The following is a 141,356-nucleotide window of genomic DNA, read 5'->3' as shown; positions in this document are numbered from 1 at the left end:
CATCACCTCTACCCCCTGTCCCAGAGAGGACAAGTGGACACAGCCTTCAGCTCTAGTTAAGAAGCAAAAGGTACTCCTATAGGAAGGTGAATAGTATCATCTCTAGCCCCAGTCCCAACCAGTCTCCAATCTTGCCATACTGTGATTTATAAGAAATATATACTTGGTTTTCCGAGTAACCAAATATGTATTTTTTATGTGTATCAAGGTTTCTGGCTCACAGCTCCCCAAGCCCTTAGAGTTTCTTATAAGTTTTAAGAGAGATAAAGTGTCTTTTGTTAGGTTAATGAACATGAGTCTTGAACCCCACCCAAGAATGGACCTGGGCAGTGGGGGCTGGTTGCCAGGAGAGCCAACCAGGTGATCGTAGGGTTGGAACTTTCTATACCACACCACCCAAACTTCTGGGAGGGGAGAGCGGCTGGAGGTTGAATCATCCAATGGCCAATGATTTGATCCATGGTGGCTATGTAAAGAAGTCTCCATAAAACCCCAAAAAGGCCAGGGTTCAGAGAGCTTCCAGGCTGGAAAACACACAGAGATCTGGGCTAAATGGTATGCATGGACAGGGCAGGGAAGCCCTGTGCCCTCTTCCCATACTTTGTCTTGTGTATCTCTTCATCTGGCTCTTGATTCATATCCTTTATCCTATTCTTTAATAAACTGGTAAATGTAAATAAGTGTTTCCCTGAGTTCTGTAGCGAATCAAAATAACTAAGGAGGAGGTCATTGGAACCTCTGATCTGTAGTGGGGGGTTCAGAAGCAAAGGTAATTGCCTGGGTCTTTTGACTAGTATCTGAAGTAGGATCTGGAGGGCAGTCTTGTAGGACTAAACACTAACCTGTGGGATTTGACGCTATCTCCCAACAGATAGTGTCAGAATTGAATTGAATTCTCTGGACACCCTGCTGGTCTCATATGTGTGTGTGTTTGCGTAGGGCAGAGTGGAACACCAGGAATTGGGTCCAGGAACCCTAATAGAGTTGGTGTCTGTGAAAATCTGCTCTTAACTTGACTTAATTCAGTATCAAACATTCTCTCTCAATTTTCAGGGACATAGACTCCTCAATGGTGTCCCATCGGAATTAATCAAGTCTTCCTGAACCCTCAATCCAACCAAAGTCGTCACCGATCCCTCCTGACTAAAGTCTCACTGATACCAATTCCCCTCTTCTGCAAAGAACTGATCAAGGTCACCTTTGGTAGGCGTGACCCCACCAAAAGTCAACTAAATGTCATGGCTAATTCTCCCAGCTTCTGCAATTCTCAATGCCATGAAAGAACATGGGACATAAAACTGGTTCTATGCTTTCTCGCAAAGCTCAAGTTCACACATCCTTTGGTTCTTTCTGTAAATATGTATTACATGCCTATTAAAGCCAGACACAACTATCTGTACTATAAAAGCAATGAGTGAACTTACGAGTTCCCTGTGAGTCATACAGATACCCTGGGGTCCTATACAGATACAGTAAGGGCAGGGGCAGCTGGCAGGGGCAGGGGAAGAACTAATAGGAACTGGAACTAGAGCTGGGCAGGTACTGGACAGAGCTGCGACAGGCAGAGCCTCGGGCAACGGCTTGGCCAGGGGAGAGAGATGGGTGAACAGAGAAGCAGAGAGGGAGGAAAGCAGTACTTAGGGAGCACCTAGTCTGTGCCAAGCACACACTGAAGCATCGATCCAGGTATCTCATTAACTCCTCCCCTTATTTTTAGAGAGAGGTGTCATTATCTCCAGGTATATAGGTGAGAAACTCAAGTTCAGAGAGGTTAACTTCAAGTCATGATCCCAGGGTCCTGGGATTAAGCCCTGTGTTAGGCTCTCTGTTCAGCGGTTGAAGTTTAACCTGCTTCTCCCTCTCCCTCTGCCTCCTGCTCCCCCTGCTCGTGCTCACTTGTGTGCGTGCTCTCTCTCTCTCTCTCTCTCTGTCAAATAAGTAAATAAATACTCTTGTAAATAAATAAGTAAAATCTTAAAAAAAAAATAGATATGCTCTTCAAAAATCTTAATGAAAGGTCAAATGTTCACAGGACCCTGAGGTTTGGGGTGGTTATTTGCTAAAGGTCACAGACCAGAAGCTTTGGAGTTTGGATTTGAACCTAGGCAGGCGAACACTAGATCCTGCACTTTTTTCAACCTTTTGAGCACTTACTATGTACCGGGCCCTGTACTAAGTCCTTCGACATGTTTTCATTTGTGGAATCCTGACGACTAACTGTGGTAAACCGTGCCTCCCACAAGACCTGTGCAATATGTTTTTGCAAAGTGGGGCAGCCTACTTCCCCTCCCTCTGAGTCTGGGCTGGCCCTGTGATGGTTTGACCAACAGAACTTGACAGAAGTGACATTTGGTGACTTCTCGGCTGAGGCCTTAGCAGCTCTTCAGCTTTTCACAATCATCTCTTCGGAAGTCTGCTATGATGGGAAGAAGTCTGAACTGTCCTGCCCGCAAAGCCAGAGGAGAGAGGGAGGCCCCGCGGAATGGAAGGCCACCGGAGGAGAACTGAGTAAGGCCTTCCTGCCAGAGGCTGGCATCAGCCATCAGCCATGTGAGGCTAGCTTGGATACTCTGCCCCCAGCGGAGTTTCCTGATGAAAGCAGCTGCAAGAGTGAATAAGGCAGCCAGCTCCATCCATGGAAAAAAATCATGAAAGGAAAAAAAAAAAAAAAAACCCTTTTATTTATTTTTAAAAAGATTTTGTTTATTTATTTGACAGAGAGAGAGAGAGATCACTAGTAGGCAGAGAGGCAGGCAGAGAGAGAGGGGGAAGCAGGCTCCCCACTGAGCAGACAGCCGGATGTGGGGCTCAATCCCAGGACCCTGTGATCATGACAAGAGCCAGAGGCAGAGGCTTAACCCACTGAGCCACCCAGGCACCCTCCCCCCCCAAAAAAAACTCTTAAAGTCATTGTTGTTCTTAGCCACTGAGATCCAAGGTAGCTTACCACATAGCAATAGGTAACTGAAACAAATAGGGTGTGCGTTGCTGGGTCCTTATTTTACCAGTGAGAAAATGGAGGCAGAAAGGAGTTAAATAAATCACCTAGGATTAAAGCACTAATGAGGGACAAAGCCAAGGCTTAAACTGAGGCATTCTGGCTCCAGAGAGCTCATGAATTAACCACTAGGGTGTGGTAAACTGGAAAAGGGCCCCTCAAAGAAATCCTCCCCCTAATCCCCGGAACTTGTGAATTTGTTACCTACCCAGTAAAAGGGACCTTTGCAGCTGTGATTACGTTAATGATCTTGAGATCTGGAGATTATCCTGGATTATCTGAGTAGGCCCAGTGTAATCACAATGGCCCTCATAAGAAGGAGGAAACAGGGTCCAAGTCAGAGAAAACTGTGATGTGGTGCAGAGCCAGGAACCAAGGGATGGGGACAGCTTCTAGAAGCTGGTAAAGGCAAGGAAACAGATTCTTCCCCAGACCCTCCAGAAGGAACCAGCTCTGCCAACACCTTGATGTAAGCACAGTCCGACTGATTCTGGACTTCTGACCTCCAAAACCGTAAGATCATAAATGTTGATGCTTTAAGCCACTCAGTTGCAATGGTTTGTCCCAGTAGCAATATGAAACTGCCACAGAGGGCCTCTCCTGCTTAAAGGGAGCTGAATCCTTCCCATGGGCTCAAGCCAGGCCAGTCCCCCTGTGGTCTCCTGCCATGTTTCATGCTTCTCTGGTTCTTGAAAATCTCTTTTCTCTGGTTCTTGAAAATCTCTTTTCTCTCCACCTATTTAATTCATTTCCACCTACCTCTTGCAGGAAGTCTGCTCCACTCATCCTTGGTCACACTGCCTTGTGCTCTCTCTACAGCGGTCCAAGTTTTGCACCTTCTTACTCAGCACTCACTAATATCAGTGCTAATGCACTGGCAGGCAGCCCAGTGATATTTTTTATGAATGTGACTCATCGAATCTGAGGACAGCAGGCTAGAGAGGCCCTTAGAGAGTCTATCCCTTCATTTTATGGATGATGAAACTGAGTCCCAGGGAAAGAAAGTCAGCTACCCAAGGTCACATAGCCCAGGCTTAAAGACAGGCCTGACTTCCAACTCATAAGCTCACTCAATCTGCAGACGCTTACCAAGCCCTCCTTATAGGCCTAGCACTGAAGTAGGTGCTGGGGAATCACTAATAATCATAGACAGATAAGGTCTCTGCTCTCATAGGGGTTTCTGGTTGGTGAGAGAGAGAAATACTTAGAGAATAATCACACACAATTACTCACCATGATAAGCATTAGCAAAGAATGTTCCACAGAGCAAGCTGTGGGGGTGTAAAGCATAGATGGGAACTATGCTTTCCATAAGCTGGAAAATCAGGGCTTTTCTGAAGACTCAATGATGGACCCAAGACGTAATGATAAGTACAGTTAACTAGGTCTTTCTAAGAATAGGGGGAACTTAACCCCTTTCTAAGAATAGGGGGAACTTAACCCCTTTTAGGGGTTAAGTGTTTTAGGCTGAAGGGATGACATGTGCAAAGGTCCTGGGGTAGGTGGGAGACGAATAAGGGAAAAAAGAAGGCCAGGATGCCTGAAGAGCCAGAGTGCTGGGGAGTAAACAATGAGGTTACAGAAGTCCACAGAGTTCAGACCACAGGCGCCGGGGAGGTTGTGGCAAGGTTTTGATCTTTTTCCCAATGACAATGGGAAGCCATAGGAAGGTTTTAAGCAGGGCAGTGACATGATCATATTTGAGTTTTATGGTGTTTTTCCCCACCAGGGCCTTCTCTTATCTCTATATACATGTTAGAGATCATTATTACAGGGAGTTTTATGCCTGTCTGTATTTCACTCCATGCCTAGCCTTGTACGAAGCAGGTGCTCCATAAATATGTGTTAATTAACCTCTCAGCAGCATGTGACGCTGTTGATCATTCCCTCCTCTTGGAGCTCTCCTTCTCTGGCTTCTGTGCTGCTGTTTTCTTTCCACCCTCTGACCATTCCACCCACACACCACCCCCATTCTGAGCTCCTCTCTTCCCTTCGGCTTCATCCTTTCTTCTTCGTCCACACTCCCCCACCCTCATCATCCTGCTGCCTCCAACAGTATTGATCTCTTCCTTTTGGGCAGCACCTAAGGTCCACAAGGGCTGGGACTTTTTCTGTCTTGTCAATATTGTGTCCCCAGAGCCTGGCACAGAGCCTGGCATACAGCAGGCACCCAATAAATGATTTGATGGGAGTATATGCTGTATGATTTTGTTTATATGAAGCGCAAGAATAGGAAAAATGCATTGATGGGAATCAATGCAAGAATAGAGGTTACCTTGGGGAGACAGTGACTGGGAAGGGGCACAAGGGAACTCGGGGAGAGGGGCAGCTGGGAATCCGAGCTGAATGGCAGCAGCCAGGTGTCTGCAGATGTTGAAGTCCATTGAGCTATAAGCCTAGGATTAATGTTCTTCATGTGTTGTATATCTCAATTAAAAATTAAAAAATTGCAACACCCCTTTCTCCTGAGAGGGAATTGCTTATTTCTAACTGCTCTGTGTGCCCACCTAGATCTCCACCTCATGATCTTTCCCAGACTCTCAAATTAGCTCTCCTGCTAAGTTCCCATTCCTCTGTTGTCACCATTCTGTTCCCAGCAACTTAGTTCCCAGACCTCCGAGCCTTCTTGTCCCCATCCCACCTGGTCCTCTACCCTGCCTCGCCTCGCTTTCCAAGACACAGGAACCCAGGTGGTCCTGTGGTTATGCAGAAATGGAAGATGGCCCCATGACTTTTATCCCCCACACCAGGGGTACTCCTGAGTTTATGTAACTTGGCAAAAGGGAGATTATCAAGGTGGGGGTCGACTAATCACAGAGCTTGTTAAAAACAGTTTTCTCTGGCTGCTGGCAGAAGAACAGGAACTTAGGACCTACAACTGCAAAGGACTGAATTCTGCCACCAAGAATGAGCATGGAAACAGATTCTTCCCTGGAGCCTCCAGATGAGACCCCAGACCAGGTGACTCCTTGATTTCAGCCTCGTGAGACTGTAAGAAAGAAATGCATCCAGGCTGCTGAGACTTCTGACCTATAGAACTAGGAGATTTAAAAATAAATAAATAAATAAATAAATAAAAGGGTGTTGGGGATGTCTGGTTGGTTCAGTTGGTTCAACAGTCTGACGCTGGCTCAGGTCATGATCTCAGGGTCCTGTGATCTGGCCCTGTGGGTCAGGCTCCCCACTCAGTAATGGTCTGCTTCTCCCTCTCCCTCTGCCCCTTCTCTGAGCCACCCCCCTCCCTGCTTGTGTGCCCATGCTTTCTCTCTCAAATAAATAAATAAAATCTTTTAAAAGAAATACAAATTTAAAAATAATTTAAAAATGGGTGTTGTTTTAAGCCACTAAATTTGCAGTATTGTTACAGCAGCAACAGAGAATTAATACCTATCTTAAATCCTGTCTGCTCACAGGAAGGTTGGTTTCTTTTTTTTTTTTTTTTAAGATCTTATTTATTTATTTGACAGAGAGAAATTACAAGTACACTGAGAGGCAGGCAGAGAGAGAGAGAGAAGGAAGCAGGCTCCCTGCTGAGCAGAGAGCCCGATGCGGGACTCGATCCCAGGACCCTGAGATCATGACCTGAGCCGAAGGCAGCGGCTTAACCCACTGAGCCACCCAGGCACCCCAGGAAGGTTGGTTTCTTTCCATGACTTTGATCCTACCATGGCCCAGACCCTCTGATCTCACTTCTGCCCACCTCAAATATTGGTCTTTGGGCCTTTCTCCCCAAACCCATCCAACTGGCTCAATACCACCAGATTAATTTTCCAAAGTCACACACCCTGATTGTATCTTTCTCCCGCTCAGAAAGCTTCCACAACAGTGTACCTTGGTGGTTATACACTGGAACCAGAATGCGGGGTCTAAAGCCCAGCTCTGCCTCTTAAGTAGTGGGTGACCCAGATCAAGTTGCTTAACGTCATCCATAAATTCGAAGGAAGAGAACCAACTTCACAGGCTGGTTGCAAGGGTTAGATGAGACACGCATGCAAAAAATTGGCATGCATGACCCAGCACTGCTAGACACTCCAGGCTATGGATGCTGGTTGTTGGCATATCACTATCAATGACTCCAGGCTGCCGACTGATCAAGCTCTTCAGCCTGGACTTCCATTCACACCCCACCCCACAGGCTGTACATGCATGCGGACAGACAGGCGCGCAAGTACGCGCGTGCGCGCGCACACACACACACTTATTTCTCTAGCCTTTTCATTACTCCTGTTAGTCCCAACTTTTCCCTCCATCTTCATCACTGCCCGCCTCCTTCACACTATCCCCTTCTATTCCCAGGGTCTCACTCATTCACATATCTCCATTCTCTGCACCCATCAGGGACTGCTGAGAACACAAGCCTGGCCGTGTTGCTTGTGGGTTTAATTCCTTCCATGGCTCCCACTGCTGTCAACATAAAGTTCAAAATTCTTCCCCCAACAGGTGGCAGCCTGTCCTGCCAATACCTCCAGCCCCTTCCCTTGCTTTCTGCCCTTCTCCCTCATATTCACCAGCCCCTCTGCCATTGGGCCAACCACCCTACTGTTTCCTCTTCCCCAAACATTCTTTTTTTTTTTAAGATTTTATTTATTGACGTGTCAGAGGAGAGAGAAAGCAAGGGGAGAGCACCAGGCAGACGTGGGACTCTGGGATCACGACTGGAGCTGAAGGCAGACACTTAACTGACTGAGCCATGCAGGACCCCTTCCCCAAACATTCTTCTCTTCCCTCTTTGCCTGGTTAATGCCATTTGTCCTTGTAATCCTCAGTTTGGTGGGGAATTCATCTGGGAAACCTTGCCTGACTAGACAAGACCTCTCTGGGGTGCCTGTGTACTTCAGTCGTTGGGCCTCTGCCTTTGGCTGAGGTCATGACCTCAGGGTCCTGTGATCGAGTCCCGCATCGGTCTCCCAGCTCAGTGGGAAGCCTGCTTCTCCCTCTCCCACTCCCCCTGCCTATGTTCCCTCTCTTGCTGTGTCTCTCTCTGCCAAATAAATAAACAAAATCTTAAAAACAAAACAAAACAACAACAAAAAAACCACCTCTCTCTCAGAGGTTCTCTGTTCCAGGGCTCCTTTGCAGACCTCACAGGAGAACTTACCTCTTCCTGTTCTTATTCAACTGGCCTAAGGTCCATAAGGCCTGGGGCCATTTCTGTTTTTGATCACCATTGTGTCCCAGGTTAGAGCACAGTGCCTGGCCCAGAAACTCTCCTCAGCAATGCAGGTTAAAGGAATGAATGAGTGAACGGAGTACAAGGACTCTGCTTCGGCTAAGCTGGATTGCTTTTCCCACGGATGCTTTCCTGTCTGCACACCCTGCTCACTCACGTTCCTCCCCCTGATATGCTCCCTTGCCAGCTCTGTTCTATAAATCCAGCCCACCCCTGGCAGTCTCTGCCAAGTAATCTTGCTCAATATTTGAGCCTACAGTGGCTTCTACCTCCCTCCCTCCCTCCGCCCCACCAAAAGCGTCTACAGTTGGTATTCTTTCTTTCTTTTTTTAAAAAAATATTTTATTTCTTTATTTGACACAGAGAGAGAGAGAGAGAGAGAGAGAGAGAGAGAGAGATAACAAGTAGGCAGAGAGGCAGACAGGGTGGGTGGTGGGGGAAGCAGGCTCCCTGCTGAGCAGACAGCCTGATGCGATGATGCGAGGCTCCATCTCAGGACCTTGAGATCATGACCTGAGCTGAAGGCAGAGGCTTAACTCACTGAGCCACCCAGGCACCCCTGTATTATTTCTTTCTGATCTTGAAACCAATACACGTACATTGTAGGAATTTTAGATAACACAGCTAGTGCCAAAAAATATAAAAGAAGAAAGAAAAACCGTTCAAAGACCGTGACCCAGTGATAACTGTTGCTTTTGTTGGAGAGTCAGTCCACTCATTGTCCCTTTCCCAGTCATGGAAAAGTTTGTAAATTTGTAACTCACAACAAATCAATGAGGTTCATGTTGATCCCATTTTATTAAAAAAAAAAAAAAAGAGAGAGAGAGAAGAAAAGGAAAAGGGGGGAAAAAAAAGGAAGGTAGAAGGTTGGGATAAGTTTACTAACTTGCTCAAGATCACACAGAACTAGTGAAGAACAGGGCCTAGCTTGGGATACTCACTGACCCTGAGCCCCTTGTTCCTACCCTCTCTTCTGCCCCGTCTCCCCATGCATCTCCTCTTCCTCCTCTGGGACTCCTGCTTTCTCCCTTCAGACCCAGAGCCAAACTCTCTCTGGCACATACCCTTTAAACCAGTAATTCTACTTCACGGTTGGTCACGTTGGCATTCTTTGCAATAGTAGAAAAGTGGTAACAACTGAAATGTACATCCACGTTGGTTTGATTAGTCACAGTACATCCTCACCATGGAGTATTGCCCTGCTGTTCCGAAGAATAAGGAAGATCTTCACGTATCACTCTAGAATAAGCTCTAAAATAATTTGTGCCCTGGTCCCCACTCTGGATGGGGATTGCCCAAATAAGGCTCACGTTTTCTGAGACTGAAGACCTGGTCTCTTCCACCAGACTAGTAGGAATCTGCAGTTACTCCAAAGCTGGGGACTTTTGTTCCAGCCCTGGCTCTGGCATTTGCAGGACATGTAACCCTGGACAAGTCATCTGACTGCTCCGAGGGTAAAGTCATTCCGTCTTCTCCATCAGTCAGAACCAAGAGTCCTCCACCAGCCTCCTAACTTCCAGATCTTCAGTCTGTCCCCTCCTCCTAGAAGATAGTTCTCTTCCCCCTCCCCTATCTTAGTAGCTCCTACCCATCCTTCAAGACTCAGCTTTTACGTCACCCTTGAAGGAAGCCATCTCTCATCTCTTAGTCAAAGTCCTGTTCTTTTGCTGTGGACGTCCCTATCACAAGCCCCATCACACTTAGTCAGCAGGACATGTCCAGGGTCACCTTCCTGGTTAGACTAAAAGCCCCATGAGGACAGGAGCCATACCATGTTTCTCAAACCTAGAACAGTGCCTGGCACACATGCAGGCTCGGTAAATATTTGCTCTGAGAGTAAATGGCCACGTTGCCTTTGTCCAGAGCCTCACCTCAGATACTGTATCCTGACAGACTTTAGCAGCTTCTCCTGGGCCTCTCATGAAGGACCATTGTCGTTGGGGATGTGTCCCCTCTGTTCCTATCCTTTCTTCAAGGTCTCTTAGTCCCCAGGGGCATCAGAGCCTGAAATCTTCCCCACAATCACATCTTCAGTCTCCAAAGCAAGTTTCTGGAGGTGTCAGCCCAGTGTAAGTCTCTCCCTCAGGGAAAGGCCCACCCAGGCCAAGGCCTGGCCTCAGACCCATTCCCCACCTCCAACCCAGCCTGAGAACACAGTGACCCAGCCCAGCCTAGCGGGCCTGGCCCATCAATCGTGCTCCCAGGGGTACAAACCAATTTCTCTTGCTTTCCTGAGCCCGTCTCCCTGGCGGAGCCTGGAGGAGCCTTCAATCGCATTAATCCCAGCCTGGCGGCGGTGACGAAGACGGATTTCTCCACCAAACGATCCATTTGTATCTCTCGCGCACTCACTTGGTTTTTTTTCTGTGCGGATGTTCAAAATATCATGAAAAAGGCGTTCGCTGGGTAGCTGCGGCGCAGCGAAATAATAGAGTGATCGGCAATGCGCTCCTGACCTTGCAGGACAGCTAATCCATCCGCACATCTATCTTAATTATTCCCGGTTACAAAAGAGAAACTCCACCATCCATTCATTCCAGGCTGGCAATTCCATTTTCCACCCCCACTCACGCCCCATCCTTTCTCCACCATTCCCCTAGCCAGGGAGGCCCATTCACCAGGGTGAAAACAGACTCTCCCCATGGCAGCCCAGTCTAGCCAGGCCTGGGCCCATTCCCGGGCTGCCTGAGCCCTAGCTTGCTGCTCCTTGAGATCACAGGAGACGCCCCTCTGACTCACTTCCCCAGATGGCTGACTGATGTCCACTGGAGGAAGACTAGCTACCAACAGGATTGAGTAAGGTACAGCAGGGACACACACACACACACACACACACACACACACACACCCTGAGACCCTCACAAAGGCAGCCCTATGTAGACTCAATGTCATCCAGACTCTGACATTCAGACCACCTCTCATGCAGACACTAGCAGACAGGCCCACCCCCTCTCCACCCCAAACCAGATCATTTTAAGCCTCTTGCCGCCTTGGCACAGATACTGGGACAGATGCTAGGAGGGACATTTTGACTAAAGCGGGGGTGGGGGGTGCTCCGTGGGGGATGTCTTGGTCTCTCTGTCTCCCTCTCCCAAAGCCAGAGACCCACATATCCTTTCAGGCCAGCTCAGGGGACACAGCCTGGGCACCTGGAGGAGCAAGGTGAAGCAGGGCGGATGGAAAAAGCAAAAGAGGAGGAGAAAGAGGAAGGAGTCTGAGCAGAAGTCAGGCAAATGGGAGAAAAAGGAATAAGGGAAGGGAGGGTGGGCATGTCGGTTTGTGGAAGTGTCTGTTTGTGTAACACAATTTGAGCTAATTGTACCAGATTCACTTTGGGGATACATGTGTCAGTCTCTAAAGCCCTTTCTAATTCTACCCCTTCACGTACAATTTTCAGATCCCTCATTCTAATGATTTTAATGCAATCAGCAAAACTAAGCATGTAATTGTCTTGGCTCTGTGCTTGGCCATGGTGGCTCCAGGGAACCCCAGCTCCCAGTTCCCATGCCCTCCTCCACCAATCCTTCCCTGCCTCCGCTTTCACTCCTCTTTTCTGCCTTCAGTCAACAAGGGCACACTGAGGCTTCTCTGGCTCTAGGGGCTGTGAGAGAAGTAGAAGGAGGCGTTTTAGTCCCCTTACCTCCCGAAGCCCATATCTGACTAAGAAAAGGAGAAAGGACACTGGGTGTCTAGGCCAGAACTGGGCAGTGGGGACTGTCTGCTGGCCCAGCCTGGCTAGATTATCCGGCTTGGAGAGGGAACAGGGCTTCCCGGAAGAGCTCCGCGGGCTCTCCCTCCCCTTCCCAGAAGCAGCAGGCAGCCTGGGCTGGGCCTGTGGGGCTGTGTGCAGGGGAAGGGCCATTTGTCCCGAGACAATGGCAGAGAAGGGGTCTCGAAGCGGCTGTTGAGAGCCAATTTGTAGTGGTGACGGCCGAGGTTGCTCCAAAGGCTGGGAACAGCTGGAGCTCCGGGTGACTGATGGGTGGGCCCAGGAGAGGGGCCATTGGTCTGGCAGACACAAAGGCCCCGATGGTGCGCGGATGGAGCCCGTCAAAATCATTAAGGGCCGAAGATGGGAGCCGTGGATTTCAGATGGGACCAGTGGTTGGGGGGAAGAGGTCAGGAGCCGGCCCCTCCCTCCCTGAAGCCCCTCCTCCACTCCATCCCCCCAACCCTGCCCCGGCTTTGGCAACTCGGCCACCCACGCCTCCGTGACCATCTTCTTTGCATGGACACCCCACCCCCAGGCTCACGCCAGGTCCCTGGCCTCACTCCATTGAGAGTCCAGGTCCCAGTCCGATTTCGGCAGCTCTGGCTCATGGGGCCAGCCCCGCGCCTCTTCGGGGGGCCTCGTCCCCCCTGGGGCACTGCCTTTTCTAGCCAGCGGCCTCATGCATTTCTCAGGAAACAGGACATCCTTAGTTCGGGACCAGGAATGGGCCTTCACCCCACACACCTCCATTCCAAAGGGAAGAAACCAAGGCCCAGGGTGGTGCTCGCTTTCGGTCCCTCCGTGAGAGATGCTGCTCCCGCCTGACCTTGCCCCAAGGCAGAGGGGGGCGGGGAGCCTGGGGGACCCCCGCCCCTCCCCCGGCTGGCGGCGCCCGCGGCGGGAGAGAAGCAGTGACCCGGCCAGGTGGCGATGACGCGGCCGGCCGCGCTGGTCACTCTTGGCCGCTCCCCGCGCGCAGCCCGACCCCCCTCGCACGGGTCACGGCGCCGGCAAAACTCCCTGACACAGAAACGCCGCGGGGCCTGCGCGTGTCGGGAACAATCCTCCGCCTGATGGGAAGCGACAGCTCCGCTCCGCCTCCCTCCGCTCCTTTCCCTCCCGCGGCTCCTCCCCTGAGCCTCGCTCGCCGCCCGCCGCGGCCGGACCCGGGGCTGGGGCGCCCCAGCAGGTGCCCACCGCCCACCCCCCACCCCGGCCCCTCGCTCCAGCCCAACAAGTCGCCGCGGCCGCCGCCGCCGCCACCACCACCGGCACGCCCTCCCCGGGGGGGTCCTAAGGTGGGGATGGGGAGGAAGAGGAGCCTCCCTAGGCAATGAGCCCTCGGGGCTGGGGTGAGGGGGAGTGGGGACTAGAGGGGCGATCCAGAGCCCTCCACGATGGCAGGGGGAAAACAGGCAGCAGGACCCCTTGTATGGTGCCACCCCACTTCTGTTGTGACCATGTTCGCCTAGAAAAAACACTGGAAAGAAATATCTCAACTTTAGAGGGGGGTGTGGATTGACAGGTGGGGTTTCCTTCCTTCTTTTTGCTTCTCTGTATTTCCTGGGCTCTGCATGTGTCTGTGTTTGTAATAAACACATTCGGAAGCCATGCCAGGGCAGAGGGGCTGTTAGAGGGAAGCTCCTGCCCGGACTCCAGGCCCTGTTGAGGCCCGGCACTAATTCAGCCACAGGGAGGGAGGCTAGTGGACTCTGGAAGGGCCCTGCAGATCAGAGCAGGCCGGGGAATGACCTCTCACGGGTGGGGGGGGGGGCGTTGGGGGGGGCTGCCCTTCCTCCCACTGCACCTGTGAGGCTGAAGACCTGTGAGGAAGAGCACTAGCTATGGGGGAAAGGCCCAGACGGACACAAGTCACCTCTCAGCATTTCCTCACAAAAGGACACTCAGGAGCACACTGACATACTGGCAACACCCACGCACCTATAACACACACTTATAGTCACACCCAAGAACACACTCAGAGCCACAATGCTCTGGTACTCACACACTCAGCCTTCCCTTCACAACCTCAAATACTACATCCTTCTCCAGCTGTTTTTCTGCTCACCCAGTCTTCTCCACTCTGTCGGCGGCCCTCTCCCTCTCCCTTAAGCTCCTACTCCACTTGGTTTTGAGATAAGAGGGAAAATTTGCCTGCTCTCCCACCTGCCCTCAGCCCCAGATTTGGTATGGCAGGAGCAGTGCCTGAGGGAGAAAGTGAGGGATTCTCCTTCCCCATCCTCCACACAAACCCCCCTCCCCCACTCCCCCACCCCCCCTCCCCCAGAGATGAGGCCCTCCTACCTTCGATCTGTGAACCCAGCTCTACCACAGAGCCTTCCTCTTCCTCCCTTCCTCCTACCCATCCTTTATGGCCTAGCCTGAAGCCCAGGCTCTCTAGAAAGCCACCCCCCTGGAGCTACCAGCCCAAGGCCTGCCACTTGGGACTTGGGACTCCTGGCCCCTGACTTTCCCCTCAGTCAGATGACATTCCTTTTGTGCCTTCATCTTTGATCCTCTCTTCATGGTTATGAGTCCTGAGAGCTCCTACAACACAGGGGTCTCATCATGCCTCCCCCCAACTCCACCGGTCTGCCTGGCGATCTCTCACCTGACTCCAGGATAAATGAATGAATGAGCTGAAGGCTGTTTGTGAACACGGGTTGTCCGTACCATTCAGAGTGACTGTGTGTGAATGAAGAGGAAGTAGGAACAGAGGCAGCTGCATGGGGTAAGTGCCACCACCTGTTCCCTCTGTGAAAGTACCAACAACAGTGTAGGCCTCCCAACTACTGGATGTGGGAGGCCTCCGTTGGAAAAGGAAACAGACTCAGAGGGGTTACAGGATTTCCCCAAGGCCATAGCACTGGGCATGGCAGAGCAAGCCAGATTGTCAGACTCAAAGGCAGAGGATGCTAGCTAACGGCTTCTGCCTCCCTCCTCAAAGCCCAGGATGGAGCAATGGTGGGAAGGAGCTGCTTTCAGATAACCATCCTGCCCCACCCAAACTCTCCAGGGAGGGGGCCTCTGGTCTCCTCTCCATCCCTTCTTTTTCCCCCTGAAAGTTTCCCCCTGAAACTTTTCTTCCCCACTTTCCACCCTCTCTATTACATCATCTCTGTTCAAGACCACCATCTCCTCAGTGTTCCTTTGGCCTTGATCACATCTCCAGGAGCAAGAAAATAAGGGCTACAGTCTCTGCTTCATCACTGACCAGCTGGTGGCCTTGAGCATATCACAAATCACATGTCCTCTCTGACCTGGGTTGCCCCAAGTGCTTGCAGTGGGATGGGGCTTGAGTAGGAGCTGTCTGAGGTCCCCTTCAGTGTCAATCTGTGTTCCAATCTCTGGTGAGAGCAGGGCACAAACAAGCCAGCACCTTACCCAGCCCAGTCCACCCCCAGGCCTCCCAGAGGGGCTTGGGCTCAAAGAGGGCTGGGAAATGCTGTGAATTAATTACCATCAGACCTCCGGCCGCTGTTCATCTCTGTAAACAAACATTTTAATATGCAGTAATTAATTACATCTGCCACACCAACCCTCCTCTCGTTCATCCTTCTTCAGCTTTTCTTCTGCTCACCCTGAACCAACCCCCTCCTCCCAGTTGGGGCCAGAGAACCCAGGCAGGCCCCCCTACCATCCCCCCAGCTTTCCCCCCCCCCACCAGATGCGGAGGGGGGACTCACATCTGCCAAGCTACTCTGCAGCTTTTTGTTCCTCTTTCCTGTTACTCTAATACCTGCCTGTCTTTCTGACAGTCCTTTGTCTCTAGTTCTCTCTGCCTGGATTTCCCTCCCCAGCAAAGTTTGTTGCCAGGGACACATTCTGAGAGAGGAAAATAAGGAAGCCGGTGGGTCTGCCTCGGGGGCCAGAGAACCTGAGCGCACGCTGGGACTCCTTCATGTTCCAGGACCAGGCTCATTTACAGGATTATCGGAAAGCCAGAACAGACCCTGTTCCGGGGTACCCCTCCAGGCCCTAAGAGTCCTCTTAGCCTCCCTCCCTTCTCCTATCCCACTCCCTGCCTCCACAGTAGGTCAGTGTGAAAAACACAGAGGGGGCGCTTCCGCCCCAGCCCACATCACAGTTACTTCTTACCACCTCCAAGGGCCAGGGGTACTACCACTGGATTCCCCTTCCGCGGCACAGCCCGCCCCAGTCCTCCCGGTCCTCTGTACCGGCCAGGGAACATGGGAGACGCCCCCAGATGGTGGAAGGGAGTGGCCCCCTTTTATGGAGAGGGTCATTGTGCCCTGCCTGCAGTCTGGATGGGAGCGGGAGTGACCACACTGGATCAGAGGCGAGGACCCCAGATGAGAACGAGACGAGAGGGACCAGGAACCTAAGGCTCGGAGCAACAGAAAGGGTGGGAAGAGGATGGGTGGCCCGGGAGGTCCAACCCAGCTCGGCCGCGCAGGGGGAGCCGGGAGCGGGGTGGGCGGGGTAGGCGGGGTAGGGCGGGCGCCACCAGGCGTGGCGCAGGGAACCGAGCAGAATGAAATGCAGATGCAAAACGTGCTCGTAAGAGTTTCCTCTCTCTCCCCATCTGCCAAAGCCGAGATTTTAATCTTTAATCCATGAGCAATCAGCGAGCAGCGGCGAATGGCACATTACAGATGTTTTACTGTCGCGGGCGCTCGCAGCTTCCGCGCTTCGCACAGGCGCGCCCGGCGCCCCCGCCCCGCCTGCCCCCACCCTCCCCCTGTGGTCCTCTTCCTCTCCCTTTCCCTAGTCCTCTTTTAACAATATCCCCCTCACCTGCACGCTCCCGGCCTGCTGCAGAGGTGGGAGTAGGGCACAGGACCATTAACCCTTCCTAGCGGACCTGGAGCTCCGCTAGTGCCGGCACAGGCAGGGGCACTGGTAGGGCAAGGGAGGCACTCTGGGTTGTGTCGAGGCGGATTCCCGGTCCGTCTAGATCCGGGAACCGGAGAACAGGGGTGTCGAGTGCCCCGCTAGCTGAGCTGTCCCACCCCCACCCCTTTCCCCGACCCCACCGACAGGGCCGCTCGCTCGCGGCTCCTGCGATTAGCGCTCCAGATGTTCAACTGCGCTGGGGCTCCAACTTCCAGATGTTGGGCACCTCTGTTCTCACGCATGGGACCACGATCCCCTCAGCATGAAAAGGGAGGAGAATACTTTCGTGGTCAGATCTGGAAGACCCTAGGGAAATCTGACTGGATGAAGTCTTGAAAACCAGCTGATAAAATTTCACTTTGGTTGCTGCAGAAGTCCCTCCTACCTCTTGGGAGCTTGAGCAGGAGGCAGAAGAGGAAGACCTTATCGGGCTCTGAGTCCAGTTTGCTCCCCATAACCCCACTAGGATTCCTGAAAGCCACAGGGATGTACTATTCCCCCAGCGCAGAAATCCTTAACAGTGATCCCAGTTTTCTAAGGAATTATTTGTGTGATGATTTGATTACTATCTGTCACTTCCACTAGTCCATAAGTTCCATGAGGTCAAAGATTGTGTTTTCACTCATCATTATGTTCCCTGGGTCTTAATACTGGGCCTGGCACATAGTAGATGCTCAATAAATATGTGTTGACAGAATGAAGAATTCATATGGTCTGCTGTAGTCTTGGGATCATATTTTCTTGTGCCCTTATCAGTGAAGACAGGCCCTTCTCCCCCATGTACATAGCGCATGCTCCCTCACACCCCTCCAAAGACTTCCCAATCTGTAGCTTTCATCTCTTTAACTAATAGCCCATTTCTCTCTCTGCCTTACATCCATGATGGGTCTTTAAAATTAAATAGAAGGGGCTGCCAGAGTATGTCCGACACTAAGTCAGGGCTTCTTTGGCAAGCTGCCTTCTCTCCCCAGACCCTGGGAGCCTGGGGTCCCTCCGATTCAGTCTTCCCCCACTACTCTTAGACATCCTTCCCCTTTCCCCCACCTGACTCCCTCTGTTTGCATGGACAGACACCATAACCTCTCTGACATTTCTCTTCCCTAGCGACCCCAAATGTACCCCCACTCCAAGCCCAGTCCTAACCTAGTCCAAAACCCTATTTCACTAAGCAGGGTCCACCCCATCCTCGGGACCCTACTCTCCTGCCAAACAGCTTCTGGTCTTCTGAGAAGAAAAGAGAAGGGAAGGAGATGGAGACTGGAAATGCAGTGGTTAAAGAGGTGGAAAAGAAAAGCCTGATCCCCCTCTCTCTCTGCCTGCCTCTCTGCCTACTTGTGATCTCTGTCAAATTTAAAAAAAAAAAAAAATCTTAAAAAATGGGGGGGTGTGCCAGAGTTGCTCAGTGGGTTAAGGCCTCTGCCTTCGGCTCAGGTCATGATCTCAGGGTCCTGGGATGGAGCCCCACATCAGGCTCTCTGCTCAGCGGGGAGCCTGCTCCCCCCCCCCACGTCCCCCCCCCCCACCGCCTGCCTCTCTGCCTACTTGTGATCTCTGTCAAATTAAAAAAAAAAAAAATCTTAAAAAAAAAAGAAAAGCCTGAGAGGAAACCTAGACAGTTGTAAGAAGAGATCCGCAGCATAGGCCGGGGCAGAAAGGGGCATACTGAGAGGACAGAAACACGCCTGAGAGAGGGAGAACAGGAGAGGCAGAAACAGTGATTGGCAGAGGTCTTGGGAGAGGCCCAGGCCTGCGTTGGTGGGAAGAGGGATGGTAAGGAGGGAGGGTGCTGGAGTCTGGGTGGGGGAGGGGAGGCTGAAGAATGGGGCAAGAGGAAGGACTCGGCTTCTGGAAAGAGAGCGCCGGGGCGGAAGAGCCGAGGGACCAGGGTCTGAGATGGGTCCAATCAGCCCCGTGTCTGGGCCTGCCCTAGCCGCGATGCCAGCCAGGCCGCAGGGCCCACAGGCGGCCCTGAGAGGCGGCAGCGGCGGTGAGGGAAGCCGGAGTGAGAGGCAGCGGAGCCGCGTGTGTGTTTTTATTATTATTATTTCTGATTAAAGAGGAATTCATCTCGTATCTGACTCCTGCCAGGGGCCGAGGCGCCGCCATTGGGGTTAACGGTGCGGAAGAATACAAAAAAATTTCATTGAGGAGGATTATAAAAGTTACTAGCTGGAACATTAACAGAAGAGTAACTTGTAAAAAATGCAATATTACAATATTCACAAGGACGGCAGAGCGTGGTAAAGCTATAAAATTCAACATTAAAATCTTCCACAGCCTAGATAACCTAGTTAACAAACATGGTATTGGAACTACTTTTCTGTTGGGGATGAGGGATACGAGCCGGGGGCTGATCACACCTCCGCCGCGGCGGGAGGGGCGGGGCGGCCTGTGCTCGCCCCGCCCCTCCCCAGCCTCAGCCTCCTCCCCAAGGAAATGGGGATACCCCCTCGGTCCAGGGTTGGAAACGAAACACTTCACAACCTCGGGTAGGGCTGTACACTTGGGAGGTTATTTTTTGTGTGAAGTGCTAATTAAAGACGACTATTCACCATGGACTTAGTCCTGATGAATAGGATATAGGTTTCTGTAACCGCAGAATGTGCGTATAAAATGTATCAAGAAAGAATTGTATGTGTGTATGAATATACGTATTTGACGTGAGATATCGTGTGTTGGTGCAGGATGTGTGTCTTCCCGGTCTCTGTAGGCATGCGCATCGTTCTGGAGAATGTATGCGTAGCATGGAAATGTGTACGTAGGTGGGGTATGCAGGGCACAGAGCTTTGGGGGTACAGGGTGCGATGTTTAAAATGTATGTATGTCAAATGAGTATGTAGGGTGTATGTGTAGGTAAGATATGTGTCTAGACAGAATAGGTATTTGCTAAGTTTATGTATGTACTTGGTGTATTTATGTGTAGGTAATGGTGTCATTGCAGGCACATTCTATATCTTTGCAAGATGTATATTTATGAAAAAGATATATGTTTGCTTGGTTCTGTGTGCATCCATGTGCCAGGCATATACACGACAGGGCATTATGAGGTTGTGAACACAGAATGTGTGTGCAGATAGCAGAGAACGTATAACACGTTTGCTGTATGTGCAGAGTATGTCCTTATGCATAAGCTCTGTAGGGACAGTATGCATAAATGTGTTTGGGGCATGTGTGTACGAGTGCAGTATGAGTGTGTGTGAACAGAGGGGATGTTTGTGAATGTGCGTCCAGGTATTTTGTGTATATTCAATTATTTGCATCTCATATGTATGTGAGCAGAATACATATATGTGGAAGGCATGCTTATGTATATGTTATATGTTTGTGAACAATATATAGACATCATGTGAGATGCCTGAGTGTGTGGAATGTCTATAGATGTCACAGGCCCCCGAATACTTAATAGACTTTGGAGACAGACAGATTCGGACTGAATTATAGCTTCATCATGCACCAAGTGTATGATCTTGGGCAAATTTAACCTTTGGTGGCCCTCGCTTCCCCAATGGCAAAAACAGGGATAGTAATACCATCCACTTCATAGAGTTGTTATTGGAATCAGATGAGTTAATACTTGCTGTGGCAGGCAGACTAATGGCTGGTTGCCCCAAAATGTTCAACTCCTAATCCCCAGAATCTAGGATTATGTTACCTTCCATGGCAAAGGGATCTTGAAGATATGATTTTATTAAGGATTTTGAGATGAGAAGATTGTCTTGGATTATCTGAGCAGGCCCAATGTCAACACAAGTGTCTTTACGCCAGGGAAGCAGGAGTATCAGAGTCAAAGAAGATGGGAGGGCAGAAGCAGAGATCAGTGACGTGGCCATGAGCCAAGGAATGTGGTGGCTTCTAGAAGCTGAAAAAGGCAAGACAACTCATTCTCTTCTAGAGTCTCCAGAAGGAAAACAGCCAACCTATTTTAGACCTCTAACTCAAGAACTGTGAGATAATCATGGTGTTGTTTTAAGCCACTAAATGTATTGTACTTGGTTACAGCAGCCATAGGAAAGTAGCACACTTGTAAAGTGCTTACAACAGTGCCAAGTACACAGCAAGAACCTTGTAAGTATTTGTTAAATACATTTCTTGGACATGATGCTTGAGGCTCTAGGGGAAGCTGAGTGTGTTAGTCAGTTGCCAGGTTTGCTACCCCCATCTAAGGCTGCCTTTGGCTACCCTGGGCCCTCCTAAGATTCTGGATCCTGCCAGAGCATCTGTTTTTCCAACATGGAAAAACAAATGAATAGGCATGGACATATTCATGGAGGTTGGGGGGGTGTTCCCTCAGTATCTGCCTGTTTCTTCTCCCTTAGTCATGCACTAGAGTTCAGGCTAGTACTGGGGATCCAGCCATGTGGCTGAGGGGGCAGGGGGAGGCAGGCTGACAATCTCTGGTCTTCTCAGTGTACTTGCTCTTTGACTCAGGCTTAGCAGGAGGACAAAGTTGTCATGGGGGAAGAGAAACTTGTGTGGGAAGCTGCACCTTGAGTTCTATGGAGTAGACACATGTCCTTGGGCACAGAGAACTACACCAGGCCACTGGTCACATTCAGCCACCATTTTAGCCAAAGAACTCAAGCCATCAATGAGGGAAGTTCTTGCTTATAGACTCTGGCTGTCCCCTTACCTCTCTGCTTCTTTTGCTGTCTTCCTCCATCTCCAGCTTGGGGACCCTGGGTAATGCTCCCCCCACAGTTTCCAGATGGGGACAGGGATTATGGAGACATTGCCACGAGATAATGGAGTAACTGGATTAATTTGCACCACAATATAGTTTTAACTCATATAAGTAGATGTGATGTATGAGTCTCAGTTTCCTCATCCACAAAAAGGGAACAATAATAGTAATCCTTTCCTGCCTTCCTCACTTGTCATTAAGAGACTTGAGAGAGAGCATGCTCTACAGTCATTTGGTCCTGCTAGTGCCTGGAGCCCTGGAGCCAGACTCACATTTACTTGGAGAAAAGAGGCAACTCTAGGGGTGCCTGGGTGGCTCAGTTGGTTGAGCGACTACCTTCAGCTCAGGTCATGATCCTGGAGTCTGGGGATCGAGTCCCCAGTGGAGACTGGCTCCCTGATCATCGGGAGTCTGCTTCTCCCTCTGACCCTCCCCCATCTTGTGCTCTCTATCTCTCAAATAAATAAATAAAATCTCAAAAAAAAAAAAAAGAAAGAAAGAAAAAGAAAAGAAAAGAGGCAACTCTAGTTGCTCTTGGGCATGGGGCAGCGTATAAAGATAGAAATAGGAAGGCTGAGTCACAAGGGATCTGAAGGTCCATTGTTGGCATTTAGGTATCCATTTCTTCTCACCACGGAAGAGGACAGAGGAAGTCTGTGCAGATGCATCTGGACTCTAGAAGCCACTGGACACTTGTGACAGACCCGAGGGAGGTATGATAGAGCATTCTTGGGATGAGCCCACCGTGGGCACAAGAACAGGTTGCAGAGTTCTCTATGTGTGTTGAGATGGTTAAACACTGAACTCTGAAATTAGAATAACCAGGTGAGGATCTTGGATTTACCATTTCCTAGCCAATGTAACCCTGGGCACCTTAATTAACCTCTCCATCTCAGCTTCCACATCTGTAAAACGGTGTCTGATTCATAAAGTCACAAGGATTAAGTGTGACGCGAAATATTTATCACAGTGCCTAGTATGTAATAAATTCCCAATAAACATCGTTGTTGACAAAGATAATGTTAAGCATCCTTCTCCTCCCCTCTTCTGGAAGATGCAGGATGGTGCTGTGGCCTATGTGGCCTATGAACTAGAGGGACCTGGTTAGAATCGAAGCCCACTGCTAACTAGTTGTACAAACTTGAACTGCTCTACAACCGTAATCCAGAGGAGCCTGAGCCTCCTCATCTGTATAATGGAGTCAGTAATAACTACCCCCTAAAGACACACCATAAAGATCAGAGTTAATGAATATGTGACCCAAAAGCTGAAGCTAGCCTTTAACTGGGTTTGCCCTGCATCTACTGTAAATAGGTAATTCATGCAGTTACTGCCAAGGCCAAAATATACTGAGCAGTACCCAGGGGAAAAGCTTTCCTTCCACCCCTGCCTCTTTCCTATTTCCAGTCTCTTGTATACCTTCCAGAGCTCGTCTGTCTGGCACAAATGTGTGCATGCCTGTATATGTGTCTCTTTTTCTCTCAGTAGATGGTACCTTACGCATTGTTCTGTGCTTAACTTTTTCACTTAATTCACCTTGGAGATCTTTCCATTATCTTTTTTATTTTTTAAGATTTTTATTTATTTGACAGAGAGAGACACAGCAGGAGATGGAACACAAGCAGGAGGAGTGGGACAGGGAGAGGCAGTTTCCCGCTAAGCAGGGCGCCCGATGAGGGCTCGATCCCAGGAGCCTGGGATCATGACCTGTGCCAAAGACAGACACTTAACAACTGAGCCACCCAGGAGCCCCTTTCCATATCTTTATATATAAAGATTCATTTCATTCTTAGTGAAGGCTGCCTAATATCCCATTCCATTCCTGGGTGCTCTAAAAAAATCAGACAACTTCGGGACACCTGGGTGGCTTAAAAGTCTGGTTGTTAAACGTCTGCCTTCGGCTCAGGTCATGATGCCAGAGTCCTGGGATTGAGCCCCGCATTGGGCTCCCTGCTCAGCAGGAAGCCTGCTTCTCCCTTTCCCACTCCCCCTGCTTGTGTTCCCTCTCTCCCTGTCTCTCTCTCTGTCAAATATATAAATAAAAAATCTTTTAAAAAACCAGACAACTTGGTATCCTTGGCCCCCACTTCTATGTGGCAGGCACAGACATTAGAGGCCTCACCCTCTCTGTTTGTCCCAGAACCCCCCACCCTGTTGTCTTCCCAGGCATTTGTGCTTATGAACCCCAAGTAAGGCTTAGGATCCATCATATGTAAATAATGTCTAGCAGTCAAGAAGTGTTCATGTGTCCGATTCCTGGGGAAAAACTCATCTACAGTCTTGTTTTAGGGATACAGGTTTTTGTAGTGTGTAGTGGTCCTAATTGTTGCAACAGCAGGAGGAGCCACACTCAGAGGCCCTGGGCTCATACTCATAGGCCTTTCATGGCTCTGGGAGGAGGGAGAGGATTCCTTCCCACACATCCTGCCCCATTTAATGAAATGAAGACCAACCTGCCCAGAGACCTGTCCTGGTCAATAGAGTAACCATCAGCCACAATTAAATTAAAGAAACCAATTGAAATAATATATATTTTATATATAAAATAAAAAATCAATTCCTCGGTCTCATGTGGCCCTCTTGGAGTGCTCAGTTGCCACATGTGGCTAGCGGTCCCCGTAATGAAGAAGGTAGGTATAAAATATCTACCCTATCACAGAACTATAGTTCCATTGGACAGCATTGCTCTAGACTGCAATCTCCATGGAGGCAGCGCTGGGTCTCTCTTGTCCACCACTGTAATTCCCATGCCAGGCCCAGAGCTGACAGAGGAGGCCCTCAGCAGGGGCTGTTGAATTAATGACTGAGGAATGAATGAATCCACCAACAGCCCACAGGACAGAGAGTCACAGGCTTCTCCACAGCGACCTACTGAGGCAGGCTTTTGAAGGGAAAGTGAAGATGGGCTAGGTCAGAAGGAACCTCAATATGGCTGCCTCCAAGGACGCCAGCAAGGTCCCCTCAGGACAGAAGTCCCAAAAGGAAGTAGTCACCTACCCATGGTTGTTTGAGTCCGAAATCTGTGTTCTGAATGTTCGTTCCCGCTGTCACTTTTTGTGAGGTCTCCCTCCTTAGAATCTAAATATTCCAGTGTCTGAGCCAAGGAGACCTCACTAACCCTGTGGGTCAATGCAGAGCCAGTGCACGTACAGGCTAAGACAGAGAGGAGAGACATGAGGGAGCCTAAGACTCTGGGTGAGAGGACATAGCCCTGTGTGTTTGGAATGTGTCCTCCTGCACCTCTGGGCTTCTGTATGTGCTGAGGGCTGTGTGTATGTATGTGGGGTCTGTGTGTGGTATGAGGGGAAGCTTTGTGTGTAGAGAGAGTGGCCCCATGTATATGGTTAGGCTCCAATGTGGGGGAGTGTACTGGGGGTTGTGTGTGTTGGGGGCTGTGTGTGGTGGATGTGGTGTGGGCCTCTGAGTGCGCTGGGGTGTGTGTGCTAAGTGTGGTGTGTGTAGCTGTGTGTATGCCTTCTTGTGGGGTGTTGTTTGTAATGTGTAGTAGACTGCAGTGTGTGATGCGCAGGAACAGTGTCTCAAGTGGGGCCTTGCTTCATCTGCTCAGACGCTGCATGGGCCAAGGGCCGCCCCTGAACTGACCTGGGGAAAACCTCCTCAGTCCTGGAGCCGGGGTTCAAGCTGTTCTGTTACAAATTGCCCTTCTTGCTTCTTGGTTCTGGCAGGGAGATGGGGATGCCGCCTGGGGAGAAAGCGAAAACCGAAAGAGACAGGGAGATAGAGAGAAAGAAAGATATAGGAAAAAAGAAGACCTGACCAGGCCCTGGAGACCAGGTGAGGGTCTGGAGGTGGGGAGGAGTGAGACAGAGAGGGAGGAAGCTAGTGGGGAGGGAAAAAGCAGAGACACAGTGGATCCGAGGCCACAGGGAGAACCGAGAGAGGGAAGAGAGCTGGAGGGAGAGGAGAGAAAGAGAGATTGATGGGGAGAGAGAGAGAGAGCGCGGTGGGGTCCAGCCGAGGCAGCGGATCTAAAGCCAGAGTCGGGGCCCACGTCCTGGGTGGGGGGCGGGGAGAGGAAAGGGGGGCGAGGGGAGGGGGCTCGGCGGGGGAATTGCCGGGCGGGCGCTCGGGCGCTCCGAGCCGCGCGGCTCCCCGGGGAGACGGCAGACACTTTGCGGAGATGTTACTCCGGAGTTGGAGACGATGATAAATATGATAATTTGTATAAAATCTGAATGGGTCTTGTTTTCAGGGAGAATGCCTCGGATGATGAATGGGCCCGGCTCTCAGATAGATGACTGATAAAAAGTGTATTGGATTGTTGAGAGCGATTTTAATTCTCATTCTGTACCTGCAGATGCCGCGGCCGCCGCGCCCGGCCTCCTCCTCCCTCCTGCCCACCGCGCGGGGCGGCCGGCGGCCCGGCCGGCCTCGGCGGCTCAGGAGGCTTCTGAAATGACTCTAATTACAGAGTTATTAATTTTAAGAGGAGGGTGAGCGGGGGGTTTATGATTATTAATCGAGCGCCGGCGCGCGGCGGGCGGGGTGGGGCGGGCCGCGGGCTAGCGCGCTCGGAGCGGGGAGGACGCGCCAGGCCCCGGGGCAGCTCCAAGCCCGGCGGGCTCCTCGGCGGCAGTGGCCAGGCCGGCGTCAATGGCAAGCTGCGGGCGACCGAGTCCTCCCGCGCGCGTTCCGCACTTCTCTCCACCCCTACCCCTAATCCGACCGGGCGGTCCAACAGCCGAGCGCCGGACTCTGCGCACCCGGGATCCGTGGGTTCGCAGCCTCAGGCCCGAGAGGCGCGACTTTGCCCGAGGAGGCGCACCTCCCAGCTCTCAGCTCCCAGCTCCCACAAGTGCTGACGAGTCCCGGTGAACACCGAGCCTGGGACTGAGGCAGTGCGGGCTGCTTCGAAGGCCTCCGATGATAACAATGACATTTACGGGAGTCGCTGTGCATACCAGGAGCTGTGCCCGGGCTCTAATGCTTTAATTTCCCGGTGCAGAAGCGAGGCACCTCCCACTTAGACGGGGAAGATCAAACTTGGAGAGTAACTTGTCTTTGGGAAAGGATCTATTTCCTTCAGGGATGAGGCAGGCAGCCCTTCCCAACACATCCCCTCTCCCCCCATCCCCCCTCCTCCGCCAAGTACACAACTTTAGTTGCTGAAGACCTGGGGTGGGAGACAGGAAGGCAGCGGCAAGAGAGACAGCTGCTCTCTAATCCATCCTGTCACCAGCGCTAGGGGACTATTGCCTCACACCCTGTCCATCTTGGAGGAAGGTTTTCAAAAGACTAGGCTGCAAACTGGAAAGCAGTCACCTAATAGTCCATAAGTGGCTTTGCTCTGTGGGGTGGCACTTTGGCAATAATATCTTCCTGGCTACAGTGACTATTTAAAAAAAAAAACAAAACCTCACAGGTAAGGAGTTGGTTAAATTCCAGTAGAAAAGAAAATTTATATACAGGAGACCTCTCAATATAGGCTCAGACCTCTCCTCTCACAGGCACACATTCATCCCTGTCTCACTCTACCTGGATGGGTTAAAAGAGTGTAGATAGTTTTGACAAGCCTGGGGAATTCCAGAACTTCTTCAACTTCTGTCTTTTGGCAAAGATAACTCCTGCTCCGAGGGGGAAAGGAAAGACCTCTGTGGGCCTAGAGAAAGGAGGGACTGTAGGTAGTTCCCACACATAGCGGGAAGGGCAGCTCTTGGGCCACAGGGAAGTCAATGCTGGGGAGAGCCACAGTGCCTGTTATGGGGACCCAGGGAAACCAGCAGAGAGGATGGGCTCATGAACAGGGTCCTCTGCGCTTCTGTGCAGTTCCCAGGGACACCTTGGTCCCCTATCTGGGACAACCCAGGTCAGTCCTGGAGCATAGGGGTGGAGGGAAGGGCATCAAGATCAATCTAGGCAACTCCTGGCTGTGAGGTTTAGGATCCACCTAGGTCTGATCAAAGGCTGAGTCTAGGTCCAGAAGCTGGAAAAGCCTGGGAGCCCCAACAGAGGGACAAGGCCTGGCTGGGAAAAACCACAGTGTCCCAATACAAAGGATAGCTCTTAGGGTGGGGCTCCCAGCTTCCTGAAGGGCTGAGTGAGGGGTGGTGACCCTGAAGCCACATGGACTTGTCTGGCCTGGTCACGGGACCCAGCTCTGAATTTCCAGATTCAGCAGCCCTGGGCAGAGAATAGAAAAGAGCAGGAGGCTGGGAAAGGGACTGGATGTGAGGATCTTCAAGAGAGGGGAGAACCCTTGGGATGCCCTGGAGAAATCCTCTCACACCCATTCAACCTCTGAGCCACAGCCAGCATCCCTTCTCCCCCTGGCTTCCTTGGGGACACTAAGAATATCTAGTATAGCCTGTGTTTAAGAATGTAGCTTATGGAAGCAATATCTGAAGTACAGATCCTACTTTTGCTATCTACTCACCCAGTGATTGTGGACAAGTTATTAAAACTCTCTGTGCCTCAGTGTCCTCATCTTTAAAATGGGGTTAATGGTAACAGATGTGAATTAACAGAATTAATATATGCAAAGCACTTAAAGCAATGCCCGACACTCAGTAAGCCCTCAGGCATGGTTTGTTGTTAGGATTAACTTTGCTCCAGTGAAGCACCTGGCCTTCCCTCTGGACTGACAATTTTTCCAGAGTATCTCCATGTCCCTCTTCCTGGTACCCCCTGACACTGGTGCCTGTGCAAGAGAAAATGCTGTATGAGTGCGTGCAGAGGCCTGGGTCTGGGCTGGGCATAAAGAAGGAATTCATGTGGTCATACATCTATGGCTGGGGTTAATATACCCTTTAATACCCTCCAACAATTCCATGAGGCAAATATTCTTGTCCCCATTTTACAGATTGTGGACATGTAGGCACAATGAGTTCAAGGGATATGCCCAAGATCACAGAACTAGTATGTTTTAGAACAGAGAAAGGTGGGGTTAATCTCAGGACTACCTGATTCCATTTTTCACTCTTCAATACTGCCTTCTTTGTCTTGGGGTTAGTGAGAAGTTACCCCCTTCTTGTTCTATGAGGCTGCCTGGTAAGGACGCATGAGGTGAGGAGGAAAGTATTGCTTCCAAACCTGATATGTGGATTTCCACTTCTATAATCATTATGAGGGGGAGGATTTAAGAAAGGGGGGTGGTGCTCGCTTTGGCAGACATATACTAAAAAAAAGGGGGGGTGAGTGTGGGGAGGGGTCACAGTTGAGACTGAAGTTATTCAGAGACCTAATTTATCATTTTTTCCATCACACGTGTGCACACACACACACACACACACACACACATCCCCTCTGTGCCCAAGTACTCACCATCCTGCTTCCATCTCTGACATCTCTTCTCTATCTCCCTCAGACTCTTTTCAACCTTCCATCTTCTCTTGTCGAGAACACTGTTTTCTCAGTCTCTGCTGCTCTCTCTCTCTCCCTCCAGCCCACTGTCCACACATGGAGATTGGTCTTTCCCCTCCAAATCAGATCTTCCTCCTTCCCTGATTAAAGTCCTTCAATGGTATCCCATGGCCAAAAGGAGAAATCAGAACTTAGCAAAAGTGTTCCTTGATATAGGCCCCATCTACCTCTCAGTCTTATTTCTTTTGCCTCACCTCTGACCCCCTATTACTCTCCCAGAACCCTTAGCAGTTCCCCCAATAGGTGGGTTGTTGCCCCTTCCCCATGTCTCTGCCCCTGATCTCCTTATGCCCGGGGAATATCCCACCCAGCTGCCCCCCCCCCACCTCTAGTGGACATCTAATCATCTTGCAAGATACCATCCCGTTTATGAAGCATTCTCTGACATCCTCTGTGTCCTACATCTTGACACTTTCTGGAGTTTTTTTGGCAAAGCTTTCTTTTTGCCACCAGATAATGTCCTCCTTGAACGCAGAGGCAGTGTCTGACTTACTTCTGGAACCCCAGTGTCCATCACTGAGCAGACCAAGGTGGACTGACCAACTGACTGATGCCCTCTGAGCTGGTTTAGCTTGGTCACTGCCTCGCTACTTTCCCCAGATTGAAAGGGTTCTGGTTTAGGTATCAGTTTTGTCCCCTCTCCCTACAAAAGTAGAAATGGACTGAACTGTCAATCTTCTTCCTGAAGGTCTTTTCCCCCAACTCTTCTAGTCTGGCTCTGTGGCTGCTCCGGCCTCCCAGGGAAGAGAGAGGACAGGGCAAGAGGGAAGGAGGGAAGGGAGGAGTGGACTGGACTGGACCATACCCACCCAGAAATCCCAGAGGCTGGAAATTTTCCTGGCGCTAGTTTCCACGGGCTGCCTGGCAGGTGCCAGGAACCTTCTTCTCTCTTGGCCCCACGTGCACAGAGGCCCCCAGCGGCCCTGTTTTGGTCTCAATCTCTAGCCCGACGTCCTGGGGGAGCCACAGCACAGGGGCTTGCGATGAATGAGACCAGACCGGGAAGGGGACATCCCATCTTTGTCTGTGAGGTGACCTCCTCAGACCGCAGGGCGGCTGCTCCCTAACATCCTTGTACCCTCTTTTCCCTGCGGTACACATTTCCGCTTTTCATTCCTCTCTACTCTTCTGCTCCACTACCCCCCTCCCCCCAAGTCCCCTCTCCTGTTCCTCCTCTTCCGCACTCTGCCCCGGGCAGCTCACGGCGGGGCCTGGCCCCTAGAGCGAGCGGAATCTGCGCCGCGCCTCTGTCGCCGCGGGGAGGCGGTTCGGGAAATGCGCCCTCCACTGGCGCCGGGGCGCGGTTCTCTCTGCGTGACTTTTTTCTCCAAGCTGAGCCTGGCGCGCCAGTCCAGGCGCTGGGGATCTGCAAGAGGGGGCCGGGCTGGCGAGTTCTCCAAGGCCCTGCAGAAGAACACGGTCCGGGGGTCCTAGGTGCGGGGACGCTGAGGGGTCTGAGCTAAGCGGCCGAAGCCCGCCTGCCCCGGGTCCCCGCCTCCCTTTGCGCCAGGGCAGGAGGTCCTAGGCTCCCGGGGCGCGTCCAAGAGAGCCTTGCGGTTTTTATCTCCCATCCCTTCTCCGCCGTGGATCCAGGGTGACCCCCCCCCCCCACACACAAACACCATGACTTTCGGGGTCAGATACTCCGGACTCAGCCCCCTGGAACTTCACCTTGGAGTCGGAATCTGTGCCCGACCCGACCTAGAGCCCCGAGTGCGAAGGCTACGCGGCCCGCCGGGGCCTCCGGGGTCTGCGACCCTGGCGAGGGATCCTTGACCGCGGCGGGGCGCGTTTTCACGGCCGAGCCTGCGGCAGAGGCGTTATTGTAGACACAAGCATTTGCTCTTTTGGTTTTCTTTTATTTTCTTTATTCTTTTGTCCTCACCTTCTTAAGCTCCCCCTTTTCGCCCTCCTTTCTTAACTTCCACTTCCCCTCATTTTGCCTTTCTTTTCGTTCGCTTTTATTTCTCACTCTCCCCGCCTCTCTCCGTCCGTCTTTTTATGTATCTCCCTTGCTTATTTGGGCCCCTTCTCTGCCGCTGGGTCCCTGACTTTCTTTGGGTTTCCCTTCCCGGACCCTTCGCTCTCCGCGGACTAGGGTTGCGCCATCTCTCTGCCTCTTTTTTTCCCCTGACTCCGCTCCCCTTTTCACTTTTTCGTTCTCCCGGCGGCCCCAGCCTGGCGGGCTCGGGTCCGGCTCCCCCGCCGCCGCCGCCACCACCGCCGTCGCCGCCGCCGCAGTGATTTATTCGCCTCACCCGGCGGAATCAGGTGCTGAACCGAGCTCCGGAACGAGGGAACAGATTTCTCCCAGGAAGGGTTTGTGAACTAAACGATGCTAATTACGGGGTGGGGGACGCGCCGCCCGAGGAGGGGAGGCGCGCCAGGCCGAGCGCGCGGGGCCAGAGGAGAGGCCGAGGCCGGGGCCCGGGCACGGCCCTCCCAGGCCGCCTCCCCGGCCTCCTCCCCTGCGGCTGCCGCCCTGGCTTTCGCCTTTCCCTGGGAACTTTCCTGTCTGAGTTAACTATTAACCGCTGGCGAGAGGCAATTTTCTTCGGAATTCAGCGATTTCCTTTCCGCGGTGGAGGCAGATTAACATGCAAATGCGAGATCCTCGGCCTGAGTCTGCGCGCGGGCTAGGATGCCTCCGTCCCTCCAAACAGTGTCCTTCGCGACCGCGGAAAACTACAGCCCCGGCCTCCGTGCCCCACCCCCACCATGCCGAAGCAGGAAGCCGTGACCGAGCCAGTGCCCCGCAGGTGCCCGGAGTGAAGGTGGAAAAAGCCGAACGCTCGTGCTTGGGGGCGGGGTTGAGGGGGAAGCTTAACCTGGGCAAGCCCGGGGAAACTCAGACTCAGGGCTGCGCACGGCCATCCGAGGAGCCTGCGACCAACACAGCCTGGTCTCTACTCCGAGTCCCGAATGCGGGGACGCTCCTGGGGGCGTTGGCAAACTTTCCCGCCTCCAGAACCCCAAGACTGCGCCTCACTTCCCCCCTTCGCCGCTGAGAGCACCCCTACGCACATGCACACACACCCTGCTCTGGCTTGTGACCGCCGCAAACTTTGTCAAACTTGAGCCGTTGGGCACAAACTGCTCGCCTTTTCCTCCTTTCCTCTTTTGCTCGGGCCGCTCTTCCTGGTGCAGGACGGGAGAGGTTCTTGACTTCCAGGCATGGGAGAGGACAGTTTATGAACGTGTTGGCCTGGCCTCTCTGGGACGCTAGCCCCTGCCTCCCTCCAGGCCGCCGGACCCCCAGCGCGTTCCACCGCAGAAGGCGCCGTGGAGAGACTCAGCAGGGCCCCGGCCGGCAGCCCCGACCCCTCACTATTGCGCGGGGCCGTGCTGGGCGTGGAGCCCGGGTTCAGGGCTGCCAGGCCCTTGGCAGCCGTCCTTTCTGCGCTCCCAGTCTTTCCAGCTTATTTCTCCCCAGCCCACGCCCGGGGTTAGCTCTCTCCCGCCCGACTCGCCGGTTTGTCTCTGGCTGGGCGGCCTCTGTCTCTCTGTTTCTGTCTCTCTTGTTTGTTTCAACGCGCGGACACTGATTGCGCCTTATGAAGTTCTAACTGGTTTTGTGTCAGGAAGATCTTTCTCGCTGCTACCCAGCCTGGCGTGACGGATTAAACATCAACTAGTTAAATAAAAATTAATATCAACTGCCTCCTAACTTCTAATGTCATGTTGTTTATAACTAATGAACTGATTAGGGGATAAACACATCACGAAGACGTTCGGCTCTCCTGCCTGAGCTCGACGCCGCCCAGTGCCCACTCCCTGGCGCAGCCTGAGGGCTGCCAGGCCAGAAGGTGGGCGGGGGTCGGAGGGGCTGCGAGCTCCCGGGGCCTGCTCCTCTGACTGACTGACTGCCTTGGTCTCTTTCCTGCTCTTTCCCTGTACATTCCTCTGTACATTTCTTTTTCTCAGGCTCTCCTCTTTACCTTTTCGTTCCTTCTTTCTTCTGTCTTCCTTCCCTTTCATTCCTCTCTGGCCTCTGCTTCTCTGCAAAGACCAGTCCCTCAGACTGTTCCTGGTTGTGTCTGTCTGTCTCTATCTCTCTTCCTTTCTCTAGGAGGTAGGTGGGAGCCTACCTCTCTCTTCCCAGCTCTCCCCCACCTGATTTGGATTCAATTCTCCCTCAGCACAGAATGTAATGATTAAAAGTGTCCTTGTGACTGGGCTTCCGACCTGCTACAAAGCAGGAGGCTGCCACCCCTCCCTCAGCACCTAGGGAATGACTGACACCCCCTTCTCAGCTATTTAGGGGAAAGGGAAGGGAACTAGAATAGGTGAGGTTTGGTTTTTTTTTAATTTCTCTTCTATTTAATCTGGAAGAAGAGGGAGAAAAATAAATGTGATTTTTAAAACTTTCACCTTTCCTCTTGTCCCAGAAGCAATTAATACAGGTTCAAGTGTTCAATTAAATATTCAAGGAAAGAAAAAGTGCTTTGGTGTTCTTCTTCAAGAGGCTTCAGAGCTCTCTCAACACACATGCATCCCACCAACCCATCCCAGTCTGATCTGAGCAGCTTCCTGAAGGGCCCTTTCCCTAAAGATACTTAAACCAAATCACAATTGTCATCATGACAACAATAAGTCAGGAGAGCAAGTAATCACAGACCTGGCCTCAGTGATTTTTTTTTTTTTTTCCTAAGAAGCCACAACGTTTAAACTTGGTTTGCCCTGGACCACAGGGTCTGACAAGACAATAACAACAGAAAAGGCTTTTAAAACCAATTTAGCACATGTGAAAATGTAATTCTAATGAAGAATCAATAGACTGGTGGTTCATTTTTCCTGGGACTCCTTGGAGAACCTGAGAGAGACTTTCAATCAATGGGGCGGGCAATGAGCAAAAGGGCCCAAGAGACAGTGTGGAACAGGGGTGAGGGCTGGAAGACAAAGAGAAGCAGAGCCTGAGGGAGGAGGCTGGAGGGAGGCCGAGGTACAACTCTGGACCCTTTGACTGGCATCACTTTGCAGGCTTCCGGAGTCCCCAAGGCTCCAAAGGTATCAGAGCCAAGAGCTAAGAAAGTTCCATTCCCTTCTTGGTCTGCCACAGGCTACTTAGCACAATGACCTCAGCTGCCTTCCCCTGGGCTTAGGCCCCAGCCCTGGCACTGCCCCAACCCTGGGCCCCATGTTCAAGTAACTGTGACGAGCTGGCTCAGGGGCAGGCAGGGACAGTGATCCAAGTGTGTGTGTCCCCAGTTCAAAACACCTGGTTCCCCAGTGGGTACCTCCCTGCCATGTGTGTTTCTGGAACATTGGGGTCTCGGTTCCTGTGTCTGATAATGCGGTAACAGGACAAATGAACGTGTGTGTAGTCACACTTCACGTTTTATAAATCACTTCCACACAAGTTATCTCTGGAGAAATGTGTGAGAGGTGCAAGGTTTATGAGCGCTATCTTCCAGAGGTAACAAAGGCACAAAGAACTGTGCAGAGAAGGTGTGACTCAGCAGGCCCTGGATGTATGTCTGGGTATGGTTCTGAGTAGGTGACAGGATAAGAGGGGTGTGTGTGTGTGTGTGTGTGTGTGTGTGAGCATTCATGAGTGTGTAAAATGGTAAGCCCATGAGTGTGATTTGTGTGTGTGATTAGGGTTTCATTTATGCACATTACTCTCCCATCCTTGTTCTTTGGAATAATGTTGCTCTGTGCATAACAAAAAGAAAAAAAATCCGTTAAGTTTTTGTACTCTTGGAATGGAAAATTCACTGTTTAATTTTTTTAAGAAGAAGAAGAAGAGAAAAAAAAAAAAACACACCAGCAAAGTCTGATGCTTTAAAATCACAAATGTTGGTAAGATTTTGCCATGACTTTCCTAAAAAGGGCAGAAATTCTTGTTCCTGTAGGAAGATTTTTAGACGTTGAGGAGCAATGATAAAGGTTTTTGCCCCTGTGCCACACATCCCACCCTGTCCCTGGTCACACCATCTTTCTAGAGGAACTTTCGCTGAAATAGATGGGACTCCCAGAGAAGAACTTCCAGTTCCTTACCCAAGGGGGCTCAGTAGGCCGCACGAGCCTGCCCTTTGCTCGATGGCCTTCTGCCTGAGGCCTGGAGTTGTCTGTACAGGGGATAAGGCCAGCCCTAGACCCCTGCTTGCACATGGGGTCTTACCCAGCACTTTTCTTTGCAGCCTCTCAGTGTTACTCGACACACGTGAGCAAGGCTTTGTGAGCGTGGGAGGCCCAGAGTAGGACAAGTAGGTGGAGTTAGAGAGCAGGGTAAATGAGAAAGGGGTACATGGGGGCTAGAAACGGGAACATTGTGCTTGAGGGGTGTGTGATTGTGTAAGTAGAAGTACAAGAGTGTAAATGTGAAAAGTGGTGGATGAGAGGTTTGAGGGAGAATTTGTGACAAGGGTGTGAAGAGCGAATTCCAGATTGGGAGGGCATGATGTGGATAAAGCGAAAGTGAGACTCAGATCAGGGCTGAGTGTGCTTGGAGATGGTGTGAATCTGAGGGTGCAAGGGACTGTATATGCAGTAAGAAGACCAAACTATTTTGGAATACTGTGGCTCAAGTGGGGGTTTGAGTGTGGCAGGACCTATGGGAGGGGTCTGGCCATTGCCCCTTTCCTCCCTTTCCTGTGGCCCTGATCACCTCTTAACGGCAAAGAAGCCAAGACTTTTTCCTTCTATTCTCAGTTAAAGGGAGGAGGAGGAAAAGAGGAGGAAAGGGGAGAGAGGAAGAGGAGGAGGGGGAGGAAGAAGAAGAAGGGACGGCAAAGAGGAAGAAAAAGGAGGAGGTGGAGAGGGAGGAAAAGGAGGAAGAGGAAGAAGAAGAAAACGAAAAAGAATCGGCAACAGGAGGGCTTGTGAAGAATTTAGTGAGCAGTTAGTTCCATAATGCATTGGTGACAAGGACCTTCAGGGAGCGACCATGCGTTCCGACAAAGTTGGGGTGCGTTTTCAGGGCCTGGAAACTGAGGCTGAGACGGGGGTTAGGGGGTGGCAGACTGTGGAACCCCACATCGGGAAAGCGAAATGGGGCGAAGCTGAGAGTGGGGGGCGGGAAGGGGGCCCGCACAAAGTTGGGGAGTGCACGAGAGTGAAGACGCCCCTGCGTGCGAGGCTGGGCGGCTGACGGGGAGCGTGTGACAGTGAAGAAGAGGGGGTGGGGTGAGAGGGTGTGCCGGCATCTAGGCTGGGGATTCGGTCTCTGGGTGCCTCCGGCAGCGCGGGCGCCGGCGTGCCGGCGGCTGGCTCGGGGCCTGGGTGCGTGTGCGCGCGTGTGCGCGGGGCGGAGAGCCGGGGGCTCCTCCGCGCGTGGCTGTGCCTCGGAGCCGCCGGCTGTGCGAGCGCGGGCGCGAGCGGACGCACAGCCCAGGCGGCGGGCAGCCGGGGTTATCTGAGCCGCTCGGTCTTGGGTGGCTGCGCTCAGATCTGGGGGCGGCGGCGGCACAGGCGAGACGCGCTGTCGGGCCGCGGCGGAGCCGAGAAGCGAGACCCAGGCCCGGACGGCAGCGGCGGGGCGCAGAGCATGGAACAGCGCACGGGCCGGGCAGGTAAGAGCGAGGAGCGACTGGTCAGCGCCCCAGGCAGCCGGTAGTGAGGTGGTGGGGTGGTGGGGGGCGGCATGTGGGAAAGATGGGGCAACCAGGAAAGAAGGGCAGACCCCACTCCTTCTTCCTTCTGTGCCCTGTGGCGGGGGCCAATGTAATTGCTGGGGACTGGGACTCTGCGGCCTCTCCCCACCGGTGGGACTTCCTGTGCTCTCCCTCCCGGTGTCCTCTAAATCTGTTAAAAACTTTCCACCCAGAAAACGTGTTTTACAACTTCTCTTGGTCTCTTTACAGAACCGGGCTTTTCCATTCTGTTGTGCCTTTAGGACTTTATCTTTCCGCTTTGCAGTGTATAAATGTTTTGCACAACTTCCTCCAACTTGGGTGCAGAAGGAAGGCCTTGGTTTCTAGTGGGAATGGAGTGTGGGTGTGTGTGCATATGTGTTAGCGGATGGGGACACGCTGTGTGCACATGTCTGTGTGCACGTGTATGAGGGTCTTGTGTCTTTGAGTTTGAACTTAAATGTAAGCACTGATGTAGATGTGTCTGATGTTTAGAGAAAAGGCTCTGCCACCAAAATAAACTTAAGGGAGGCCTGAGGCAAGGGGAGGGATGGAAGGCCCCAGGGGACCCAGATGGAGAGCAGAATCTGAACCCATTGACCCACAGGGCTAAGGGAGTGGAGGGCTGCTCCTTTTTTTTTTTTTTTTCCTCCCTCCTTCTCTCCTCCAGGCCTGCAAATTCAACTCTGTCTGCCCACTACGTGCCCTAGAGTAGCATGGGGGTGTGAAGCCAGGTAGCCAAGTTTCGTTTTGGATTGGTGGGGAGGGACAGGGTTGGATCAGTTTCCAAGAGTTTTCCAAATAATTCCACAGAGGTCAAGGACCTACTCCGGGCCCTTTTTTGCTTCATTCCTCACCTTTCCCCTGTCTCCCTCACCCCTTTCACCAGACCCCAACAGCTCAGGTTCTGTCTTTCAGCTGATAATCCAGTTCCACTCTCAGGATTGGTCTTCCTCTAAGCTTCTTGGCCCAGTCCCTGGGCTGCCTCCATTCCCCCTTGGGTGCCTGTACCCACTAGGAAACCGGGGCCCCCAGGAGTGTCAACTGTGGTCCCCTGGGCTTTTAGGGCTCTGGGCCACCCCTCTGCACCAGAGGTTTAAGTAGGGAGATCAATAGCAAACAGTTGTAATGATCTAATTAATTATGGCAAAATTAAAAGCGAGTACAAAATCAATCTCTGATGGTGTTGAAGATGGAATTCAATTGAGAGCCCATCTGTGCACCCCCTCGACCGTATAAATATGCAGCCCAAGGACAGACCTAATGGCTGGGCCTTCCTGGAAACCTCTCTCCCCCTTTCTTCCTCCCCTGTCCAGGGCTTCTCTCTCACTCACTGCATCTACTTTGCTTCTTACCACCTCCTGCCCCCACTCTTCCTTGTTTCCCTGTCCCTCTGCTCAGGCTCTGGACACTCCCAAAGGCGGCTCTTTCTGCCTTGCAGGCCTGAGGTGCGCAGACAGGTTCCCAGTCCCGGCAAGTCTCCCAGCAGATGCAGCCAGGCTTCCTCCCCAAAGCCTCGGGAAGGAGAAAGAAGAGCGGGTTTGGGGGGCATCCCTGAGCTCTGTTAGAGCCCTCACCCCGTTTCTGAGCCTGCGGGATACTCCAGAAAGAACCAGGGCGCTTCCCCAGCGTCGCCTGCGCCTACCTGCACCAGGCCTGGTAGCCGCACTCCTGGCGCGGGTGGTAAAGAGAACCGGCGGACCAGCTGTGCACCGCACTCCCTTTCCTTTCCCTTCCCTCCTTTTCCCGCTTTGGCCAGTGCGGGGATCGCAGTCCAGCCAGCGGCGGCCTGGGGGAAGAGTGGGGAGGAACGGAGCTGGGCAGGAGGCAGGGCTGTGTTTGAAAGGAGGAAGCCACCGTTCCCTTCGAGGCGGCCCCACGGAGCGCCGGAGTCTTCCGCCCTCGGAGCCGCTTTCTTTATTTTCATGCCCCCCTCCCCGGCCCTAATTTCTACTTTAGGCACGTCTGGCCGGGACACAGCTCCCCGGGGGCTCTGCGTCCCCCAGACGGCCCCCACGCCCCTTTGGCCTCATCCGCCTAGTTCAAAATGACAATGACACGCGCGCGAGAGCGAGCGTGCCTGGCTGACGCCCTGGCGCAACCGCTGCAGCCGGGTTTGCGAAGGATGCGGGTTTTATGTAGTGTCGCTGAGCCAGATCTGGAGGAGCGAAAACCACCAGGAAAAGGCGAAGCATGGAGGAAGGAGAGAGAATCTGCAACTAGGTCAATTGTGGTCTTTGGCCTTCGTTGCAGATACCCCCAGAATCACAAAAACAAGACGTTTGTTTGATGTCTGCTGGCCTGTCCTAGCTGGTTCTCTGGCTCCCTGTCCCTGGTCCCCTACCTCTCCCTCCTGGGGCTCTGCGCCCACTCCCTGGCCCACACTGAGTTCCCAGGTTTCTTTCTGCCCTCAGAGACCCCTCCCACTCCCTGGTCCTCCGCCGGACCCTCAGAGCCTGGGGGAGACACAGCTCAACGCCTCCCCTCCCTCTTTTGCCAGGCCTCCTCACCCCGTTATTAATTGCTGTGTTGACCTGCAGGATTGATTGGCGGCCCCGCAGGAAGAGGCTGAGAAGGCCTTGGCCTCGGAGCAGCCTCGGCAGAGGGCAGAGGGAGGAGGGGGAGGTGTTAGCTGGAGATGGGTCTTGAGCTCCTATCTCAGCCCAGCCTGGGACACAGCTGTTTGCCCAGACACCCTTCTCCATCCACTCCCCCGCCCCACCACACACACCTTCCAGGCACCCTTACAACATTCTCAGGCGATCCCCTCACCAAGAGATGTTCAGCCCCAAGGAGACCCATCAGAAATTCTCCTTAATTGATTTAGAAATGGAAAGAGGCTTCCTCCCTCCATTAGTCAGTTTCTTCAATCTGTTCGTTCGCCGTGGGTCTAGACCTCACCGCCGGTCCAGACACGACGGAGAAAACTACTGGGACCCGGCTTTTTTCTGTCCAAGATTTACTTTGCGTTCCCCCCCCCCCCCCCGCCCAGGAGCAGTTACAGAAAGTTAAGAAATAATCCTTTAGAGTCTCAAACCAAAGCACTTTTTCTAGGAAGAGCCCTTGTCCTGGCTCCTGGGAGAATTCGGTGCAGCCCTTTTGTTTCAAGTTCGGGGCGGCTCTGTACCGCCAAGGGTGGAGGGCGGGGGCTTGCAGCAGCCTGGGGCTGGGGTCTAACCCTAGAGCGGAGACCCTCCCTCCTCCCCCCACTCCGCCCCCCCTCCCGTCTGCTTAAACCTTCGCGCGCGCGCACAGATACACGCGCGCACGCGCGCGTAGACACACACACACACACACACACACTCTCTCTCTCTCACACAGGGCCCCCACAGCCACAGCAACACCCCTTGCCCCGATCCCAGGCCACAGGCCCACGGGCCAGGCACCGGAACAGGAGCGAGCCCCCCAGACGTCCCGGCTCTGGTCTGGAGTGGGCGGAGGTGGCAGGAGAGCCGGTCCCTGTGCTTTGGTTCTCTCCCCGTCTCTATCAGCCCCACTCTTTTCCCTTCTCCCATCCGCTCAGGTCCTTTGTCTCCAGCCACTTCGCGGCGCCCAGCAGCTTGTCCCCCGCCTTGGCGGCCCTGCCCTGCGCTTCCCTGTGTTCGGTTGGCGGGACTCCCCCTGCCTTACCCGCTCCCGGCTCTGGCGCGTTCTCCGCCTGCTCCTCGCATCCACACGGCTGCTGGGAGAGGAGGAAGGGAGGGCGGGCGCGCCGCGGATGGATCCGACAGAGTAGATTTGGTGCTTGCTCGCAACTCCGGCAAAACTCAGCCCGCCGGGGTGCTCCCGCCCCTCTCTAACTATTCCTCTGCGCTGCGGAGCCGCGCGCCCGCGTTTGGCCCCTTCCTTTCCTTGCACGTCGGCTGTGGCTCCTCGCTCCCCGCTGGCCTGCCCAGCATCTGCAGTCGCGCTCTCCCCGCTGCCCTGCACTCCGCTCCCTTTCGGCTGCCCCCCAGCTAGCTCCCGCCCGCCCCCTTCCTCTGCAGCCCCCTACGTATCCGTGGCGGTAGCGGGGAGCGCCGGGTCGGTCCGGGGCCCGTCCGTACGGTCTCTCCCTCCACCCCAGCCAGGTCCGGCTGCGGGTTCCAGGCCCGGCTGAGAGCGGGTGTTAATCATTACTTGCCCCCCTCACCCCCGCCCGCACAGCCTCACTCGCGCTCTCTCACCCGGGCTTGGGGAGGAAGGGAAGAGGTGTTGGCCGGCTGGGGACCCCGGCTTCGTCCAAACCAGCCTCTTCGGGCCTTCCAGAGACAGGTGTCTTCTCCGTTCCCTCAGCACCCTTTTCATGTCCCTTTTCTTCCCCTCCTCTCTCCCCGCCTTCCACGATTCCCCTTCAGCAGGCCTCTCCCCACGGTCTCAGCTCCGCTCAGGCTTTGGCAGGTTGACTGAAGGTCCTGGGAGGACCAACTTTCTTTGTTTGGAACCAGACTGGACGGGATTTCCTTTCCCACGTCTCGGTGAATCGTCCAGCCACCTCCCAACGGTTTTGGCAGACTGGCCCAAGGGGGACCGCGCCTGAGGCTGCAATTAACCTGGCTGTTGGGGGGGGGGCGGTAGGACTTTAACGGGTCCTCTAGCATCTGCGCTGAGGCAGAGGGGTGAGGGTGCAGGAAGAAGTGAGAATGGAGTGTCAGGAAAGACAGAGCAGAGTGGTAAACATGGACAGGGTGTGGTATAGTCAATGGAAGGAGGAAAAATCCTGAAAGGGGGGAACACACGAAGGGAGGCAGCAAGGAATCCTCTTGTTTCCTTTATAGAATAGAAGTTGGATGTAAAGCACCACTCCTTGGCTTGCCTAACCAATTCAGATCCCTCCTTCCCTTTGCGGAAAGCTGAGCACTTACTCCTTAACCTACCACAGAAATGTTTTGTTTTCAAAGTGCTTTGGTCCATGGAGTAGGCAAGACAGGTAATCATCCCTATTTTACAGGTGAGAAAACTGAGGCCCAAAGAGGGAAAGGGACTGTGAATGTGGTGGCTGCTGTTTCTTCTGGGTTGTGGGGTGAGTGGCCCCTTTAGCTGTGCAAGTCCATGAGTGTCTCGGTGGGGATGTGTGGGACAGGCTGTATGCAGGTCTGAGCTGGGACCCTCACGGACTCTGTGGGCCTCTTGGCTCTCAGCCTCCGCTTGTTTTCGGTAACACAGGGCCCTCCACTCTTACCCTGTAGACCTACTGGCCCAGTTTCTCCTGGCTTGACAATTTTTTCAGCTCCCCAGTCGGGTGGCCCACCGGCGGCCGCCACCTGGCAGGCCCGTGCCGCTAAGAGGCCGCTTTGGTGGCCAAGTGGCTTGCATTGTCGTTTTCCCTCAAAGGGGCTGCGAAGGGCCGGGCAGGTCGCTGGGACCTCTGGCGAGGAGCAGCCGGGTTCAAGGGGGAGGGGCCGGCGAGGATAAAGGCGCAGCACGTGCGCCGGGCCTCCACAGGACCAACAGACCGAGCGGGCGGGGCCAGCCGGGAGGCGCCCCCCCTCAACCCGGGCTTCACGCAGGGAGCCCAAATATTGGGAACAAAAGCGGGAAAAGAAGAGTGAGAGCAGAGGGAGGGAGGGAGCAAGGGAGGGAGCGAGGAAGCAGAAATTAGGGGGTCTTAGATGAAAAAAAAAAAGAAAGTAGCTTTAGGGGGAATGTGCCGTGGAGTGTGAAATTGCAGCCCATGGTGCTCCATATTGTACCAGAAGTTCTTCCAAAAAAAAAAAAAAAAAAAAAAAAAAAAAAAAAAGCCATCCTCCAACGTGACCAGAGGGCTAGGAAGGGGGAGGGGCGGGGAGAGAATGGGGAGGGGGAGGGGAGAGGGCCGGGCGGGAGCGGGTTAGGCCTAGCTGGAGAGGGGACCGGGTGCCCGCCCGGGAGGCCTGGTATCTGGTCGCGGAGAGTGGCGCCCCGGGCTGCGCCAGGACCCAGAGGGCGAGTGGGCCGCGGCCGTCCCACACTTGGATTGTCAGCGAACTTTTTTTCTCTTTGCTTTTTTCTTTCTTTCTGGTGCCAGTGGCGGCGACTTCCAAAGCCGGGACTAATTCAGAAAAGGAGCTCGGCGGCGAAGCTGCTACTCTGCTCTACCTTCCTCTCTTCCCTCCTCCGTTTCTGCTTCTCTTCCCTTCGGACTAGTTTTCTCCCCCCTTGGTTCTAAGCAGCTTTTTTTCCCCCCTGAACTTTAATGCGTTTAATTTGGTCCGCGCAGTGGGGAGCATTTCCTAGGGAGATACATTTAATTTCGGAATTTCTAATCCCCTCGCTCAGAGGCCTGGCCCTGGCTCCCTTCGCTGCTCCCCAGGAGGTGGAAGGAGTGGAAGGAGGAGGACAAGCCCAGGCCAAGGGGGAGGAGCCCGCTGGGATGCTCCCAGGCGGCCCCTACCCCCCTAGGGCCCAGCTGCCTGCCCGAACTGCTCCAGGTGGGGGTGGAGGGGCAGTGGGGGGTGAGTCTGGGCTCTGGGTCAGGGCTCTGCCTACAGCCAAGAGGTAGCTACCCCTCTGCCTTTCCTCACCCCGACAGGAAGCGCTGGGCCAGGGAACGGGAAACCAGGAAAGGAGCAGAAGGGTGGAGAAGAGAGCTGGTGTAAGTGGGGGAAGCATACAGGGTCTACAGGAGCACTTCACTTCATGCACAATCTGTCCGGAAACGCATCTGGTAGCTCAGAGCACTAATGATGCTCGGCTTGGGATGCCTGTGCATTTGTCCACTTGGGGTGTGGGGGAGGAAGTCAAGGAAGGGGGTCCTGCTTCTCCCACACCTACACCCCGGGGGAGCAGGCCCTGGACAGCGAGAGTCAGGCCAGCTGCAACTCAGCTGCCAGAAAGGAGGCAAGAGCTGGGGCAGTGGGAGAGCCTGGCAGGGAAGGGAGCGGAGAAGGCGAAGGAACGGAGATCCACAAGGAAGATTTATTGGGCAGATCAGATGCACAGAGGCGGCTAATGAAGCAAATCCCGAGATGGGTATCAGAGCAACTCCCCAAAAGTTTATTTGCCTTTAAATTTCCGCAGGGAGGCGGGCGCCTTGTTTGAAGTGTAAATGCCCCTAGGTTGGGGGGTGGAAGGGCCGCTTTGAAAACACCAGAGAGAAAAGGTTCATTTAGAGGCAGACGGGAAAAGCAACCAACCCTGACAGGTCGGAGCCCGGGTTGTGTTTGGGGTTGGGTTGTTTTCTTTATTTCTCTTTCTTTTCCTCTTTCCTCTGCTTTCTTCTTCCCTTTTCCCCTTTCTTGCTATTTTTTTTTTTTTCTCCTCTACTAGACTCTGTAGAAGAAGAATGGGAAGAACAGGAAAGGGAGCATCAGAGGGAGAGGCCAGTGCCTGGAGAGAAATCTATAGGCCAGCTCCGGAGCCATGGGAGAAGGAAGAGCCTTGGCTAAAAGCATTTCTAATCATCAGGGATCATTGCTCTTTAACTTTCTAGACCCAGGAATGGGCTGGAGCTGAGGAGGAAGCTGCCAGGGGCTGGATTGGAGGGAGGATGAGTGTCCAACTAGTGCAGTGCTGGAGAAGGGGTCCCAGGAAGTGGGGATGACCAGGGTGGGAGTGATTCTGGGACATCAGAGGCCACCTGGGAAGTGAACTGTCACAGAAGGGTCTTCACTCCTTGGGGGGTACATGGGAATGATAGGTGTGCGAGTATAACTTGTAGCACACTTGTGCATTAAGTTCTCCTTTCACAAAATGTGACATTCCTCTTGCCCAATACATGGAAATGCCTGTTGTCTGCATCCACACTTCTTCATAGTATGTGTAACATAGAGATATGTCTAGCTGGGTCTGGAAAAATCAATGAGTCTATGTGTGTGTGTGGGGGGGGGCTGTCTACAGTCTTATTCCTCATGTAGTTCAGACTCCCCAAGACTTAACTTTCTGGACCAATGTAGGGAAACCTGGGGGCAAAGGGCTCCTTGAGTTCTGAGCTCCTTTCAATAAGGGTCCTTCCCCTGTGCCTTTCCCTCCACCCAATCTTGGTTAATTACCTTCCTGAAGGAAGCCCGAGGCTGTACCAGGTAATACCACCTGAAAGCTCCTTTCTCCCAAGCCTGGGAGCCTTTCCCTTAGGCTGCCCGAACTGGGTTTTCCTTTTTTTCCGCTCCCCACACAAAGTTAGTGCGCGTACACGGGGTTGGGAGGCCAAAGCAAACCCGGGAGCGCCATCTGCAGGTCTCTAGAGGAAGAGACTGACCTTCGGGGCTAGACCCTGCGCCTTCACCCTCTAGCCCAAGGGAACCAGCCTGGCCGCCCACGGGAAGAGGGAGTGAGGGTTGGGAAGGAGGGGGCTGGAGAGAAGTTTGTTTTTTTGTTTTTTGTTTTTTGTTTTACCCTCCCAAAAGTTACGCTGCAGGTGGATTAAGCAGATTAGGCTCAGGAGGATCCAGGAAGAGGGAATGTCCAGCTGAGTCAGCCCCCTAAGGAATGGGTGGTTCAGAATCCTATAGGACTGAACCTGGCTAGATCCCCCTCCGAGGATTAAGGGCATTCTGAACACCACCACCACCCCCCACCCCCTGGGTGCAAGAGGCCCAGTAGAAGTCTCCTGGCTGAGTGGAGCGGTGTGTCCCCCAGCCTAGCTGCTGCCTGGGCACTGGCCAGCGGGACAGCGTTGTGAGGCTGCGGCTCTTTCGCAGGCGCCAGGGTCTGCAGTCAGGGTCCAGAAGCGCCCGGAGACCAAGCAGCAAGAGCGGAGCGCGGGCTTCCCTGAGCCGCCCTTTCGCAGACCCAGGGAAGCGGGGGGAGGGAAGGAGGGAGAGAGAGTTAAAACATCAGCTGAAGTGCCAAGATGATTTATGAGACGAGGGAAAATATTTCATAAAGATCTCCCGGATATTCTGTACTTAACCAGTTAGGAGACAAAGGGCTTCTCCTGCCTGGTGCGTACGAGGGGACCCGAGCGAGCGCGGACGAGGGCTGCGGAGGCTGGGCCAGCGGCTCCGGCAGGAGCCGGGCCGGGCCAAGCGCGCTGCGCCTCCTGCGCTAGCTCAGGATCCGTCAAGCTGGCAGCGGGCGGCGCTCAGCCTCGTTCGCAGCCTCTTCTCTCCAGCCGGGGAGAGCAAACCTCGGTTCCCGCGTCCTCTGCCGCCAGCGACCAGTCGCTTTGCACTGTCTCCCTCCCCAAGCCCTTCTCCCAGGCCACCCGAGGGTCCAGAAGCCAAGTCCCTGGCTCTCCCACCGTCCGCTGGGTCCCACTGAGGCAGGTGGGTCCTCGCTGGAGGTCTCCAGCTCCATCCTAAACCGAGCGTTCTGGGCTACCCAGACTCTGATGGCCAAGGGGACGAGGGAAGTGCTCCGCGCAGCTGCGCGTGGAATGAGAGGACAAACTGCCGAGCACTTTGCCCCGGAATGAGAATTGGGGGTGCGTGGGTGGGGAGGCACTTCAGGAGGGAAAGGCGAAAGGGAAGGACCAGAGAGAGGAAGGAAGACTCAGGAAGGAACGGAAGGGAACTCAGAGCTGAGAGGAGGGGGGTTAAGACTAGGGATGCGGACTGGGCTCGGGGCCGCGTGGCCCACGCGGGCACTGGCCGGTGGACGGCAGGGCTGGGTGAGTTGGGACTGTGAGCCTGGCTTCCGAGAGCGGCGCGCTCCGCGGCTCTCGGTCGTTGCCTGAATATTCATTAGACTGGCCGCTCTTTATCCTTATCTAACGTTTATCTTATCGGCGAGTTTCGTTTCTCAGTGTAGTTTTAATCCCGGGCTCCCCTTTCCCCTCCCCCTGGCCCGCTCCCCTCCCTCCCTCTTCCTTCGCCCGCTGCTTCCTCCCTCCCTCCCGTTTCCCCCTCCCCTACCCTCCCCTCGCCGGCACCGGAGTGACAGGCGCGGGGCCCTCCTCGCCGAAGCTCGGGGCTCCGGCGCTGGCGAATCACAGAGTGGTGGAATCTATTGCCTTTGTCTGACAAGTCATCCATCTCCCAGCGCGGGGAGGGGGAGGGGGTCTGGAGGGGGCTTTGCAGCTTTTAGAGAGACACACACCGGGAGCGGAGGCTCCAGTCTCCGGCCGAGTCTTCTCGCAGCCGCAACCCACCTGGGGCCAGCCCGGTGCTGCCGGCGCTGCTCGGCTCCCTCCCTCCCTCCCGGCCCTTCGGCCGCCGCGGCGTGCGCCTGCCTTTTCCGGGGGCGGGGGCCCGGCTCGCGCTCTCCCCTCCCGGAGTCGCCCGCTCGGACATCCCGAGGATTGCTACTTCTCTGCCAACTTCGCCAACTCACCGGCACTTGGAGCGGCCCGGCTCCCCGCCCGGCGCCCTCGGGCCGCCCCAGCTCCTCGCCCTCTCCGAACGCCGCCTCTCGGATGACCGGGTTCCTGGGGAGTGAGCGAGCCACCTCCCCCCGCCCAGCCTCAGCCGTGGCCTCAGCTGCCGCGCGCGCCATGCGCCCCCAGATCCCCCCGGCCCGGCCCGCCGCCCCGGGTCCGCTCTGCTGACCGCCCAGCCCCGCGCCCCGACGGTGGGAAGTTGCGGTCGCTGCGGTTGCAAGCTCCGATCCGCCCAGGAAGCGTCCCCGCGGGGAGCTCACCGCGGCGTCCCCCGCCCGCCCCGCCGCATCTGGGCGCCCGCTCACCTCGCCCCCCTCCCAAACGTCCCTCCCTTTTCTCCTCAAGTCCTGAAGTTGAGTTTGAGAGGCGACACGGCGGCGGCGGCCGCGCTGCTCCCGCTCCTCTGCCTCCCCATGGATATGCACTGCAAAGCAGACCCCTTCTCCGCGATGCACCGTGAGTACCGGCGCCCGGCTCCTGTCCCAGCTCGGGGCTCCCCGTCCTAACCCTCTCCCGTCCTGTCCCGGCGCGGCCCTGGCCCCCTGCACTCAGGTCCCATCTTGGAGACTGCGCCGGCTTCTCCAGGCCCCCCCTTTCGTTCTTCCTCTTCCCCTCATTTTCCAGCGTTTCTAAAGCCTCCAGTTTCCCTCTTCTGCCTTATGTCACCAATACTTCTCCCTCTACCTGCCTTACTTTCCCCGGTGCCCATCACCTGCCTTCCTTTCTTCCACCTGCTCCTTCTGAGGTCATCAATCCACAGCCCCCCGGCCCTGGCTCTAGCCATTCCACTCCCTGGTCACCCTCTTGCCCTGGGCTGGGAGACTAACTGGCAGGCAGTTTTAGAGGGGTTTGTGTTGTGTTGTTTTCTCTGTTCTCTCCCTCTCCCCCTCTCACCTACCTCTCTCTCTCTCTCTCTCTCTCTCACTCTCCCATCCTCCCCCACCCTTCATTCATTGCTACCTTTCTCAAACTTGAGTGTACTTGTCCAGGAGGAGACTCCTAGCACCGGCAGCTTCAGTGTCAGGGCAATCAGGCAGAAGAGTGTGGGGGTGGGGTGCCCCCAATTGACCCTCAGCTCCCAGCATCTCCAGGCCCTGGCAGCCTAGCCAGGGTTTCTTGTGAGCTGGCTTGAAATAGTTCCTCTTCTTTTCTTTCCTCCCTTCTTCCCCTCTCCTTCTCCTTCCCCTTCTCTTCTCCTTGAGTTGGGAGGCTGAGACTGGCAGGACACGGTGGTCATCTTTCTCCACTTCTCCCTGAGAGATGCTCTAAAAACAAAGAGGGGTTCCAAGGAGAAATCGAAGACAGGAAGAGATGGAGTAGAGGAGCCTGCCAGGCGGCCCCTGGGCAGAGCCAAGCTCTGCTTGCAGTTCTGGAAGCTCTTTGCTGGCCTCCCACTTCATGGCAAAGATGGTCCCGCCAGTGACCTGGCCAGTGGGTAGTCCAAGAGGGGGAAAGTGAGGGGGAAAGAACAAAAGGAAGGCAAACGCCCAAGCTGGGGAGAAAGGAAAGAGAAATTTTGAAAAGGTGGAAGAAAATAAAAGAAAGAAAATAGAAAGGATGTTATCCAGGAAAGAGGAGGGGAGAAAAAATGAAAAAAGAGGAAAAGAGGAAATTATTTTAATGAAATTTGAATTTATCTAATTAATGTCCTGTGTCTTTAGCTTGGAGAACAATTCAGAGATTTTTTTTTTTTTGGCAGTCTTTTTTTTTTTTTAAGATAAATAGATTCTAAATAGAAAACTTCTCCTCCTCTGTAGATTAATAATTGAGGATGATTTGTAACTTTTCAAGGGGAAACTTTTTTAGCTCTGGCTTGGATCGGTGCTCCAGAAAGGAGAGCCAAGGAGGAAGACCTCTGTTTTTCTTTAAGCTTATAATTAGCATTACAGGGGTGAGCTTTAAAAAAAAAAATACTCCTGGGGTAAAATATATTTTTAAAAATAATTTCCAAGTACAGGTAATCCGAGTCAGGAGCCTCGGGCCGCCGCTGGTCTCCACCAGCTGAGCCAGAAATCCTGTCTCCTTTTCCAAGCGAGTGGAACCGGGTCTTCTCGCCTTCTTCGCCCAGCCCGCCGGCCTCCCTGGCCGGCCGCCTCTGCTCTCGCTCTCGCTCTTTGGCCGATTCCGCGGGGGATTTGCCGAGTCCCAGCCGCCCACTGGGTGTCACTTTGAAACCCAAAAGGGGGCAAGGCGTGCTGAGGGTGGTCGGAGGAAGGGAGAGAGCGCGGCGCGGCGCGGGCGGGCGGCGGGGCCGGCAAGCATCCGCAGCCCGAGTCCGCGCCGGCGGCAGTGGCGCATTCCAGGCCTGACTGAGCGGCGGCTCCCGGCCCGCGGCCCTGGACTCCTGTCGGGCCCCTTCCCATCCCCTTCCGTTAGATTGGGGACGAGGGGCCGGGCCTGGAGCCCTGGGGAGGCTGAATTATTCATCTTTAATCTGCCCGCAGCTGCCGCCTTTTCATACCGGTAACGCGAGTTCTCCCGGGGCCTAAATTATTGATGGTCGGGGTTTGGAGGGAAGGGAGGGGTGACGAGTGGGGCTAGAGGTAGGGAGAGTAGCGGGAATGAGAGGCAAAAATAAGAGGTTCTAGCCTTCCCCAGCCTGCAGATCGGAAGCCTCTCCCCAGGGGTTTCACCGGCCCTTGCTCTCAGTACCCCCAGGAGGGGACGGGAAAGAAATGAGCCGATCGCAGATGTTCCCGCTTTCTCCGAAAGTCGCCTGAAGCCAGCAGGACCCGGCCTGTAGGTTCCTGGCCAAGTCAGGCCCGCCACTAGAACTCTGCGCTTGGATTGCTCAGGAACTGCGGCACTGGGTGATTACTCTGGGTGCAGGATTTCTAGACTACTGTAGGCCAGGGAGAATGGGGCACCCCGCAGCGTCCTCGGGCCTGATATCTGGTGACCACTTTGGCTCCAAGGTTGGAGGACCCCGCTGGAGACCCTGCGTCCTCCTCCTGGCCAGGAGAGCAAATGCCCTTGCTTCCTGGTGTCCTGGGATGCTGCCGAGGTCTAAGAGGTCGGAGGGATGGGAGCTAGCTCCGGCTGACAGCACGGGGTGTCCCATGAGCCCTCAGCCTGTCTAGGCGACCTGTACCATGCTACCTAGGTGAGGCAGTGGGTTCCAAGCCTGGCTCAGGGCGGCAGGCAGACGAGCCCCGGCAGCCTGTATTCTCTGGCTGCTGCCATGGGAGCCCCGCGCGGCAACCGGCTGCCTCCCCGGCTCTGAGCACGGACACCGGACCCCTGCATCTTCAGCCTTCCGTCCTCCACCTGGCTTTCTTTGAACTTTAGACGCTAGGGATTCAAGTGGGAAATACGGCCTCGAAATATCTAAAGATAGAAAACATAAAGGAAAGGAAAAATCCCGATCGAAAGCCAGAATAAAACAAAAACAAAAACACAGAGAAGGAAGCAGGAACACCAACTCTGATTAAAAATAGATACAAGAGGTAGGGAGCAAAAGGAAGGAGTCAGACACTTAGCCCCTCTTTCTGCTCAGAGCCCTTTTGTATTGAGTCGATCGGTCCCAGACCCCACCCCCCAAGTTATCTGCCTCCAAGCCCTAACACGCACCAACGACTCCCCTTGCTTGCGGCTCAGGCGGGATCCCGCTTGGCCCAGCTTCTGCTCTCTGCTCCACCCTTCTTTTCCTCTCCTACATTCTTTCCTGCTGGCATTAATTCCCCCTCTGCCTTCTTCTCACCCTGCTTCTCCATTCCTTCCCTCACTTTCTCCCTTGAGAGGTGCTGGTCTTAGAGCTGTGTTCTTCCCTGCTCTCTGCCCTGCGTCTGGGTTTCCGCGTCTCTACGGCCTGGCCCGTGGGTTTCAATCTCCAGTCGCCCTGCGTTGCTCGGCAGCGGGGACCACCGTTCTGCCGCGCATCCCAGATCATGCCCCTCCGCCCTGCCTGCTCCCTTCGCACGTCCTGGGCCACGGACCCTGACTAATGGCCGGTCCCTGCTGTGTGTGGGGTGTTGTGTTTTTTTCTTGTCTCTCCCCAGCAGGGCACGGGGGTGTGAACCAGCTCGGGGGGGTGTTTGTGAACGGCCGGCCCCTGCCCGACGTGGTGAGGCAGCGCATCGTGGAGCTGGCCCACCAGGGGGTGCGGCCTTGCGACATATCCCGGCAGCTGCGGGTCAGCCACGGCTGTGTCAGCAAAATCCTGGGCAGGTGAGGGCCTCAGAGCCACCCCTGGGAGAAGCCTTGCCTCCTCAGCCCGAGGCCCTGGGTCTCCAGACCAAGGACTTGGCTCAAAGTCCAGGATGCCAGTGGGAGATGGGGTATCTGGATACTGGGGGGAACCTAGAGAGCTGCTCCTTTTGGAGAGAGTACTCAGATGGTGGCCACGGGCCCAGGAGTAAGGGTGGAGAAGGATCACTCAGCTCCTGCCCAGCTTTAGGGTTCTTGAGAAGAGGCTGCCAGATCCCAGACTTCAGACAGGGAGGGAGTCCTCTCCAAGCAGAGTTCATGCAGACTGGGGGGCTCAGAGGAACAGGGTGGGGAGCGTAAATGGGTCCCCAAGAGGAAAGTAAAAATCAGCCCTGGGGAGGGGACAGGAAGGTCCTGGTTCTCACCAGGGTTCCGTGCTCAGTAGGAAAGGGCTAGAGGTGGGGGCCTCAGCCCTGGAGGGCCTGGAGGCCTGGAATCCTGCTGTTCCTCCTGTTCTTTCTAAATAAAAGGCCGGGCTTTCAAACTCCGAGGGGCACCTATTCCCGCTGGTGTGCTCTGCTCTCAGTCCCCGGCATGACTGTCTTCCTGGAGGGAGTGTCCCTCTCATCTTCCCCCTCCTCCTGCGGTCCATCCCTCACCCCAGCCAAGCGCACCCTCAGGAAGCTGGCTCAGCCACGCTGAGTCTTTTCCCTCCACGCTGCTGCCTCGGGTGGAAGCATGGCTCCACCGCCCTGAAACCTGCAGCCTCCCTGCCCCCTGCCATGGCCTGTTCTTGCTGACACCGCCGGCCTTCCCGGCGCAGGTACTATGAGACCGGCAGCATCAAGCCCGGAGTGATTGGAGGTTCCAAGCCCAAAGTGGCGACGCCCAAAGTGGTGGACAAGATTGCTGAATACAAGCGACAGAACCCCACCATGTTCGCCTGGGAGATCCGAGACCGGCTCCTGGCTGAGGGCATCTGCGACAATGACACCGTGCCCAGCGTCTCTTCCATCAACAGGTGAGCAAACCAGCCCCGACTACAGGGTGGGGCATCCCAGCTCCTGCCCATCAGGGTGTCTCCCAGCTTGTGGTTTCTCTTCTTTCTCCTGCCCCTGCCTTTGCTCCAGGCTCTCAGCCCCCGAAGTCCTTAAGTCCTTGGGGCAGGGAGAGGAGACCTGGGAGGCAGAGAGACAGACAGACAGAGCTGTCTGCAGCCCAGGGCTGGGTATTCCCTGCCAGGCTTCTCCCGCCGGCGTCCTGGAAATGAATCCAAGTGTTTGTGGTAATTAAGACTCCAAGATTACGTGCCTCGGTATCTAGAGACAATCACAGCCTAAGTCGAAGCCTTTAAAATGACCAGTGTCTATTCATCGCTTCCAAACAGACTTCCCTTTCTAAAGGCATGCTCCCTTCCCCAGGGGCAGCGCCTGTCCTGGCTTCCCCACCCTCCCTGCCAACTCCCACAAAGCTTGCCTCCCAGGAGCCCAGGCCTTGCTAGCCAGCTCCGCACAGATTTCCGGCCTATAAGCACCAGTGTCCAGGCCTGAGAGCAAACGCTAGCCACCAGCCAGCAATTGGCAGGGAGCAGAGGAGCTGGACAAGGAGTGGGACACCAGGCAGGCAGGGAGAGCTCTAGACCCCCAGGCTCCACTTTGGGATGTGTAGGGCTAGGGAGAAGTCTGTACAGTGACAGGCTCAGGCACGTGGGCCGACACAGGCTGGAGTTGTGCAAGGTAGCCTCCCACTCCCCAAGCCACTCCAGCCTGCTCTCCGGGACAGTACGCATGGACACTCCATGTGTGTACACACCGTGCCGGTGTGCAAAAGTGGGCCTGTGTCGGCTACAGCAGGCACAAGGAGCAGTGGGATGCAGGGACCCAGGATGGCTTCAGCATCGCAGAACTATACTCTGACATCAGCAGAGACCCTGTACAAGTTCCAGACAGCCTGGCCAACCTTTCAACCCCCCCCCCCCCCATTTTAGGGCAGATTCCCAAGTGAGAAGAAGGCTGAGGGTTTCATACCCTTGTATTCTTTGTATTCTTCATAGACTCATTATCAAGACAACTAATAATACAGATGGTGCCTTTTTCTGAAACTGGCATCACGTATCAAGTTTTTTTTTTTTAAATATTTTGCAAATGATATGGAATTATCCCAAATCATCCTGAAAACAGCAGGTAAAATTAGCTGGTAGAATGTACCTTGGCTAAAGAAGATTCCCTCTGCCACACTCGTGCTGTAACGTACTGTGAGGCGACCCCAGAAATTATCCCAGTGTGTGCCATCTGTATTAAAATGGTTATTCAGTTATGAACAGGGTAACATAATACTGATCAGCTAATTATACACCCTCCGAAAACCCTCCAGCTCCCTGGGCCTGGCTCGCTAGGTACTGAAAGCATAGCGGTTTGACATTCAGACACCTTCGAAGGAGCTGGATTAAGACTCTGGGTGGTTTGGGAGAGGAATGTGTCTTTTACATTTAAAAGCCAGAGGAGGCTGGGGAAGCTCTGGAGCTGGGGCAGGATTGGCGGTTAGGAAAGGGCCGGGGACAAAGCATTTGTTTTCTGAGCCATCTGGAGACTCAGCCTCTTGGCTCTCTGCTGGTCCTGGGAGCGAGCTGGAACAGAGATATGCCTGATGAGGAACGATGCTGATGGGACTGGGCGCTGGGGTCCTGGGGGACATTCAAGAGAAATGCTTGTCATCAGTGGTAGGATTTGCAAGGCTTTGGAGGACCCCAAGACATGCACAGTAAAGGTGGTCTGTTTTTCTTGATGGTTGGAGGACTGGAGCAATCAAGGCACTTCTGGGGCCAGCATTCCTTGCCTCCCACCCCACCACTGTCTAGAACTCTGTCCTTCCTCTCCCCAACATACACCTTCACTGGCTCAGATGTTTTGGAGACCTGGCTCATGCGGGAGTTTGGGAAGGCTCATTCTGAAAAGGCACAGAAAGCAGGGAACAGGTGACCCCAGGATTGACCTCAGAAGCCTGGGGGTGCACTCCCCAGCCCTGGGGGAAAGTAGAGGGGTGGGTAGGGAGTAGGAAAAGAACGGCCTCAGCTTGATAATGATGACAGCTATGGAATCTGCTCGTCGCGTGGAACCCCACCACCCTGAGGGGCACCTAGGCTTCCTTTGGGTGTGTAGAAATGGCCCTCCATGGGCAGGTGTTGCTGGAGATGGAGAGGGAGTGGGAGGAGAGGAACAGGGAAGCCACTGGCAGCATAGGCAGCCAGCCCTGGGTCTGTGACTAGGCTTCCCGGCTTGCTTTGCCAACAAGGAGCAGTCAAGGTATTCTTGCTTTCGCTCTGGGACAGTATCCCACCATGGATCCAATCTGGGAAAGAATTCTGAGGGCTTCCCCTTGTGCTGCTGAGTTGGGGCTAGAGGGATGTGTCTAGGCCCGCATGTCCTCGGCTTCGTCCCTGGGGGCGCTTGGCTCTGAAGGGGGAAAGGTTTATCTGAGATTTGTAGTTTCACCCTGAAGCCTGATAAAGACGGGATGTTTCTGTCAGCGTTGGTGATTTCAGGAACTTTGTAAATTTTTACTCAGTATAGGAAGGGCCTGGAGATTTTCCTCTGTGCAGGAAGTGTGGTGCCTCGGGGTGGTTCTTGAGTATAGGGCCTTACTGTTGGAGAGATGCCCACTTGTCTTTGGTATTCTTAACTGTTGTAAGGGTGTGTGTGTGTGCCGGTGGCTGGCAAGAAATGAAGTCTACACATACTCACCCACCTGAGCCAAATTGTGAGTTTTTTCCTTTTTTTTAATCTTCTCCTCCCAAAACAGATGCTGTTGCCGCACTTGAAATATGCTGTTATGGTTATAAATGAAATTGCCTTTCATGCCTTAAAATTGGTTTTGGTTTTCTCTGATCCTGTCGCGATAAAGGCTTGGACATTCCGTCCACGTACTCCACTGGTAAATCCTCAGAGAAATACCTCTCTGAGTCAGTGGAGTGGGTCAGGGATGCCTCCCAAACACACTCCTGCCCCTAGAGACCACTGTCAAAAATCCAGAGGGATGACTGGAATGCTTAGTCTGTGGAATTTCTGTGACTCAGTCTCGATATTGGATTACTGACCGCTAAGCATGGTGTTGCCACCCTCAGCTTATATGCCGTCCTTGTAGTGGACCAAGGTTTATAAACAGGTGACTTAAGACTGAAACCTAGTGGGGGAAATGGCCTGGGGGCGGAGCGAGAAGAGATGGAGGGAAATCCATGCTACTGAAGGGGGGAAAAGTCATCCAGTTATGTCACTGAGCAACTGACCAGGCTGGAAGGGATTTCCTGTTTATATGCCAGCGTCTTCTGATTTGGCCGTTGTTGTGGGCAAAGATTAGCGTTCCTTTGAAAGAATCAGTACAAACTCCAGGTGGAGTCTAGGGTTACCAAGGATCCCCTGAGGGTGATCTCTTAGAATGAGCCAACGGAAAGGCCATTGCTTTCTTAACTTTTCCAGCCTGCCCTACACTCTTGGGATCAGGGCCTTCCCTGCCCCTAGATCTTTGGAGTGGACTCTTCCAGAGTCAGTTTCTCACTGATCACCTGCTACCCATGCTCTCCCTCAGCCTGTTTGGCTCTAAGCAAGCATGTTCATTTTCCCAGCGGTGACAACACTGACTTCCAGGCTGTAGCCCCGGTGTTGTGCAAGGATTCCATCCCGTGTCATTCGAGGGCCTCATTGGAGGTCTGGCAGTGGGGTGACAGTAGTGGGTCAGCTGTTCATTTGAAGGCCAATCCAAAGAAGCTGGGAACGCTGAAGATATGTTCAGGGCCGGAGTATATGTCTTTCTCTGAAACTCAGGTTCTAGAACATGGCACATTCGACTCTTAGACTCTCAGACCTGGCTTGGCATGAATCTGGGCCAGAAGGATGGCTTTACCTGTCACATCTCCATGCCCTTGTAGCTGTTGGACTGTTGGTCTCATGGCAAAGAGCCAAGGCAAGTTGGTGAGCTAAGAAGGAGGCTCTGTCCTCAGAGGGCGAGGAGAAATAAGGACAGAGAACTTGCCTTCTGTGGCCCGGGGCCTACCAGACTGGGGGTCACAAAGAGCAAACAGATGCACCAGATTCTGTCTGAGGAGGCTTGCTCAACCATCCTTCCCCAGAGAAGGCTCTCCTGCTGCCAAGATCACCCATCACTAGACTAACATGGGAACTGGGTACGACTGTTGATCTTACTTCTTCAGATGAGCTGGAGCTGTCCTCTTGAAAAGCCATTTTTTAAAAAAGATTTTACTTATTTATTTGACACAGATTGAGAGACAGTGGGAGAGGGAACAGAAGCACAGGGAGTGGGAAAGGGAGAAGCAGGCTTCCCACTGAGCAGGGAGCCCGATGTGGGGCTCGATCCCGGGACCCTGAAATCACGACCCGAGCCAAAGGCGGACACCCAAAGACTGAGCCACCCAGGCACCCCTTGAAAAGCCATTTTTGTTCCCTTAGTTACAAGAGAGGGAAACTCCTCCTAACTAACTAACTAGTGTCCCAACTATTTTGAGAACTCAATAAAACAATCACATCAAATATGAAGAGGCATAAATCTTGTGTCTGCACAGGTAACCTACTCAATTGCTTTTATTATCATTCAGGCTGCCTCCATTTATTACCGTCCATAGCCTGGGCAAAGAAGGTTGCATGGAGGGTGGTCTCCGGGTGCAGTCCTCCACCCCGAGAGTCAACGATCAGCCCGTAGAGCCAGAGATTTCGATGGGAGCTCAGGAAAGGCCCATCTGTCTGCATGAAAACCAATCAATAATTCTGTAACCAGAGCCCTTGTCACAGGGAAATGGACAACACAACAGTTCAATATAGGGACCACAGGGGGAATTAGCCAGGGGAGATGGGGCCGGGCAGGAGCAGCCCCTGGAGAAGGGAGACAGGGTACCCGGAGCAGGGAAGGTTGGGGAGGGAGCAGAGCTATGTGTATATCAGTAGAAGGGGCCAATTCCTGTGCGGAGTAGATCCAGGGACTGGATCTAGTGTTGGAAGTTGGTGTGGGAGGGAACAGTTGGGCTTATTCCGGTGCCTGCAAGAGAGTGTGGTTGTACATGGGATGGAATGTGCTTGTAGACCAGAACATCACAGCTTCCAGAGAAAGAGGAGCCGTGGTAGTAACTGGTGCAGAAGATGAATGCCACCCCTGCCCCCACAAACCACACCAAGAGCCTGCACTCTGAAGAGGGGCTTGTTCGGAACCTGCAGGGGATAGGAGACCTCCTTCCCCAGCTTGTCCGCAGGACTGATGAAGGAACTCCCTAAGCCAAGAGCTCCATTTTCTGCTCCCAGCTTCCTAGATCTCCAGCTCTGTGACTTCCTCTCTTAGTTCTCAGGTTTGTCCTCAGTCCCTCCTTGTTGCTACCTGGAGTTGGAGGTCTCATAGTGAGAAGAAATGATGTCTATGTAGTTCTTTTTCACTTCTGTTCTTTCTTATTTATTTATTTATTTATTTATTTTTAAAGATTTTATTTATTTATTTGACAGACAGAGATCACAAGTAAGCAGAGAGTGAGAGGGAGAGAAGCAGGCTCCCTGCTGAGCAGAGAGCCTGATGTGGGGCTCCATCTCAGGACCCTGGGATCATGACCTGAGCCGAAAGCAGAGGCTTTAACCCACTGAGCCACCCAGGCGCCCCTGTTCTTTTTTTTTTTAAAGATTTATTTATTTACTTGAGAGAGAGAGAGAGATCGTGCCAGAGAGACCGTGCAGGGGGAGGGGCAGAGGGAGAAGGAAAGAATCCCAAGCAGACTGCCTGCAGAGCCCAAAGTGTAGGGGGTGGAGTTCGATGTCACGACTCTGAGATCATGATCTGAGCTGAAATCAAGCGTCTAATGCTTACCTGACTGCGCCCTTCAGGCGCCCCTTCACTTCCTGTTCTTTAAAAGAGTGCAGTGAAGGCTTCCAACCTGGCCGGCCACCTCTCTGAATCCCTGCTGTTTCCCGGCACACCCACGCCAGGTGTCCAGAGTTCAGATTTTTGCAAGGGAAGCAGTTACAGGTGCAGCTGTGGCCAGTGCAGCGCACCTGGCTGTGTGGGTGAGTCCAGAAAGGAGAGAGAGATCCCTGACAGATTTGAGGCATGGGAAACAGTAACTCACTAACCAATGCCCCTATCCCAAGTGAAATAAACAGATGGGAAGTGAAATTTACCAGTAAACCATGGGGTTGAAAGTTTTCCTCCCGTGGAATCTGTTGTTTGGGTGCTGGCAAGGTACAGCCTGAACACGGCTCACAATGGTTTCTAGGCACAGAGGTTGTCATTGTGAGTGTGTATGGCTCTGTGTGTGTGCTCTTTGGCAAAAAGGCTCCGAGGCCAAGAGGAAAGAGAGGAAGTTCTAAAGGATGTGTCCTGCAGTCACAGACAAAGGCTGGACACCTTGTCCTTGCCCATCAGGTTAATCAGTGAGGCAGTCTTTGGACCAGTGGGTGATAGTAGGGCTCAGCTAAAGATTCTTTGTTTCATAATTTGGGCAAACTGAAGTCAAATTTTCCTTCAATCTTTGTTTAAGCTGTAATACTCCACGGTCCATTCAGCCCCCCAAAAGAGGGCCCTGGCTACAGGGATGTCACCTTCGTACTGGAGAGGTGTGAGGTCAGCTGTCCGTCTTCACTTAGACACTCACTTTGTCCCAGCCCAGTCGGCAAGATCAGTTAGGGACCAACTGTATACACAACTAAAAAGATGCTCTTCACAGTGGGTCTCTTTCCTGTACGTTCTAACGCCAAGACCCACCAAGGGATATAGGTCCCCCCCCCCCCCCCCCGCAGGAGGCGTGACAGCAGCACGGGAACACAGTCATTGGCAGAGCTCTCCCAAGGGCCAGGCCCTGGGCCCAGCTGCCATGTCCTCCTCCAGGAACCCAGGAGCTGAGGAAATAAGGAAGAGGCTCTGTGTAAGAAACACGTAACTGGGGACTGGAGAGGCCTTGGAGACCAGGCAGGACATGAAGGCACAGGCAGATGCCTTGGGCTCCGGGAGCTGTCAGAAGTGGGAAAGAGGAGAGTGACAGGGGACTGGAGGAGAAGGAGCAGGGACCCATGCCATCCCCCGCAGGTAGGAGAAGAAAGTATATAGAAGGAAAGAGGGAGACGGGAGAGGCCATGGAGCCAGGCTCCTCTGGTAGGTCGTTTTCAGCAACCACAAAAACCACAAAACAAACAAACAAACAAAAACCCAAACAAACAAACAAAAAACAATGGACTCTTTCTTTTGGGTGTTGAGAGATAATAGAAGAAGCTATTTTGTGTGTTTCACGTGAGAGTGTGAGAAACCGAGAGTTGGCATTCTAGAGGGGTCAGGTTGATTGGAGGGACGTGGAGGGAGGAAGGTGGGGCTGCGGGAGCTGGGAGGGAGCTGGTGAGAGCTGGGCCACAGCGCTGGAGGATGTGGGCCCAGCCTAGAGGCAGAAGATTTGGGTTTTGAAAACTCCTCACTGGTGGATGAAAACGTGGCTTTAGGCCTGATTCAGTCCTGGGACCCTGGTCTGTAGCCCCAGGGCTGGGTCACCAGACTTGGCTTCTCTTCCCTGCTTCAGACCAGAGCTCTAACTGTGCAGGAGCAGGGGTGTGGGGGATGTTTCCAGAGCCCCTTAGTCCAGGAGCCCCCGAGGAAGGTAAGTGGAGAGGGGAGAGTCCACTCTCTACTGTGAGGGCAAGGGAGGGTGAGGCACGAGTAGGAGCGGAGGACGGAAGTCAGAAGGAGGGCTGAAGAGTGAAAAAGGAGGTGTAGGCTGAGGGGTGAAAGGGAGAGGCCTCGGAGCTGGCTTGGCTGGATGAGAATGGAGTGCATGGCCAGAGTACACAGCAGGGAGCTCTGGAAGCTTTAAAAGGGGGTTGGATCCCGTGTGTCTCCACCAAGGGCCTCTCGTGGTGCTTGGAGGTGGTCAGAGGGAGCCTGAGCTCCGGGCAGCTGGTAGACCAGGCTGAGAGGGACTTCAGGGAACTCAGAGGTGGTAAAAGAGAAAAGGGAGGCCAACCAGGAAGGACAAAGGGGGTAGGACATAGGAAGTGGTGTGGGAGGTCAAGTCGCAGGAGCTGGGGCTCGTGGCCAGCAGCACCATGAGGCAGGCTGGTGTGGCTGTCGGGTCACTGCAATGTAGTCGCTGTAGCCTGGTCCCCAGCAGAGGGGACAGTCAGAGAGAGGCCAAGAGGGAGGGAGGGAGGTTCCTCACTTCCTAGGTGTTCCAGATTCGAGGCCCTCTGCCCAGGAGCCTCCAGCCACTCTGCCCTGGACTTCCTCCTTTGCCTGCCTTCAGCCCTGCCCGAACTGCTCTGCAGTGAGCTCTCCCTGCAGCCATTTGGGGATGGAGGAAGCCAGAGAGGGACGCTATAGGTCCCGCTTGGCAGGGGGAGCAGAAAGGCCGTAAGACAGGGCAGCAGGCTACGAGGGGAATTGTTCTTACCCGGTAGGTGCAGTGAGGTCAAGAAATCAGAGAGGAAGGGCTCAGAGGTTGGGGAGAGAAGGAAGGAGGGCAGGGAGGGAGGATGGCAGTGGCCGCAGGGTTGGAGCCCCTGAGGTGGCCTTCCCCTGCCCTGATGCTCCCTCTTGGCCACAGAGTCTTTGCTGGACTGGTGGAGGAAGCTGCAGGAAACCAGCAGCCTAGTAGGCAGGTGTATCTCGCTTGACAGACCACAGAGATGGTCAGGGAGGAGACACTGCTTCTTATTTTTTTTTTTTTAAGATTTTATTTATTTATTTGACAGATCACAAGTAGGCAGAGAGGCAGGCAGAGAGAGAGAGAGAGAGGAGGAAGCAGGTTCCCCACTGAGCAGAGAGCCTGATGTGGGACTCGACCCCAGACCCTGGAATCATGACCTGAGCCGAAGGCAGAGGCTTTAACCCCACTGAGCCACCCAGGAGCCCAGGAGACACTGCTTCTACCTCCCATGACTTTCCATCCTAATTTGAGAGGACGAGATGGTGCCTGGCTGTGTGTCAGACGGAGAGAAGTCGGTGACCCTGCGTTGAGGGCCTCCGTGTGGCTCTGTTTTGGAAAGAGCCTGTGAACTTTGGAAAGGGCATGTGCTATCTATCTAGCTGAATCCAGTGTTCGTGTCCTGGGAAGCTGTCTAATTGGTCCTGGTATTCCAGGGAGCGCTTAAAAGAAGTCAGTCTTATCAAACAGAGGGCTAGTGGTTTGCTGTTCACAGAGTTTCTGGCTGAAGGGATTGTTTGGTCTCAGAATGAGAGTCTCTGCCATCGCATGAGTGACCTACTTGGGACGTTAGCAAATGTTCTCTGGTAAGCGTGGGTTGAATGGACGATAGATCACCCAATGGGTTGACGAGTGGGGGTCCGGTCAGGCGCAAAGTGTCCCAACACACTTAGTCTGTGTGCACACACGTGTGCATTTTCTCTGCTAGAGGTGAGGGTATAGAGTAGCCCATAATGGCCAGGCCGTGGGTGTGTGACACGCCTACCAGGAGTCCTGGTAGCAGCGCATGGTTTGTGTCTGTCAAGGTCCTCAAAGGGAGTGTGCCTGTAGGTGGGAATACAGGTCAAGCTGATTATCCCCTTTTATCATCTGCAGAGAGGACACCTCCGCTCCCTCCCCCATCACTTACCTTTTTCCTTCCTCTCTGTTCCTCCTCAGGGTAGCTGGTTTGGGTTAGGGGGCCAATCTCTGTAGACTCTAACTAAAGAGCTCAGAGAACTTGATAAGATAAGGAAGGCTGTCCTTCCTCTGGGGACCAACAGAGGTTTCATGTTCCCCTACTCCACTCGGCTTCTCTAGGGAGCTCACACCAGGGCAGGCAGCCTTCCCACAGACGGGGACTGTCTGGCCTCTGGGAGAGCCAAAGGAAATGAGGTATTCCTTGGGGTCAAGACTTGGGTTCCCTTCCCAGTCACCATGGGTCTGGGTGGAGGGACAGTCTAATGGAGCCCCTGACGAGAAAGACAGAGAGAGAGAGAGAGAAGGGGTAGGAGAGAGATGGTCTAAGACAGGAAGAGGGAACTGAGAGCCAGAGGTAACTGACATGGGCCAGCTCTAGCTCAAACCTGTTCTTTGGGCCACAGAAGTGGACTGAGTATGTGTGTTGGAAAGGGAGTTCTCTCTTTTTTTTTTTTTTTTTTTTAAATCAGGGAAGAGGCTCTGAAACCTTTTGGTCTTCTGGGCTGAGCATTCAGCTCTTTGCAGAGGGTACAGCCCTGGTTCGATCCAGTTCCCCCCTAGAAATAGTGGCCCCCCTCACTCTCACACGCCCTGTCCTCCAGCCTCAGCAAGTACACACTGGCCTCTTCCCCTCCCTCGCCTCCCCTTAACCTGGCCCTGAGGATCAGGTAGTTCCTGGCCCCAGGGAGGCCGCCCGGAGACTCCTTAGGAGATGACCTCCCAGGGTGGGTACAAAAAAAGTTGAGAGAAATTCATTTCATGGCCAGTGGCTGCTTAGAAAAGGCGATTCCAGCATACGAATGTGATAAATGTTAACTGAGCATTAATCGCATTAAAGAGGGCCCTATAAACTTTTCATTTCTAATTAAATTCGTCCAGTGATGCTGCCCAAGCGAGTACTCTGGGCCTTTGTTTATGTGGAAAATTAAAATGCAAATACAATGGGATTTATTTCCAGGAGTGGAGGGATGGGCTGGCCCCTCTGGCTACTGGCCTCCAGGCCTCTCAGGCCAGGTAACTGCTTCTTTGGATGTGCCAACCCCACCCCCACCCCCTATGGGACACATTGTGGTGAGAAGGGAGAGGACAGAGTTCAAGGTCAAATAGAGTTAGAGATGAGAAGAGGATGTGGCAAAAATTGAAAAGAGGAAGAAAAAAGACAGGAGATGACCCCGAAATCTAAGAAGGCGTTGCCCTGCCCCCCTTCCCCTGCCCACTGCCAACTCATGGCTCTAAGAGAAGAGATCTCTCAGATCTGGCTTGTGAGTCGTGTCACCACAAGCTTCCACTGCAGCTCGGGGATGAAGGGTGTGCATGGGAGGGGAAATTTGGAGGAATCAGCCCTGTGAGGCATAGGTGGACCTCCTCCTAAAAAAACAAAGCGGTCACCTGCAGGGAGGGCCCTGGATTTATCTCCAGCCGTTTGAGGGGCGGCTGCTGGTTTCACCAGCTTGGTTTCACCGAGCTCTTCCTACCAGTGCCCAGCAGCATTGACGCAGGGCAGCGGAGCCGAGAGGCACACTCTGGGGGCACCGCGCAGGCACACTCGCACACACATGGCCTTCTCATGTGTGGGGACAGCCGGTCACTCACGGGAGTAAACAAATGTCCCCTGCACAGAGTCCTTCAACACCGTGATGCCTTTGATAAAAAGCAATAACCCCAAACACTGTTGAATAGAACGATCTAAAGTTCCTATTTACCAACACATAAATTAAGTCTAGTGGAGAGAAAACACGGGTCAGAAAAATCATGTGGGTAGATCAGTGGAGACACTGAGGGATCACCGCGCTACTATATGGATAAGAAAGCTGTAAACAGCATTAAAAAGGAGAGAGGGAAAGAAAATGGAAGTGGAGCCATGATAAAAAGCAGAGCACTAAATCACACACGGGGGTACATGTACAAAGTCACAAACCAGATTTACGCCAAGCGTTGCAAGATCTACAGCTTGGTCGGATCGCACGTGGAGATACTCTGTGCCCGGGCGTGCAGGCGTCCACAAAGTGGATGAGGCTGTGTCAGCATGAAGGGAATGGATTTGGCCGTAATCTGGGCCCTCCCTGTCAGACCAGTGAGACTGACCCCTCAGCTCCACGGTGCAGGGATCTGATGGGGCCGGCTTTGCAGACAGCGGAGGAAACACCCTTAGGAGGTCTTTAAAGGTCTTCGAACCCATGAATCTTTGTGAGCCAGACCCGCATTCTAACGGATGTCCAAGGCTGCAACCCATTCCCAGATAGAGTCTGCTTGACTAGTTTTGGTAGAGAGCTTGCTTTAGTCTCTTTTATTCTGAGTCATTCTCCTCCTTTTCAGTGTTCACTTGTGTCTCTTAGAAATGCATACGCACTTGATGACAAACAGGTAAATGTGACAAGTCCCAAACATCTGGACGAAAACCCAACCTGTAGGCAGTCCTCTGTGAGGGTTGTCAATTTAGAGACATCTGCATAATTGATCAGATTTCTTAGTTCTTATCCAGGCATCGACACTCATTTTCATTTCACTGGAGTTGCATTTCATGGGGAAACACCTGTTTGCAGAGGAAAATAGTCTAGGTGACAAAGTGTCATGGTTAGAAAGCATCTTTGATGCATTTGGGTCTGGTTTCTGGCTTACAAGGAGACGGTTCTGGTCTTGAGAGGCAGGTGGAGAGTTGGTGTTTAGAGAATTTGGTATTTGAACAAGCATAGCTGGTGGGCGCTCTCCCTGGAAAGCTGGTTGGGAGGGCAGATCACTTCGTTCAGATGAGGGTAAGCTGTCCAGTAGGCCTGGCTTCCCTAATGGAATCCACAGGGTTATCTTAAAGGAGAGTGTTTGGTTCTTAGGAGGCATGGTCTTTCATTCATTTATACTTTCATCTGTCCATTCAGAAAACCTTTGCTGAGCACCTGCTATTTGCCAGGCTGTTCACACAAACCTATGTAACCCAGATAATATAAGAAAGTGGGCTCTGGGAGCGATGGCTGGAGTTCGAGTCCACTTCCCTACTGACTGGCCATGTGGTTTTAGGTAAATCTCCTCTCCTCTCTGGACCCCGGTTTCTTCACGCATCTAACATGGGGCCCACCATACAGCTCTTTCGTAGGTTCTTGGGAGGGTTACCTGAGTTAATCCGCACACCTCGGCATTGCACCCAGCACCTAGCAAGTGTTCAATACATGTGAGTTGTTATTATGGCGGTCATAGTCACCAAATGGTCTTGCTCTGTGTCTACATCAACGTGTGTGACTTCTGGCTTGTGTGTGCAGTAACAGTGACCTCTTTTAAATAAATAAGCTTGAGCTGAAAGGATATTCTGTGAACAGAAATGTGTATCGTGAATGCCAGTGAGAATTACGGTCCACTACGATCCCGGCTGGATTTAGGAAAGGGCCTGTTCTATGTGTGTGCAGGGAAAAAAGCCCACGATGAGTCAGTTATCTGACCACTGAACAGAATTAGTCAGGTAATTGCCCCTTTTGTCCTCGTTGGTTGAGATCCCAGCCTCTATGGTTGTCCGTGTGTGTGCGTACATGTGTGTGTGTATAAACTTCCTATGCCTGCACACTCCTACTAGCCTACTAGTGGTTGAGGAGTTGAAGGTTGGCATTTTCTGGGCTTCATGACATTTTCATGGGTTGTGGTGCTTTGCATTTTGTCATTTTTTTTTAAAGATAAAGTGAAACAGTCATGAAAAAAAATCCTTATTTTATGGGTTTGAAGGGTTCCTCTGCTTCTTAAATGCCATAGAGGGAAGAGAAGGAAGGTAAACAGAAAGAGGAAGGGAAGAGAGGAGAAAAAGTAAAGGTAAGATAAGGATAAAGAGAGAGGAGAGGGGAAGTAAGCCAATATTTGACAAGTACAAACCAACCTGCTACTCTTGGCCCACATCTCTGTATGTTTCAGGGAAGCATGGGAGGTTGATAATCACTGCAGTTATTTTCGCTGTTAAGAGCTAGAAGATTTTATGGAGCAAATTCAGGAGAAAAATTTTACTTTGGGCTTAACGTATTAAGCGTAATAGCTCACAGTAACTGGACAAGTACAAATTCTACTTACTCTGTGCATAACAGGAGCAAAGATGAAAACCAAAGTTTTCCAAACTCACGATGATGTGCTCTGGTTCCCCATCTTTACGGGAAGGTCCATGGACTGAGCCCAGCACTCAGTCCCATTCTTGCCTATAGCTCTCCCTGCCCCTTTGGCCTGGGTAGGTAGCCAAGTTCAGCTCAATGGACTTTCGTAAGATCCACACCCAAATGCCTTCAGATTCACTGATCTGATTCTTTTCTTACCCCTTCCTTATTTCCCAACTTGACCCCATGATTTCATTATCCCTTATTTATACCTAGTGCCTGACCAACGTTCTTCTTTTTTAAATTAGAAAGGAAATCTTTTAAATGAGCTAAATTTGGATCCTGAGAACTCAATTATCTTGGGATTTTTTGTCATAACTGTACAATGTTTAAGGGCCACCATTTTCCTTTCGGCCTATTTGTCCTCACAGGGCCGGATGCAACCTTGGTCTGGAGATGGGCAGTGGTGAAATCTATCATGTCCCAGCTCCTGCCCCTGTCCAAACGGACCAGAGGACCAAGGAGGGAAGTAGCCCTCTCTCCATGCTACCTGACTGCAGTTTTTGCACTTCTCTGCTTAAACCACACACATACCTTTACTCATCTTAGGGTTTTATGTATATTAGCACACATGTGGATGTGCTTGTACACATGTGTAGGCAAATCTTATGGCTCCTTTACTTGGTAAGCCCTTATATTCATAATAATAGTAGCTAACAAGTGCTTTCTATAGCAGAAATCATTATAAGCATGTCGCATGTATTAATTGATTTAAGCCTCGTAAACAACCCCATAGGGCTTTATAGGATTGTTTGTAGGTGAAGTAACTGGAATACAGTGACGTTAAATAACTTACTCAGGTCACAGGCTAAGCAGCAGAACTAGGATTTGAACCCAGGCAATACTGGTTCTAAAACCCATGTGCTTGGGACGCCTGGGTGGCTCAGTTGGCTAAAACCCATGTGCTCCTCCAGCCACTCCCTGTTTCCTATTACTTTTCCATCAGAGAAAGGGCAGGTATCTACAGTCTCTTGTGGGGCTCTGTATATCTTACAGCCTCATGCCCTTCTCTTGACAAGTTCAGAACAGAGATCCCACACCCTGGTAGGAAGTCACATCTTTGAGGTGTTGCCTTACTCTCCTGTGCTGTGGGTGTGGCCCTGTGAGTGCAGAGGATGCTGGGAAGGAAGAAGGTGCTGATGGCCAGAGTCACGGAGACTAGTGAACTGGGGAGCTAGAATTCATGCTGGACTTGGGTTCACGTTCATTGGAATCGGGGAGTTTACTCCCATCCATCCTCCTCTTGTCAAATCAGGGACCCAGACTTTCAGTAGGCACTGAGTCCAGCTTCAGGCTTTGACCCTTCAGGCAGATGTAGGCAAGGTGGTACCAGGACCTGTGTCAGAAGTGTTCATGGATCAGGGGCAGCTGGCTTCCAACAGGACAGAACTGTGCATTTGGTCCTCGAGAAGAGATTCCCCCCCATCTCTAGAATCTTCCTTCTGGAAAGCAGCAGGGCAAACGACTAAGCTGGAGCAAGGTAAAAAAGCTAAAGGATGGGCCCTCTCACCCACCTCCCACAACCACACTGAGAAAGCAATTACCGAATCCTACACCACCACCCAGATCCAACATCATTACTCAACCCACATCACCAAGGAGACACCCATTAACCTAATCTCTGAGACATACATTACAAAAAAAAAAAAAAAAAAAGATGCTGATATGATCAACGAACACAGTAATTCAAAGCAGAAACCTAGACATTGCTGCTAAACAATACCCACATTCCTCCAGCTCAGTGTTACACAAAGTGCCGTCACCTCAATACAATATCACAAAACACCAAGTAACAAACCTTAAGCCAGCTGCAGGAATGCATCGGGGCACAATGCACTACAGCGTACACCCAACACAATTCAAACTCTCCATCCCACAGGCACACCCATACACAAAGGCTGAAATCGTGTGGCTGCCAGAGCAACAGCAAAGGCTGGTCACGCATGCGCAGAGCTGGAGCCGGTGCCGGGCCGTAGAGCCCCCAGCCCTTCTGCACGCCCAGCAGAAAATGGTCACGGCCACGGCCTCCCCGAGCGCAGTGCCCAGCCAATCCCCAGGCACAGCGCAGCCTGCCAGAAAGCAGCAGCGCCATCCTGTCTCTCCAGCAGGTGGATGTGTCCAGACCATCACCTTCAATAAGGCCTCTGGGCTCTGGTTGCTAGTAAGAGAATAAACTGTCCCCTGAGCCTGCTTCCTGAGACAGGACAAATCAGCTCTATCCTGGCTGGGGTTTAATAAGACTTTGCTGTTACTGAAAATGACAGAGCTCCAGGGATGGAGGGAGAGGTGGGGGGGGGGGGTGGGCCCGGAGCGGGGGCTCACCGAGCTGGGTGCAGGAATTCCCCTTCCTCCACCAAGCCCTGCCTTCGGTGGCCATTCCAGAGCTGAGGCCGTCTTGCTGGGTGTTCACTGAGTATCGATTCAGTCTGCAAGCAATTTTAATATTTCTTCAGGGACTTTCCAGCAACAGCACAAGTCATTAATTCACCCTCCCAAATTGCTTATTCAATAGCAGGAACATGGCTCCTGAATAAAGTCCCAGAATTTATGTGACTCGCACGAGTCAGGAGGTCAAACAACTGTTATGGAGCGAAGTTAAAAATCCAAATAAAATATTGACACTTTTTTGGGGAGGGGGAGGGGGGGAAGTAAAGGTATTTAAAATAGGTTTTTGTTGCAATGCCCCCAGGATAAAGAATGGAAGGAGACTGAAGACAAGTTGAAGTTTATAAAATCAATGGAATTTATTGCACATCTACTTGGCATTTAATAATTCTCTCATTTCCACATCCCCCCCACCACGTCCTAGCCATAGACAAAAAGATACACAGGTGTACAAGTGCACATCTATGCACATCAATACAGATGCATGGACCAATATAAAAACACAGTTGTGATGTGAGAATCCTAGATGCTCTGGAAAGGGACTGGTGCAGAATGTGACTGTGGCTTACATATTTGACAGAAATAGGCATAACTGGGGCAGAAATTCATGAAGTAGGTTTTGACAAATATATCTAGTATTATAAATTGTGGATCAATGCATCAGAGCCGACATGAAAATAAAGATACACTAAGCAGGGTAGTAGTTTCTAGAAACATAGAAACACTTTGGTGTGTGGTACCATTACACACTCACATACTTGATTCGGAAACTAAATAAGTAGATAAATAGATACAGAGAATTTGGAAATCTACACCCAAAACCTCCCAATGCATATAAATACTGAAACCATAGCCACTTAACTTAAAATTGTGGATTGTTTGTAACACAGATGCACTGCTCATCAAACACAGGGGAGAGGCTAAGCATGTTCAGAATCGCTCCTATACGCAGTTTCTGTCCATTGTCTACGCATACATTTGCTCAGGTGTCCAGAACATAGATGGGAAAAGACGAGGCCCAAATAGAAAACACAGATAACTGTTAATAAAGAAATTTCCAGAAGAGGTCATATTGTTCAGTCTAAAGACATTGGAGTCCCAGGCCTGCACCCAGAGTCTGGCTCCGGTGTTATTAAGCACTTGACCTTAGGCAAATTGCTCAGCCACTCTTGTCTCCTTGGTATCATAGAGAACATGCCTATTTAACAGAGTTGTAGCTAGGATTTAAATGAGCAGATGCATTTGTTACAGTGGCTGTCAGTGAATATGAAATAAGTTCTAGTTACTTCTTTTACTACTATTATGTGCAGCTCTTCTATCGGGCCAGCCTCTCCTAGATTCTACCATCTATTCTGGGTATGAGCTGTTCCACCCAGTGGTTAGCTGCATGGGTTCTGAAGCCAGGTTCCCCGGTTTAAATCCTGGTTCTGCTGCCTAACAGCTGTGTGCCCTTGGGTCAGTTACTTAACCTCTCTGAGTCTCGGTTTCCACACCTGTCCAATAGGGATAATAATCTTGCTAAGAAGTTGTGAGAAATAAATTAATTCATGTAAAGTGCTTAGCACAGGGCCTGGTACACAGTGAGTGTCTATTAGTACACTTCATTCCCAAAGATGTTATCCTTATCATTATTAATAATAACCTTCATTTGTTATTCAGCAAATAGTTTTTAAGCGCTAACATTCTGCCAGGCACCGTTGCTAGGTGCTGGAAATACATTAGTGAGAGAAATGGGTGTGATATCTGCCCATGTAGAGCTCAGGGTCTAGGGGAGGACTCAGTGTGAATTCAGTAAGCAAGGAGACAAGCTTTCAGCTCTGTGCTAGACCCTGAGGGCAAGAGGGGTGCGGAGAGAAATAGATTGGAAAGCCAGGGCGGAGCCAGATTGGGAAAGATTTTGAAGGCCAGGCTGAGGAATTTTGAATTGATTCTGTTGGTAATAGAAAGCAATTGTAGGGTTTAGCCACGTCACATTCTTTCAGGAGACAGACCGATGGATTGTTTTCGAATACTGGAGTCACTGGGCCAGAGGTGGGAGGGGCAAGAGGCAAGGAGGTCAGGCCCCACCTCTGCTGCTGCTCGGGGCACTTCCTCTAGGCTTCCTTCTGCTTGCCTAGGGAGGAGGGCTTGCCGGGGGTAGGACACGGAGCATGGGCAGGGAGGACTTGGTCCCAGCAGGGAGGCTACACGGCACCCCTTTCACCATCACATCTGGCCAATCTTCTAGCCTCTGGACTTCCCAAGCAGGACCGTGGGGTGAACAGCTGGTGGACCCCAGTTCTAGCCCGGAAGCCCTGACAGATGAGGGCAGGGCTCGTGGTGAAAGGAGCTAGTCTGGTCACGCTCTGGGCTTGGCATGCACTGCAGACTGGTTTCCAAATGGTTAGTTAAACACATTGCCCCTTAATTTTTAAACCTATGCATATCTTGAAGTTAAATCAATCCATATGCTTACCATTCATCATATAAACCATCACTATTGCCCCCTTGGGCCAGCCCCATGGCCCATCTAGCCTGGTAAATTGTATCTGGCCTGGGCTCCCGGGGACACGTGGTTGGGAAGCCCAGCATTCCAGCTCTACCGTGCTCTAGCCAGAATGGAAGTTCCTGCCAGAAGCTTCCCGTCTGCGGCCATGTTCACGCACAGACCCTGCCTGACCTGTGGGTGGTTGTCCACGCTGAAACCTGCAGGGGTCTGAGTGGGCATGGGCGAGCCACTCTGACCTGCACAGACTGCTGAGCAGGAGCCTGGGAAGATGACTTTGCACCAAGCACTTCCGGGCTGCAGTGGGGAGAGCAGGTTGGACAGATACTGTTTCGTCTGCCAGGGGGCGGTCCTGAATGTGAGGGCTTTGATTCCTGGGATGTACGGAGGGGAAATCCTTGTTCCTCAAAGTTCTCAGGAGGATGGGGAGGCAGGAACCATTTTTTTTTTTAAGATTTTATTTATTTATTTGTCAGAGAGAGTGAGCACAGGCAGACAGAGTGGCAGGCAGAGGCAGAGGGAGAAGCAGGCTCCCCGCGGAGCAGGGAGCCCGATGTGGGACTGGATCCCAGGACGCCTGGGATCATGAGGCAGGAACCATTTTTAGGGGAGGTGAAATTCTCCTGAATAATCTATGACAGTTCACTTGAAGTTCTGCCATGAAAAGTCTCCATCCAGCTGTTTGCGCTGTTCCAACTTGACTCAGGGCTCAGCCCGGGGACATGTAGCCTGCAGAGGCAGTTCTCAAAGGCCTGTGTTGAAACAGTTACGTGCAAAATGTCCTTTGCTGAAGCAAATATCCTTTGTCCTCTGGAATGATCCAGCCTCTAATGCCCAGGAAGCCCGAGGGCGCAGAAGGAGGCCCTGCCCACCACTCCCCTGGCTTGGTGGGCTGTGGGGCCAGCCAGGCTGAGACATTGTTGGCCCCTGGAGTTCCCTTGATTTACCAAATCAGGACAGACTTTCCCCCTGCGAGGAATGAAATATTTTCTGCAAAAACTCTGAAGTGGGCAGTCTACCCTAGGACAGTTTGAATTGATTTATACATGTGCATGGCACATGTATACAGACACCTGAATTCTTGCCCTAAAGACCCTTTCAGCAAACCAGTAACACGGCCAAGCCTGGGACCAACCTGCCGTTCTGCTAAGAAGTAATTTCATTGCGGGGAAAGCCGTCTGCTCCAGGCAGCCAGACAGGATTTTATGGGGACGTGTTTGGAGATCCCATGTAGATATCACGTTGTCAGCGGCTGGTTCCTACAGGTGTTATTACTCCCATTTTAGAGAAGGGAATACTAACTCTCAGGGAGCCCCCTACCCTTTGTTTCTCAGAGCACAACAGAAGAGGCTGGAAATAGAATCCAGGAGTTTGGATTCTGGGCTACAGGGCATTTCTTTTCTGGAGGTAGGCTAGCGTGGTGGTTACAGGTGTGGACCTTGCATTTAGTTTCCTTGAGTTCAAACCCCAGACTTGGCCATTTATTAAATGGGTGACGTTGGGCAAATTGCAACATGCCGTATCTCCAAAATGGGTTGTTGTGAGGATTAAGTAAACTGTTAGGGACACGTAGAGCATTGCCTAACGCATAGTAAATACTCAGTAGACAATGGATTTTATTCCTGGGGCTCCTGTTAAGGAAGCATTGCTCCTAGAAATCCTGACCAGCCTCGCCCTGGCTATGCTGTCACCTAACTCTCTCCAAGGTGAGCTGTCTGAGGTCACCTCGATGCTAATAGGACCTCTCCTCGTCTCCACCTCAGGGGAAGTTTTTGCACACCATTTATTATCATATAATACAATGCAATATAATATCATACATAACATAACATAATATGATGGGTAGGTTAACTTGGAAACCCTGAGGCGGACCGTGGATGGATGGATAGATGAATAGATACATTTGTACTAAGTATACATACATTATATCATTCTATTGATTTGTAAAAAGTTCCCGGTCTGCCTGGCTGTAATGAGATTTTTGAACTTTGCGTGGCGATCAATGAGTGGAATATTATTGGCCTGGAGAATTGATATACCTGCTCTCAGTGGCTTGTTCTGCTCCTAGGCTGCCCCGGCCCCCCAGGTGTACGATTCCAGCAGACACTTAACCTTTTTTACAGTGTCATCAGGCTAAAAGGAATCTAATAGTGACACAGGACTTGTGCTCAGCACTCTGCCACTATTGCTTTCCTGTCACAAATAATTTATAGCCTTCTATTTCCATCCCCGAGCCTGCACCCCAGCCCTGCCTCCTGCTTTCCCCCAGCTCCCAGGAATCAATAACCTCACACAGCCACAGTGGGACTATGGGGCGCAGAGAGACAGACGGACCCAGAGAAGGGAGACCCACAGATGGGCAGAGAGAGCCACGGGGCAGAGAGACGGAGAATGACACACAGAGGAAGGAAGGAGAGGAGGAAGAGGAAGTGAGAGGAGTAGGAGAACCAGAAGAGGAGGAAGGATTTCCTTGCCGCTTTCTTAGAATGTTGAGAGCTCCTCGGTTTCTCTATGAGTTTAGCAAACTGTTAATAGGAGACTCATTACCTGCTTTCATTCTAACTCACAGAGCTGATGAAACTGTTTTGATCTCCAGCTTGGTGGGAGGTGGAGGCCTCCTGGGAATTTAACCAAAGAAAGAGTGACTTCACCTGCCTTGTCATTTATCCTTGGAAGCACAGTCACGGCCGCCTGGCATCTACTGGGCCCTGAAGAAGCTGGGGCTCATGCTGTCTGTGGATCCCTCCCAGGGATCCTGGGCGGAGGGCCCTAGTCTGTCTCACTGCGTGTCTCTCTGATGCGCCTCTTTGCGGTCAGGCTACGACACCTGCTGCTTTTGCTTCTTGTCTTCTCGATGCTCTGTCGGGGGCCCCCATAGTGGCGGCACTGACCGGGCTGGACCATGTCAGCCTTCGAGGCCTCCTGCCTGCACCTGGCTCAGTCCCTAAATAGAAGGCAGCTGGCCCTGATGGCCACCCACAGGAACATGGCTACTCCTAGACATTGTTTTTATTATTAGCACTAGCATTTGCTGAGCCAAGCATCATACTAACCATCTGACATGCATTATCTTATTTAAACCTCACAACAATCCTGGGAGGTGGACAAGTATTATTATTCTTTTTTATAGGTGAGGGAGTAAGAAACTGTCAGAGGTCTCATTAGAGAAAGTCCCCTGAGCTGGGACTCAGACTCAGGCAGACTGGGCCCAGAGCCCACCCCCTTCATCCCTTTACCCTAGTGACACCCTTGCGAAGCTCCTCAAATGCCTCCTGCTGGGCTCAGGCCAAGCCGGGAAAGGTTGGAGAGGAAGGGCCCATCCTTGTGAAGGAGAACATGCTGGAAAAAGAAGTAGGGAGCAGGGGTCCTGACAGGGCCGTTTTCCCGTGGCAGTAAGAAATGGCACTTGCTAGCTGCCTAGTAGAGACATGGGCTCCCGGACTCCCCACTGATGCCCCCAAAGAGCTTTACCTGCACACTTGACTTGAGGGCCAGACCCGCCTGGGGCCGTGGAGGACATGCATGTGTCTGGCTGTCTTGCAGTGCCAAGAATGAAAAAGATGGGGAAAGAATGAGGAGAAAGTAGTATCAGACAGTCACCCACAGAAGTCCTATACTTTATCTTTTTAAGCTCTGGTGATAATCCCTGGCTTTGTCAGTCATGTACAGGATTCCAGGTCAGCAATCAGTAACCACCAGGTATCCACGATTCCAGTTCTTAAATTTCCCCAGATCAGCTCTGGATTCTAGCAAGTGTCCACTTCCTGGGGGGGCATGGATGGACACCAAGAAGACGAGTAACTCACGCAGGCGCCCTGCCCAGCTCCTCTCCCAGGATCCCCAAGCCGCTGTCAGGAAGTAGTGATTTTCCATCACTTGCTACCTCAACTAAATCTACACCAGTGCCCCAGGGGTCAGAGGTTCTTGGTAACAAAGATAGAAACTCCGTAAGGCCATCCAGTTATCTGAGTCAACCAGCCCCAGCCCTGGGGTTTCCTTAGTCCAGGGCTCACCAACCTGCAGTCCAGAGCCCCCACACAGTAGGCCCAGTGAGATCCCAGAAGCTTTTGCTGCAATGAATTCAGAGTGGCTGCTCTGAGCTGCACAGCCCCCTTCTAGACTTTTCCTATAGACTATTCTCAATGGGCTTCAGCTCCTGTCTGATCTTTCCCATTGTGATTATGCTCCAAACCTTCCCCCAGCTCTAGGGAGATGAACTTGCCTTTTGCTGTGCTGAGAGAGAGGAGCTGTAAAAGCTCCTTTTCAGAGCTCTTAGCCACCTCAAAATGCACCATCTCTCGCCAGCTCTTCCTGCTGCCTCTCCTTGCTCTGCCTTGTTCTCCTAGTCATCTGCATTCTGCCGGGCAACTTCAGGCTCTCCCCCTAGTTCTCCCTCCTCAGCCTGCCAACATATCCAGGTCCTTCCTACCTTAAAAGGCCTTCCCTCCCCCTCAGCTGCCAGTTCCATCCACTGGTTTCCACAGTTCCTCTCCTTTCCTTTCCTACAGACTTCTGAAGGCACTCGTGTCTACTTTCACTGCCTCCCTCTCCTCCTGTTCACTCCCTAACCTCTTTCTGTCCTGTCCCAGTTGCTTTAATGAGACCGCCGTCCCCCAGATTCTCAAATCTGTGCCTCTTATTCCCAGTACCCTCTAGTCTTTACATTGTCATTGATGCTGGGAATTATACTCCTTTTGGAAACGTTCTTCACCAATGACTTAGGTGAAATGGCCCCATTGTGATCCTGCCATTTCCAATGTGACCAATTCTGAGCCCTCCACGAGGTCAGGTTTTTTTCCTCAGCCTGTGAAGGTGGGTGCCCTCCAGACACCCGCTCCTTAGGTCCCTTGTCTCTATCAATACCCTTTTCCTTGACAGTCTAAGATCTGTGTCTGCTGTGCCAGCTGGACACTCCCTTACCACCCCAGACACTGCAAGCCCAAGACAAAACCAGCTACCTCCTTCCCTATCCTCTCCTGACAGCGGCACAAAGCACCAGCCTGCCTTTTCCCCAGAACTGAGGGTCTTAGGGCCGTGGTTGACTCCAGCCAGTTGCTAAATCCTGGTCATTCTGCTTTCACAGTGTCTTGCGGACTCTTTCCTTTCCTTCCTGAGACCTTGTGCCTGTGTGCTGCCTTACCCGGATCTCTAATTTTGAGATCACTCCCGGCTTGAGACTCACTCTAACCCTGGCTGCTGCATGTTGACAGAAGTGTGACAAAGTCACGGAGAGCACCCGTTTTAGGGACGGAGTTCTACCTCCGCCCTCACCAACAGTGTGGTCTTGACTGAGCCACTTAACCTCTGTCAGCTTTGGTTTTCAACCTGCAAAATGAGAATAGTATCTACTCGGGAAGTTGTTGGGAGAAGGAACCGTCGTATGTATAAGTGATATAAATTGCGTATAATTAGGGCACCTACTAGATGATGAACAGATGGAAAATCACTTTTACCATCATTACTTCCAAGTTTTCAGCCTTATTTCCTCTTTCTCCTTTACGTACCTCCACTGCTCCTGGCTGGTCAGTCTGGGCTTTAACCCCTAAAACCAGCTTGGCTTCCATGCCTTTCTCCTCCCTTCCTCCAGCACCTGCTTATAATGCTCCCACCCTACCCTGCCACAGCCGCTTTGCTCATCTTAGAACCGTAATGTTTTTCACTGGGAAGCAGCCCTTCAAGATCCTGTAGTCCCACCTTTTTACTTTACAGCTGAAGAAACAGAGGCCCCGAGACACCGATGGGTGAGCCCCAGAGCTCTTGTGGCTGTTGAGAGGCAGAGTCAGAAGCAGGACTCAGGGCCCCTGCCAGACCACCTGCTGCCCCTTCCACTTCTCTCCCTGCCCTCGGTCGCTTCCACCACCTGCTGCCCCTTCCACTTCTCTCCCTGCCCTCGGTCGCTTCCTCCGATCAGCCCTGCCCTCCCCTGAAGGTCTACGTGAAGATCTACTTCCTCAGGGACTTCTTTCCCAGTCCCCCACCTGCAAGGGGCTGCGATCCTCCTCCTCCTCCTCCTTCTAACGTTTACTTCCAGGCCCCTTGGGGCTCCTGAGCTTTCTCTGGATGTGTGTCCTCGCTCCATCCAGCTTTACCTCTAGCACAGTGAGGCAGGAGCCTTATCTCTGTTCCCGTGAGCGCTCACTTAAACCAGAGCGGGGTCTGCTCACGGCTTCTGACTCACCTGGCTGGTTTGGGTGAACTTGGCCCCCACACTTCTGTGTAGGGAGGGGCAATGCCATGGGAGAAGCTGCTTTCAAGGGTACCTATTTGGACTAGTGGGCGAAGGGGAGCATTCCTTGGTCTTGGCATTGGTCTTGTGCATCACTGAGCCGTGGGCTCCTCAGATCACTGACAAGCAGGCTCATCCCAGCCCTGGGGTGTTTGATCCCAACCCCGGCCCCCGCCAGAGCATACAGGGTGGGTGCCAGATTTTTCAACTAGGCTAGTAAAGACGCTGTGATCCAAGTAAGACCCCAGAAAAGCAAATCATTGGGCCAGCGAGCTGGGCAGTGCATGGACACAGGGAGAAGCTTTTCAGGCCCTGGGATTTGGTGAAGGGACCGTGAGCTATGCTGGACTTCCAGGCACAAAAAGGGCCACCTGTGACCCAGCCCTTTCCTGGTTATTTTTTTTTAGCTCAAGACGTAGGGAAATCTTACTCTGTCCCCCAACTCTGAAGGACTGTGGTACAGTCCCAATAGGAAAGCCAGCTCCAAAATGATCTCCAGACCCAGGGAGTCCTGTTCAGAGGAGCTTTGCATGTGGTCGAGGAGGGAAGGGAGGGCAACAAGCCACCAGGGCCATCCCCACCCCCAGAAAAGGGAAGGATGCTGTGCTCCACTCACTCTGCTGCCCCAGTCCTTGCCACCGAAAATCAAGCTGCGGCTCAGACAATGCACACCGCAGGAGAGCATGCAGACCGCCTCGGTCCAGCTGCACTAGGCTGGTTCTGCAGAGCCCTGGGGCTGGAGGGGGGGGTTTGACGGCTTATGCCTCGAAGCAGTCAGCAAGGGGAGCACACGGAACCCTAGGGATGAGGAAGGAGCTGGGAAGCTTGGGAGAGGCCCTGTGCAGGGCTGGGCTGGAGCTGGTGCTGGCAGGAGTAGGCATGTGATGTGTGATGCTGTTTTGATGCTGTTGCAGGATCATCAGGACCAAAGTTCAGCAACCTTTCCACCCAACGCCGGATGGGGCTGGGACAGGAGTGACTGCCCCCGGCCACACCATTGGTAAGAGGCCTTAAGGAAGGGAGGAGGCGGGGGGGCCTCATCTAGGAGAGCCAGACACTCTCCCCTGCCGCAGAACGGTCCACCTGCCCATCTACCTGAGGTCCCAGGCCCTCTTTCCCAGCCCACACTCTTCTTGAGCTCCTAGAGGTCAGGATCTCCCCAGGAGACTCACTCACCAGAACCGTTCTCTGCCTTCTGCCCACATCTCCTGGCGGCTCCTTTTCTGTCTCTGTCTCTGTCTAAATCAAGATTTTCCTTTAGCTTTTTAAAAAAATATTTATTTATTTGACAGAGAGAGACACAGCGAGAAAGGGAACACAAGCCGGGGGAACGGGAGAGGGAGAAGCAGGCTTCCCGCTGAGCAGGGAGCCTCATGAAGGGCTCCATCCCAGGACCCCGGGATCATGACCCGAGCCCAAGGCAGACACTTACCCTGAGCTACGCAGGTGTCCCCATCCTTTAGCTTTTCCTCTCCCCCTTCCACCTCCTCCCTCATCTTTTGTTTTTATCTGCTTCTGTCTCCACTTGCCTCTTTCTCTCCTATCTACCTTCTTACCGCATGTAATTTTTCAAATTCTTCTTCTCTTCTCCCCTCCTCTGCTTTATCTCTTTTCCCTCCTCTCTCTACCTTTCCCTTTCTCTGCATGTGTGGCTCTGGATCTGTTCCCCCCTCTCTGCCCTGCTCCTCATGGCCTCTTTCCTCTTAACCCGTCTCTTCTTGATCTGTCTCTCTCCCCTCCTGTCTGTACTCTGCTGCTTCAGCCTCCTTCTGTACTGATCCTTGCTCATGGCCTCTCAGAGACATGACCCAGGCCCACCGCAACCCCAGCTAATGTCCCCTGCCATATAGTCTTCCCTTTGACCCAAGGGCCCTTGATGGGGCTGTAGCCATAGATGTGGCCTGGGGCATAAGGGACTGAAATGTGGTTCTACTTCTCCCGCTGCCCCTCTTGGCAGCTGTCCCCTTCTGTCTGGACCAGCAGGAAGTAGAGTGGCTGGTCCAAGCCCTCCTGAAGTTGGCAGGAGCCGTAGTTTCCGAGGCCATGTTACAGTGTGTGCCGGGAAGCAGGGCCGGGCCAGGCTGTACCCGAGTTGATCACTGTACAGTGAGTGTTTTCACTAACCTGTGCCCTGAGGGAGAAATGAGGAGCTTCTCAAGTGATTTCAAGTCCAGAAGCAACTGGTAGAGAGGAGCCACAGCCTCCTGGGCAATTATCACGCCCATTCTTGTATCTCCTAGAGGGTCAGAGACAGAGCCTAGAAAGCCGCTGCCTCTGAAACAAAGTTGGTAAAGGCCGGCCCAGGAGCCTAGAGACCGTGAGCTGGGGTATGTTTAGCAGGGTCAGGCCGGTCCCAGGGGTGACTGGCTATGCAGGGAGGCCTGCTAGGAGCTGCGCTTTCTGCAGAAACACCAAGTCACTCTTGGGATTGAGTCAGGGTTAGTGTTTCCCTCCACCCTCAGGAAGTGAGATGAAGGGCCCAGAGGAGTCTCTGGGGTGAAGACCTGGGGCTGTAGAGCCCTGCGCTCCCCGTAAACCTCAGAGGACAAAGGGGACTATGAGCTCCCCGTCCCTCTTACTGCCTCTGCCCCTCTCTGCCCCCAGCCCTGGGGTTTCAGTCTGCGATCACAGCTGTTATCCTGATGGCCTTTCCTCCTTACTCTCATCCAGTTCCCAGTACGGCTTCCCCTCCTGTTTCCAGCGCCTCCAATGATCCAGTGGGATCCTACTCCATCAATGGGATCCTGGGGATCCCTCGCTCCAATGGTGAGAAGAGGAAACGTGATGAAGGTAGGGAGGAGGGAAGAGGCTTGGCTTCCCTGTGCATGCTTTGTCCTTGGACTCGGAGCTCCGGTTTCGGCCCGGCCTCGCAGCTGCTCTGCTGTGAGATCAGTTTTAGTAGCAAAGCCCAGGTCCCCCCACTGCCCTGCTGGCTCCTGGAGAGGGAGGCAGGCTGCTGGCCATCAGCTTCACCATCTGCTCTGCAGCCTCAGCGGCCTCCTCTTCCGCTGGGACTGCCCCTAACATCCCAGCGGGGTGCAAGGGTGAGAGCATGAGCCCTGTATCTTCGGAGTGTCAGGAAGTTGGGAGACAGCTGATCTCTGACCCAAGGATTAAAGACCAATCTGCCTTTGTTCTTACCTGATCCCAACCCATCAGAAGATGGGGGCATGACATCACATGCAGCTGACCCAGGTGTCCTTTCTCTGTGACACATGGATTCTGCACCCCACCCCGCCCCCACCAAAACCACTCAGGAAGCTGGACATGGGCCTTCTGTACCCCATCGTATGGGAGGAGACACCACTCAGGCTCTTGTCTGCCCCCTTCCCCCACCTCCCCGTTCCAGGTAATGCTTCAAGGTGCGACCAAGACCCGTTGGGCAGGGAGTTCAGGAGAGGGAGAAATGAAGAGGAGGAAGAGGGGAAAGGACTCGAAGAGGGAGTGCTGGCCAGGAGCTTGGGAGAAGGCGTTTTACAAATGTTGAGATATGAGGAGTCCCTTGGTGACCATCTGATTCTCTTCCGATGAGAGGAAGGTCCAGGGCACAGGGCCCACAAGCCCAGGCCGGTGGAGACACCAGTGTCTGGAGCCTGCTTCCTGTCCTGGTCTCATGGTCCCTGCTGGGGAAGCAGCAACCTTCTGGTCTAGGGAGGGTGTATGATTTTAAGGGGACCTCCCATGAAATAGAATCCTCCAGAGATGAACATAAAGGGGCACTGCATATCCCATTAGCCAGGACAGTCCCAATTTATGCTTTTTGTCTCTGCATCTTGGCCCATTGGCATCTCTTTTTTCTCTAAAAAATGTCCTGTTTGGACAATAAATCACATGGCCATCCCAAGCATAGACAAGCCTTTGATTGGGATAGCGTTCAAGGGTAAGGAATGGAGAAAAGGGACAAAAGTGAGATTCCCTGGGCCCAGGCTGAGGGCAAAGAGAGTGTGAAAGCCCCAGCCTCCAGCAGAAGGGACGGAGCATGGGAGAGGCCTGGGTCTGGCAAGACAGTGATGACCTGGTGCTGGCCTCCTTCCAGAAGCCCTAATGGCCTCGTTTCACAGGGAAACAGCTTGTCTGGCTCTATTTCTCCTTCTTCCAAAATATCGAAACCCATTTGGCTGCCACGGCCTTTGCCACTCACTAAATTTCATTGTGGTTGTTTTGGCGGCAGCCCCTGATGGGCAGGGAGAGGCTTCCGGAAAGGCGCTAGGTTCCAGTCCTCCCTGGGGGCTTCCCACACTCCAGCCTTAGCCAGGCGCCCTGGCACCCTGAGTGGTTTGGAAGATTCTTCCCCAGACCCCAAGGGTTCCCCCTTTCACCACCAGCCCCTGCATTTTTTAGAGTGCGAGATGTCTACCAGGCGGGGCCGGGGGAAGCCCTAGGACCCCACTCCCCTGTGTACTGTTCCTTTGTGTCTGTGTTTGGGGCCAAACATGCGCTGTTTCCTGGGCTCCTGTGGTTCTCCTGAGAGGAGGCCAGTGCAGGAGGCTGTGGCCATCCAGGGTTGGGCCCAGCCGCCCCAGAACAGAGCGCTCTCCTCCCTGCAACTGACCACCTTCATTGTTTCAAGTCAATTCAATTCAGTGAACCTTTCTTGTGCATCAGCGGCAAGAAAGGCTTGGTGCTGGAGGACCCCAAAGCAGAACAAGATATGATTCTTGTCCTTAAGGAGCTTACAGTCTAGTGGGGCATGTAAATCATGTGAGCCCAGAGAGCAGAAAGGCCCATCAGATAGTTGTGTTGTAATGGAGGTCTGGGCCCAGGCCATGGGAACCCAGAGTCAGGAGGGAGTAGCCTGGTGGGAAACGGCTGCATTTCAAGGAGGGGCTTGAATGATGGGTCAGAGGCATGTTTGGAGACAATGGCAGTGTGAAATTCTGTCTGGTAGACTGTGCCTTGTGACCAGAAGGGGCTGTGGTGGGAAGACTCACGTGTGCTCTAGCAGGGCTAAAGGGGTGAGAGAGAAAGGCTGGGAGGGAAGGCTAAGGCTAAGTGCATGGGTTAGGGCCACAGGAGATCAGCTCGAGACCGGACCATGTCCTTTGTTCTGCAGACATGAGTAGCCACTGTAAGTGTCTGAGCAAGAAGGGAGAAGAGCAGTGCTAGGTTTGGGAAGGCCATCCTCCGGGCAGGGTGACTGTGATGGCAGCGGGGAGATAGCTCAGGAAGCAGTTGGCATCTTCTAGGTGAGGGCTAATGGGAGCTCTCGGTTTCCCCTATGGCTTAAACACCTACCTCCTGGGCCCAGCCAGGTGACAAGGAGGATCCGAGGCCCTACTTCTTTTGGGGTGCGGGGGGATGGTTCTCTTGCCTTGACTCCCGCTTCCTCTGACCAACCCCAGCACAGGTGGAGCCGCCATTTCCCTGGTAGAGGGCAGCACCTGTGAGGGAAGCCCGTTCTCCCTGACCTGCCCCCGTGCCCACCCCGGGCCGCTGCACACAGTTGACCTGTCGGTGGGATCCAGGTGGAAGGGAGAGGAAAGGAGAGAGCAAAGGCAGACCTTTTGCAGCTCTGCCCCCTCCCCCATCCTGGGTGCCTCCAAGCAGCCAGGCCCAGTTTGCATTAGGGAGCAGCTCAGATGATTAAGAATAGGAGAGATAATTATGTGTCAAGATGATGTAGCCCAAGTGTGCGGTCAGGCCAAGGTAGCACAGCAGCTGGCAGGCCGGTGGCAGGAGGCGGCCTCAGGCACGGGCTGCAGACACCCAGGTGTGTCCTTCAGCCACCAGGCGTGCGGCACAGGCTACAAGGAAACTGACCGGGGTTGGGGGTGGGGTGGGGTAGTGCCCTGCAGGGCACTGGTATGGGAGTGGGGATGCATGCCAAGGGACTAGACCTCCAGGGAGCAGAGGGGCCCATCTCCCTCCAGGAGGACCCCGCCGCCCCTCCCTAGGCCCATGCACTGTGGCATATCTCTAGAAGTGCCGTACCCCGAGGGCAAGCCATGAGCTTCTCTGTCCTCAAGGAAGCTGCTTGGGCTCCTGCCTCTGGGTACAGTTGGGCCTATTCTTCAGCTCTAACAATGTCACGGTGGTGGGCATTAGCGAGGACAATCTCTGCAGCATGTGCTGGCATTATTGGAGACAATCTCAGCGGTAGTTATTGGTGTTCACAGTGATAATACCCAGAGCATTATTGGCATTGGCACTTGGAATACGGACGGCGTTATTAGTATCTGCAACAATCATATCTGTGGAGATATTAGTAAAGGGCCGATCAGCTGTGACTCCGGGGAAAGGGGAACTGACAGTGTCTGTGAGCCTGCCTGAGATGCCTTCTCATGCCATTGGAGGTATGGGAAAATCCCTGGACTTTCCTTTAAGACATGTGCTAGTCAAGAAGCTTTGACACTGTCCACCTACCTGAGTCCAGGATCTCCCAGAATGAGACAGGGAGATGGACCAAGGATAGACGAGGAAGCTATGTCACAAAGCATCCAGAAGCCAGGCTCTCCATCAGTCGGAGAAGGTAGATCCCCAGTTAATGCCCTGCTAAGATCCTTACCTCGTTTTGGCTACGATTTCAGTTGAGTATATTAGAGTCCCTTGAAGGGACACTGCTTCCCTGAATACTGTATGCCCTGGTTTATGTGGCTGGGAGATAGAGACTCTTGTATTTTTTTCAGGCTGGAAAACCAGAATCCTTTGCCTTCACCTAGTTGCTTTCGGCCATAGCCTAAAGCACTGCTGTCCATGCATGTTGTTGGCGCACGGAGCAATTACATAACTTGTCCAAAAATCCAAATGAAGTCATAAGGTATAAGACTGGTTATCCGTGTGAAGGAAGGCTTGTTGGTATCACCCTTTGATGTGTGGGCTTGCTGGGGGCCGTGATTTTGCATTCCATTAATTAGGTGCACAATGAGTTGTGCAGTTAAGACTTGGTGCCCAACCCCGTGCAGGGGTGTATTTGCAGACTGGGCGGGTTGCAAGGAAATGGCTCAGTCCTGTCACATATAGCCATAACTGGAAAAAGAGCCTTAATTCCTGAGTTAGGTGTTGCTCCGGTTAGACGTGGAGCAAACGGGGGGATTTGGCGGGGGCAATGAGCAGCACCTTCCCGGTCCAGGAGCCTTGGCTTCGGGCAAGAAGAGGCTGCAGGACCCCAGCCCAGCAAGGAGGAGGACGAGGGTGCCAGGTGGAGGCAAGCAGGCTGTCCCTGGAGTGGCGTGGCTGGACGGTGTGGCTCAGTGGGGAAAGGCGTGGGCCCCTGGAGTGAGGCCACCCCCGGGTTGGAATCCCAGTGGCTCAGGCAGATTGCTTACCCTTGATCAGCTCAGTCTTCTCTGTACAACGGAGATGGCATCACACTCACTTCAGGGGGACTGTGGAGAGGACCACACAGAAGCACGGATACAGTGTTGAGCCAACTCCATCTTGGAAGGCAGGTCGTCGAGGGTCTGCGGGAGAGGACCTAATCGGCAGGTTTATACTTTGAAGGAAAGTGAAGTCATGTCAGAATAAAATCTATTTGGGCCCACGTTCCCTAATCTTGGTGCAGGAACCTGACACTGGGACAAGCTCACAGGGATGGGGCCAGGGAGTGGAGGAAAGATGTCCAGCCACCCGTGTGTGATCGGGAGGACCTTTGTCCATCTCTGCGTGGTCATTTGCTGTGTGGTTATCTGGGTGGGCCACGTGTTCTCTCTTAATGTCCAAAGGCATTTTAGATGCGCATAATTAAATCTAGGCCCCCTTCTTTTCTAACATGGAAGCATCCCTCCCTCTCTCCATTGCTGTGCATTTCTGCTCTCACATGTAAGTGTATTTATTTAGCTAGGGAAATGTGTGCGTGTTGTTTTATGGACACCATATAATTTTTTACGTGGCTTATGCAAATATGGGTAAATGTGCGTTTTCCACCATTCTGAGATCTTTGGGTGAAAAGGGGCGTGGAATGCCTGTATGGGGTGGGTGTGCAGTCTTCTGGGTAGTGTATATACTTGAAGAGACCGCCAGGTGTGAGCAGGTGCGTGTCTGCCAGCACTAGTGAGCAGAGAGAGCTCTAGGCCAGGCCTGAGCCTTTTAAGGCTCCGAGGTCCAAGTCCACAGGTGTATAGAGTGTCACCCAAAAGGCCCCATAGGCACCACCTTGCATTCTGGAGGCAAAAGGGTGGGCTGTCCTGAGCCTGCCTCCTGGTTTGCCTGGGGCCCAAGGCTGGGGAGACTGAGGCTGGGAACCCTTACACCCTCAGGCTGTGTGGGAGTTATCACTCAGAAACCTCACAGCCCTTGCAGGAGGAGCCTGGTCTCCCAATCTCCGGGTCTTGTCCCCAGTCTTCTACCTGCCTGTCTTTCGGGATCTCTCAGTGTCTGTCTGTCTCTTATTTGCTCTAGTCGAGGTATACACTGATCCTGCCCACATTAGAGGAGGTGGAGGTTTGCATCTGGTCTGGACTTTAAGAGGTATGGGGGACAGAGGGAACATGGCGTGGGGGTCAGGGGACAGAGCTGGGGGGTGGCGGTTAGAGATAATTCAGAGGGTGGGCTCCTAAGAGCCAGGGAGCAGAAACGAGGAGGTGGGTCAGGCTTCCACTGGGAAACCAAGAGGCTAACAGAGTCTCAGGGCTCGGATCACTTCGGCCACGGGCCACTGCCGGGTTTTGGGGGCTGAGGCCCCAGCAGCCTGGAGGGTCAGACACTCCGTGGATGGGGGGCACTTTTTCCAGCCCTTGGAAAAACAAAGAACAGATCGGGTAGTAAAACAAAAGCAAAGGAGACCTGGAAGCACCTGACAGCCCTAATTCATCACGGCCCAAGTTTTTTCCTGTGTTCCCATTATATTTGTTTGTAAAAGTGGAAATCAATTTTGAAGGTAATTTTCTGGAAAGAATGGAAGGGAGGTGGGAGGGCCGGATAAGGCAGAGATGGTAAAAGGAAAAATTTAGGCCAGGCACAGCCCAGGGGCAGCTCTTGGCAAGGTGAAAGAAAATTGCATATTCAATCTCCATCCATGAATCTCCCTCACTGCTGCCCGCCTCCTGCTTGAAAACAATGAAGGCTTTTTCCCAACGCTGGGCAGGGCCTCGGTATCAGCCTCACTTTAACTTCAGGGTCATTAATTCCCTGATTATTGAAGGAGAAGAGAGGGTTGCAGCATCGTCAATTTCGAAGGCACCCCCCCCCCACGACTCCCCCCCCATGTGATCGGGCCCTGGCTGGGCTGGGGTGGGGGGCAGCCGGGGTGAGGTAAGGTGTTGTTTCCAAAGAGCAAAGGGGTGGGGAGGGAGGAAATGGGGAGCCAAGCGGACTGGGGGGAAGGCAGGCAGGAGGAGGGTGGAGGAAGGCAGTCATTACTGCATACCTCTGTTGTGTTGTTATTGCAAATTAAAAGTAGCATGTTCCACTCCACAGCTATCTTTGGGGAGGGAGGGGCACCAAGGGAGGTGGGGGATCTTATCATTGCTTCTTCAGCAGACCAGCCGTGGTGTCACCGTGTGAGGTGACATTTGAATTTACAATTCCGCTGAGAAAAGCCATTAATTCACAAATTAACATTTCTCCCTCTCCCTCTCTCTTTAACACTCTCTCCCTCTCTCACATGGATGTGCAAGCAATTGAAAAGACAAAGGAAATAGCCTTAAGGAAGAGACTTTACTGCTAGTCTGTCTGTGCTGAGATGGCTCCCCCTGCTTCCAGATAGATAAACCAATTACCTGAGCCGCCCTGCTCCTGGCCGCCCGCGCTCGCCTCCTTTTGTAGGCGGCTGCAGTGGCCGGACTACACTCAGGGTAGCTCATTAATGTAAAGCAGGCGTGCCCTGGTCACCAGTCTCTCTTCTCCACTCTCTTCTTGGAGGGGCAGCGGGAGGAGTGCTGGTGTCAGAAGAGGCAGATGAGGAGGACCCCCAGCCCCCCTCACCCCCTGGGGAAGAGGAGAGGCTGCCTGGCCCTGGGACTTCCCCTGTGCCTCCTGGAGGAGGCCGGTGGGGGACGGCCGCAGGTGGGCTCTGCTTGGGAGGCTGGCGTGAGGCAGGAGCCAGAGCCTGACTCCCTCCGGCCTTTTGGTCCAGATGCCAAGGATGGCCAGAAGCAGAGAGCAGTCGGAGTGCAGCTTGCGTGGGCAGAACCTAGGGAAGTTTTGCAAAGCATAGGCCCTGTTAGTGGGACAGGGTTCTCTGCCGAGGGAGCTGGGAGGGGCTACCAAGGAGTGTCCAGGAGACACCGTGTTGCAGAATCCTTAACCGACCCAGCACCTGGGTGCAGCCATGTCTGCATACCCCTTCCTCCTTCCACACCTACGTCCCCAGCCCTCGGCTTCCCTTCTCAAAGAATACCACCCCCCGCCCCACCAACCCAGGAGCACGGAGCCCAGAGCCCGGGGTGGTGTGCTCTCAGAACCCTTGTGTCAGCTTCCATCCTGGGCAGGAAATCACAGAACCACTGTGAGAGCTTTCGCTCTCCTCCACGCCCTGGCCAGGCACTGTAAGAAAACATTTTGCTGGCAGAGGGAAGCCGAACAGAGTTGGAATTTCTCTAAGGAGAGGTCCTCTGCGAATTATGGCTGGAAGGATATGATTTCACATCCCCATACGACCTCACCCAGGTCATAGACTCTGCCCCTCATGAAGCAGATCTTGTGAAAGTCCAGAAACCAATCTACATGAAGGCAGTCATCTGTCTGGGCAAGTGTCCGAGTTTAACTGTATCCACAAAGCTCAACCTATGTTCCTTTTCCAAAAAATTGTCAAAACCTGGCTAATGTCCACTCCAGTCCGAGAAAGAGTTAAGACACTGAAGAAAAAGAGAAATCCTCTTATGAGCACACACTCGTTGTTATGATTCTATCTTCCCAGTAACCTGGGAGATCAGACCATTGGTACCCGAGAGGGGAGTTTCTCTGAGATGGATCACCTATTTTAGCCCCCTTTTCTGGGTAATGTCGGCCATGAGCCTGTTGAACACTGATCATATTGTTACCCAGAAGTAGGGGTAGGTTATGTCGATATTTTATTTGGCGTCTGTGCACCTGTGGACTTGCTTTTGTCTGTGGGGAAGGACCAGGGTTTGGCCATGGCTCTGTGTACTCAGCCAGGGTGTGTGGATTCGTACGTAAATCTCTGCGTTCACCCCAGAGACCCGCAGCCAGATCACTAAGCGGTGTGGTTCCCCAGCCAGTTCATGCCTCTGTGAAGAGTTGTATTTGCTTGTTTGAGGAAGACCATTGAGATCTAGCACAACAGAGACTTTTCTTCATAAGGAGCTGGGACAGACAGGTCGCCACTGCGCTCAGGAGAGAATGGACAGATCTGCCGTGGAGAGGTTCCCTGTGTCCCTCTACCATTGGAAACCGGGGTGGGGGTAGTGTCGTACCCGAACTTTCCCGGCCAGGGCCTCAGGTCCTCTTGCTGCCCCCTGTGCACGTGTGTGCATACACCCCCGTCTTGTCAGAATGTGTCTTCACCTCCAATCTTCCCCGCAGCAACCCCCTTCCAGCCCTGAAGGTAGGCATCAGTCTCCTTCCTCCACTGGCAAGGGCACCAGGGGAGAAATCCGCTGCCTCAGCTCTGCCCTTCTCCCCCAAGTGCAGGCTCTGGATGTGGGAGGGAGGAGCCGGGCCCTGCTGACCCTGGGCTCCCCTCCCCAGGCACCTCCTCCTCCTCGGCAGGCCAAGGGGCAGCTGCAAAGGGCAGGGGCGAGGGGGACACTTCAGGAAAAGGGCTTGGGAGGCAGGCAGGCCAGACGGCTGCCTGCCTGAGGAGTGGGTCTGAGCCTGCTGGCTGCCCACGGAGGAGCCCTGAGCTCAGAGTCTTCCCTGTCTGCCCTCCCCCGGGGGACCACGGTGGTGGCCCGTGCCCGCGGGGACTCTCCGGGACCCTCCCCATCCTGCCCTGGGTGGGGGCGCAAAGGCAAGGAGGGTGGGGGAGGGCTGGGCCTGGCTCTGGGGCTGGGAGACAGATCACGAGCCTCTAGCTGAGTTGCAGGAGAGCCAGTAATTCAAACCATCCTGACCCTTCGGTGAACCTGAACCTGCTGACCTTGACAACGCCAGACAAGGGAGGCCTCACAAACCTCAACCTGCACGAAGGCCTCGCCTTCGCTCCCTCCCTTCCTTGGAACCCCAGGGCCCAGCCTCCAGGTGGCTCCTCATTTGGCTGTCCCCACCATTTGGCTGTCCCCACCACACATCAGTATCCCTCCCTCCCTGAAGGACCCCCCCCTCCCTGCCTGCCTCAGAAGGCTCTCTGTGCAAGGCTCCCCTGGAGACCCTCTTCGCACCTCACAGGGCCCCCCCCCCCCCCCCCCCCCCGCCGCCAGGCCGAGGGGTTCTCCTTTAAACACGGCTTTCACACCCTGCGCATTCTCCTCCTGCCTGAGCCTTGATCTTTTTCAGAAGTACTGGCTATAGTATGCGTGTGTGTGTGTGTGTGTGTGTGTGTGTGCGCACGTGCGCACGCAGGTGTGCGCGTGTGGGGTCTGGGTGCACACAAGGGCAGAGGTAAAATGTGATCAAGACAGAGCGGGCAGAGGAGGGAAGAAAAGCCCAAGGAAAGCAGCCCCAGGAACCTGCATTAAGGTAAATGCAGTTTATGAAGTTTATGTTTCCCTCCTAGGGAGAGCTGGATTCCATTCAACAGCCTCTCAGAGGCTGGCAAACAGCTCCTGAAGCAGAAAGTGCGGGCAGGAGCTCAGGCAAGCCAGTGACAGAGGGAGGGATGCATAGACTCTCTCTCTCTCTCTCTCTCTCTTGTCCACGGGCTCACACAGATCTCCCTAGCCTCCAGCCGACTGCAAAGTCTGGATGGGAGGGGTACAGATGGTGTGTTTGGTAGGAGTGACTCTAAGAGCTTCACTTTCCTTCCCTCTCACCTGCCCAGCACCCACCCCCCATCTTCCTCTCCTTTGGTGGTATGGCCCACCCAGACACACAACCAGTGAGCACGCCCTCCCCGGGCAGACTGGTGGCATGGCAAGCGGGACCGAGGGCCGGGTGGACCCCTGGGACAGCCAGCCTATAAAAGCTACTCTGTGTGAGGGGCAGTGGGGACAGTCTCAGGCAGATCGTTGTGAGGCATAAGTGGTAAAAGGGACCAGAATGTGGTCTCCCAGGAAGCTATATTTTTTCTGACACTGGGATTCCTTTTCTCTGGTATCTTGGTCTAGGCCAGCTGGGTACCTTGTAGCTCCTGAAGACAGCTACAGTTGGGGTCTCTTAAGGAGAAACAGAGACAGTGTATTTTTTTTCCTGGGACTTCAAAGGAAATGAATGATTGGCAAGATTAAGGATAAGGGCTCTCAGAGGGACTTACGAGCAAGGTGGCCTATCTGCTCTTCTGGGGGTTTCTTGGTGTGCACAAGCACATGGGTTCACGTGTGCGTATACTAATCATGTAAATGGGCTGGAGTCCTTGACTTTGGAGGAAAGGAGAGTGTGTAGTAAAGGCCTTCACTCCGACCCTTGGGGTTGACAATCCCTTGGGGTTGACAATCCCTGGCTTCGGTGACAGGCCTTAGCTGGGGATGGGACACGGGGAGGAGAAGTCTGTCTCCTGCCTCTCCCCAGGAACTTGGTGTCCCTGTTCAAGTTCCACCAGGAGCTGGGACAGAGGAGCATAGCAGAGGTAGAGTCATCCAAAGGCGGACCGTGGAGGGAAAAAGAGTTGAAAGGAAAGCGAAGGATGGGCAGAAATTGCTGATTATGGAGAATGCTCTGGAAGCCAGGAGATGCCAGGCATGGAGGGAGGCAGAAACTGGCCAAGGATGGCTTTCGCCCTTTCTCTCCCCTTCTCTCTCTTCTCCCCTCCCTCCTCCCCTCCCTCCTCCCCTCCCTCCCTCTCCTCATCCCTCCCCTCTTCCCGCCACACATCTTTATTGGTTCCGGTAATAGCGTTGATTTGCATGTCAGGCAAAGCCTTGCTACACACACAGAAAGAAAACCCCAGCCGTGGAGGCTGGCAGTGTCAGCTCTCGCTGTTGTTCGACAGTGTAAAATTAAATTAATAAAGCCCCCAACACAGGAAAACATAACAGGAAATTAATGGCCTTTACTGTCGCTCTGATGCAGTCATTTGCAACCCTGCTTTCCGCACCAAAGACTTCATAAATGCAAGCAGTTTCTCTAAACAAGCATACTTAGGGCGGCCTGCTATGTAATTTTTCGCCTTGCTTGTGTCCTTTGAGCTAACAAAGCCCCCTTCCCTCCTGGCTCCAGAGAGGTTTCTAACTGGTCCTGGCCCCAGCTGGAACCCAGCACCAGGTAGGAGGCCCCAGCCCTATCCTGAGAGCCCACATAGGGCTGGAGGAGGACTCATCCCCACACAGACAGACAGACGCTGGACCAGCCCTCCTTCCCCACTGACGGCCAGGGAGCCTGGAGCCCTAGCCTCTGCCAGCCGGCCAGCAGGAAGGCACAGCGCCCGCTCTCAAGCAGGGAAGTTGATCACTCTGGGGAATTCACCCAAACCCACCCAGGACTCACCCTTCCCCTTTCTCTGTACAGTTCAGTTCTCTCTCCACTGCCTGTTCACTCCCCTCCTGTCATTGCTTCTGGTCACCCCTTCCCTCCAGCTTCACCTCTGCCTGCCCCGCCTCCCACTTCCTAGATGGGTCACAGGCACTCACGCTGGCTGTGTGTCAGCCGTGGGGGCTCTTGCCTTTCTTTGCTACAGGTGCCTGGGGATTTGGGGACGAGTGGGGACTAGCTTATTCAGAAGGGGGGAGGTCACTGTACTGGTATAATTCTCTGGATGTCTAGGTCTCCCCTCTACTGTTTGGTGAGGAACTGTGAGGGTCACGCCTCTGTCCTCAGGCAGATTTCCTATAAGCTGTTTCAGACAGCTGAGAGTCTGTGGTTTTCCTTTGGTGTGTAAATAGTGGAATATTGAGAAAACTTAACATCTCTCGCGAGCTTGGTATCAGTGTGGGTTCAAGTGCCCACTGTGTTGGGATGTATGAGAGGAAAAAATAACCAGGAGGACAGGAGTCTCCAGGAATTTATAATCTACTGGGGGAGGCAAGGCTATCACACATCAGACAATAAGCTATTAATTAAATGCTGAACCATGTGGCCAAGCATTCACTAGGCATCCAGGGAAGTGGCTAGAACAAGCGGGAGTTGAGACTTGAGCCCCAGAGTACCTAAGATGCGGAGAGACTGTCTCCAGAGACCCCTCCCAGGGGATGGGACATCAGTGGCTGGGCTGAGGATGGTGACAAGTCAAAGCATCAGATTCATAAAGGTCATCTGGTCTTATCCGCCACTCCCATAGAACTCTCCCTTCCCACAGTTCTGGCTGACAGACCACAGCCCCTGCCTGCACATAGTATATACATGGACAGTTGTCGTTGTTAACAGCACTGCCTTGATTCTGAGTCAGGGTAGTGTTGAGGGAAAACCTTGGAAGCCAAATGTCTGGCTGTGGGGTCCATCTGCTCTCCTTACTGGTTGTGGGACCTTCAGCTATTTACATGATGTCTTTGAATCTCAGGTTCCTCCTCTTTAAAATAGAGACAACAATATTCACCACTTAGAGTGATGGTAAAGATCTCCCTTTGATGCCCTCTCTTCTCTCCCTCCCTTCCTCCCTTCTTTCCATCTGTCCCACCTGGTTTGCTGAGCCCCCAGGTGAATTTTAATTTCTCACATGATGTGGTCCCTGCACTGGAGGAAGGTTTCCCACCATCCTGGTTGCCCATATCTGAATTCACTCTTGACAGTTAAAGTCTTTCCTACGTGCCCACTGAACCCTAGAGGCTGTCTAGCCAATGCCAAGAATGGTAGAACCATGGTCACCCTCCATCTGGAGATTCTGCCTCCATAACGTAGCCCAAGATTACATTCGATTTTTTTTTAGCAGTTCTGTCAGACTCAAGATCATATCGAGTTCGTGGTCAACGAAAACCTCGAGATCTTTTTCACATCAATTGCTATCAAGCCAGGTCTACCCCATTTTGCACTTGGATAATTGATTTTTTTTTTTTTTTAACCTAAACATAGGGCATTCCATTTATCCCTGTTGAATTTCATCTTGTTGGTTTGGGCTCTTAATTCCACCTGATTAAGATCATAAGGGTGTCTTCTGTAGCATCATCCTAATCGGTTTTGTTTGTTTGTTTGTTTGTTTTTTACAAGAATTATTTGCCTTGGGGCACCTGGGTGGCTCAATCGGTTAGGTTAAGCATCTACTTTCAGCTCAGGTCATGATCTCAGGGTCCTGGGATTGAATCCTGCATGGGTCTTTCTAGCGGCAAGTCTGCTTCTCCCTCTCCCTCTCCCTTTGTGCTCTCTCTCAAATAAATTTAAAAAAAATTTTTAAAAATGATATGTCTTTACAGTAAAGGAGAGACAGTGGCCCACCAGTGGAAACTTCCCTCCTGGTTGCAGTAAATGAATGCCTTGGGTACTACTAAGCCCAGCAGCCATCAAGCATTTCACTTTTCTTCATCCTGCCCATAAAATTAGGAAGGGGATTCTCTGTGAAATGTTAACATTCACCACATCCACAGCATTTTCTCAATCAATTAAAAATACAACTGAAGTTGATGAGCAGATTGAGTGCCTGTTATGTATAAAACATGGCGGGACTGGTTTACAAAAGTAAATAGAATGCAGTTCTTGACTTTGAGAAGCTTCTAATCTAGTAGGAAGGAAAATATGCGCATCATTATACAAGCGGAATGCAATAGATGCTATGATCAAGGTATAAAGTGCTATGATGAGTGTTTAAAAAAGAGAGAGAGCGCGCACAGTTGTTTCCAATCAGGGCAGTTAAAAGAGGTTTTAGTGGGGTTAGCATCTGATCTGAGCATTGATAGCTAATGAATGTGCCACAACTTCTTCTTGGTGGGTGCAGGCAGGTTCCGGGGTAGCCCCATGTTTTTTCCCAGGGCCCACACATTAACTGTAAAACAATGTCTTCTAAAAGATTTCCCGACCCTAGCATTAAATTTATTAGAGCGTTATTTACATGAGCCCCCCTCCCCTTGGCAGGGAATATGGCATTGGGCTTTGTCACTGCCTCACGCTTTCATTGGGACTTCTCAAGGGTTACCAGCAAAAAATGTAGGATCCTATCCACTTCCTCTTGGAGGGTGCTGGTAGATGAATTATCTGAGCCCAGGGAAAGTTAAGTACATTGAAATAGAGAAGAGTTACCTGCCTGGCCCCCTGCTGATATGGGCAACTCATGCTGGTCCCATTTTGAAGATTCTTTGCTTTGGTGGAGAAGAAGGCAAGCAGAGGGAGGGAGGGCCAAGAGGGTCTGCCTTCTCCCCCTTTTTTCTCTCTTACTCCCCTTGCCAAGAACTGAACCTAAGCCTGCCTTCCTTTTTGTTCTTTCTTCAGACATAGCTACGAAAGCCCTTTTCTGTTGTCTCAGCTTGTTCTGACTTTTTGTCTTCCTGACAGGTTCACGCTACTCTCATATCCATCCTTGGTTATGGTCCCCTCCTTCCATCTGTTGTGTCCTTTTTAAAAGGGAAAAAAATAACTTTTGTCTGATAATAAGTGTCATACATGCTCATTGGAAGGTATTTGAAAGATACAGTAAATTTTTTTTAAAAAAACACCCATAATCTCATCACTGAGAGATAACTACTGTTAGGATTTGGTATAGTCTTTATGGTCTTTTTTTTCCTTCCGTGCATATATAATTTTTTTATCAAAATTGGAATGATACTGTATATACAGCTTGTGTCTTGCTATTTTCACTTAATATTATATAGGACCATTTTCACATATCATTAAATATTCTTTGAAAACATGATTTTTTAATGGCTGCATAATCTTCCACTGTTCAGTGTACATGTCCTTTTAAAATCTAGGCTCATCATATTTTAAAGCTTATCCGTGTGCAACAGCAATGATTTTTCCTTAAATGTCCTTCTCTTTCAACCCTTCCCCCGCTCCAGTCCCTTTACTTTGTCAGGTTGATTATTTGAGCTTGTAGAGGTGGAATTTCATTTTTAGAGCACCCTGTCCTTACGGAGCTATACTCCCTTGTAGAATCTCTTGCCGTGGAATCACACGACCGTTCTTGCCTTCCCTGTGTAGCAGTTTGCTTTCCTTAAGTTGGATTCTGTCCAATGCCTTCTTTGCTGGCTACTGTCAACTCTAGACATGCTTGCTTTCTCCGCAGATCCCCATCACTTCCCTTTTATCTTTTTTTTTTTTAAGATTTTATTTATTTATTTGACAGAGATCACAAGCAGGCAGAGAGGCAGGCGGGGGGGTGGGTGGGGGAGGTGGGAGGGAGAGCAGACTCCTGACTGAGCAGAGAGCCGGATGCAGGGCTCCATCCAAGGAGCCTGAGATCATGACTTGAGCCGAAGGAAGAGGCTTTAACCCACTGAGCCACCCAGGTGCCCTGCCTTTTATTGGTTTTTGTCTCTTGGTCAGAATTAAGCAGCTTGGAATAGTGAAAAGGGCATTGGGCATTGAGAACCTCGGTTCCCATCTTAAAGATCACCAGCTGTGTGACGTGGGAAAATTGCTCAACCTTTCTGAGCTTTTTATTTATTTATTTTTTTTTTGGTCTCTAAGAGGGAATCCGATTAAATGATCATCTCCATGATAATTTGCAGCTGTAAAATGCAGTGACACTGAATCCAGAGTAGCAACTCACTTCGTTGTTTCTTTTTTCTTCTAAAAGGTAAACTGTTAAGCAAAGCAAGTTAAGAGGTTATCTACCTTTGCTTCTGGAATTCTGTTAGATGAACCAGCCAATATTCCTTTTTTTTTTTTTTTTAATCACCTCTGGCCCTATGCTAGGTTTACGAAGATGAAAAAGATGAGTCCCTGCCTTCGAAATAGTCACAGTTTAGTGGAAAAAACAAACATTAAAAAAAGAACGATGAGGGGCGCCTGGGTTAGTGCCCAGTGGGTTAAAGCCTCTGCCTTCAGCTAAGGTCATGATCTCACGGCCTTGGGATCAAGACCCCGCATCAGGCTCTCTGCTCAGCAGAGAACCTGCTTCCCTTCCTCTCTCCCTGTCTGCCTCTCTGCTTACTTGTGATCTCTGTCTGTCAAATAAATAAATAAAATCTTTTTAAAAAATAAATGATGATACATATAGATTCTAAATTTGGCTCTGGCACTTACTGGCTGTAGTAGGTAATTTGGGGTAAGTTGCTTAACTTTTCCATCCCTTGGTTTCTCCGGGTTACGAACTTAAGCTGCCACCAGCATATTGCCTGTGTTTCTTCTGTCTCTTGCATCACTTGTTAGCTGTGTAAACTTAGGAAAGTTCTGGAACCTCTGCACATCATTTCCTCACCTACGAAATGGAGATAATAATAGAAACTTCCTGCTTAAGTTCTTGTGAAAATTAAATGAGTTAACATATGTACAATTCTTAGATGAGTGCCTAATATATAGTAAGCACTTAATGTTAGTCGCTGTTATTGTAAGGATTAAGTCAGTGTCTATATGTTACACATAGTGTCTGCTACTGTAATAGGAACTGGATCGATTTCAGTTATTAGTATTATTTCTACAATAGAGGTTTGGATAGACGGCAATTGGAACACAGAGAAAGAAGAAATTAATACTGCAGAGGGAGGAGCTAGCCACCCACTGGTGTAACTTTGAGGAAACTCAATCCAGAAGAGCTCATGGGACTTGGCCAAGGCCATGTAGCACGTGAGCAACAAAACCAGGATTTCAACTCAGATGTCACTCCTAGTCCAGTGTCCTGTTAGGATCACCAGTGCAGCTTAGTGTCCCTAGAGGCACATGGGTGTCAATGGACACAGCAAGACTGAGGTCAGGCAGGCCAGGCACCACGCCCACTTTTCCCCATACCATGAACTCACTGAGTATCTGGAAGCTGAGCTTGGTCAAGGAGGGAAGGTGGTCTGGCAGGGCCAGAAGGCCAGGCAGAACCTAGTCTTGCTCAGAGCCTAAGCTTTGGGCCATGTTTCGAAGGGCTTTTTCATGCCCTGTCCTCGGCCACAGCAGACTCACAGGTTGTCTAGTTTAAGGATGGGAGGCACGGGGGAATGTCATCCAATCTCCTTGGACAAACTGTGTTCCCACCCGCACACTCTCCAGCCTGGGCCTTGCAGCCCTTCCCAGCACAGGGCAGTAGGATTTTCTTCCTCTCTCCTTTTCCTGTCTGTTTCTCCTTCCCCCCCCCCCCCAGCTTCCCCTCTTCTCTTCCTTTCTTCCTCTCTTCCTCCCTCCCCTCCCCTCTCCTCCCATTCTCTCCTCCCTCCCTCTCACTCCTTCCCTTTCTTTTCCCCATCCAGACCCCTCCCTGTGGCCCTGAATCCCTGCTCTTGATCCCCTGAGGAAAGCAAAGTAGGGGAGGGGGTGCCTGGAACCCAGCCGGCCCGCACCCCATCAGCTGGGAGGCCGGCGCCGCGTGGGGGTGGGGCCGGGCTGCACCAGGCGGGCTGCCCTGAATGACAAGCGGGGATATTGATCGCATTCTGAACTCAGCCCAGCCGATAGAAGGTAATTAATGACTCCATTTGCCTCAGTACCGAGGAGAACAATTGAGTTTGAAACTGCAACAACTGGCAGCTGGGGGTGAACCCCTCAGAGGGGGAAGGTAGTGTTAGACAAGGGGGGGCGGAGCTGACACCACCGGTCAGAGCAGACGTTAGCTCGGAGCCCCCCACCCCAAACACAGAGAGCCCAGGCCTTTCCAGCGCCCCTGCCTCCTGGGGGCCGAAGCCCCTCATGCAATGATCCTACTTCCTCTGTCCCTTTTCTCTTTTCTTCCTGTCTCACTTCTTGGGGTCATTTTTCTGTCTTCCAATGAAGTAAGACTGACATCCCCCCAGATTGCTTCCCCTCTGCTGTGTGATCTTGCGCGTTTTTTTTTTTTTTTCCCCTGGTTTGTAAAACTGAACTAATGGTATCTCGTTGGCAAGTGTTGTGTGAGAACTGGAGATGCTACGTGTGAAGCTTCTGAAGCCCGCCTGGGACACGGTGTCCATACATGCTAATGACGATGATGGTGATGACATTTGACATAAAAGGCAAATTTGGTGGCGAATTTGGAGAGGGCTTCAGAGTCAGATATCCTGGAGTTCAAATCCAGCCTCTGCTGCTTTGTCCTTGGCTGTTGTTGAACAAATAATTTTCCTGCTCATCTGAAAAACGAGAAGTACCTCATAAAGTCAAGCGGATTTAATGAGTATATGTAAAAGCTCTACTGTCAGTTTCTCCAGAGGTAGACGTGTGTACTGGGGCTGTGAGAGCTGGTGGTAGCATACTTCTTCCCTGTACTTGATAAAGATCCCTCTCAAATGCCTAATTCTTACTTCTTGGGATTTGTGGGGGAGGTAACCCTTATTCATCCCACCTTGATTTTGTAGACTTTGATGAGCCTGGGTGTTTTCTGGCCAAGGAAATTGCATTATTTCATTCTGTCTCTAATCATCCCCCACACACTTTTTGGTCAGTGCTCAAGACTTTCTCCTGTCCTTCGCAGTGACTACTTTGAAAATTCAGGTAGAAGGTCATCACATAAGGAGGACGGAACACCTTTGTGCCTAGCCCTCACCTTTAGGATGTGGTAGTCAGTGGCTTCTCACCTGCCCAAATTGCTGGGCTCTCTCTGGACAGCACAATTCATGACTGGCCTGGCCTGGAGTCAGAGAAGGTAGAGAATGTAGAAGGTAGGGCTCTGCTCCCAGGAAGCCCAGAAGAGATGGGGAGTGACAAGGCTAAGTGAGTGAGATCAGATCCTTTCGCTGGGGGAGTAAATGACATTTTTATTGATGATTCTAGAAGTAGTGCATGTTTATTGCACAAAGTCTGGACAATATGGAAAAACTTAGGTGAGAAGAAATGATCCAGATTTGCTCATGATCCGAAGGTAACCATTGTTAACCATGTTCACAAAGCGGCTCTACTTCTAGTCAAGATGATCTTTGGTTGTGCACCTGTCTTTGTCCCTATGGAGACCGGGGCACCGCTGCTGGAGCCCCCGCTCTGGACACGGGCTGGGTGGGCTCCTGCTGCCCATTGTAGCTCTGTCCTCAGCTGTCCACGGAGCACCTTCCCGGCGCCAGGCTCTCCGGTGGATATGCCCTTGAGCCAGCCTCCCACTAATCTCTACTTTGTTTGCTCTGAGCTCGTTTCCTCACCAGTAAATAGGGGATCATAATCCCTACTTACCTTGGAGAGTGGTTAGGAAGCCCAGATAACCTAAGATCTGGGAAGGCGTTCTGTTAACTGCTCAGCAAACAGGGAGCAGTCAGAGGCAAAGACTATATGAGCCTTTGTTCCTCCGAAAGAAAAATATTCATCCAAGTTTTAGCTCATGGTTTAATTTAATAAATTTATTTATATCCTGCCTTGTTCCAAAAAGGACTTGCCGTAGCTCACTGTCCTTGAGAGTGCTCTTGCTGTAGTGGACAAAACACCCGGAATGGGGTCCAGTCCTGAGAGCCCTAGCGCCGAGCTGTATGACCTCGGGGTGGTCACCTCCCCCTGCTCGCTGCTCACTCCTGCTAGTTTTTCTCACTGTAAAATGAGAAATTTGGACCAAGTCTCCCCTAGTCATTTTCAAACAGTCTGTGCTCAGTCAGCAGAGGGCCACAGGCTGTGCCTTCAGTGTAGGAAGTGTGCAAGGCAGAGAAGTAAGGATGCTAGGAGGGAGACCGTACCCCAGATGGAGTCAAGTGGTCCCCATCTGAGCCCCTGGGGTTAGAACCTGGGCAGCAGAGTGAAATGGCGTAGTGGGTAGGCTCTGGGTCAAGCAGACCTGAAGTCAAATCCCGACTGTCACTAACCAGCTGCCTGCCCTTGGCTAAGCCATGTAATGTCTTTTTGCCTCAGTTTCCCTCCCTTTCACATAGGTATCACAGTCCTGACCTCACAGGGTTGTGGGGAGGATTCAATGGCATGTAGTAAGCTGAGTACTGTGAGCTGCTCATGGACGGTGGCTGGGTCAGGGACAGAAGGAGGACAGGACTGAATCCCCCACACGCAGGGACTAATTAGCACACGGTCCCTTCCTTGCTCCAGCAGCGTGCGGGGTGAGGTCTCACTAAACCTACAGCCGCCACATTTTCCAACCTTCGTCTAAAATAGGGCCTGGCAGTGGGAAAGAGAATTAAAAATCAGAATTGTTCCACAAAGCCCAGGACGTGAGGCCACCATACTCCAGCCCTGTTCTTGGAATCCTGACAGGGGGTTGGCTTATCTCATCAAGATAAAGGCCGAGGGCCTCCTCCCATCAGTTAGGAAAGGCCTTCTCTGGAACCAGCTTCCACCGTGGGCCAATAGACCCATCTTATCCTACCCCCCCCCCCCCCCCCCCCCGCCGCTTGTCTGTGACAGGGCCTCGGTGTGGGGAATCCAATTCAGAGGTTGTCTCTGGTCCCTGTTCCCAAGCAACCTCTGCTGCCTTCCTAGGACGGTGGTTCTGCAGCTCCCAGGTCAAGTGCTGCTCTTAACTGGGAAGACAGCATTCTCTGTCCTTTGGGCAAAGGTACCATAGGTGGGCAGGGTGGTGTTGGTGAGAGGGCCACTGTTAGAAGCTCACCAGCAGTAGGGATGAGTGAAGAAGGGGCATAAGCCCACCTAGGGCCCTGCTGTGGATCTTCCCACATCCTCTGATTGGTAGGGACCTGATAGTCGACTGGGTATTCTGGGGTGCCAAGTCAGTCAGGTGGCCATCCAGAGACCTTGGGCCAGGGGCCTGGGTCAGCCATTCATTCAGTCACTCATCAAACGCCTCCTCTATGCCCATGTCCATGCCCAGCGCTAGAGCCACAGAGATGAATTCAGTCATGGTCTCTGCCCACGGGGAACTCATGGCCTGGCTCTCTGTTGGATTGGGAATCTTTTTGGAGAAGGATGTTCTCTAATTACTCATGCATTTCCTTTCCCGCTCACTCTGAAACCTAGATCAAGATGTGCTTCTGCCTCCTCCTCTGTCTTGGCCGGCTCCGCCAGCGAGCCTGGACTCCCCGGGGCCTATAATGTCCCATTGTGGTTCCATCCCTTTCCTTGGGTCACCTCTCAGAGTCTCCCCTTGGGAAGTCCCACCCAGAGGGCTCTCTCACCATCATCTTCAGGAGGTCTCTGCCCATGGGCAGCGCTGAGCACCACTTCGTCTTCTCTTCCTTTTCTAGTCTGTTCTTCTATGTTCTCTTTTTGTGTCTGCTCTTCTTTCTCTCTTCTCTTCTGTTTTTTCCCTTCTTCAGCCTACCCTCCCCCAGCCCCATTCAGGCCCTTCTACAGCTGGACCCCCAGGTTCCCCGTTCAAGTGACTTCTCCCCAGCCAGCACTTCCCCGGGCTTCCGGGGCAAGGAGCGTCTTCCCTTCTTCCTCTGCCTGTTCTCTGCCTCTGCCTTTCCTCCTTTCCTGGACTTCTGCTTCTTGAACCTCTGATCCCAGGCTTTTCCCCACCACCTCTCCTCACTCCCTTCCCACACTCTCCCCTTGCCTTCATCCTTTCCGTCCTTCTCCAGCTGAAGGAAGGGTGCCACCGCTCCTCTGAAGAGAGCCTGCGAGAGCTTCCTGTCCCCACCCTCCATGGCTCTACTGCCCATGCCCTGTCTCTGCACCCCCACCCCCCACTCCCTCCAGAAGTTTCTTTGTGCTCCTTCATCATTCATCATTACCGCTGCCTTTCCTGCCTCCTCATTGCCTTCTTCTTCCTCTGGGAGTTTCCTCAAGCCTCCTGTAGCCTCTCTTGGGGTTCTCTGCAGGCTCTCATCACACCACCTTGCTTTCCTGATCCTCCAGCACCTTCTTTCTCTCCCTCACCCCTGCGCCCTTCCTCCTCCTCTCCTTCCCTGTGCCCACCTCCTGCTGCCTCCCCTTCCAGTAGCAGGCTTCCCTTCACCTTTCCTTCCTCCCTCCCTCTTCCACTGCTGCCTCTGTAACCTGTCTTATCACCAGGGCCTGAGTATACAAAAAAATAAATAAATAAAAAGGTCAGTGAGTGGAGGGAGCAGCAATAACCCCTAAAACAGTACTATCAGTGGAACATGATTGATCAATTGAATTCCATAGCGGCTGAAAAATGTGGGATTAAGTAGTGTATTATACGCACAATGAGTTGAGGCATGATGTTCATTTCAAGTTCATTTCGCCGGCCTCTGCCACCAGATCAGGCAATCAATAGGGGCAGCAGATATCATATATCACCTCTCTGCGGGCTGGGGAGAGAGCACCATAATCTCTCGCAAATTTAGAGTGACAGATTTGTCAAGATCTGAAGGGCCCCTGAATAAATGAAGGAAAAGAGACTCCTCCAGCCAGTGACCTGAGGACAAAGCTTCAGTTCAGCCCCCATACACACACACACACACACACACACACACACACACACGGTGGAGTCAAGCCACACACAGGCTCAGACACAAATCCACGCAGGGGCACGCTGTGAGCCTTCCCACACGTATGCACACACTCGGGCACTGAACGCAGGAGCACCTGCTCACAGACAAATGCACACCTTCCTTGCCGGGACCCATTTGGCGACACCGCAATAACCGCACACAAAGACACCGCCACCTCGCTCGGCCCGACAGCAGGGATTCCCAAAGAGGTTAGGAGGATTCCAGTGGGAGACGATTAGACACAATGAACACGCAAAGAGCTACAGGGGTAGAATCAGGAGGCACATCCTTGAAAGAAAAGCAGGCACAGAAGAAACACGGGGCACCTGAGCTCACACTCCTCGTGCAGTGACACATGCATGTGTGCACACACACACGCGTGCGCACACGTGCGCACGCGTGCTTGGAGAACAGCTCTTGTTCTGTCACTTACACAAATACCCACACATATCTGTCTGGATACGTTTACACGTGTACAAATGCGTATACACAGAGAATATCCATATGCAAGGAAAAACTAAGTGTGCCGCACCCTAACTTATATAAGAGAGACACATACAGTGTCTAAGACAAAATCGTTCCAGAGGCTAGCACAGTAAAAAATACAACAACCAAGTTTTGTGTCCGTAGGAATGCAGGGAGCATGGAAACCCCATGGAGGCTGGCCCTGTGTCTGTCTCTCCACCTCAGCCTGGATCCTGCCCTTCATTTTTCTCTCTTTCACATGCGTGTGCGCGCACACACACACACATACACACACACACAGACTTTCTTTGCTTTCCAACCTCCTGAGGTATACAGTACAGGGAAGGGAAGATAGTGGGTCCCATTTGGAAAGCAGACCCCATGCTCCATCTGGGAGGCTGGAAGAGAGGATGGCTGCAGGTTGAGGTTAATCAATATGTAATATTTTCTATGGTCTCCCGAATGATACTGTACGGTGTTACTGTATATAATGCAATATTGATTATATCATATCGTATAATCACCTATAAACTGATATATATAATAGTCCCAGAGGAACACCCTGAGGCCTCCAGCATGTGCTGGCCCCAGGCCCAAGGCTCCTCTGTGGGTCTTGGGCTGAAGGAAGCCAAGGAGTGGCCACACTGGGGCTGGCAAGGACCCAGCCTCGGGTTGGGGTGTTGCCACATAGATGTTCACAGGGAGAGCCAGTGAGGAGACTCTTAGCTCACTGCATGCTCTGGAAACTAAAAGATGGCATGCAGGGGTGCAGGGATTGGGGGGAAGGGTAGCAGAAAGTCTGGGTAGAGAGGAACCTGGACAGAACTGGCCTGCGGCCCCAGGGAGCAGGCACAAGTGTGGCACCTCCGTGGTTTTTCCTTCACAGAGTGTGTCTCCGCACTCTGTGACAACCACAGGAGGAGCCAGGCACCCATGGGGCTGGCCCCTGACAGAGGCTTGGCTGGAGTCCAGGTCAGAGACAGACTGAGGAGGGCAGTCTGGGCATAGGAGCACACTCTGGGCACAAAGACACTGTCTTTAGTCTCTGCCCAAGGCGGGGTCTCACTCCTCATGTATCACCTGCTGTCCTCCTGCTCTGGTCTCTGTCCTGGCCCCACGAGAGCAGAATCCCTCAGCTTGACTTTCAGAGTCCCTCCTCCCTCGGTGGTGAAGTTAATTACTTCACCCAGTCTCCGTGCTACACTCAGCCTCGGAGATTTGATGATTTTCCACCCTTGGAGTCAGTGGAACTGAAATTCATCTCAGAGCCGAGTTCAATTCTCCACAGGCTCGGTAATGCTGGTCTGAGACACCCAGCTCCTCCCCCAGGCTGACCCAGGCCTGGGGACAGAAGGGGTTCTCGGAGACATTCCCTCAGGAGACCCCCTGGCTATAGCTCTGCCCAGTCCTTCCCACACCCCCGGCTGCCCACACTGGGACAACTTGCCTTTCTTTTCCCAGGTCCTTCAGAGGCTCTGGCTTCCCCAGCCAGATTTTGGAGGCATGGTCAGCCCTGGGTCAGCTGCTCTACCTAGAAGCTGGGGGTGGGGGGTCCCAGCAGGGCTACAAAGTCCCCTTGACCTACTATGCCTGTGCCAGCCTGCGCTGATGCCACCAGTGTCCGTGTGTCCTCCAGATGTGTCCGAGGGCTCGGTCCCCAATGGAGACTCCCAGAGTGGCGTGGACAGTTTGCGGAAGCACTTGCGAGCGGACACCTTCACCCAGCAGCAGCTGGAAGCTTTGGATCGGGTCTTTGAGCGTCCTTCCTACCCTGACGTCTTCCAGGCATCAGAGCACATCAAATCAGAACAGGTGAGGAAGGAGCTTTTTTTTTTTTTTTTTCTTTTTAAATATTTTATTTATTTATTTGACAGTAAGAGAGAGCACAAGTAGAGAGAAACAGGTTCCCTATTGAGCAGGGAGCCCAATATGGGGCTCCATCCCAGGACCCCGGGATTGTGACTTGAACTGAAGGCAGCCGCTTAATGAATGAGACACCCAGGCACCCCAGGAAGGAGCTTTCTGCTGCAGACGTGGACAGGGACAGGGCAGGACAAGGCCTCTGAAAAACGTGTGTACCCAGCATCACCCATGTGACATACAGGTACACCATGTGCATGCCAAGTAGACACACTCACACCGAGATGCTATGGTAGTGTTCAGAAAAACCATTATGGTATATGGCAGTTAGAAATGATGAGTTCTGGGTGATAGGTCTTGAGTAAGTCTTGTTCCCTTTCAGAGCCTCAGTTTCCCCATCTGTAGAATGGAGGACTTGGGTAAGGTCTAATAGGTCGCTTCTGGCCCTGCCGTTCCACGCATGTGGCATAGAAGACCCAGGACACGTCTTTGTCCTCTTGCCATGTCCCTTGCCTAAATGCCTCAAAGGTCTTACAGAAAGTTTGTGTGAGACCAGGGTGCTCTTCTCGCCCTCGGGGCCTGCTTCCTATTCCCAAGTCCAGCTGTCCAGTGTGACCCGAGGTCAGCTGATGGCCTACCCCTCCGCCCCGATAATTCGTCCAGACGCAGCACAACCCTGCGCACCACACAGCCCACAACATACCCGCACAATACACAACATAGACACATCTCCTAACTCCTTACATTTACACTTGTGCACGTGTTTACACACCACCACCAGGCACCTGCTCCCTCCCCCCACTCACAGCTCACACTCCTGCTAGGACACACACCCCCATCCCATCTGCCAGAAGGGGGACTCTCTCCCAGACCACAGCTTGGCACACCCCCAGCACCTGCCTCTACCCACACATCCAGAGGGGCCCCAGTGCACACACTCCCATTCCTCCCACACCTAAGGCCCTGGCCAGGCTCACAGCCACCGCACAACCCCGTCCGCTGGGCTTGCACGCGCACATACACGCTCGCGAGCTCTCACACCTGCGCAGCCCTGCAGGCTCCACGCGGCGTGGTTCCGCTCTAGGACGCCAGAGGCTCCCAGCCACTCGCCTCTCTCTCCGCCCGTCCTTTTATCCCATAAGCTGTTTGTCTTCATAAAACAAAAATCAAAAGTCTTTTTAAGGTGCCCTGAGCCATAAACCAACAAAGGAGGAGCCGGCCGAGGCGGGCGGCTCGGTGCACCCTCCACGAGTCCCTGGCTGTATTACAATGAATAACCTTTATTTACTTTCATTAGACTATTAAACACCAGCACAGTCATTTTTCCCCCTGAAACTCGGAGCAGGGCCCATAAAGCAAATCCGAAGCCTAATTGAGTTCATTTTAATTTCTCTCCGATCACAGCGAATTACTCTGGTGATAAATCAGGGGGCAGCTTCACCCCCAGTAGAAGGCCTAATTTGCAGCTAATTACAAAACTGATTTCTACAGGAAGATCAATACGAGAAGGAATTGGAAATGACGAGGCAATCCCGGCCAGCCAGGGAGGGGAGGGGGCCCTCTGGGGGGGCCAGGAAGCGGAAGGGAAAAAAACGGACCCGAAAGAGCAGAAAATCAGTTTTAATTTAACGTAATATTAATCAGAGCAACTTTTCCTGCTTTGTGCAAGCTCCTGGTCGGCCCGGCTCCGGGGTCTGGCTGAGCGGTGACGGCAATAAAAAGGCAATTACCCGAGTGTTTCGGGCAGGACACCCTTTCAGAGGCAATGACTGGCCCCCTCCCACCCTTCTGTTAGCCATGTGGACTCTCCCCCTCCCCAATTTCATACCCCAGTGCACAGGCAGAGAGCGAGGGGCCCCGTGGGGCTGTCTTTGTTTGTTTTTTAAAAAGGGGGCGCCAGCACCCGATCAGCCAGCCCAGCAGTGCCAGGCCCAAAGCCCCCCTAGGCCCTTCCCCCAGCTCCTGCCTCGGTGGGCCCATCAGGGCCCGCCCCTCCTCCCCAGGACTCCAGGGGGACCTGAGAACACCCCTTGCTTCTCAGCGGGGGGGTGGGGGGGCCCAACTGCTAAACTCCGCCCTTGGGGCTTTGTCGGCAGGAGAGGCTACCGCAGTTCAGAGAGGGCTGGGATCACCACCACTAACTATCCTCTAGTGACCCCCAGTTGGGTCTCCCCCACCCACACAAAACTCTCCATCATCTGCTGAGCCCGCCCCTCCCTTGCTCCCCTCCCTCTGCCTGACCATCTCCTTCCGCCCCATCTGGGAAGGCTCCCTGTCCCTCCCCCCCATCTGCACACCGAGCCCTCTCTCCGTGTGTGCACATCAGTAGAGAGCTGTCGCTTTTCTCTCTTCTCCCAGGGGAACGAGTACTCCCTCCCAGCCCTGACCCCCGGGCTTGATGAAGTCAAGTCGAGTCTATCTGCATCCGCCAACCCCGAGCTGGGCAGCAACGTGTCAGGCACGCAGACATACCCTGTTGTGACCGGTAAGGAGGCTTCCAGGAGGTGGGGGGAGGCACTGATTTCAGTAAGGGCACCTCAGCCCATGCCATCTGGGGCCCAGTGGGACAAGGGGGCCCCCGTCATGATATCTGCAGAGAGCGTAAGCCTCCGAAAACAGATGTGTGCAGAGGTGAGGAGAAGAGATTGTGGTCAAGGTCTCTGTGTGCTTCCGCCTGGAAAGGTCGAAGCTAGGAGGAGCTGTTGCTGGTTCCTTCTGCCCATCCTCTTGCCTCTCTCTTTGCCTTTTCTCTTGCCACCCCCAAGGTGCCTGGAACTAGAGGCCTCTTGCTAGGATGTGCACAGAAGAGGGCAGAGGGTAAATAATTTAGGCCAGACTTGGGGGAGGAGGGTGGTGTCCAGCCTCCCTACTGCCATGCCTCCGAGGCTCCTCGGGGTCCACCTTCCTCTCCCTCTGGGCAGCCTGGGGAACTGCGGTTTGGGGCTTCAGGGCAGGGCCTCCACTCCTGTGGTTACAGAAAAGCACAATTATTCCAGTCGCACTCCCGCTTCCCAGAGAAATCACTGAGACTGAGGCTTGATTTCAAGGCCAGGCAGGGTCAGGCCTGTCCCACAGTCAAGTGCAGGGGAGAGGACATCTAATCCCGCTGCTCCCGTGGATTGGGAGCAGCAGAGGCGGCTGGAGGGGAAGCAGGCTGAGGTGTGGTGCAGCGAAGGACCCAGCCAAGGAAGCTCTAGGCCTCAGAGCTGCAGGCTAAGGAAGGCGCCTGGCACTGCAGAAGGGTTTCCGGGCCAGGAAAGTGCCCAAGTGGGAGAAACACACATTGAGGTGTTATTAAAATTCACCTAATTATTCTGGAGACACTAAAGCCAATGTGCCGTTTGTTCCTTGGGAGACAGAATGATTGAGAAGGGTCTCGGTGGGGATTGGGAGACACTGAGGCGTTACCTGCCGAGCGAGGCGTGTGGAGGCGGCCCGGGGACCCAGCGGCGGGCCTGTAGGCAGCCAGCGTCATAGCCGGTGGCAAAAGGCAGGAAACAAGGCCCTGGTGCTGGTGTGGAGCTGGTCTGAGTGGGGCTCAGGTCTGAGCGGGGCTCAGGTCTGAGCTGGGCTGTGAGTGGCCATCCAGCTTCCACCTGCGGGCTTAGGAGGGCCTTGTCCTTAACCTTCCCAGGCTGTCCTCAAGGCGTGTCCTGGTACAGCTGTTTCTGGCCCAGACAGGGTTGAGCTCTTCAGCTAGGTGAGCAGAGATGGAGTTCTGGAAGTATCAGAGACCCGGACGTTGCTTTTGGGAGTGACAACCTTGGCTGGGTCAGGGCATAGCCTATTACCAACTGGCCCTCGATATGCTCCTTGGCCAACGTGGAAGCTCTCTGACCTGCTGGGTGTTCTGACCCAAGGCAGAGAGATGGTGCAGGCCAGGCCAACTTTCTGATCTGCTGAGAGTTTCAGTGGCCACTTCCTGAAGGTGGCCCAGCCCAGGCCGGGGACAAAAGAGAGCCCAAAGGACGTTTCCCTCACATCCCAGCTGTGCTTCTCTGTGCCTGGGACCACACGGTCCAGAAGGCAGGGGCTCCCCAGGGTGGAGAGATGGATCTTCGGCTAGGGTTCCTGCTGCAGGAGAACTCGGGCTGGTACAGAAAAGTGCCTCCACCTTGAGCCTCCCCCGCCCGCCTCCCCCCCATGGCCCTGGAACGGTCCCAGCTCAGCCTGGGAACATCTCCGGCTGATCCATCTGGATCCAAGTGTGAGAAAAGTTCATTTCAGACCCAGCTTGACATTCCCAGGTGGCAAGTTAGCACTAACATCTCAATCTGTATGCGACATTTCAATCAAGCGAGGAGTAACAAAAGCAGAACCATTAACATTCGGAGCTGTTCACCAGTGGTAATGACGGGAAACTCGCTCAGAAACTGGAAATTACCAAAAAGAGAGAAGTGTGTGGAGAGGTGGGGGAGGGGAGATGGGAGGAGGTGGGGGCAGGGAATGATTTTTCTACACTTAGGCCAAGATCCAATGTTTGGATTAATGGTGCCATTACCAAAGAGAGGGCTGCCGATTATGCTCATTCTTAAAATGTTTTTGCTGGCAATTAAACGGCTGCAGTTATTGATCTTTGTTGATTTTATGTCCTCCTAATTTGCATAATCTATTAAAGATGAATGATTCATGATGTGTTTATTATGGGGACAAACAGAATTTGCAGGAGGTACTGTCAAGGTGAGAAACGGGGCAGTGCCCAGAGACTTGATGGGCCACCTCGGGAGTGGGTCCAGCATGGTGGCCTTCGGGCCAGGACTTTAAGGGTAGCAGTAAGCAGTGATGCAAGGACAGCAGACACAAGAGACTTGGACTTGGGCTAGGTTCTTCTAGAAAGATCTTGGCATCTGTGAAAACTTCAAGCACAGCTGGCATATGGGAGAGGCTTTGGGAATATTTGTAGACGTTCCTTTGAAAATTCTTAAAAAGCATATTTTGTTGGAAAATATGAAGGACTTTAGTCAAGAAAGAAAAGGGGAGGCTCTTTCTGGGCAGGTGTGTGCTAACCGTGAGGGAGCAGGGAGGTCGTCTGTGTCCACAGCCTGGCTTGGGTGTGCTAAGGTGTTCCGGGCCCCCTCGTCATCCCCTGTGTCTTGGGCACCCAGCTCATCTCCTCCCTGGGGACAGGCAGCTGAGGCTGTAAACCTTTAGGGATGAGTCCTGGGGAAACCGGCCCAGCAATGCCCTAGCCCAACCTGGAGAGCCGACCTTATTGATATTCCTGCCACCTCCTGGCACCAGAGGCTGATTTCAAACTTCACCAGCCACTTGATACAGCTGTTCCACAAGGTCAGGACTGAGAGGAGAGAGGAGCCTGGGCTATTGTGTGGAGGGGAGAGAGGGACCCAGTGGGCCAGGACACAGCTAATCACATTGCAAGCAAGGCTGGCTGCCAGTGTCTGGGGCTTGGCCTGATAGTCTCCCCTCCCCACCTTCCATCTTGGAACCAAGGAGAGAGACGGATTTTTCCGGGTGGTGTTTGCAAGTTCTGCCGAGATTTTAATTTCACTGCATCACAACTCAGCAAGCTGCCAAGTCAAGCTGGTTATTTAAATTTATCACCCACTTTCCCTTCCGCCGCTGGGCTGCTCGAGCTCAGCGGCATCTCTTCTCTCCAGCCCACTGCTCTAGGCTGCTGGTCTGGAACGGAGCCGAGTCTCTCCAAAGTGATAAGGAAAAAGGGACCAGCTAGAGGAAAGAGTGAGTTGGGGGTACTCTGGCCCCAGCCTGCCTCAGTTGGGCTGGTGGTGGTTGGTACCTTCTTCTATCAACTTCTTACCCTTCTAGAGGACCCCATGGGGGCTGTCATCAACCCCTCAGTAGTCCCAGGGACCTCTGGACCAGGACTTCAGTGAGGACTCTTGCTCCAACTGGGTGCTGGTGCCTTCAAGTCTCCCATCACTGGTAGAAAAGAGTTCTTCATCCCCATGAACTTCACCTTGGCCTCTTGCTTCCTGCGTCTGTCCAGGTCTTCAGCCATAGAGCAAAATGAAGGGGCACAGGCAGCCGTGTTGATCTGGGAGAAGATGAGTACTAGTTTCAGGATGCCCCAAGTCCCTTGGAGAGGCGCCTGAGCATTTAGAGGGTCCCTTGTCCTGGTAGAAGTCCACAGTGAAGAGGAGCACAGGCTCCCTACCCTGGAGGCCACACAGAGCGAGACAGGGAGTGTGCGGCAGCTCTCCACGCTAACCCTAGCAGCCCAGGAATCCACCTGTCAGTCCCTGGAGCTGCTGCCCTGAGCAGGCTTCACTCCCCTCTGGTGGGCATCGCCACCAAGCGCTGGGAAAGCTTCGAGCAAGGGTAGTTCTTCTATCCTTCTTTTAGTCCCAGAGAGGTAGTGGAGGAATTGAGATCCATGTCCAGAAACAAGCGGGCTACACTCCCCAAAACCCAGCTGGATAAAAATGTTACAACAAGAATTGTCAACATACAACCAAACCTCACGCTCTGGTGCCAGAAGGAGAGGGAAACTCAAAGCCAGAGCAGTAGGTGAGAGCCCAAGGGTATCACCCTGGAGCTGGACCCTACCTGGGGGAGACTATGGTTATAACACGCAGACAGGAGCCACGACCTTGGGTCCAAAAGAAGCAGGAAGCCAGAAGTGAGTATCACCCTGCGTAAAGCCAGGAACAGAGCAAGACAATGCCGTGTGTGAAAGGGAAACACACAAATTATCCCAGTGACCCAGGGAAGCAAGTGAATGAAAAATCGTCTCCATGAAAAATGGAGTCCCCACTCCTGACCCTGGTTCAGGGTCCAAATTTATACCTGAGTATGTGGCAGGAACCCCCAGCCAAGACCTGACATAAAAAATTTGTCTAGGATAATAACCTACTCTGAAACCCCAGCAGGAACCAGGGCAAACCTTCTCTACAGAGGCATTCCCGAACATAGGGCACATGGAACCCCAGCAGTAAAGATGAGCTCACTACGAAAAATTACACCCCTCATGTAAATGCAAGCTATCATGAGGGAGAGTTAGCAGAAACAAGAAATAGGACAACTAATACCCCTAAGAACTAGAGAGAATAGAACAGTCCAAAAGCAACTATAAAATAAGCATGTTTCATATTCCAAAAAAGATAACAGAAAAGCATCAGTTTTGTGTTTATCGCGGATCTGGATCCTTCATCCCCCCCCACCCCCACCCCAGCAGCCAGTCTTCTGGTAATAAAAATCAAAAAGGCCAGGAAGGAAGACTACAGCTATATATAGCTTATTGTTTTGGGGTCCAGGAGCCTCAGGCGCAGCCCTGAGAGTAGAGCCTGCCCCCTGCTTATCCAAGCTCCCAGGCTCAAGTGTCAGCACAGAATCTTCCCTTTGGAAAAAAAAGTCTGAACTGTGGAAAGCTAGGGACAAGGAAAACACAGTGCTCCTCAGTGAAAAAAAGAGCCTTCTTAGCTTCTCTATCCTCTGTGGATGGCAGTGGAGGGAGTAGGTGGTTTTATTCAAGCGTTTGGGAGAAACTTCTCTTGATGCCTTAAGGCTACAGCTTGGAAAGAATCCATAGCTGAGATTCAGGAGGAGGTGGGGATGCTGCCCAAAGGGGGGTGCCCAAGAGGGGAGAGGGAGCAGAAGCTTCTCCTGGAAGTTGGTAAGTTGGGGGGAGGTCAATAAGGCAAAGTTCAAAGCTGAAAAGCAGGGCTGACCCCCCAAGGTCTTGGAGGCCTGTGAGAACCCTGCAGGCTCAGCTTCTGAGAAAGGGTTGGGAGCCCTCAGAAGCTCAGACTCCTTGCCCATATCTGGGATGGTCAGTGATGCGGCCTTTTAGCAGACAGAAATGTGGATCCTGGGAAACCCTCCTCCTCCTACTCAGGGAGTCCTGAGGACCTCCAGAAACTGCCTCTTTCCTGTAGTTAACAACCCCCTTCCAAGGCAACTGCACTTCCCTCCATAAAACAAACAGCTTAGCCCTTGGCCAGCCCCTCCGGGGGAGGAGAGGGCAATAAAGGCTGAGAAATGTTTCTAAAGGAGGCTGGGAGTCTCCTAGCCTTGTCTGTCGGCTCAAAGCCCCTGATTAGCTAGAGGAATTTAGGGCACTGACATCAGAGCTCCTCTCCAACCTTGAAAGGAGGGGGCTAGGGAAACTTCTGACATCTAGCAAGTCCCAGCCCTTTGCTGTGGAGGCCAAACCAAGCCAGAGGGCTTCTTCACACACCCATGCACCCTGGACCCTTCACGTAGGCTTGGAAGGCCCAAGAGTATGAAGCTAGCTTCCTTCAAACATCCCTGAGGCCTCCAGCCACATCCCCAAGGACCTCCAGCCCCCAGACCTCGGCTCTGATTTAATTACGGGGGCATTTCCATAGCAATGAGACATTGACAGATAATGCGGGTGCCCTGGGCCTGCAGCCTAGGGAGTCATTGGATCTGGGCTCTTTCCCTTCCTTCTTTATCCAGTTCACCTTTAGAGGGAAAGGAGATTGAAAAGAAGCACTAATGCACTCTAAGCCTGGGAGAGTCAGATCGGAATTGGAGCCAAATAAAAACTGTACCACCCCCAACTCCATCCTAAATCCACGTCTGTCCATGTCTGTGTCTACTAGCCATCCCCAGTGGTGACGGCCTGCCCATCCCAGCAGGGCGCCTTAGACAGAAGCACACAGGGCTTCTAACGGAGCTGCAGAGGGGAGCAGCCTAAGCTGAGCTCAGATGTGGCCCATTACCTTGAGCTTTCATCTTGACTTCTCCCTTCACCTCCTCCCTCTGCCCATGAGACCCAAAGACTGAGCACCCCAACAGGACGGTGCTTAGTCCTCCACAGCTAGGGCTCACGGATATGTAGAGATCAGGAAGAGGGGCCAGTTTTAGTAGGAATCAAAATATGTTTAAGAAATCAGTGATCTTTATTTCAAACACATATAGTAGCCAACTCAGGCTAATGAAGGGTTGCCCAATAGCACTGGGTACCGTTTTCACGATTCGCTAGGTTATGGAGAATCTTTCAGCTCTTTTTTTTTTTTTTTAATATTTTATTTATTTATTTACTTGATAGAGATCACAAGTAGGCAGAGAGGCAGACAGAGAGAGAGAGAGGAGGAAGCAAGCTCCCTGTGGAGCAGAGAGCCCCATGCGGGGCTTAATGCGGGGCTTGATGCGGGGCTTGATGCGGGGCTCGATCCTAGAACCCTGGGATCATGACCTGAGCCGAAGGCAGAGGCTTTAACCCACTGAGCCACCCAGGCGCCCCAACCTCTCAGCTCTTATACGGTTGTTTAGAGATGCTTGGGGTATCCCAGAGGATATTTCTCCAAAAGGAGGGGGGTCCCCTGACACTGAGCTTGTTTACTCCATTATTTGGCACTTTCTAAGAAGAAAAGTTTGGCTAAGTAAAAGTAAATCAGTCAATTCAATCTTTTCTGAATGACCAGAAATCCTAAATGGTGGTGTCCCAATGAATATTATAGGTATGCTTGGGACGAAGGGCTCAGAAGTGTCCTGGTGGCCTCAAAGGCCCCCAGATAAGACCTGAAGGCCTGTTTACCCCAGAAAATCAACCAGCCCTCAAGGGACTGGAAGACACACACCCCCACCCTGCCACCCGCCCTACACACACTGCTTCCCTAGGGGGATCAGAATCTTTATTTCCCTGCTATCAGCCACAGGACAAACAAGCCAGCCCTTTTTCAACCCTGAGCTTGGGGAGGCAAGCCCTGCCACTAGTGTTACTTCTGAGAGGGCTTTGCTCCCGTCAGCCTGGAATCCCCCCACTCCTCCGCAGTGGCGGCTGGGCTGCCAAGGAAGGGAGGGAGGAAGTCCGACGGCTGCTCCCAGAGCGGCCTAATGCTCCGGCAGCTTAAGTGGCCCTTCTCCTTGGGATTAGGGTTTCACTTACACAGAGCGCCTGAAAAACGCTGCGCTTTCGGAAGGATTAGAGCTGACAATTCAGTGCACTCAGGGAACAAAATAAAGCCGGAGAGGAACTGGGAGACCTGGAGTATCGGGAGACTGTGCAAACAGGCTTAACCTCTGCCCACCCAGCAAGAGGGTCTCTCGTGCTCTGAGCCCATCTGTGAGTCAGAGCCAGCCTCCTGGGCGCCCGCACCTGCCCGCGTGCGATTTGCTCTCGTTGCTAGAGAAGGCAGATTGGGGGGTGAAGGAGGAGAGGGCTGGGATGTCGTGCCCTCTCTCTGAGCCTCAGTTTCCTTCTCTAAAAAAATAGCCAGACTCCCTCGCAGGCCTCTGCAGATGTGATACTCGCCCTCACTGCCTAGCTTTCTCCCAGGATCCCGAGGCTATGGCTCTATCCGCCATCCGGCAGAGTTTAAAGGAAGCCACCTCTTGGGGGGCCCTAGGCCAGCAGGCGACCATGGCCCAGAGAAGGGCAGTGTGCTGGAAGGAGAAGGAGCGGGAACAGCCTAATTGGTTGTACCCAGCTAGTTGGCTGTCAGGGTGCAGACCTTCCCGAGCCCACCCAGCTCTGGGCGGCTAAAGGTCCAGCTGTGGGGGAGGAAAGAGCAGCTGGGAGAGCAGCCACCTGAGCTGGGGGCACAGCCCCCTCTGCTGGAACCCAGGGCAGACAGGGCTCAGAGGAAGCGCTCTGGGGCCAACCCACCGCCTGGGGCTGGTGGCTCTCACTCAGGCAATCCTGCTCCCCTTCACCCCCAACCCGGGAGAAACCTTGGAGAGGATTCAGAAACATGGGAAATAAGAAACCAAACGAAACATGTAGAAAACTCTTCTCCTCTCCTTTAAAAGCAGCTTTTACGGATTTAAAGTTTGTGGCTTCTGTGTATTATGTAAACTTGGATTGGTCATAAAGTGATCATCATTGAACAGTCAGTGTAAACGTACAGTATACGCAGACAGTAATTACAAATTTAATAACTGTATTCTTGGAAGTATTATAAATGCTTGTGTCAAAAGCAGGCACAGACTGCCAACCTTGGAGCGATCTAACGTCTTCATCTTCACCACCTTATGAGAAGCAGACAAAAACTTGAGAATAGGATAGTAAAACAAGAGTTATGTTTTCTGGCCTTAGGGTCCTCCATAGTGTCAAGTGGAGAGCAGAAGTGCTCATTTTCAGAGAACGATGCTGAGGAAAAGCATCTCCACACTCACTGAATAGAACTTCTGCTGTATAAATCTACGTCTAATAAGTCTTGGGGTCTGAGTCATCACCGGTCCAGAGCGTCTCTGCCGCGCTGGCGGCTGCCTTTGTGTTATTTCCTGGGTCTCCTGGATGCCGACGTTCTCTTCGCCTGAGATCAGCCTCTCTGCCCCTCCACCTGTTTATTTGCTGTTCTTTGTGTGAGCTCGTCTGTTGGTACAATTCAAGTGCGTTCAGACGAATCGGTGTCTTTCTTATGCCAAAAAGCAGGTTCCTTTGGTTTGGGAAAAAGAGTGTTTATCCATCTTGGAGTCGTGAATACTTCTGATAATATGATAAAAAGCCGTCTAGATATTATGTATGTGTACCTATAACATTTGATGTATGGCTTTATATGGGCTCTGTGAAGCGGATCCATAGAGTCCTATGGGATCAGTGAACCCCAGTTTAAAATCCTTGCCGTAGAAAATGGAAGAAGCCAAAACATGCAAGCAACAAGAAGCAACAGGATGTTGTTTTAGGAAGGATTCCCCTAGCATAACCCCAGGTTACTCGCCTGGACCAAATACCTATTTTCTGAGTCTGTAATATTCAAGGACATCATTCCAGAATCAATTCCCAAGTATACTGCTTGTTCTTTTCATCCAGATTCTGCCCTCTTCTCTCTGTGGAATCTTGAACATAACACTTAGCCCCTCTGGGTTTCAGTTTTTCATCTATACTGTGGGGATTAAAAACAGATCAGCATCATTGGTTGATACAAGGATCAAAAGAGAGAAGACAAAGAAAATATTTGGGATGGTGCCCAGTTGTAGTAGGTGCTCAGTGAGGGCTAGCTTAGTCTAGCTGAAGTAGAAACGCAACTCTGCCCTTGAATCTTAGAGCTGACAAAACAGCATAAATCGTCTGGGGGCTGAAATTTTCCAATTTCTTAATAAAGTCATTCACTTTGCTGTTCTCTGTACTTGTAAGAGGAACTGCACTTAGATTCTCCAAAACCGTTGATTCGATCTGGCCCATTTGCTAAGGAATGTCTGACAGAAGTGCACTGTCTGATTCAGATGCAGTGATTGCTGTAGAAATCGGCTGTAGACTCTTTGGGGACTTCCGCAGTTGAACTGAGAAGACATCTTCATCAAGTACAGTGCTTCTCACACTTCTGGGTACTTTAAGATTCCCAACTACTGCTGTTTCTTGAAGAGCCTCTTTGTTTTTTAGAAGACTCTCCAAGGAGATTAATACTCCACCCCGTGAAGTTTTGTCTCAGACTTTTGGTGTCAGTATTTTATTTATGTTTTTTTTTTTTCTTGCCTTGTCTTAATGACGACAGTGACGATATGAGATTTTTGCTTGTTGGATGACTTCTTTTCCTTTCCTTCAGCTCTTTTGGGGATTATCTGGCTTCATGTTGTCATTCAAAGGCAATGTCATTCAAAGGCAATTAAACAGACATAGCTTTGAATATGGGCTCTCTGGTTTACTAGCTCTGTGGCCATGAGGAAGTCATTACACTCTGCGCCTCCATTTTCTTGGAGACAAGGAAGTAGGATCATCTCGAAGGTTTGTCCATCTTTAAAACTTTGTGACCTTAGGAAACAAGTCTCCCCCACAAAATGCCCATCCTCTGGTAATATGTGGGTTTTGGGGTTTTTTTTTAAGATTTTATTTATTTATTTGACAGAGAGAGAGAGTGCAAGCAGGAAGAGAGGCAGGCAGAGAGAGAAGGGGAAGCAGGCTCCCTGCTGAGCAGAGAGCCCAATGTGGGCTCAATCCTAGAACCCTGGGATCATGACCAGAGCCGAAGGTAGAGGCCTTAACCCACTGAGCCACCCAGGCGCCCCCCACCTTTTTTAAGATTTTACTTATTTATTTGAGAGAGAGAGAGAGAGAGCATGAAAGGGGGGAGGGTCAGACTCCCTGCTGAGCAGGGAGCCTAACGTGGGTCTTGACCCTAGGACTCTAGGATCATGACCTGAGCGGAAGGCACTCACTTAATGAACTGAGCCATCCAGGCACACGGTTGTTGTTGTTGTTATTGTTGTTGTTTTAATTCATTTATGATTCTTGGTGCTGGTATCACATTCCTGGGATGGTGGATGAGCAAAGCACCTCGCTACTTCTGTCTTCTGTTGGGCGGCATATACTTTGTAACTGATGTGTTTTGCTATGTCACTGTTTTCTCCTCTTCCCGTGCTTTTGCTTGTTTGTTTTGAGGGGGTGGTTGTGCTGACAATCTTGGAGCCCCTCTGCTCCCCTCTGTCCATCCGTCAGCAGGGCTCTGTTGACTCTCCTTGCACACATTCCATTACCCATTCATATCTCTCACTAAGAGGCTTGCTCAAAGAATGCTGCTGGGCAAATGGCATGATGGTCTTAGTAATTTGAAAACTTCCTGCAGTATGTGTTTTCCATTATTGACAATGGCGTTCCAGAAAAATATATGGCTCTGGCAAGAGTTTGGTCAATTTTTTCCTCTTCTTCAGGTGTCCCCTGTGTACTAATGAAGTCATTGAGAGTGCTTTATATGCGGTGGCTTGTATCTCTGTTGGTTCAGGGGTCCTGACGGGCACCTCTTTGTGGTGATACTGATGTCACAGGAGACAGCGGCACAGCTGTGTGCAGAACACCAGGAAGCCAGTATGCTTCTTCCTCATCATGGGCCTCTTATCTCACATTTTAAAAATGTCTGAATAGCACTTCCCAGATTCAGTTTTTTAACTAGAATTTGGAAATGTGTTTGTCAGTGAACAGTTCTCTGGGCGACTTCCAGCACACAGAAGTCTCTGTATGCTCCAAGTTAGCCTGATGTTTTGCGAGAGGAAAAGCCGGTGGAAATAACCATCGTTTATAGAGTAAATCCAGGTGAGCTGGAGACACCTTTCCAGGAGTCCGGCCTTTCTTCCTCTCTCCTGAAGCCAGGTAGGGAATTGTATGACAAAACCTTAGATAACAAGGAATTCATGTGTGTCATGTTGTAGGAACCAGGCAGCTGAAAATCGGGATTTGGGTACATTTAAATTCCTGTTTTTAAAGAAAGAAGCATCCCGAGTGCCTGGGTGGCTCAGTTGGTTAAGTGACTGCCTTCGGCTCAGGTCGTGATTCTGGAGTCCCGGGATCGAGTCCCGTATCCATCGGGCTCCTTGCTAGACAGGGAGTCTGCTTCTCCTCCTGACCTCTCTCCTTTCATGCTCTCTCTCTCTCAAATAAATAAATAAAATTCTTTAAAAGAGAAAAAAAGAAGAAGAAGCATCCTTCTTTTCCTGGCTGTTTTGTAGGCATTAAGATCAGGGACCAAGAGGAATTGACTTTCTATATCTTTTTTCATTGCAAAACCTCTAACTCTTCCTCAACTCTCCTTTGTCCTGGGCCCTCTTGTCTAATAAATGCCATATTATTCATCTCTCAGGGAACTTCAGACCCACACCAGTGAGAGATGGACAGGAGGAATGAAACTTTTAACAACAATAGAAGTCAGTGAAATAAAACCCACAACAAAGCAGATGCAGATTCTTTCCTCTGTTTCCCTGGGAGTCTGAAGTGATCTCTTGTCTGATGGTTCTGCTCTGTCATCTGTTCTTGAATTCTAGGAAATGTAGGATCTTCACTGTATTGGACAGGTATCAAGGAGAACCATTCTATTGCATGATAAAATGAGTCACAATAAGTCACTGTCATCTCTCTCCATCCTGTAAAGATTCATAATCCCTTGCTCAAACTGTTTTTAGAGAAAAAGCAGATTTCAGCATTTGCATTTTATCCTAGCCTTTACCTCTTCAAAGGAGACCAGCACACATGAAGCAATTAGAAAACTGTACAACGCACCTGGAGTTGGCTAGAAGTCCAACAGAGCAATAGAGAATCAATCAGTAGGGTATTTACTGAGCATCATTTATTAATTTCTCAACTATGCAAGACAGAACAGAAGACGGGGCCCTGCCCTCAGTTTGATTATGGTCCGTTTGAGGAAGTAAGCCACCATACGGAACAGGTCCAATGTCTTACGGGAGATAATGACACGGTCAACCATGCAGCACAGACATTCTAGAAGTTTAGAAGAAAGAAACTTCCCTGAGGGGTAGAATGGTAGGCATTTTTAAGGCTGGAGGTGGAAAAAGAGGGAAACTATGAGGAAGAAGAAGAAAATCAAACAGCAAAAGCACAGAGATGTTCCACAGCATATATGCTTGTGAAAACAGTCCAGCTGAACCAGGTGGAGTGAGAATCAGCGCTAAGAAAGTCAGGTGGGAGAGTACCCAGGAGGCTTTGAAAGCCTGGCAGGGTGGAGGTTCCAGCTGTGGCCTACAGAGAATCAGTAGTGGTTTGCACAAGGGCAGTGATATGTTGAGAGCAACGTTTCATGGGGACTAGCCAGACAGCCACACCTGGGACAGACTGGAGGGGCAGGAATGTGCATGCAGGGAACACCAGCAAAAGCACGGTTATGGCAGACCAAGGGTGGGTTCTCAGGAGCCGAGCTCTGTAGGCTCTAGAGGAAATGGAGATGGGACCAATGGAACAGACATTGCTCAGGGGAATCGGGAACACCTGGTGACTGACTTCATCCAGAGGGAAAGGACACAGGCTATATCAAGAAGGATTTCAGGGAGCCTGGGTGGCCTGGTTAGTTAAGCGTCTGACTCTTGATTTCAGCTCAGGTCATGATCTCAGGGTTGTTCAGGATGGTGAAATCAAAGCTCTGTGTTGGGCTGGGCATGGAGTCTGCTAAAGATTCTCTCTCATGTTCCTTACCCCCCCCTTACCTCCCCCCACTCCCCACAGCTTGTGAGTGTGTGCACGCTCGCTCTCTCTCTCTCTCTCTCTCTCTCTCTAAACAAAAGAGGATTCCAAAGATTTTTGGTTTGGTGGTTTTCAAGAAGGACTTCAACACACCTGATTGGTGGGGGGAGGGGAAGATGAGTTGGCCTTTATTCCCCTTAGGTCTGAGGCAACAGTGGGACAGCTAATGAAAATGTTCAGCAGGCAGCTGGAAATACAGAAACCTGAGCTGTAGCTCTGTATACTTAGGGGACGATGAATCACTCAGATGTGTTAAGGGAGGAATGAGGAAACTCACATCTCAGAAGAGTAGGAGATGAGGTGAGATTCAAGGAGACAGTGGCAAGGAGAGCCAGGGGTGTTTTGGAATAGCCATAGGGAGGATGAAGACCAGGGCAACTGATGAAAAGAAGGTGTACTGGGCCAGATATTCAGAGTTCTGTGACTTCCCGCAGTCACCCTTCGCCTTCTCATGGCCAGACAGAGGCGCTACAGTGGGGGAGTGGCATAGGCTGAAGAGGGTAAGGGGGATCTGGAGAAGATAAATGGGACCCAGGCACCACGTTTTCTCTAGCACATGGAAGTGTGGGAGAGGGAAGAGGGCAAATTATTGTCATTAAAGATTGGGACATATATTGCAAGGCAGGTGGTGGTCCCTTCATGGTGATGGAGGGGACAGGCAAGGAAAAGAGGCCACTCAGGTGTAGCTGTGTCCCAGAGAGGTCTTTGGACTCGGGTGGTTCCCTTATATTGGCTTGCCTCACCTTCCCCCCGGGACACTGCTAAGGAAAGTCCTGCCCTCCACCGTCCAGACTCTAGTCAGTAGAAATTTCCAGGGACAGAAGTCCAGCAGCTAGTGGGGGGCACATTTTGCTTATTGGAACTTTATCCAATCCACTTGAACTGTTGGCTCAAAGCTCCCGATTTTCACTTCAGGGATGGTTTTCTATTGTCTAAATGCCATAAACACTAACAGCAAAATAGCTCCCTAGTGGCACAACCCTCCCCCTCACCACTTCTGCCTGCTTGCCACACCTGCCAGGCCCTGTACCTGCAGCTCTACTTAGAGAGAACAAGGAAGACCCATCAGCCCCAGCATGGGTTGGGGGGGGTATCCTCCAAGCCTGAAGAGAAGACGGGGTGCTAGAGAGGCGAGCAAGATGATAGAGGTCCATTTGGTTACTGGAGAAACCATAGCTGACTGTCTTGCCAGAGAGGAGGAATAAAAGCAGGTCGTCTCCCTCCCTTCCCCATCTGGGTTTGGGCTACAAAGGGACCCATGCAAAGCTAAACATAGGCACGTAAAGCACGCAGAGAGACACAGAGCGCTACACAGAGCAGAGGTGCACAGCCCGTCACAGGACATTTGGGGGACAAGCTTAAACCCATGCAAAGGCACACCTGTACCCGCTCATTCAGACATTCCCCCACGTATCTGCACACAGCTCTGTCCTCTCCAAGAGTTTCCTCCCCACGAAGTACCCTGGTGTGAGCAGAGGCAGGCCCCTCTCTTCCAGGCCTCACCCCTTCCCCTTTGTGTTTTTCCAGGTCGTGACATGGCGAGCACCACTCTGCCTGGTTACCCCCCTCACGTGCCCCCCACTGGCCAGGGAAGCTACCCCACCTCCACCCTGGCAGGAATGGTGCCTGGTAGGTGACAATACTGCAGCTGCCCAGTTTAGGTGGGGGTGACTGAATTGTGGGTGAGCTGCCGCGTGCTCAGTAGTCTGGGGGTGGGGGGATCCAACATCCCTTCCCCCCAAAACCAGTGCTGTTCCGTCCCTTTGTCTCCCTAGAGGCTGCAGTTGGTCCCTCATGAGCAGCCCAGGGAGGGAGTTTGCAGAAGTGGCTCTTGTGTGCTCCCACTGTACATTACGGCCCCTCCACAGGGCCCGCCCACCCGAGCCTGTGCCCGGGGAGCACTGAGCCTCAGCTCCTCTCTCAGCGCCCCAGCCCACCCCCAGCCAGCTGACACTGCTTGGAAGAGCCTGCCCTGGTTTCCATGGAAACTTGGAGCCAAGAACCATTTCCAGGGGCATTGTCAGTCACTCAGACAAAGCCACCCTGGTCCACACCAACCCACAGGGAAAACTAGAGTGTGGAGAATTGACCCCACCCCAGGGTGAGGAGGGAGCTAGTCCCTAAGGAAGAACAGAGAGGACAGGCTATGGCAGGACCCAAAGATACTGGCTTCAGAGAAACAAGCTCGAGCACCACGTCTCCTCAGAGGTACTGGGGCCCTCGTTCCTCCTTAGGAGCTGGGTCTGGACTGTGTGGATCAGAGAGGCAGAAGCCACACTTAGGGTCTGAGGAGCCCAGCTGGAGGTTGTGCTCTTCCCAGCCTCTCACCCCTGATTGAGAGCTGGGCTTGAAGCCACAGAGTTGAAGCTTCTATTAGCAGAAACACCAACAAACTCTTGTCTTAAAGAGGGTGAGACTCGCTGGACCTGCAGCCCACCTCTGCTGGCGGCCCTCCCCTCGTGCACAACCCTTATGGTCGGGGAGGATGGAAGAGGGTGACTGGCCCTCTTCCTGGATGTCCATTCAGGGACAGCCCTGGCTAAACAGAGCTTGGGGGGATGGGCAGTGGCAAAGAGGGTGCTGCACCACAGGGGCTGAAGGGAGTTAGAGGGCCTTGCTAAGGAGAGCTGGGAGGTGTGGGGGAGGGTATCCCTGCCCAGATCTGGAGTGGGGGCAGAAGTGTTGGGGACAAGGAGTGTCTTCTGGGAAGGTCCAAGCAGTGAGCAGGTGGAGGCTGGAGGTCTTAGAGAGGTGGGGGTGAGGGAGGGGGTGTCTGCAAGGAGGTGGGAATGAGGGGAGCCGCAGAGAGCTCATGGTGGCAAGGGGGGAGTCGTTAAACAGAATCTAGTGCTGATGAGGAAATTACACTTGTTTCATTAGCGATGGGGAAGGAGATAGCTCAGTTCCTCTTGGTCACAGTTGAGCTCAGAAGCTCATTATCCTGCTGCACGCATGCTTTCCCTCCTCGTCAATAAACAGGCTTTCCAGTGGCTGCATCCCCCACCCCCACCCCAGCTCCCTCTCGGAGAGGGGCCCCTTCTCCTCTACTTAACCCGCGGTTAGGGATCACTGTAAACAGTCTGGGGTCATCACACAGGAGAAAGGGCGAGGGGGAAACCCGGAGGCCTGGCCTTTCTCCCGCGGAGGGAGGGAAGCCGCTTCCGACGGCTCCCAGCCCACGGGGCCCTCGGCTAACCGCCCGTGGACCGGCGGAGAGTCCACCTGCTTCCCACCGCCTCCTTCTCCTGCTGCGTGGCCAGCGTATCCAATCCCAGGAGGGAAAGGCGGAAGGGGGGTGTTTCCCAGCAGAGCCCCCACCCCTTGCATTGGCACCTTGCTGAGATGCCATTCTTAGGACTTTCTGGGACAAAGTGTCCCGAGGGCCTTCCTTCACCACCTTCCCCAGCTTCCATCCCGTGGGGCTATGGTTCCTAGAACCAGAGTGTCCACGCCCCCCAAAGCAGCGGGGTAGGCGCACAGGGACCAGAACAAACCCTTCCCAGGCGGCCCAGAGTGCCTCCTTGGGGGAGCCCCAAGTCCCCGGGCCCGTGTTGGTGCTTCTGCACCCGCCCCACCACGGGCTCTCCCCACGCGGACCCTGTGGACTGCCCTGCCTCTGTCTGCCCTCACACCTTCTGCGGGGTCGCCCTGCCCGCCGCACCTGCACCTGGGACCCGGGGGAAGGCCGCTGACGGGGCACGTCGGGTCCGCCCCGGCGTTGGGCTTGTCTGATCCCCACTCCCCCACCCTTCCGCAGGGAGCGAGTTCTCCGGCAACCCGTACAGCCACCCCCAGTACACGGCCTACAACGAGGCTTGGAGATTCAGCAACCCCGCCTTACTAAGTGAGTACGCCACCTGGCTGGCGGGCGGCTCAGCGCGTCCGCCCTTGGGCCAGCTCAGCCGGGCGGCCTCCCGACGCGGGTCTGACTCCCCAAGACCCGACCTTTGGGTGCCGGGCGGACGGGCGGGCTCGTTAGTGCCGCACTGAGGTCCCGGGATGCCTTGAGGACGCCCGTGCCTCTCGCCCTTTCCCTCCTTGTCTCTCCCTCCCCCGGGGCTAGAAGGCTCTCCGCCGCCCCCACCCACCCTGGATCCCTCTGGAGGGCCCCCAGTCGGGCGGCGGCGGTCACCGATCGATCGGGTCCCTCTCCCACCGGTGAATGAAGCTCTCCCGGGGGCGACCGGCCCCCTGACCCAGCCGAAGTGTCCCTGCCCCGAGTCCGCCAGACCCCAGCCCCGGGAGGTCTTTGCTTTTCTTTCCTTTTTTGTTCTCCTGTTTGTCCTCTCACCCAGCCCATTCTTCTCCTGTGTTAACTTCCAGGTTCCCCTTATTATTATAGTGCCGCCCCCCGGGGCTCCGCCCCTGCCGCTGCTGCCGCTGCCTATGACCGCCACTAGTTACCGCGGGGACCACATCAAGCTTCAGGCCGACAGCTTCGGCCTCCACATCGTCCCCGTCTGACCGCCCACCCCGGAGGGAGGGAGCACCGACGCCACGCGATGCCTCCCGGCCACCGCCCCAGCCCCACCCCCATCCCAGGAATCCTGCAGCCCTTCACACCACCCCGTCCAAGGCCGGACAGGACGGGTGGAGCCGCGGGCGGGACCCTCAGGCCCGGGCCCACCGCCCCCAACCCCGCCCGCCGCCCTTCCCCGCCTGCCTGGACTGCGCGGCGTCGAGAGGAGGGCGCCCCCCAGCTCGCTCCGGCTAGGCGGACCAGCCACACCGCCCGACCCTGGCCGGGCCCGCCTCTGCGCGCGGGGGACACGTTTCTGTGACACACAATCAGCGCGGACTGCAGCGCGGCCCAGCCCCGGAGCAGCCCGCCTCGGACGCTCCGGCGCCGGGAGGCTTCGCTGGAGGGACTGGGCGAAGAAAATTAAGAACGAAACGATTTTCTGCAGAAGGAGGAAGAGCCCCCTGCCGAACCCTCGGGGAAGAGCCCTTACCCTCGCGCTAGCTGGACTGCCCCTACCTTCCGAGTGTGCCCTGCCCCAGGAGGTGGCATGGAATGGGGGCGTGGGGTCATCAGGTCTTTCCGAAGTTTTGGGACCCAAGGCACGCAGGCCCCAGCAGCGCGCACCCACCGAGCCCTAGGCTTGGCTCTTCCCTACTCCACCTGAACTGCCTGGTTCCCTAGGGTCCAGGCACTCCTACTAGTGACCGGACTCTCAGCCCCACCTTGCCCCACCTCAGCGTCTTTTCCATCAGCCGACCTCCCATTCTCCCCTCCTGCCGGTCCTTTTTCCATCCCACGACCCCCCGCATCTCTCCTCCTCAACTCCTCACCCCTTCGGAGGCTCTCCAGTGCCTGCCGCAGGACCAGTTTCCGTAGGCCTCGGGCACTGGTCTTGCCCGGCGGCTACTGGATGTCCCCTCCCCCGACACAGACTCGCGATCTGCCGGTAGTAGGAGCAGTTCTGAGCTGGCATCTGCGGCGGGGTGGAAGTGGGGGCTGCCCAGTCCAACCCCCCCCCCCCCCACGACCTCCAGCCTCCTCCTCCGGCAGGAACTGAACAGAACCGTGAAAAGTCTACATTTATTTAATATGATGGTCTTTGCAAAAAGGAAAAACGAAACAGAAACTCAACAGGACGCTGCTTTGTAGAAAGACGGTGTGTGTCGTGTGAAGGCGAACCCCTGTGTATATAAACCCGCCCCACCGCCCCGCCCCGCCCGGTAGAGTCCCCGCTGCCCGCCCGCCCTGCCTGTAGATACGCCCCTCTGTCTGTGCTGTGAGAGTCGCCGCTCGCTGGGGGGGGAGGGGGGGACACAGCTACACGCCCACTAAAGCACAGCACGTCCTGGGGGAGGGGGGGCATTTTTTATGTTACAAAAAAAATTACGAAAGAAAAGAAATCTCTATGCAAAACGACGAACATGGTCCTGTGGACTCCTCTCGCCTCTGTTTCGTTGGCTATTTCTCTGTAATTCCGTGTTTTCGCTCTCCTCGTCTCTCCGCATCTCTCCCCTCTCTCCATCTCTCTCTGTCCCGCTTCTCTCCCCCTCTGTCTCTGTCTCTCCGTCTCTGCCCCTCCCTCGGCCTCTCCCCCAGCCCAGCCCCGGCCGCCTGGCCCACGCAGGCCCGCTCTCCGGCGGCAGCTCCAGCCCCCGGGGCTCGCTGCTCCGGCCGGGCACCGTGCGCCCTGGGCCGCCGGCGGCCGGGCCGCCCCGCCCCGTAGTTGCTCTCTCGGTAGCGGCGATGCGCCCTGCATGTCTCCTCACCCGTGGATCGTGACGACTCGAAATAACAGAAACAAAGTCAATAAAAGTGAAAATAAATAAATAAATAAATAAATAAATAAATAAAAATCCTTGAACAAATCCGAAAAGGCTTGGAGTCCTCGCCCAGATCTCTCTCCCCTTCGAGCCTTTTCATTTGAAAAGGAAAACGAGAAGAGACTAGTTTAAGGGAACTGCGGGCGCCGGGCAAGGCTCCCGTGGCCCGAGCGGGGCGGCGAGAGTACTGGGGTTCAAACCCCGAGGCCCGGTTCGTCCCAGTCCCTGTGGAGCTGGCCGGGCAGGGGTCCCAGCCCCAGGACCCAGCCGAACCCTCGAGAGATCCCCCTGACAGCTCTGGTCTCCTGAGCCACTTTCAGCGCGTCGGTTCGTTTTGATTCTTTTCTTTTTCTTTCTTTCCTTTTCTTTTTCTTTTCTTTTTTTTTTTTTTTGTGCACATGAGAAATAAAATAATAATAATAATAATAATAAATAATAATAATAAAAATTTTGTATGTCACTCCCCTCGGCTCCAGGTTTGTCTCTCCCTGTCTCTGGGATAGGCCTCCCCTCACATTGGTCGATCCCAAACAACCCTTCAGGGACCCTCCCAGCGCGACCGACTTTCCACCCTCTCGCCCAGACCCTGTGGGTGGTGGCTGAACGCAGGCGGAGGCCTGCCTGGACTCGTGTGCCCTTGGGTCGCCATCCGAACCGCCTACCCCACCCTTGGGGCAAGGAGTGGAGCTTCCCAAAACTTCAGAGTAACTCTGAGTTCCGCGTCTATACCAGGCCCTGCCTCTCCACCCGCCTCCGGCTCTTGGGACGCGACGTCGGAGCGCTCTCCCCACAGGTGGGGCTTGTCTGCCGCGCGGGTTCCTTCCCCCGCTCGGCGCGCAGCCGCAATTTCACCCCCGCGTCCGCGCGGAGCGGGCGGAGACCGCAGACGCCCGTGGCGCCGCGAGTTTCCTCGCTGGGCGTTCACTTCCAGGGCCCGACCGTGCCCGGCCCTGCGGAGACCCAGGGACACCCTGCCGCTCGCAGGACCTCGCGCGCCCTTGGGTTCCTCCCGGAAATGGGGAGAGGGCGCACAGTTGCTTATGCCTGTGTGGCGGTAGGTGGCTTCCATTTCTGTTCACGTGGGTCAGTCTGTCCCTGGGGCGGGGAAGTCTGTTGGTGGGGTGGGTTGGAAACCGGTTTTGTTTTTTCAGACACTCTTACTGTTCTTGTCGCTCAGTGTCCAGGGAACAATCTGTATGTCTGTCCCTGTGTCTGTTCCTGCGTTGGGGAGGGAAGGAGTGATTGTCCAAGACTGTCCGGGCTGCATCTGAGATACTTGGAAGGGGTCCCCCTCTCTATCTCTTCAGCAACCTCCCCAGCCAGTGTCCATCTGGTCTCTGCTCTTAGAGACTTACTTTCTCTGCCCTTGGGAAACCTGTCACTTAGCCCCCATGTCTGCCCCTTCCCACCTGAAAGGCTGTTGAAACTCTGGGCTGCCAAGAATGGCAAACAAGGCCTGGAGGCTGACTAAGGAGTGACCTTCTCCCTTGGCCAGTGTCTCCCAGACACCTCCTTCCCACCAGGAACCCAAAGGCCTTTCTTTCCCCAAGCCCATTTGCTCAGCTTCACCCACATCATGGGACTTCAGGAGAATCGGAAGGTCCCCCTAACAAATCAGCAACCCCTAATCGAGTCGATTCCCTCTCTTCTCCCTCTAGGAGAAGGTCTCCTGCCTAGTCCCCATCTCATCAAATGACGGTCCCATTGTCTACCCTGCCCTGTGCTGCTCATTTGATCACGAGTCTCCTAAAAGAGTGGTCTTCAAACTTCTTTGATCATCCACATTATCAATAGAAAGAATTCTGAATGTGCACTCCCCGTATAGGTATATTTACTTATTTGCCAATTCCATAGATATACTCCTGGACTAACATTATGAATTTTAGGACATAAAATTTAAAAAGGACACAATTGGAATACATAGAAATAGAAGTTGTAATGGTCTCATCTCATGCCTAAATGGATTATTTTGCACTCCCTGGAAAATGTACACCCCACTTCAGAGATCCTGCTTAGAATCCATCAAAACCCAACATGGCCAAACTCCTGTCTATTGCCTGATACCCAGTAGGTCCCCACTGCCTGGCTTTGCCTCCAGGTCCCCCAGACTGGGAACCCTGCCCTGCCCAACCCATTAAATTGGAAGCCACGCCCTTCCCTGGGCCCCACCAAAACTCCCTACCTTCTGTTCTATTTCTGGTCACTTTCAGACCAGCTAGGACAGCAAGGATTCCACTGTCTGCAGTGACCACCTTCGCCCAGAAGCTTTCATGTTGTGCTGTGTCCCTCCGGAGGCACTGATTTCTGCTTGGAAATCTGAGGCCCCCCAGAATTTTCCGTACTCTTTGACCAGTTTCCTGTTCTAATTGCATTCCCATTTACCTACCCCAGACACAAATAGGGCCCACTTCAGCATTCCCCAGAACTCAGCTAATTCTGGCTCTGCAGGCCCTGTCCCCGTCCCACCCCACAGAGATCCCAGCTGAGGTACACCAAGTATGACAATTAGAAACAGATGAAGAAAGGTGTCCTGGGTTGAAGGAACAGCAGGAGCCAAGACATGGAGGCAAGGAAATATACCAGATAAAATGTGGCTGGGGAGAGTCAGGGGGTGGGGGTAGAGAGAGATGGCAGGAGGTGAAGCGTCAAAGTAGTTGAGAGCCAGGACACTGTACTGGAAATGTCAAAATCATATCCTTCAATTCCACGGCTCCTTTAGGGTAGCTGCCCCACTCCCAGCCCCTCCTGCCCTTGTAGACACCGTATCTCTCTACTCTGCTACTACGGTTGGACTCCAGTGCAAATCCAAGCCAAGCCAGTCAGGACAGAACACAGGATGCAGGAGAGAATGAGGACATTCCCTGAGGGAGCAAAGCCCAGTGGAGGCCCCGAGGGGATTCCCCAGCTTTTGTCACCTCCGTAAAGGACAGCTGAAGTCTACCGCTCACTCCAGATCTGCACTCACGCCTTTTTCTTTCCCATCTCACATCTGAGCCCCCAGCACGAGACATCTCCACCATTAAAAGAGGCACGGAACTGGACCACTTCTGACTACCCACCCTGTACTGTCCTAGACCAAGCCATTGTGATCCTTTAGCTGGGTTTGCAAAAGGACATTCTAATTGGTCTTTCTAATTCCATCTTTGCCCCCATCCACCCCAGCCCATTCTTACGCCAGCAGCCAGAGTGATGCTCCAGCATGTAGAACAGATCATGTCCCCCTTGCACATGTTTTGGCTGTCTCCCCCTCACCCCTGCCCCACCCTCACTGCTACTCCCTCTTGACCTCACCTCCAGACCTCCCCCTGACCTCCTCCAGCTCACCTCTGCACAGTGCTTCTGTTACTCCAAGCATGAGCCTTCCTCCCTCCACCCCGATGGCTCCCCACTTCCTTAAGGGCTCTGCTCTGATGCTCCCTGACCAACAGGGCCTTCCCTGACCAACTTAAATGAACTAGCACACACAAGCCATCACTCTATTCCCCTCCCCTGCTTCTCCGTCCGCTCTACTATGCCTGACAGGCTGAGAGTTATGGATTTCTGTCTTGTCCTCTCCCATCAGAATGGGAGCTCCATGAGGACAGATTTTTGTCTGATCTGTTTGCTGCTCTGTCACCAGTGGCTGGACAGTGTTTGGCACATAGACGTTCAACAAACAGCGATGGATGAATTAAGGAATGGAGTGAGGGGAACAGGCAATCAGGAGTAAGCAGGAGGCTGAGGCAGGAAAGAGGAACACAGGAGAGAGTGAGAGATGCTCGGAACCTTCAGTCACGTGGAGGAAGAGAATAACCAGCAGAGAGCAGCTGAGTGGCTAAGGGAGGAGGTGGGAGAGGGCAGGTGCTGCTCCTACTTCTCTAGAAGCCCAGTGGTTTGATGTGATCACTGAACTCCTTAAACAACTCCCTCCATTACCTAGGGTGACTTTTCCTTACCACCTGAGGCTCCCACCATTGTCCTCATGGGGGCGTCAAGGGGGCACCCCTTCATCCATTGGGAAACCGTCCCTCCAGCCTCCTTTGTAGCCCTTGTGGGGCTGTCAGTCCGAATGTCCCTCAGCTCCTGACCACAGAGATGGGCCTGAGACCCACATCTGCCTTACAGGGATCTCACATCAGTCCTGAGCACACAGTCCTCAGGTTAGGAGCAAAGGCCTCTCAGAAGGCTCATTATCGGGAACTGGAAGAGAGGCTTTCTCTTCTCTTGGACTGCCAGCTGAAATGACTAAGGGCTTTGGACCTCTAAGGATGGTCCCCTACCACATGGAGAGTGCAGACCCACTTAGAGTCAGGCAAGAACACACAGAGCTGAGAGAGGTAGAGAGGAAAAAAGCTCTGGTGGTATTCTCCAAGCCTCTGAAGCCAGCTAGGCCTGAAACAAGACCGCTTTGGGGCTTCCAGAGTCATAAGCCAGTACATTCTCTTTCTTTTCACCTAAGCGGAAGTGCCTAATATCTGTTGGTTGTAGTCTAAGAGGGTTGACTTAAGTGGTTCTGGAGTGCACGAATGCCCTGGGAAGTACTTTGGATTTTGTTTTTTTCTGTAGGCCATGAGAGCCACAGAAAGTGTTTGAGCAAGAGAGTGGTTTAATAGGCCTGCATTTTTGGAAGGGCTCTCTGGCCATGATGTGAGCGATGGGATACGAGAAGAGGTAGTGGGTACAGATAAACTCATACGAACTGACTTTGGTAGCCCAGGCAAGAGATGGTGGTGGTCCATCTACACCCAGGATTCACTCAGGAAGGATACTGGCATGGAAACGATAATGTTATATTTTTAAATAAAAATGAAAAGAAAAGTACCAAACAGTAAATAGATTGTATAAGAAAGAGGAAAAATTAAATAATTTGCATCTATAAACATAAACATTGGAAAGATAAACAGCAATCTTATAAAAATGGTTGTCTCTGGGTGGGGAGTAGTGTGGATACAGACCCAGTAGGAGAAAGATGTCTGTGAATATGTACTCTTTGAATATAATTTTAACTTTATTGAAAAATGAAATTTAAATAAAAAATGTAAAAAGACTTGGGGCGCCTGGGTGGCTCAGCGGATTAAAGCCTCTGCCTTCAGCTCAGGTCATGATCCCAGGGTCCTGGAATCGAGCCCCACATCAGGCTCTCTGTTCAGCGGGGAGCATGCTTCCCTCACCCCCGCCTGCCTCTCTGCCTACTTGTGATCCCTGTCTGTCAAATAAATAAATAAAATCTTTTTTAAAAATGTAAAAAGAGGAATGCCTGAGTGGCTCAGTTGGTTAAGCGGCTGCCTTCGGCTCAGGTCGTGATCCCAGCGTCCTGGGATCAAGTCCCACGTCGGGCTCCTTGCTCAGCAGGGAGCCTACTTCTCCCTCTGCCTCTGCCTGTGCTCACTCTCTCTGACAAATAAATAAAATCTTTTAAGAAAAATGTAAAAAGACAATCAAGCTCTTGACACATATAATCATAATTGTTTAGTGAATAAACCAAATTTTGCTTTTTTCTGTACAACTGAGGAGAAGACCATTGGATTTGGGGAATAGGGGTACATGGTGACCAGAAGGCGTGTGCTTTCTAAAGGGGGAGGGAGGACTAAGGGGTGGCAAGGAGAGGTAGTTAAGACCTGAGGAAGCAGGAGGCAGAGGGTAAACTTGTTGGAAAGGTTTGGAGGGGGAGGGGCTTTAAGTGATTCGTCTGGCAGATCAAGGGAAGGTTTTCAGGCCAGGAGCTGTGGACAAGCCTGCTGGCTAAGGCATATGGTGGAAGGCAGGGGTAGGCAGTGAAGATGTTTGGAGGTGGATGTGAGAGGCTTATGAAAGGAGGTCTGAAAGAATGGGGCCAAGGTGTAGGGGTGAGGGGCGGGGAGGACCCAGAGAATTCTACTGGGGAAAGGAAGGTCATAGGGGAGGGGAGCTGCTGGGGTTGCTCAGGGGGTTTGTAGAAGACCCAGCTGCTGTGTGCACAGAGTGTGGGGAGCAGGGCTGGGCCCAGCCTTGAGGAGAGTAGAGTTCTGGAAGAACCTCCCGGGGACTCAGAAGGAAGTCTAAGAGCAGGAATGTGTTGCCAGCAGCAGGGAGAACGCACTTGGGTGGTAGATCTCTGGCTCCCCTTGCCCAGGCTGGTTCCAGCTTTCAGGACACAGCAGCCAGAGTCCCAGGACTACATTGCTCCTCCCTTGCTGACCTGATCCCCATCCCCCTCCTCCACAGGCCCCCACCTAACAGAATCCCAGCAGCAACTAGGGCCCATTTTCATGGTCTGATCTTGGTACCCGTCCCTCCGCTAGTGGCCAGGCACGGCCTCAACCACCTTGTAGGAGAGGCCTGTGGAAGAACCATCTGCCCAGCCCCCTCCCCCCACTCCTCCAACCCCCACCTCAAGGAATTCCCAGCCCCCATATACAACCTAGGGACAGGACAACAAACGTGGTACACAGAGGCATCTCTAAGCCAAGAACAGAAGGGACCTGAAAGTTGGCTGGGTGGCCTCCCACAAGGTCCCTTCCTCTCTCTGTGCCTCAGTTCCTCCATGTGTAAAAACCAGATGGCCTCTGGGATTCCTTCCCCTTGGACATCCTAGGCTTCTAGAGGTGTATACTGTAGGTGCTCAGGCAATCTCTATGACCAGTGGAATCTAAGAAAGCTCTGTGGAAGTAGAGGGGGTACATTCAGATGGTGAAGGGGATGGAGAGTACTTTTAAACTCTAGGAGGAGGTGTGGATTCATTTATATGTTGCCATCTCTCCCATCTGGGAGTTAGTACTGCCTTTTCCCCCTCTTTTCCCAGTGTCTGCCCAGAGGTCTCTAGGGACAGGGGCTGCAAGCACTGAGACAGGAGAGTGGTGGGGCCCATTGAGGGTGCAACGTAGGGGACTAAGAGAGGAAGACAAAGGAGGCAGTCATTTGGGGCCAACCACATTCCCTACCTCCCCCCACACCCCCACCTGCCCAAAGCATCCCAGTACCCTAATTAGCTGGTCCCTTAGGCCCCTGTTAGCCAGGCCGGCTGAGCGCCCAACTCCCAGGGGACCAGCCCCTTACCCCCTAGACTAATCAGTCCTTTGCTCCCTGTGTGCATGAGTGTGTGTGTGTGTGTGCGTGTGCACACAGAGAGACACACATACCTTGATTCTCTCCCAGAGTCTCGGGCCCCATTCCAGCCTTCTGAAGGTTAATTTAAGGCAGTACAAAATTCTCCCAATGAAGACACCTCAATTGGAGATGACTGAAGAGTTGGGGAGAAGCCAGGCAAAGTTTGAGGGGTCCTTTTCAATTGGGGTTTTGCTCTCAAACTTGTAGGGCCAAGAATGTGTATCAAAGGATGAAGCCATGAGTGGGGGTGCTCTGTGGCACCCCAAGCCCGTGGGCTGGCACCTCTCAGGCCCCTGGCTATGGTCAATATTCACCCCAACCCAGACCCCCTCCTCCCCTGCATCTCCCATTCGTCTACCCACCCCCTTACACCCCGACACCCGCACTGTCAGCCCAAACACATGATAAATTGCCCTGTCAACAGAATTCATTCAGGGACCAATTAATTCCACAGAAATGAACCAGGAGCCATCAGTTGCTGAAAAACTCAGAGTGCAGGGAGCGGAGGGAGGGGGTGCAGGTGGGGGGTGGGCGGCAGAGGAGGGGACGGGGAGGCTGGGGAAGTTAGTCTGACAGAAATTGGTCATTTAATGCTTAAGTGCACGCTAGACAGCCCTGTCATCGCCCGCGGCCCCCGCGCGGGATTAATTATCAGAGGAGGAGAGGGCAGCCCAGCCCAGCCCAGCCATCTGTCACCAACCAAGGCTAGAGTCACCCAGGACTTGGGCCACCCGGAGTCCACTTCCAAGTCTTCAAGCCTCCTGCTTCCTCAGCTTACATGTCCTCCCAGATTCCAGTCCTAGGACCAGCCTCATATCTTAGACCCTCCACTGCATTTAGTCAGGCCTTGCCATCGGCTAACCCAACCAGGAAGGCTTCTTTGACCCCTTGGCAGGGTTAGGTCCCATAACTCCCTGTCCTCCCCGATCATTACCCTCAACCATCTTGGGTGACTCTTTCTGTGGAGGTCAGGATATGATTGTCCCACCCATGGATCCTAGTGGGACGGAATGACACTATTGTCCACATACCATCTCTAACCAGAATCATACTAGTCGTTCTTGACCCCTTCCTCTCCCTCACCCCTCTCATCCAATCCATCCCAATCATCCAATCTTTGGGAATCCCAATCCCAATCTCTGTGCAGCCTCCTATACACGTATGAAATCTGAGCCAGCTGTTTCTAGCTCCTACCACCCAAGGCTGAGCCATCAGCAGCTCCACCTGTTCTCCTGATTTAAAGCTCTTGCTAGTAGCTAACATCATCTTTAAAAATATAAGTAACATCCTCTTGTGCCCCTCCATGTGTGCACTCATAACAATACACACACATGCCTTCCAATTTAATACTCTTTGGTGGATGACCACGGACCTATAGGGTGTCAAGTTCAAACTCTTAACTTGACTCACAAGGCACAAAGCCCCAGCCCCTTACCTCCAGCCTGCATCCCCTTCTTTCTCTGCTCCAGAGCCTCTGACTTCGCTTTCCAGATTTGTAAACTCTGTTTTTCTCCCAGTCTGCAAACGCCTCCCCCGCAATTAACTTTACTAACTCCTATTCATCTTTGAGATCACAGATTCAATGTCACTCCCTCCAGGAAGCCTTCCCTTACCCCTTGATGTGCTTTTACAGCTCCAAGACTTCCTCATTCATCAACTTGTCACTTTACTTGTGCATCTGTCTTTTCACAAAAATGTTAATTTCAAGAGACCAGAGTCCATGTCTTTATCCTTCTATCCTGGCACTTAATGGATACCAGAAAATATTTGTTGAATAAATAAATCAATGAATAAAGGCCTAACTTTGTCTTGGTTCTATCCCTGGCCCAGCTCTGGAGCCAGGCTCCCCAGAGTCAGAAAGCTCTCCAGAGTCCGATCTTTCCTGGAAGCCCAATACAACCTAGGGTGGCTGGGGAGATGAGAAACCCTCAGGGAACACTCAGGAAACTTGTGAGCCCATCAGACTGACCCAAACCAACTATGTTAGTTGGGCTCAGAAGAGGCGGCTGAGATATAGAGGTTAGAATAGTCAAGAGAAGGGCTGGAAGGACTTCCTAGAAGAGCAAAGCCCAGGGTCTGGAAGAAGCATGCTCTGTGCAGAGACATGGGTTGGCTGAAGCATGGGGCTGATCAGAGAAGGAGGGGGTATAAAAGTTGGAAAGAGAACTTTCCAAATATGATTTTGATTTATTTACCAAAGGTTGAACTGACAGAACTTAGACTGGTTGGATAAATGGAATGAGGGCTGGGAGACCAGTTTGTGAAGGACAATGAATGCCAGGCTGAGTTTGGCCTTTCTCCTGCCCTTGTTGGTCGCAAAGTGTTGGGACAGTCATGGGCTGCTTCTAAAGATGGCCAAATGCAAAGTTTTATTTGCAAAGCTAACTCAGGCTGCCCTACAGAGTGGTTAAAGGAAAAAGTTGAGGCTGGGAGGACAGTGCTGTTAGAAGAGAAAGAGAGAGAAAAGTTGACCTGTGGAAAGAAGTTTTATGGTGGAGAAGTCTCCCATGACAGTCAAAGGAGGATGAGATGAGATGAGTGATCTCCATCTCCAAGAAGTCCAAGAAGGCCTGGTGACAGCCTCAGTTAGATGGCATATCTGGACTTCGTTGCCAATTGGATCTGAAGCTGAGAGAGAGAGAGAGCACACGTGCAAAGATCACCGTCTCCAAAGTTTGTGTTCCAAGAGCCTGGATGAGGCCATCAGTGGTGGTAGGAAGAGAGGCTGATGTGGTACTAGAAACAATGAGCTTGACTTTGTATACATGCCTGAGTTTGGCAGCCCTGAGCATGATGTCCAACAGACAGAATGAAAGAGCAGTAGCTCAAGGGTATGAATTGGCCTTGGGATGTAGAATTGGAAGATATACCTTGCCACTTTTGTTCTCCTGTCTTCCAAATTTGCATTTCAGTTTGGATAAGACAGTGTAATTTTGTGACAAAGTAACAGTATAATTCTCAAAGTGATCCTACAATAATATATAATGCAGTAAAGATGTGTCCAGGTACAAGTGATCGTGTAAGGCTGTAATAATGTAATCTAGAAATAAAATAACAATGTGCCAATTTACTAATATCAACCAGGAAATGATGGGTCCGTATATTGGCTAACAGTTTGGGCTCTACTGTGGTAATGAGGTAACCATGTAACCAGCGATACTGTAAATGCTGAAAGACTGTAATAAGCCACACAACCCAGCAATAAAATGACAACCTGACAGTGTAATCACGTTAACTTGGCAATGAGGTACTGATGCAAAGATGCCATGGCTTAATGGCAGAGTAGTGATGAAGTCACACAATGGAAAGAAAGAGAATAGGACCCTTAATCTGAGCCCTGGGGCCCTGAGAATAGAGAGAGCTCTGAGTTTGAATAGAAGCTTGCTCAGGATGCAGCAGAGTTGTGGAAGCAACCTCAGGAGGGATGATACAACCTGAGATAGGAAAGAGCTGAGCCAAGAAGGAAAGTTGGCAAGGCAAAAAAGAGGAAGAAATGCTGATGGCTTTTCAGGGCAGGTTAGGGCTCTATGGAGCTGGCCAGGATGGAGGGGCCTGGGCTGGGGTCAGAAGGAGGCAGCCCCAGATTGCAGAGTAGTATCTGAACATCCCCAAGAGCATTCAGTGCTCTGAGTGCTTGTTTGGCCCAAGAGGTGTCTGTTCCCTCAGAAGCTAAAGAGGACGGTAAATCACATCCAATGTTTGCAAGATTCTTGGAATCACCAAATTGGCAAAAATAGAAAAGAAAATCCAGAGCTAATAATAACACAATTGAAAACAATTCACATTCATCCATTCTTTAGCAAGGGCCAGTCACTGTGCTCAGTCCTTTTCCTGCATTATCCATAATAACTCCATTAAGAAGGTTTTATTGTCTCTACTTTATAGAGAAGGATGATGAGACTGGTTAACATATTTGCTCCAAATCACATGGCAAGTAAGGGGTAGAACTGGAATTCAGACTCAGGCCCATTTCCCTTTAACCACACCATGTCCTTGCCATTGGGTATCTGCTTTAATAAGTGTGTGTCCCTAAGTAAGAAGCAAACCAGGGAGCAAGTTGAGTTGCAACAAAAACATGTAACATATTCCCAGACACTAACTTTATTAAAAGACCAATGTTAAGCTGTATAAAGTTATGTATAATAAGCAACCATTTAATAAAGAAAGGAGGAATATGAATACAAATGCTTTTTTACTTATATTTTATAAAATGAAAAGATAAACCAAAAGACTTTTTAAAATGTTCATCCATTGAAGAATGGAGGAAATAAAAGGACAAAAACAGGATAGAAAAAAAAAATAGAAAAAGAAAAAAAAACAGGATAGAAGATAGACATAACTGATTATAGCTTATCTTATAGATTTGACTTTAGAACCATGTAAATATTTTACATAATAATACAACAAAATTAGGTAAATAAGTAATCCCCCCAAAAGAAAAACCAAAAGCAAAATGAAACAAATGAATCTAACTATCCATGGAGTTGGTATCATAACCACATGGAAACTATTTCAAGTATTTTAAAACCTAGTAATTGACTGTACATACATTCCCTAGCGGGACATATACTAATAAAACAAATAAATAGTGATATCAGTATTCATGGAGGTTTTCAGTGTGAGAGGAACAAACAAAACCAGATGGAAGATCAATGAAGATAAGTAAAATCCCATAGCCCTGGATTTAATTGGCTATACTACTAATAACTCTTTTTTTTTTTTTTTTTAAGATTTCATTTATTTATTTGACAGACAGAGATCACAAGTAGGCAGAGAGGCGGGCACAGAGAGAGGAGGAAGTAGACTCCCTGCTGAACAGAGAGCCCAAAGTAGGGCCTCGATCCCAGGACCCTGGGATCATGACCTGAGCTGAAGGCAGAGGCTTTAACCCACTGAGCCACCCAGGAGCCCCTACTAATAACTCTTGATGCATTTTACCTTTTAAAAAAAATTTTTCCTGGATCTGTCCATGGAAAAAGGACAAGAAAATGACCAACTCGATACCAATAAGCACCTCTAGTCCCCAGATTGTGGTCTTTAAATACCACTTTGCACTGAGAGGAGCCAGGGCTCGTGGGGGAAATTGAAGATTCCAAGTCTAAAATAAGAAATATAAAAAATGATTCTGGAACTCTTGTTATCTCAGAAGACAGAAAAGCTATTAAAGACTACTAGGGTCATGTTAAAAGGACTTAGCTGCCCATGAAAGCCTCCCACTGGCCAATGACTAGATAAATGAATATCAATGAGAATAATAACTGCAATTAATTCAAACTCATCAAACATACTTAAATTCATGAGTCCATAATTATACCTAAAAGAAAAGCCTTATTGATCTTCTTTGGAGGGTGCTAGGGAATCAACTAATTACTTGGGAAACCCAAATTATTTGGGATAAAGAAGAAAAAAATCAAGTACTTATACAGTTTTTCTTATATGAAATGTACCTCAGGAAAATGAAATAGTGGGTGAGGGGAAATTTCTTTTTATAGAAGTCCTCTAGCAAATAAATGAAGAAAGAATGGATAGAATTAGAATATCATCATTTTGTAACCCCTAATGGAATAATAGATCTAGACAACGCTCACTGATGGCCGTTAATTTCACAAAAAAGAAGCAACAGAACATTATGTGCCTCTCGATGAAAATACAAAAAAAAAAAAAAACCTATTAAGTAGTATTTCCAAAAAAATCATACCTGAATCTGATCAAGCCACAAGATGTAACTATCATTTTACAGAAAATATTATAAACAGAGGAACCACAGGGATGCAATCTGATTTAGGGGCTTGCCTATATAAATTCCCCTGACTGAGAAACTTTAGTGCAAATAATCTGGCTTCTTCAGTAAGGAAATTGTAAGGGTGGGGGAGGGGGCGCGGAATATAGACTAAAAGAAACTTAAGAGACATATTAACTAATTGCAATGTATTTGAATCTTGCAAGTACTTAAAAAGAAGAGGAGCAGGAAGAAGAGAAGCTATGAAGTAATCAGGGAAATGTAAACATTGCACTAATTATATATATATATATATATATATATCTCAGTATATATACATTATATATACTGTGTGTGTGTATATATATATACATATATATATGTGTGTGTGTGTGTGTGTGTGTGTGTGTGTGTGTGTGTATTACTTCATCCATTCATCAGTCTATGGACATCTGGGCTCTTTCCATAATTCGGTTATTGCTGATAATGCTGCTATAAACATAGGGATGTGTGTGTCCCTTTGAATCAGTGTTTTTGTTATCTGTTGGGTAAATGCCTAATAGTACATTTGCTGGATTGGAGGGTAATTCTATTTTTAGATTTTTGAGGAAACTCCATATTGTTTTCCAGGATGGCTGCACCAATTTTCACTTCCACAAATAGTGGAAGAGAGTTCCCCTTTCTCTGCATTTTCACCAACATCTGTTGTTTCCCTTAATTTTAGCCATTTTGACAGGTGTGAGGTGGCATCTCACTGTAGTTTTGATTTGCATTTCCCTGAGGATGAGTGATATTGAGCATCTTTTCATGTGTTTGTTGGCCATCTCTAGGTCTTCCTTGGAAAAATGTCTGTTCACGTCTTCTGCCCATTTCTTAACTGGATTATTTGTTTTTTGGGTGTTGAGTTTGATAAGTTCTTTATGGAATTTGGATACTACCCCCCCCATCAGATATGTCATTTGCAAATATCTTCTCCCATTCCATAGACTGCCTTTTAGCTTTGTTGACTGTTTCCTTCACTGTGCAGAAGGTTTTTAGCTTGACGAAGTCCCAGTATTTCATTTGTTTGTTTGTTTGTTTCCCTTGCCTCAGGAAGTGTGTCTAGAAAGAAGTTGCTATGCCCAAGGTCAGAGAGGTTGTTGCCTTTGTTTTTCTCTAAGATTTTGATGGTTTCCTGTCTCACATTTAGGTCTTTTATCCATTTTGAATTTATTTTTGTGTGTGGTATTAGAAAGTGGTCCAGTTTCATTCTTTTGCATGTTGTTACCCAGTTTTCCCAAAACCATTTGTTGAAGAGACTATTTTCCATTGGACGTTCTTTTCTGCTTTGTTGAAGATTAGTTGACCATAGAGTTATAGGTCTATTTCTGGGCCTTCTCTTCTGTTCCATTGACCTATATGTCTGTTTTTGTGCCACTACCATACTGTCTTGATGACTACAGCCCTGTGGTATAGCTTGAAGTCAGGCATTGTGGTGCCCCCCCGCTTTGCTTTGCTTTTTTAAAGATTGCTTTGGCTGTTCATTTTCTTCTGGTCCCATACAAATTTTAGGATTGTTTTTCTTGGCTCTGTGAAAAATGCTGGTGGTATTTTGATAGGTATTGCACTAAATATGTAGATCACTTTGGGTAATATAGACATTTTAACAATATCAGTTTTTCCAATCCATGAGCATGGAATTTTTTTTTTTCGTTTCTTGTGTCATCTTTGATTTCTTTCATCATTTTAAAATTGTTTTCAGAGTAAAATCTTTTACTTCTTTGGTTAGGCTGATTCCTAGGTATCTTATGTGTTTTTGGTACAGTTGTAAATGGGATCAATTCCTTGATTTCTCTTTCTGCCATTTCATTATTGGTGTATAGAAATGCAACAGATTTCTCTACATTGATTTATATCTTGTGACTTTCCTGAATTCATGTATCAGTTCTAGTAATTTTTTGGTGGAGTCTTTTGGGTTTTCTCTGGAGAGTATCATGTCATTTGTGAACAGTGCAAGTGTGACTTCTTGCTGATTTGGATACTTTCTATATCTTTTTGTTGCTTGATTGCTGAGGCTAGGACTTCCAGTACTATGTGAAATAACAATGGTGACAGGGATGGACATCCTTGTCTTATTCCTGACTATAGAGGAAAAGCTCTCAGTGTTCTCCACTGAGGAGGATATTAGCCGTGGGCCTTTCATATATGGTCTTTATGATGTTCAGGTATGTTCCCTCTATCCCTACTTTGTTGAGGATTTTTGTCAAGAATAGATGTTGTATTTTGTCAAATGCTTTTTCTGCATCTATTGAGA

The 141,356-nt window shown here is 52.1% G+C and overlaps 1 protein-coding gene across 5 annotated transcripts; it reads left to right on the top strand.

The window, feature by feature from the left end:
• The first annotated feature begins 45,628 nt into the window (after positions 1 to 45,628).
• PAX2 (paired box 2) lies at positions 45,629 to 124,707 on the top strand. Of its 5 annotated transcripts, none has more exons than XM_059169176.1 (12): positions 45,652 to 45,880; positions 46,934 to 47,044; positions 50,587 to 50,755; positions 51,558 to 51,755; positions 77,490 to 77,575; positions 79,246 to 79,365; positions 84,913 to 84,981; positions 103,924 to 104,099; positions 106,506 to 106,632; positions 121,525 to 121,626; positions 123,755 to 123,841; positions 124,340 to 124,707. In XM_059169176.1, the coding sequence occupies exons 1-12, from the start codon at positions 45,682 to 45,684 to the stop codon at positions 124,459 to 124,461; spliced, it is 1,566 nt and encodes a 521-aa protein (XP_059025159.1). In that variant the 5' UTR covers positions 45,652 to 45,681; the 3' UTR covers positions 124,462 to 124,707. The 5 variants fall into 5 exon arrangements, with proteins under 5 accessions (XP_059025162.1, XP_059025163.1, XP_059025159.1 ...); XM_059169177.1 differs by having other exon boundaries at positions 45,718 to 45,880; positions 124,321 to 124,707; XM_059169179.1 differs by lacking the exon at positions 121,525 to 121,626 and having other exon boundaries at positions 45,629 to 45,880.
• The last annotated feature ends 16,649 nt before the right edge of the window (positions 124,708 to 141,356 follow it).

This window comes from Mustela lutreola, chromosome 4, assembly GCF_030435805.1.
Source record: "Mustela lutreola isolate mMusLut2 chromosome 4, mMusLut2.pri, whole genome shotgun sequence".
NCBI lineage: Eukaryota > Metazoa > Chordata > Mammalia > Carnivora > Mustelidae > Mustela > Mustela lutreola.
This window is presented reverse-complemented; position numbering and strand designations above follow the sequence as displayed.

Excerpts from the sequence above, each read along its gene's own strand:
- PAX2 (XM_059169176.1), top strand. The coding sequence starts at position 45,682 with ATGAGAATTGGGGGTGCGTGGGTGGGGAGGCACTTCAGGAGGGAAAGG. Across the intron at positions 47,045-50,586 it reads CCCCTTCTCCGCGATGCACC|CAGGGCACGGGGGTGTGAAC; the intron begins GTGAGTACCGGC and ends GTCTCTCCCCAG. Across the intron at positions 121,627-123,754 it reads CCTGGCAGGAATGGTGCCTG|GGAGCGAGTTCTCCGGCAAC; the intron begins GTAGGTGACAAT and ends ACCCTTCCGCAG.